Source organism: Canis lupus, chromosome 21 (genome assembly GCF_011100685.1).
Source record: "Canis lupus familiaris isolate Mischka breed German Shepherd chromosome 21, alternate assembly UU_Cfam_GSD_1.0, whole genome shotgun sequence".
Classification (NCBI taxonomy): Eukaryota; Metazoa; Chordata; class Mammalia; order Carnivora; family Canidae; genus Canis; species Canis lupus.
The window spans coordinates 41,750,353-41,855,585 of NC_049242.1; the positions used below are offsets into that span (position 1 = coordinate 41,750,353).

At 53.2% G+C, this 105,233-nt stretch overlaps 3 protein-coding genes and 3 long non-coding RNA genes across 15 annotated transcripts; 4 read left to right on the forward strand and 2 right to left on the reverse strand.

Annotated features, from left to right (window-relative positions):
• The first annotated feature begins 1,162 nt into the window (after positions 1-1,162).
• TMEM86A (transmembrane protein 86A) lies at positions 1,163-5,377 on the forward strand. Of its 3 annotated transcripts, none has more exons than XM_038569229.1 (3): positions 1,163-1,252; positions 3,240-3,504; positions 3,855-5,377. In XM_038569229.1, exons 1-3 carry the CDS (start codon positions 1,232-1,234, stop codon positions 4,289-4,291), a joined length of 723 nt encoding a protein of 240 aa, XP_038425157.1. In that variant the 5' UTR covers positions 1,163-1,231; the 3' UTR covers positions 4,292-5,377. The 3 variants fall into 3 exon arrangements, with proteins under 3 accessions (XP_038425157.1, XP_038425156.1, XP_038425155.1); XM_038569228.1 differs by lacking the exon at positions 1,163-1,252 and adding an exon at positions 1,852-2,074 and having other exon boundaries at positions 3,240-3,459; XM_038569227.1 differs by lacking the exon at positions 1,163-1,252 and adding an exon at positions 1,859-2,074.
• Positions 5,378-6,554: 1,177 nt separating this feature from the next.
• IGSF22 (immunoglobulin superfamily member 22) lies at positions 6,555-26,938 on the reverse strand. The gene is made up of 23 exons (XM_038569226.1): positions 26,795-26,938; positions 24,803-24,936; positions 22,337-22,468; positions 21,800-21,936; positions 20,617-20,716; positions 20,495-20,534; positions 20,026-20,200; positions 19,266-19,379; positions 18,615-18,777; positions 17,721-17,993; positions 16,488-16,772; positions 15,611-15,735; positions 15,370-15,511; positions 14,910-15,206; positions 13,243-13,545; positions 12,274-12,447; positions 11,936-12,064; positions 10,995-11,291; positions 10,500-10,588; positions 10,206-10,398; positions 9,443-9,742; positions 7,990-8,319; positions 6,555-6,791 (listed from the first exon to the last, which is right to left on the reverse strand). The coding sequence occupies exons 2-23, from the start codon at positions 24,909-24,911 to the stop codon at positions 6,724-6,726; spliced, it is 3,975 nt and encodes a 1,324-aa protein (XP_038425154.1). The 5' UTR covers positions 24,912-24,936; positions 26,795-26,938; the 3' UTR covers positions 6,555-6,723.
• LOC111091576 lies at positions 24,792-26,606 on the forward strand. The gene is made up of 2 exons (XR_005375821.1): positions 24,792-25,001; positions 26,193-26,606. It is a non-coding gene; the product is annotated as an uncharacterized LOC111091576 (long non-coding RNA).
• A 1,265-nt stretch (positions 26,939-28,203) lies between the features above and the next one.
• Positions 28,204-84,540, reverse strand: PTPN5 (protein tyrosine phosphatase non-receptor type 5). 8 transcript variants are annotated; one of them, XM_038569234.1, is made up of 16 exons: positions 84,421-84,540; positions 67,263-67,352; positions 61,551-61,627; positions 42,720-42,734; positions 42,395-42,564; positions 41,749-41,856; positions 41,433-41,510; positions 40,744-40,985; positions 39,340-39,529; positions 36,913-36,997; positions 33,204-33,283; positions 32,865-33,002; positions 32,229-32,339; positions 30,005-30,165; positions 29,799-29,912; positions 28,204-29,375 (listed from the first exon to the last, which is right to left on the reverse strand). In XM_038569234.1, exons 2-16 carry the CDS (start codon positions 67,280-67,282, stop codon positions 29,282-29,284), a joined length of 1,683 nt encoding a protein of 560 aa, XP_038425162.1. In that variant the 5' UTR covers positions 67,283-67,352; positions 84,421-84,540; the 3' UTR covers positions 28,204-29,281. The 8 variants fall into 8 exon arrangements, with proteins under 8 accessions (XP_038425162.1, XP_038425161.1, XP_038425160.1 ...); XM_038569233.1 differs by having other exon boundaries at positions 84,207-84,507; XM_038569232.1 differs by lacking the exon at positions 84,421-84,540 and adding an exon at positions 83,066-83,134.
• Positions 64,881-75,927, forward strand: LOC119865029. Its single transcript, XR_005375822.1, has 3 exons — positions 64,881-65,017; positions 65,798-66,214; positions 75,553-75,927. It is a non-coding gene; the product is annotated as an uncharacterized LOC119865029 (long non-coding RNA).
• Positions 83,664-84,914, forward strand: LOC111091577. The gene is made up of 2 exons (XR_005375823.1): positions 83,664-83,784; positions 84,351-84,914. It is a non-coding gene; the product is annotated as an uncharacterized LOC111091577 (long non-coding RNA).
• Positions 84,915-105,233: the final 20,319 nt, after the last annotated feature.

Below are 105,233 nucleotides of genomic sequence, written 5' to 3' on the forward strand. Positions count from 1 at the left end.
ACCTTACAGATTATGCATCCATCCTATACATGAGGAAACCAAGGCCAGAGAGGGGAAGTGATTCATGCCATCACACAGCATGGAAGTGGCAAGACTGGGATCTTTGTCCCAGTCCATTTGACAGCTCACCAGTCCACCCATGTCGTTCCCAGGAGTCTGAGGAGGCTCGTTTCCAAATGTGCCCGTGGACCTTTAGTGTCTGTAACATCGACGCTAAACCTGCCTCAGCCGGATTTTGGCAAAGTTAGTTCACACCCTCTGGGGCCTCAAGTATGCTCATTTCTGGTGTGTTCTTGTGTTATAGTTGTTTGTGAACTATGAGAGGCATGTGCCTAAGAGCAATGGAGTGTTGCCGTCTGAGGGCTGCTGCGTGCCTGTATGAGTGTCTCTTTTCACGTCCAAGGACGTGTGTCGAACTGCGGTTTTGGGTCTACATACCTGTTTGGTGCCTAAGGATAATTTTTTTAAAATATTTTTTTAAATTTATTCATGAGAGAGAGAGAGAGAGAGAGGCAGAGACACAGGCAGAGGGAGAAGCAGGCTCCATGCAGGGAGCCCGACGCGGGACTCGATCCCAGGTCTCCAGGATCAAGCCCTGGGCTGAAGGCGGGGCTAAACCGCTGAGCCACCTGGGCTGCCCCAGTGCTTAAGGCTAATTAATTGTGATTCTGCGTGTGTCTGTACCTATGTAGGGATGAAGTGTCTACGGGCTGCTGTGTGCCTGGTGATGTGCCTCCTGCGCCGAAGGCGGTGCGCACCTGACCGCGGCGTGTCCGTGTGGACGCGTGCAGGCAGGCGGTGTGTGATCCCAGGTGCGTGCGTGGGAGCTGCGTGTCTGAAGGCTGAAGGGCCCCGCCTTTACCCCCCGGGTTATGGGAAGTGTGTGCCCGACAGGAGCGTGGGACCCTCGGCCGGGCCCGGTCCTCGCCCAGCCCCGAGGGTCACGGCCGCGGTCACGGCCCGGGCGCCCCGGCCCCGGGTCCCCCGGCGGGGCGGGGGGGGGGGGGGCCCCGCGGGGCGGGGGCGGGGCCTCGGACGCCCCGCCCCCTCGGACGCCCCGCCCCCGGGCTCCAGCCCTCTCATTGGCCGCGCGCGGCGTGACGTCACAGGGATCGCAGCCCGAACCCCGGCGCCGGGCGAGCGGGAGGCAGTGCGGGTCCGCGCGGCTCCGCTGCGTCTCGGCCTCCGCTCCCGGCCGCGGGCGCGTCCCGCCGCCGCCGCCGCCGCCGCCATGGTGTCCCCGGTCACTGTGGTGAGTGAGCGAGCGAGCGAGCCGGTGTCCGGCGCGGCCGGCGCCCCCCGGCCTGGGGACCGGGCTGCGGCAGGCCGGGCCGCCGGGGCCGCCGGGGCCGCCGGGGCCGAGCAAGGGCGGGGGTCCCGGGCCGGGCGCCCCTCCTCCCCGCGCAGCGCCCGCGCCCCGGCGGGAGGGAGGAAAACAGTGGGCACGTGACTCGGAAGCGTGACTTTGGTGCCGTGTGTGTGACGCGGCCGGCGGGGCGAGAACCGGGACCGCGCGCGGCCGACCCCGGGGCGGCGGGGGCCTCCCGGGACCTCCCGGGGACCCCGGCCCGCACCGCTTCCCCCGGACCCGGGTCCGCCTCGTAGAAGCAAGCCCGGGCCCGGGCGGGGGGTGCCCCCGAGTGCGAGCAGCGGGGCCCTTCGCTCCTGACATCCCTTCCTCTGAGACGTTCTCAGCTGGAGCCCGGGTCGGTGTCGGGCTCTCCGGGACTGGCCGAGCCTCCCCGGCTGCTGCTCCGGCCTGTTTCTCCTTATGGGAAACTCGGGGCTGGGGACGGGTGTGGAGCGGGCGCTGATGCTCCCGAGGCCTGGCAGGTGGCTGCTGGGAGGAGCCAGGGACTGTGGGGTCGGTGGTCTGGGCCGGGCTGCCCCTCGGCCCCTGCCCCTGCCCCTGCCCCTGCCCTGCTGAGCCTGGATGGGGGAGATCTCCGTAGGAAGGGACTTAGTCATCTTCTCTCCCTGCCCTCACCCCTGGCGGAGCAAGGGCAGGCTGGGATCCTGGACCCACCATCTGCCTCTTCCCAGCCTCCCTCATCACGGTCTGAGCCGCCCTCAGGTAACCGGCGGTGTGGGAGTCAGGGTGTCCCCGAGCCTCGTGCTGGACAGCTCACCCAGCCAGAGGCACAATCATTTAGGGCAGAGCGTGTGTATACAGGGAACCTCGGCAGTTCTGAATCGCCCGCAGAGACCCTGTGCCCAAAGCCCCAGGAAAGGAGCTCCAGGAGATCACAGATCCAGAGTGTCTGCGCTAGCCCCCTCCCTCAGCTTGGAGAGGATCCGGAGTGGCCTGGGACACACCTTTCTGGAGCTGCCCTCCCCCCTCATCGGGCTGAGGCCGAGTCAGCTGCTCTAACTTCTCCCTCTCAGTTCCACATCTCCTCCCAGCCAGTCTGCTGGCTTCAGATCAAAAGCTGGAAAGAGAACCCCTCCCCTGCTTCCTGCCTCTCTTTTTGATGAGCTCTCGAGTTGCTCTTGTTCTCTGGGAAATGAGAGGGACCAACAGACAGCGCCCCCCTCCCCCAACTCCCCAATCCCTGAAGTCGTTCTCCAGCCAGCACTCCTGTCTCCTCTCCTTGCTCTTGATGGTACCTTTAGGCTGGTACCTTTAGGGGCAGCTGGAGTGGAGGCTGAGGAGCACACTGGCCTAGGAGAGAGCCCGTCGGGGCGGAGGACCCACCCTCACGCATTCCTGGCACTCTCAGGGTGTTGCCAGGGCCCTAAGCCTGTGCCCTGGCCCCACTGCGGAGGATCACGAGTTGGCTAGTTGTGGTGTCTCTGTGGTTTCCTGCTGACTGCACTCCATTCCAGACGGCTGGTGGCCTAGAGGGGTTAAAGGGGCTTTGGGGAAGGACAGGGAGGGGCCAGGAAGGCAGAAACATTGCCTGTAGGAGGGGACTTTATCCCAAGATCTGTTTTCTGCTCAGTGAGTGACTATTCTGGTCCTGCTTTGGGTCAAGAATGCACACGGGCCAACCGACCGCAGGAACGGGGGAGCCCTCCCCCTTCCTAATCAGTTAGGCCTCAGGGTGGTGATGGGAATGTTCATACTTCGCTGGGTGGTTGGGGCAGGCCAAACTGGGTTTCTCTGTGTGTGTCTTCTCTCCTCGGGAGGTGGGTCTGGCTCTGGGGTGTATGTCTGGGTCGAGGGTGCTGGCTCTGAACACCTTCGTGGGCTTCTGAGCTCCAAGTGCTGAGTGCTGCCCTTGTCCTGTGTCCTCCAGGTGAAGAGTGAGGGACCCAAGCTGGTGCCCTTCTTCAAGGCCACCTGCGTGTATTTTGTGCTCTGGCTGCCTTCGACCAGCCCATCGTGGGTCAGCGCCCTCATCAAGTGCCTGCCCATCTTCTGCCTCTGGCTCTTCCTTCTGGCCCATGGCCTAGGATTCCTGCTGGCCCACCCCAGTGCCACCCGCATCTTTGTGGGGCTCGTCTTCTCCGCTCTAGGTGATGCCTTCCTCATCTGGCAGGACCAGGGCTACTTTGTGCATGGTCAGTTGCCACAGTAGCTGCCTGGGAGGAATCCTGGGGCTGGGTGCTTAGAGGGTCTTAGGTGGCAAGGATTTGGGAGAGGGAGCTTTGGAACAAGAACATGGAGGATCTGAGGGGTTCTGAGGACGAAGACTGTGGGGCCCTGGTTGGAGGATTACCTTACAGATGGTCTGGTGATCAGTTCTGGAGTTCCTCAGGGGAAGGGGCGGGTATATCTTTGTGGGTTTCTTCCCACCCCGGATACTCCCCAGACAAAGCTCCTGGGTTATCCCAAGCACTCCCCTCCTGCCCCCACCCCATGACTCACCTGAGCCTGCCCTCAGCATCCCTTCATCCCCTCTCACTCCCAGGTCTGCTGATGTTTGCCGTGACCCACATGCTCTACGCCTCGGCCTTTGGCATGCGGCCACTGGCTCTACGGACAGGTCTGGTGATGGCAGTGCTGTCCTGCCTGGCCTATGCTCTCCTCTACCCGTGCCTCTCAGATGCCTTCACTTATCTGGTGGGGGTCTATGTGGCCCTGATCGGCTTCATGGGCTGGCGGGCTATGGCAGGACTGCGGCTGGTCGGGGCAGCCTGGCGCTGGACTGAGCTGGCAGCAGGCAGTGGTGCGGTGCTCTTTATCATCTCAGACCTGACCATCGCCCTCAACAAGTTCTGCTTCCTCGTGCCCTACTCCCGGGCGCTCATCATGTCCACCTACTACGCTGCCCAGATGCTCATCGCCCTGTCAGCTGTTGAAAGCCGGGAGCCAATGGAAGACTACAGACTGAGCAAGGCCAACTGAGAGGCCAGGGTCTGGTTACCCCTGTCTTCTTCTGGGACGGGGGTCTAGAACCTGCAAGAACTGGGTCAGGATGGCTGTAGGTCTCACCTGCGGCAGTGAATACCACCCGGAAAATGTAGAAGTGAGGGGGTAAGCCAGAAAAAGATCTCTCTAGCAAAGCTGGTGGTCTGGAACAATTCTGAGAGCTGAAAAGAGCCAGCCTAATTCTCCTTCCTGGGGCCAGAATTAGATATTTCCCCACCTCTAACCCCATCGGGACTGTCAAAACCCCTCTGGAGGGTGATGGTGCTCAGTGTCTTGACCGCCTCCCACTTCTACTAGATGGAAGAGTCTGACTCACCCACTCCCACTCTTTGTAATCTGCACAGTTAAGGGAAGAGGGGAGAAATCTGAGCTGAGATGACCCAAGCCCAGGGCTTGAAGCCCCTTTTGCAGGCCCCTAGTTGGGAAGACTGGATGAGGATGGAATCTCCCTTTCCTTCATCTCTCCTTATTACTTGAACAATCTCAATTTCTAAGTGTTGGGTGGGAAGATGAAGGGGTGTCTGTCCGGGTAGGCAAGACTGGGGACTTCATTGGCCTGGGGGCTTGGGTTACCAAGGATTCTGGTTGGTCCCATCTCTCTCAGAGGCTAGCCCAGCGTGCAGGCCTACTACCACTACCCTTAGGACCCTATCCCCAGGGCTAGGGTGAACCATGCCAAAGGAAGGGGCCAGCCTGTCTGTGTGTCTGTGCACGTGAGTCTGTGTGTGTGTGTGGTCTGTCTCCCAGCCTGTCTATGTCTTGCTCTGCCATCTGTCTCTGTCCTGCTGTCTAAGTCTTATAGGGAGAGAGCCTCAGGGAGTTGCTGAGGGGGTGCTGAGCCTAGCTTAGAGAGCTGGGACCCCACCCTGCCTCCATCAGTGCTTTCCTCTCTGTCCCTTCTGCACTGAGAGTGAGAGGAGGGGCCTCCGATGACTTTCTAGGGTCTTAAGACCTAAGGCACATTCAATGCAAAAGGAGCAAGGATGGGTGGGACAACTCTATCCCTTGCTGCTTACGTGAACAAAAAAATAAAAACCAAGGGCCATCGCTGGCCTGCTTATCTCCCTGTGTGGCATGTGCCTGTCCTGGAGAGGAGGGTATGGGGGCATGGTGCCAGGGCCCTGGATGTCCTTACAGCTTGGGTCACAGTGCTGGCCAGTGCGTCTTGGCGCCAGGCTGGCTCCCTGGCTCTGGTGACATGGTGCCGGTTGGAATGGGCCTTCACTTCCTTGGTCACGTGTATGGGTGAGGATGTAGTTCCGGAGGATGGGGGATGGGTAGTATTTGCCACCATCCAAGTTTCTCCTGGATGCATTGCCCTGTGCACGGGTGCCTGGCACCTTTGGGAATTCGTGGTTACTCAGTGGCCTTTACTGCTGCCCGCTCGAGTGATACAGATTCCCTTCTAGCGTCTCCTCTCTCCTTGGACTCTGAGCTCAGTCAAACAGTGGGGAGGAGGGAGATTAGATTGGTTGATTTGCACTTTAGATGGGAAGCCCTTGGCTAAACAATGGAGTGGAGTCACTCCGCACCAGGGGCATTTGCATCTTAATGGGCAGTTGCCTGACCCAGAAGCAGAGAGGGAAGTCTTGGGTGGTGGTGAATGTGCCCTTAGCCGAGAGGGTGTAGAGTAGTAAGGACTGGATAGAGGAGACTTAGTCCCATTTCAGTGATGGGTGAATTCATGATTTTCAAATTAGGATTTTTAGAGACCTCTGGTTGGGGGGAGACAGTGAAAGAAGTAGAGGAGGGAGGCTCAGAGATCCCCCTATCTTTGTTTGAAGTCCAGTAGTTTCTTATGATTTTTTTTTTTTTTTTTTTGGTTAAAGAGAGAATTCTGCTGTAAAACCTAAGTTTGAAACCTAGTGAGCTGGGTGACCAATCCCTTCTAGCTCTGAGATGCACTAATTCTGAAATAGTGGGAATCCTGGACACTAAAGAGGCAAGGCCCTGATCCCTTCAAACCCCAGAACTCTGATGACAACAACAACAACGACACACCTGGTGAAGAAAGGGGGGTGGGGGAAGGACCAGGAGAAGGATAAAGCCTATTAGGACTTGTTTAACCTTGCCCTGAGGGGAGGGGAGGGTGCACTGGGGCTGCCGGGGAGGGGAAGGCAAGCCAAGGCCAGTCACATTCAAGGTAAGTGTGACTTGGGGTCCATGCTCCGTGTGCCCCCATCCACTCCCAAGTCCATGTCCTTGGTCCCTGCACATCACCCTCAGGAACAGGCAGGGCTGAGCTTAGTCAGTTTATTGTCCCATGCTTTCACTTCATGGACTGTTTACGCGGACAAGCACCAGAGAGCAAACGGGGTCACCCTCACTGGGGCGACGCACAGAAGAGGCCCAGAAACAACAGGATAGGCCCTCACAATATCCTCCTGATGCTTGGCCTGGGCCAGAGCTCACATAAGGTACTTTGACTTCTGCAGACTTTCAGTGACTGATGCTAGAATTGACTTGTCATCTTTGTCTGAAAGAGCAAAACAAGTATTTGTCAGTGTCAACGTTGGTTGGAAGGCAGCCTCCAAATTGCTGGAAGTGCAGTGAGGGCCCCAGTCTCCCAAGGTCAGCTGAGAGTGTGGGACCAAGAGTTCTTATTCTACACTTAATATTTGCCAAGCATCGCGCCAGGCACTTCTATCCACTATCTCATTTAAGCCTCCAAACGGCCCTAAGAAATGGATGAGAAAACAGGCTCAGAGTGGTTTGCCAAGGTCACACGGCTGGAGAGCAGTGGAGCCAGGGCCCTGGGCCCATGAGCTTACAACCAGAATTAAGTTGTCAGGGATTTCTCTAGCTGTGGAATGAAAGCTGGGTGTCTCCCACCATGCCTTCCCTGGCCCAGTTCTGTCGCACAGTTCAGCAGCCGCTCTGGAGGCATCATCTCAGTGCCAGACACCTGGCTGGGTATCTGAGAGACAGAGCAACAGAACACGGTACTTTCCCCTAAAGAAAGGCACCTACCGCAGGACACAGTGGACTGCCACGGAGAGTCCAGCGAGTGGCAGAGGATGAGGCTGGAGAAGTAGATGTGGGGCGCAGGGGACTGTGGGGAGCCTTGCTGGCTGGGATTTTCTCAGGAGGATCATGGAAAAGTTAGGGAGTTTAAGCAAGAAGGGAGCAGGGCAGGTCAGCTTTGCAGTTAGACTTCATGTCACTAGCCGTGTAGTTGTGAAGATAGTGTGTAGGAAGAAATATAGGCACACACACTAGCAGAGGCGTGCCCTGTGCAGAGGAAGGGTCTCCACTAGGGTTCCCTTCGGTCCTTCCCCCATTTGTATTTCCCAACTATCCTTATCCAGCCGCTTTCATGCTTGGTTCCCTATCAGAATCACCTGTAAAATACTGTAAACATAAAAATTCCTTCCAGAACCTTGCTGCAGAGATTGCGACTGGTGAGTCCGGTTTAGGCCTAATCACCAGTATCTTGTGCAAAGCAAGTCTAGGCCCCCCAAGGGCTACAATCTGCCGAGGGATTGCAGACTCCCCAGTCTGCAGGGGCCAGGCGCCTAACAAAGGACATCCAGAGGATGGGAGAGAGGTGCCCCTTTGGCCAGGGGGTGAGTGTTTACACCCCCTGATGTTGGAGAAGATGAAAAAGCCGTGCCAGGAGCCGGCCGCCTGGGCGCACCCCCACCCACCCCCGGGCCGCCCCGCGGGGCCCTCACCGTAGACCGTGAGCGCGCAGCTGCTGCGGTCCTTGCCCAGCTCGTTCTCCACCAGGACGCTGTACTCGCCGCTGTCCTTGAGCGTGCAGGTGGGGATGACGATCGTGCAGACGCCGCTGGTGGAGTTGTACCAGAACTTGGAGTTGGCCGTGATGTTGACGTCGCCCTTGTAGAGGGTCACCGTGGGCCGCGGGTTCCCGAGGAAGGCGCAGGTCATGGTGCAGTCCTGGCCGCGCAGCACCGTGTGCGGCTTGAGCGGGGTCACGAAGCGCGGCGCGTGGCGCCAGTCCTTCTGCTGGTAGGGCTTCAGCTTGGCGCTCAGGTCCTCGACTGCGCGGGCGGGACGCGGCGGACGTGAGCGCGCCCCGCACCCCGGGCCCCGGACCCCCGCGCCCCGGACCTCTGCACCCCCGCAACCCGGGCCCTGCACCCCACACCCTGGACCCCCGCACCCCGGACCCCCGCACCCTGGATCCCCGCGCCCCGCATCCCCGGGCCCCGCACCCCACACCCACACCCCGGACCTCTGCACCCCCGCACCCTGGGCCCCAGACCCCCGCACCCCAGGCCCCGCACCCCACACCCTGGACACCCACACCCCGCGCCCCGCACGCCGGACCCCCGCGCCTCCGACCCCCGCGCCCTGCACCCTGGACCCCCGCGCCCCCACACCGCGGACTCCCGCACCGCGGACCCTTGCACTCCGGACCCCCGCACCCTGCACCCTGGGCCCCGCGCCCGGCACCCCGGACCCCTGCACCCGCACCCCCGCACCGCGGACCCCCTTGCCCCAGACCCCGGCGCCCTGCACCCCGGACCCCGGACCCCCGCACCCCGGACCTCCTCACTGTGGAGCCCCGCACCCCGGACCCCCGCAGCCCAGGCCCCGGCAGCCTGCGCCTTTACCCTCGTGCCTGAGGTTCCCGTTCCGCCCCCTCCGGGCCCTTGTCACTCCAGGGTCCCCGACCAAAGCCAGGTGCGCGTGGTTTTCTTTTCCCCTTTTGCAGACCCAGGAGCCCTGACTTCTTTCCCGCTGCCAGCTTCTGGCCCATCGGGCTGCCCCCGCGACGTCTCAGCCTCCTCGGGCTGGGCACCGCCTCAGTTTCCCGACCCTGGCTCCACCCTTAACCCCTTCCCTCCCTGAACGTCCTCCTGGGAGACCCTCCGCAGTCCTCGCCCCGAGGGTCCCAGGGTCGTGCTCAGTTCTCCACTCCCCGCCCAGGGGCACCTCCACCTCAGCCCCACCCCTCAGAGCACCCACAAAGTATCTCCTCTGGGCTTGGGAGTGCTGCTGCTTCCCTTCCCAGCATCCCTGACCTTGGCCTTCCCCCCTCCCTGGCTCTCCGATGGTACCTCAAATCTTTCCTCCCCCTGGCAAGGCCCATGTCATCCCTGCCAGCCAGGGGGTATCACCCAAACCCCCGAGTCCCCCCCCTCCCCGGCCCCCACTCACTCTTGTCCTTGTTGACGTGCCAGGTATCCTTGGAGTCAAGGGGGTCGCTGTCACCAATTTCGTTCCGGGCCACCACTCGGAAGTAGTACTTCCTGCCGGGGAGCAACCCGGTCACCGTGTACTTGTTGCTGAACACGTGGTCGGCGGCCGTGAACCAGGTGGCGGTGCTGGCATCCCGCTTCAGGATCACGTAGTGGGCCTCGCTGTCCTCCTGCACGTCAGGGCTGTGGTTCCAGGTCAGAGTCACTGTGTTGGGGACCTCCTCAAACAGCTGTAGGTTTGTGGGCGGCCGTGGGAAATCTGGGAAGAGCCACAAGGTGCATCGGCCGCCCTTGGGGGCCTGAAGAATGTGCCCCGCCCCGGCCACCTGCCACGCCCTATGGAGTGTGGGGTAGATAATGTCCCTTTGAGTTCAGGCCGCTGGTGTTTGGGAGGCAGCAGGAACTATTTCTGGGGTGTAGCGCTGCCGCCTACCAGCCCCGTGAACCTGGGCAAGTTACTTATCTTTTCTGAGACCCCTCTCCCCATTTGCAAAATAGGGTTGACAAAAACTACCACAGGGACGTCGAGTAAAGTGCTTAGAAAAGTGGAAACAAACCTCCCCATGAAGGCAAAGGCCAATCACGTCTTGCTCTGTGGTGCCCGAGAAGCCTTCACCATCTCGAGGCATGACTCCGCAGGGCCAGGGACTCCAGCGGTGGGGAGCTATATTTTGCAAGTGTGTGCAAGGCTGCCTCCCCGAGGCCTCCGCCTGCTGTCTTACCTGTCACACGCACGTGGATGTCATAGGATGCTTCTCCAAACTCGTTCTGCAGCAAGATGCGGTACACCCCTGAGTCGGAGCGCTTGGTGCTGTTGATGAGGAACTGGGAGTGGTTTTTGCTTTTGGTGATGGTTTCCCGGCCCTTGGTGGGGATGCCGTCTTTCTGCCAGATTACATTGGGTGGTGGTGAGCCCTGCGGGGTGACCGGAGATGGCACTGGGGTCAACCAGGTGATATTTTGGCCGTCTTGGTTAGGCGGTGGGCATCTGGGGGCCAGGGTCTGGGACGACTCACAGAGAAGGCAGCGTGGATGCAGAGGGCTGTCCCAGCGCGCACCACCATGTGACTCTTCAGCCGGGCACTGAGGTCAAACTTGGGGGCAGCTGCGATGGGGACACAGAGGTGGGGCCATGGACCTCTCTCTTGGGAAGACTCAGCTTTAAACCTCCCGCCAGAGCCTTTCCCAACCTCTCCTCCAAGCTCTCACGACAGGCCGCATAGACAGCGGGCAGCCCCAGCGCTGCAAAGCATCTAGTTGTTCCTCATCTGTTTTCCCTTATTAGTATGTAAGACTCTAGGGCATGTCCTGTCTCATTTGTTTCTATATTTCTAACACCTCCCTTGGCACACAGTAGATACTACTTGGCATACAGTGAGTGGGTTTTTGAGGGTGGGGACGGGTCACCCCTAGCTCTGTCCAGGTGCAGGTATGGATGACTTCTTGATCAGAGCATCACCCAGGATGCTAGGATGTTGGGGCCTAAACCCCAGCTCTCTCTGCATCCTCACCTGGTGGGGGCATGGCACGGACCCCCTCATCCAGCTCCACAGGCTCCCCGACCCCAGCCTCGTTCACAGCCCGGATTCGGAAGAAGTATTTCTGCCTCTCGGTGAGGCCTCCCACCGTGTAGCAGGTGCCCGAGATGGGGATCTTTGTGCACTTGGACCACTCCTTAGTGTCTTCCGCCCGCATCTCAAGGATGTAACCGGAGGGGGGGTCTCCCTCTGCAGGCTCCCGCCAGGCCAGGGAGATGCTGGAGTTGGAGGAATCAGACACGTGCAGACCCTGCACCAGGCCTGGGGGTTCTGGGTGGCACAGACATCCAGTTGGCCTTCCGACTCATCTGTACTCCATCCCATGCCCAGTTCCCACAGTCAGTAACCCCGAATCCTAACTTTCACCACTACTGCCTCCAACTCCCACTTTACACTTTGAGCACCAACACTGAACACTCAATAACCACCAGATTCAATTCTCTCACTGGCTCCAGCCTTTCATGCTTGAAGTTAATACCCTCCAAATCCACCATACCCTATACCCTCAATCCCCCTACGTTCTAAACTCCACCTTTTAGCCCAACCATCTCCACCACATCCATTCATGTGTATTACCCCCATCTCACCTCCTAAGCTCGGCACTCTCCCAACCATCTACCCGATAGCCCTACACAACCCTCAAACATGCCTCCACCACCTTAACCTAACCAGAAACGCTCAAAGTTTTATAACTTTTTTTTTCTACCCCGCCTCTTTCTTCACTGACTCTCAATCTTTATTTGCTGGCTTTCTTTTGTGTGTGAATCCTGTTCCTCTTGTTAGGCTGGCAGCTCCCAGAAAGTGGACACTGTGTGGAGGGGTCATCCTGTTAGACTTTCCCAGAGAAGAATTCTGCTGTCTACCTTGAATGGTCTAATTCTACTATATTGGGACTTGGCACCCCCCCTACTCACTGACGGGGTCCTTGGCTACCACTGAGTTGGATGCCATACTGGGCTGTCCGGGGCCTGCCTTATTCACAGCTATAACTCGGAATTCATATTCTGTGTCCTCCAGGAGACCATCCACGGTGCACTTGGTGTCTGAAATGGGAATTTAAGGGGTCATGAGGCAGGGGATCCATGAGATGGGAGACCAGAGAGTGGGAGGACATGGAAGAGGGGGTTATGAGTTGCTATTAAAAACCCCAAAGGAACTGGGGAATGGAATATGTTCAGGGTAGCAGAGGTACATAGGTCCACCCAGCAAAGCCTCCCTTGGTCCTCCCGGGCCTCTCTCCCTAGGACTTCACCTTGGATGGGGTCCTTGTTGACTGGCACCCATAGGCTACTGCCTTTCTTTCTCCGCTCCACAATGTAGCCAAGCACTGGGGCTCCCCCGTCCTGGGTTGGGGCATTCCATGTAATGGTCATGGCCTCTTTGGTCACATCAGTCACTTGAGGCTGGGAGGCAAGACCAGGAGGCTCTGTGGGAGACAGAGGGCAGAGGTCAGAAGGGAGAGCATGTGGACAGTTGCCCACCCCATGCTGATCTCTGGCTCTCTCCTTAAAAAAAAAAAAAAATCCAATGATTGATTCTTAACTCTTAACAAGTGGGAAGTTAAAAAAGAAAAAAAATACCATCACCAAAAACAATGGCTGGGTTTTACTTCCAGATAGTTTAGTTTATTTGGCCTGGAGTGGAGGCCAGGCATCGGCATGCTTTTCAAGACCTCAGGTGATTCTACTGTGTGGCCAAGACTGAGAATCACCAACTCGCATCTTCCAACCTGAGTCATCCCCAATGCCACAGTGCCCCCCTTTCATTTTTCCAGCATCTTAAGGTACTTGATGCATGGAGACATGGAGACCAATCGGGAGGAGTGTTACAAGTAGTTAATTAGCATTCATAATTAAAATGCCAATGTTGTCAAGGGTTTTCTTTGAGAAAAAAAGGATAGATTCAAGGTTATCTCTAAAACAACATCACTTCCCTTCGCATTTGGGATGATTTCTGAAATGGAGAAACAAGTGGCGTCATTTCCCTGGAATTGAATGCAGTTCTGATTATACGCCCCGGAGTGTGCCGTGCATGTGATCTGAGAAAAGTCGAGAATTCCTGCCCGAGACGATGTTCTGCTGTTAGTCTGGATTCCGTCTGTCCCATAGGATAGCTAGAGAGGGGACCCCAGGGAACTGCCCCACAGACTGGCATTCCTCACTGTCTGAAGACCCCGTCCTGACCACTGAGCTTCCCACTGGGCAGGGGCTACGTCACTGACCGATGGGATTTCCCGCAAACACTTCATCCGTCTCCAGCGGGTCGCTCACTCCTTCCGAATTAACCGCCAGGATACGAAACTGGTAGGCTTTCCCCTCTTCTATCTTGTTGGTGGAGAATTTCGTGAATTTGCTGTCCACCTCGCCTATCTTAATCCAGGACTTCTTGCCGACCATCCTCCGTTCTACTATGAACTGCGTCACAGGCCGCCCGCCGTTGTCCTTCGGGGCCTTCCACTTCATGTGCACACAGCTTCCAGAGAGTTCCAGGAACTCCACCCGGCCCTGGGGAGGCTTGGGACGGTCTGCGGAAGACGATAGCATCAGAATGGGAGCAAAGGATCAGAAAGGCTTTATGTCACCTGCCGGAGGTCCAGCCAAACTGGGGCATAGTTAGATCCGCTCACTAACTGAGGAGTTTCGCCACGAGTGGACGGCGACCTTACCTGCCACGAATACCGAGGCTTTCCAGGAATCTCCAGGGAGCTTTCTGGATCCCTCACCCTGCTCTGTGTTCACTGCCCCTCCTGGTAAGACTTGCCCAAAGAGTTTGAGCCTTGGCCGCCTGAAACTCTCACTCGTCTAGGCATGAGTGGACTGGGGATCTGGGGAGCCCCTGCCTTAGCTGATACCCCCACCCTCCCCTTGTGTCCTTCCAGACAAGATCACCCCTCCTCTCAGCTTCCAGAACTCCAGTGCTTTCCGGTATTGATAGTTTATCTTACATTATAATTACACGTCAGCTAGTTTTCACCCCTTTTGGGTCGAGAGACTGCTGGGATACCTCCATCTCTGTGTCCTCAGCACTGAGAACACAGAAGGGCTCAGTCATCTGCTGAGTTGAACTGAAACCCAAACTTTCTCAGTCCACAGCTCGATGGTGTGGGGTGTGTGTGTTACATGTTGAATACGAGCTCAGTAAGGCCAGCCTCTCATCTCTTTCCTTAGCCTTATGTTCAGACCCATCTCAAATCCCATTCCTACCCCCTTTCATTTTTCTTTTTCTTTCTTTCTTTCTTTTTTTTTTTTTGAAGATTTTATTTATTCATGAGAGACCCACAGAGAGAGGCAGAGACACAGGCAGAGGGAGAAGCAGGCTCCATGCAGGGAGCCCGATGTGGGACTCAATCCCAGGACGAGGATCACACCCTGAGCCAAAGGCAGATGTTCAGCTGTTGAGCCACCCAGGTGGCCCCCCTTTCATTTTTCCAGCATCATTTTATCCTCAATCCTATATTACCTCCCATGATTCCATTTCACTTCAACCCCCAAAACTTCCCCACCAACTTCACTTCTATCCCTAAGCCCCACCTCTTTCATTTCATTTCTGCCTTCCAACCATGTCCTCATCTCCACGTCAATGACAACACTTAATACTGGAAGGTCTATTATGTGTTGTACACTGCTAAGTGCCTTAGATTCACTTGAAATAGATACAAAACAAAAAACAAACAAAAACCAAATCGTCCTGTTGCAGGTAAGAAGAAACTGAGGCTTCAGAAGGTGCCTTGAATTGCCCAGAGCCACAAAATCAGGAGTTGGAAAGTGGGCTTGTGGCTGCAAAGCCAGCACGCCAACCCCATTGTCAACCCCCTCTCCAGCTCTAGCCCCATGGGGAGCGCTGAGCTGCAGGTCCCCCAGCCCAGCCCAGCCAGGGTCCTGCCCTCACCCAGCACGCTGAGGTGCAGAGAGGCTGTCGCTGTGCCGTGGTCATTCTTGAGCTTGAGCAGAACCAGGCCACTGTCCTCACGCACGCAGTTTGAAATGGTGAGCAGCGCCTGGTCTTCCCCGCGCTCCATGGACACACGCTCCTCCTCCGTCACCTCCACGCCGTCCTTGTACCACGTCACTTTGGGCAGCGGCTTCGCCCGGAAGGGCACCTTGATGTTGGCCGTGTGGCCCACCTTCACAGTCACGGGGTGCGCGGCCAGCGCCTCCAGCATGGACGGGTCGATGGTAGGAGGATCTGTAGGGGGTGGCGGAGCAGGCTGGCCCAGCAGGGATCGGGGGGTGGAGTGGGGCGACGAGGGGTGGAGGAGGACCCCGCGGGGGTCGGGGAAGAGCTCTGCGCTGGCTCGCGGGCCGGCCGGGCGTGGATGAGTTTCGCCGCGAGTGGACGGCGGCCTTACCTGCGATGAATACCGAGGCTTCGCTCTCTGCGCCCTTGGCCCGGAAAGTGTACTTGCCCTCGTGCTCCGGGCCCATATTGGGGAAGATGATTTTGTGCACCGCACCCTGCTTCACGATCTGCACGCCCGGCAAGTCGGTGATCTGGGAGGCGGAGGGGGCGGGCCGGGCGTGAGTGCCAACCAACGTCCGCCCAGTCGACCCCTGGCCGCCTGGTCCCCTCCTCCAGCCCCTGCCTCGGACCTCCTTGCCGTCCTTCAGCCACACGCCCTCCACCTTCTCGTCGTTGAGCACTACGCACAGCTCAGCCGGGCTCCCGGTGGCCGCGTGCACGTCGGACATCCCGCTCTTCACTGTGGCCAGACGCTCTGGGGAGAAGGGGTGCATGGGCTGAGTTAGGGTGCTGGCGGCGGGAAGGGACTTACAGAAAACGTCTGGTGGTCATGGCTAAGGGAAGAGGCAGGGGTGCCACGTCTATCCAAGTAATTTAGGATTGGCAGAGGGTTTGGGAATGGTCAGTGAGCAGTTGGTGAATGGTCGGGTGGAGGGAGGAACTGGAGCAAGTAGGTGGGAGGTTGGGGAAAAGTCCCTTGCATTGGGAAATGGCCAACGGGGGGCTTATCATTGGAGGATGGTCAGTGGGGTCTTAGGATGCTTAGCTAAAGAAGGGGAATAGATGGTGGGGATGTGGGTAGTTAGGGGAGTTGGGATGGCTCCTTATGGTCATGCTAGACTGTTTCTAGGAGTTGAGGGTGGTCAAGGTCAGTGGGGAGTGGTCAGGGCTAGTGAGTAGGGGCTGAGCAGGGTCAAGGAGTATAGGATGATCAGGGCTGCTAGGGCTGTTTAGAGCCTGGAAGTGAAGGATGGATAAAGTCGAGGGATTTTGGATAGAGTTCAAGAGATGAGGTATGATCAGGGTCTAGGAGGTAGAGATGGTCAGGGCCTGGGAGGTCATGGAGATGGTCAGAATTGGGAGATGGGGTGGTCAGAGTGGGGAGGTAGAAATTGATCATAGTCTGAGGAGGGTTGGAGTCAGTAGGGGGCTGATCAGTGTCCCTGGTAGGGAACTGTCAGGGTTGGGTGGGATTGGTCAGTGGGGACTGACAGGGTGGATGTGTACCCTCCACGGTGACTATGGCAGTACTGTAGTATTCAGTGGGGTCTCCATCCTGCATGGCCACCACGGTGTACTCGCCACTGTCACTGAGAAGTGCATCCTCAATGACCAGCTCTGCTCGCTTGCCCTCATGGCTCATGCTGTACTTGGTGCTGCGTTCCAGCAGCTGCCCATCCTTCTTCCAGTGCAGTGTCACATCCTTGGATGTCAGCTCACACTCGAGGCATGCGCGGCTTCTCTCTTTCACACGTACATTCTTGAGGGTTCTCACAAACTTGATGGGGATGCCTGCGGACAGGTAGGCTTGGATCTGCACCCAACCCCCAACATCCCTTTTCTGCAGCTACATGCTACCTTGCTTCTCTTTTTGGTCCCAGAAACACAGGGACTTGTGACATGGGACGTGTGCAACATGTGATCTATAGAGGTAACTGGCAGGAAGAGTCCTAGCTCTGCCCCTTAACTTGCTAGCTGACTGTATGCAATGCATTCACTTTCTGAGTCTCAGTTTCCTCATATATAAAATGGGCTAACAACTCTCACCTCCTTCACAGCACGTCAGTCAATATCTCTAATGCCCCTTTGGAACTCCAGCCATAACTGCATTGTCTTTCTGGTGTCTGGGCCTTTACACATGCTGTTCTCTTTGTTGAGAATTTCCTCTCTTCTTCCCCATTTGCGGAAAGCTGAACTCCTTTTTGTTCTTCTTGCTAAAGCTTGGACATCACCTCATCACGTCTTTTCTGACATTACCAAGTAGTGCCCCTTCTTTGGGTTCCCACCACCTCTGTGTCTCCCTCCATCACAGCCATGACGATTCCATGTCACACGTGTCAAGCGCGGTTCACATGTATGACATGCTTCTTGATGTACCCAGCATCATGGGTAGCTCTCTAAACTTGCTCTAATGTAAGAATGCAAGTGGTTAAGAGTGAAGGGCTATAATATATGACATTAGAGCCAGAAAGGCTAATCATTTCTTGACCCACGATCCCCCAACTAGATCATAAGACTCTTTGCTTGAGAACTTATGTTCTAATTCCATTTTCACACCTGCTTCCCCCACTACACTAGGAGTTAGTGGAGAAGAGAACCTCCTGTTTTTCTAGTACCCATTACAGGGCCTTGCAAAGAGAGATGGATGGATGGATGGATGGATGGATGGGAGGATAACTGCCCACATGGAGGTGACTGTGGCATGAGGCCCACCCCTAAAGCTCTGGTCCAACCACTCACGGTCAATAGTGAGCTGGGCCTTCTGTACCAGGTCCCCCACTTCAGCAGAGAACTCGCCGGCATCACTGAGTCTGGCATCCTTAATCTTAAGCGTGTGAGTCAGACCATCCTCAGACACTGTGATTTCATACTTCTCGTCCCTCTTCAGCTCCTTCCCATTGAACTTCCACACAAAGTTAGGCACTTTCTTGGAGAGGCGGATCTCAAATACAGCTGTCTGGCGCTCTGTCACCTTCCCTGGCTTCATCTCTCCCAAGAACTTTAGTGGCTCATCTGTGGAAGAGTAGGAGGGGCAGTCACTGGGCTGCAGCCCGGTCTCTCCTGAGGGGTGTGGTCTTGAGGGGGGACATGGAGATTCAAGGATCACTGGTCTCCTGTAGCCCACAACTGGCAAAGCATCCTTCCTTTCATTCTGCTTGTGAACCCCTACCACATGATGTTCGTATGGTCTCCTCCCCAGTAATGTTAACACGGCAATTTAAAAAAGTACTTACGTACATTTAGATCTGTGCCAGGCACTATTCTAGCCAATTTGCACATATTAATGCATCCAATTCCCATGTAGGTAGATTTTACTATTATTCTCCATTTTACAGATGGGGAAACTGAGGCAAATAACAGTTAATAACTTGTCCCAGATCACAAGTTCATAATGACAGAAGCTGGGATTTGAACCCCAGTAATCTAACTCTGGAGACCGTGCACTTAACCACGATGCCACACTGCCCCATAGCACTTCCTGTCTCATAGTCCTGTCCCCCACGTTTCCCACCTCCATTAATGTCCATCCCTATGCAGTCCTCTCTTGCATAGCCCCACAGTCTTCTCTCCCCAGCTATTCCTCCCTCAACCTGACTGTGTCCTCCTGGTTCCCCCTGATGCCCACATTCATACCCAGCACTGTGAGCTCTGCTGTCATCCGCTTGTCACCCACGACCAGGCTGTAGGTGTCTGCGTCATTCATATTCACGTTTGTAATAACAAGCATGTGCTTCGTGCCCATCTGCTTCACATCATACTTGCCTAGGGAGTACTGGATCCTCAGTGGTTCATTACCCTGCCTCATGAAACAGGTAGAAAAGCTGATGAGAGACTTTAGGAGGAGACTTCCAGAGGTCCCCATTTCCCAAGGCCAGCCTGAGCTGGGGGTGCCATGTGTACCTCTCTAAGATCCCCAGACACACCAGAGACCCTTGAGATCTCTTTAGCCTCATCATCTGGCACAGTGGAACCCAGGAGCCCTGCCTCCCCTGAGACCTGAACTCTTAATGTGACCTTCAGGACTACCTCCTGCAGCCTTTCAGATGGGTAGACTGAGGCACAAAGAGAGGAAAGTAACTGTTGCAAATGAAAAAGCAAAATGATGGAACAGCTAAGAATAAAGCCCAGCTCTCAGCCAGTTTCAATCATACCAACAGGCATCCTTTTCCTGGGTTGGAGGAAGGGACCTGGTTGATGGATAATGAAAGGGGGTCTGTGAAGGGAGGAGGTGAAGAGAGGAAATGATATTGCCGAGCAGGCCCTGCCTAGGTGCCCCCACGCCACCTTCATCCATATCATCTTGACATTGGGATCCTTCAGCTCCATGATGCAGTCAAAGACCACAGTGGTGTCAATCTTGGTCTGTATGTCTTCCAGGGGCTTCAGAATCCGGATGGTCTGTGAGATTGTGATAATAAAATGGCAGGTGAAGGGACATCTGGAGCCTGACCAGTCTGTTAACGCAATTCTGGAGGAACCCCCTAAAGGTCTGGGGGAGAAATGACTAGGCTGATTGGATAGCTATGCTTCCCCCCGACTTCCTGCCACTGAAAGCCTGCAAGACTTAGGGGGAGACAGATATGTGATGCATGATGAGAATGAGCCACCATTCGTGGAACAGTCATTATGTACCTGGGCCCATTACGTAAGTTCTCTAAATCTGGTGTAGATGCTTAATAATTGTGAGTTGGTTGAATGAATGAATGATGACAACACAAAAACAAATGGAAGAGGAAAGTAGAATTTTCATTTGCAAATGAGAAACTGAGGTTCAGAGAGATGCCCAAGTTCACATAGTTAATAAGGCAGTAGAGCTGGGATTTGAAATCCAGGTCTGTCTGACTCCGGAGTCCATGCAAAAGCACGTGAGGGGGTTGTGGAGAGAGAAGACATAAAAGGAAGGCAAGTTCCTTTCCTGCTCTTGCCTTTGAGCATGTGTGTGCAGGGTGGAGAGGCCTTGCCACTGGGAGACGCACAGGCACTAGCACTTTTGGAGAGACCCAGACCCTGGCCTGCAGACCCCTGCCCCACTATAGGCACTGACCTCCACCTCCACTTTCTTCATCTCTTTGAGCTTCTTGAGCAGGCCCCGGAAGTCGGTGAAGCCGTACTCCATGCAGACCTTCTCAAAGTCCTTCTTGGGCACCTTGGACAAAATCTCCAGCATCTCTTTCTCACCTATTCCCTTCTTCTGCTTCTTCTTGGGAGCAGGGGGTGCCCTGCAAGGAGGTGGGTACCAAGCTTGGACTCAGTACCTCCCTCTGAAGACAAAGGGAGCCTCTCCTAACCTTGAGATTCCCCTCCCTACTTCATCGGTTCTTGGTTCCTGGACCATTAACTCAGGGCCCTGCTGAAAGACCTTCGAGAAGCTCTAGCCTGGATGGTAGAGGGACAGCACCCCAGGCAGAGGAGCTTCCCAGCCTCACTTCTTCTTCTTCTTCTTCTTCTTTTTTTTTTTTTTTGCAAACACATGAGGGTTTATTTACAAGCTCAAGCTTGGGTCCAAGTCTCACCTCTTCTTCAACATCTTTTTGAAATCCATTTTCTCTTGACCTGAGGACAGAGAGATGATCAGGGTCAGACAGGGAGAGTCTGGTCCCTGAGAGGAAAGGCCAGGAGGAGGGAGCTGGCTCACCTTCTGTCACCAGCAAGGACACGGTGTAGATGGCATCTGCATGGTCATTGCTTGCAATGCACTTGTAGTTGTCAGAGTCATCGGAGGTCAGTGGCTCCAGCTGTATCAGAGTCAGGCTATTAGTGAGGGAGGGGGGGACCCCAGGGAGACTTTCTGTGAGAAAGGAAAGGAGGAGGGCATGGGGGTGGGTGGGAGAGGAGCTGAGCATTGGGTGTATGCTTTTGCATGGGATTCTCCTTCTAGGCTGTGAGCTAGAAGATAGGGACTAACTCTGAGTTGTAACTAGGAGCAGTTTCTGCCACTGGCATGAGTATTCCTTCTTTAACACCTAAGTACTCCTCTGTACGAGGGAGGCACTGGGCCGAGCCTGAGCAAACTGGTGAATTAGGCTGCCTTGGCACCTGCCCGGATGGCACTTACAGCCCAGTGGGGCCTCGGAAGGTGCTCGCTGAATGAATTTGTATAAGGGGTGGCCGGTAGGGGGACTCGGCAGCTTGTGTGCGCTCTGTGGGGCTCAGAGTCCAGTAATAGGACCATGGGAGGGGAAGGAACCGAGTTCTGTCTGTGGGGGAGAGGGGAGGCTCTTTGCCCTTCACAACGGTATATCCTGGCAGAACCAAATGGGAGTCTCCCCGGACTTATCCCTCCTTTCCCTCAAGGGAGCCAGAGGTTGCAGAAGCTGGTTAGATCTAAAGATAATCAGCCCTTGGTGAGCGTCTTCTGGAAGGCTCCCCTGAAGGGCCCAGGACTCCTGAGCCTCACCCCTACACTATACTCAGCTCCTCCCCCTGTCCCTGTCAGCCCTAATTTAGCCTGCCCTCCTCCCACCACGGCCCTGCCCCATCTAGTCATGCCCACATGCTTGGCCTCATTTTCCCTTTGGCTCTCACCTCTGGAACAGCTGGATCTCTTCCTGGTGGGCCTGCCCCTCCTGGGCTTTGCCCAGCTCTCCTTCGCCGCGCCCCTGACTTTGGTCCCCTACCCTACTCACTCTAGCTAGGCCCCAGCTCCCGACCCGGCTTCTCTTAGCCTCCCCTCCTCTCGGCCAGTGACAGCCTCATGTCCCATGGCCCGGTTCTGGGGCCGCCCCGTGGCCCTCTGGTCCACAAGGGGGCTGCGGCATGCCCTGGGTCCCTGCCTCTGGCCTCATCCCTAACTGCGTCTCAGGCTGGGGTCCCCGCACCTTCAGCACGTGCTCCTTGTTAATGCTGTCGTAGAACATCTTGGCCGACTCCTTGATGGGGATGCCGCTCTCTCTCTTCCAGGAGATGTTGGGTTTGGGGTTTCCCTGCACCCGGGCTCGGAACATGGCTTTATCCCCTGCAGTGGGCGCGGGATGCAAGTTCACCTCCAGGCAGACCTGCCTGCACCCTGCCTCCGCCCTGGGCGGGGAGGGACCCTCAGCCTGGCGCAGCCCGGTGGTGGGGTCCAGGGGTGGGGGTTGGGGGTGCTGGTGGGGTCCAGGGGTGGGGGTTAGGGGTGCTGGTGGGGTCCAGGGGTGGGGGTTGGGGGTGCTGGTGGGGTCCAGGGGTGGGGGTTGGGGGTGCTGGTGGGGTCAGGGGTGGGGGTTGGGAGGGTGCTGGTGGGGTCCAGGGGTGGGGGTTGGTGGGGGGGTGCTGGTGGGGTCCAGGGGTGGGGGGTGGTCAGGGGTGCTGGTGGGGGCACTGGGAGACGAACGGGAAGCACTTAGGGGTGTGGGGGCGACACGGGGAGTGCGCACCCTCGGACGCGGTGACCGGGTGGGGTTTCTCCACGAACTCTGGGACGCTCTCGCCCGGTGGGATGTCAGAACTCCGAGTGACCAAGCTGAAGAACTCCACGGTGCTCGAGGACTTGCTTGTCACGACTTCCTCTGTGGTGGCAGGTGAGAGGTCAGAATGGGCCCCAGGCGGAGCTCGGCTGGGCTCCGAGGGCCCATCTCTGCTGCCGGGGCCCTGTCGGAGGCCAGCGTGGGGACCTTGGGCCCGACAGGACTGGAGTCAGGAGCCCTTGTGTTAGGGCAAATTCCAAGCACCAGGGGGAGCCAACCCCTCTTACCTTTATTATTGGGTCCTTTTTTTCTTTTTTAAAATTTTATTATTTATTTGAAAGAGAGAGAGCACAAGCAAGGGGAAGAGGGAGAAGCAGACTCCCCGCTGCGCAGGGAGCCCCTGGCGAGGCTCGATCCCAGGACCCTGGAATCATGACCTTAGCCGAAGGCAGACGCCTAAAGCACTGAGCCAACCAGGTGCCCCCTAATTTTTTAAAAAAGAGACTTCCTTTTTTTGAGGGGGGTTCTTGATCTCTTGGGCTTCCCTCCTGGAAGGTCTGGTCCCCCAGTAGTGTTAAGAGGCGGGGGCCCTCTGCTAGGGAGGCCTGATAGTTTACTTGAGCTCTGCTGTAGTTCTGTGGTTCTGCAGTGATTGCAATGGGAGTAGTAATGATTCTTGAGTGAGGAACAGGACACATTCCCACTCCAGGGGGGCCATAGTGGGAATCTCCTTATCTGCGAGAGCGTATTCAATGTGGGAAGGTCACTCTGTATTTGGAGAATGAAAAGTTGTATTTGCTGTATACACTACGAAAAATCTTGTTGGCCCGTGAGCTGACAGTTAAAAACAATTGCTCTGATTCACAGAGTACTTTTCTCGTGTTAGGAACTGTGCTAAACACATTACAGAGGTTATTTTATTTAATCCTGACAATACCCCAGTGAAGTAGGTGCCTCTATTATCACAACTAATCTGAAGGACTGAGATGCAAAAAATGTCTTAAGAAGCCCTGCTTTTAGCCCTCAGTGGTTGAGCATCTGTCTTCAGCTCAGGTTCTGATCCCAGGGTGCTGGGATTGAGTCCCACATTGGGCTCCCCACAGGGAGCCTGCTTCTCCCTCTGCCTGTGTCTCTGCCTCTCTCTGTGTATCTCTCATGAATAAATAAATAAAATCTTAAAAAAAAAAAAAAGAAGTCCTGGTTTTAAATAGCAAGCTGGAAGCAGTGTGTAGGCTGCACCTGACCTGCAGATGTGTTTTATTTGATCTCTTCGACGGTTGAACAAAAGTAGCCCTATATCTAAAAATTAAGAGATTTCACATAAAAAGACAGGTTTCTGGATTCTCACCACTGAGCTCATAATCCCTATATGACAACAGTCAGTGGGTGGTGAATAGTGGGGGCCTCTGTGGGTGGGGCATGTCCTCTGTGGTTCCCTTAGTCTTGTTTCTGCATTTACATTCCCTGCCTGGACCCGGCTGGCCAGTGGTTTTAAACTCTGGCTGAGTGTTAGAATCTTTGGAGAGCTGGAAACACACACACACACACACACACACACACACACACACACCCCAGACTTATGTATTGCTATTTTTTCATTCCCCTTCCTCACTCCCTGCTGCACTAAGATAATTCTACTGTGCAGCCAGGGCTCAGAATCACTGCTATAATCACTTGAGTTTGCAGCTTCTGGTCTTGAGTTCCAGCTGTTGCACTTGCCCTGGCTTGCTGTCCGGGAGGAGTTGGTATAGAGCGTTCATCTGGCCCTGACCCCTGTGCACACAGCAGTTTGAGGGACTCGGCCCCTCCAGGACTTTGAGGGAGGGGCAGTGACCAGGGAGGAGATATTGGATATCCTGGCCCCTGGCCACCTTTTAATCACTTTCCACTAGAGACATGACTAAAACAATGTGTTCTGCTCTGAGACCATTTCTCAGCTTTCCCTTGGATCTGCTCTCCCCCAAGCCTGGTCCCCAAGGGTTGACAGCCTGGAAGCTTAGGTCACTTGTTTATGTGTTCATCCTCTCTGCACTGGCAGCTCCAAATCTCCTGTTTCTTAAGTGGAGCAGGGTCAGCATTACTCATACCTAGGACGGTAGCTACTTCCCTAGCTTCCTCAGTGCCCGAAAGTCGGCCATCGGATATACATCCATTAGCCTACGGCTCTGATCTCCTCAAACAATGAAGCTCCTCCATCGCTCATACACATTCACGTGATTGGCTTTTCCTAAGCTGTTTCTCAGAAGATCTGATCTGTGGGTGAACATCCCAGGGGCTGAAGCTTTATCAAAGCACAGGTTAGGAGAGGGCTGCTCTTTGTACCTTGGGCTCCTGAGGGGCCCAGTACTCACAGAGACTGAGGCCACCCCCAGGGGGTGGATGCAGAGGAAGAAAGGCTGCCCTTTCCCGATCCCCCCTTCCGCCCAGTCTACTTGCCTCCCACGATCTTGGTTGTCTGGGAGAAGGTCTGCACGTGGGTGGTGGAGCTCGAGAACTCCATGGACACGTGCTCCTGCAGCAGCTGCTTGTGGTGAATGGTCGTCATGGTGACAGCAGGCGTGGGCACTCACCTGGAGGACCAGGGAGAGAATGAGGTCATGAAGGACAAGGAAGGGAATAGGAGAGAGATCCAGAGGTGTGTGTGTGTGTGTGTGTGTGTGTGTGAAGGGACAGGGCATGCGGACACAAGGGGAGGGCGAGGGGAAGTAGGGCTGCAAGCCACTTCTCTCTGGCCTCTCTTTTCTTCCCTTTGTATCTCACCTTCCCAGGATGGTTTGGAGGACTGGTGGGCCTGTCACCCACCAAGTAACCCCAAACCATTCCAACTCTCAGGGGGAGAGAATGTAGGGCTTAGATTTACCCAGGGATCCAAGGGGTAAGGCCCAGGGGGAGCTGAGGATACAGAGTGATAGCTACATGGAACTAGGGAGGCGGTGCCCAATATTTCATCAGGGGGGAATGAAGTCAGACCTAAGAAGGGACTTCCTGACTAAGCCATACTACAGTGGGCCTTAGAAGGAAGCAGGCATTTTCCTCCTGGGCCCTGGGGACCCCTGGCATCGGTGGAATGCTAAGACAGATGATAGCATGTTTCATTAGTTCTGCTTTCATTTGTGACTGGGAAAGGACAGAGGTTGAGCTTTCTTTTTTTTTTTTTCATTTCTTATACTTAAAAAAATCAGTAATCCAGTCTCATAATTAATAAATAAAACAATATAAACATCTATATGAAGAGCTCCCTCCCACTCCTGAGCTCCCATCTCCCAATCATCCCCCCACATGTAAGCACTTGTGGCCTCTCGGCTCCTTCCTAGGCTCCTTCATGCAAATACAAGTATATTTTTATCCTCGTCCTCTTTTTGCACTTCAGGTATTCCTATTCCGCCCTTTCTTTTTCACTTAATACATCTTGGAGAGCTCTCCATCCCAGTTCATAAAGATTTTCTGCATTCTTGCTAACAGCTACAGAGCATTTTGATGAATGGATGTTCCATTTTTGTTTAACCAGCATGGCACTTTTTCCACCCACACTTTATATAGGAGGAAACTGCTGTCTGAGAGAAATCACCTGCTCGAGGTCACTCAGACTAGAATCCTGGCCTCTTGACCCCCAGCCCACTTCCCTGGAGGGATCCAAAAGCCTGGTTCTGAGCCAGGCAGTTCGAGGCTCACCTTCCATCTCACCTGCCATGACATATCTCTGCCTGCTTCCACTCCTGAGTACTGAGACTGTCACCTGGCTAGACCCCAAGAGCTGACTTTTACTCCTCACCTGCTTGTACCCACTGAAACTTTATCAAAACTTTGTCCCACATTCTCCTTTAAGCTCTTCTTCCCAGCTCATCTCTTCACTCAGGCAAAAGACCCGAGGGGCCTAACATCCTGTGATGGAAACCAAAACTACCCCTCCAGCAGTAAGGACTGCCTGGACAGGAGCTTGGGCGGCCCAGACCACCCAGACCAGTTTGAGCTCAACTCCCGACTCACACCTGTGCAGATGGACCGTGGAGCAACCAGTTACCTGCACCTCATTATGATACTGAAATCTCCACCCAAGGAGCAGCACAAGCCTCCTTTACATAACATACAACGTACATATGAGCAGGTTTCCTTAGGGCGCACGCGCAACCTTATGCCCACCTCTACCAGCCATGACAAGGCTCCCCTATCTAAATATGCATCCTGACCGTAAATAAAAGAAACCCACTCGCCCTTGCTCGGGGAGTCACAGCTTTGGAAATGTTTCCCCGTGATCTCCTTATGTGCTGCAAATGAGGTCTCCCTTGTGCGACAGCTCACCTGGGGTAGCTCCTACCTGCGACCCCCCAAGGAGCGCACTCATGCTATTTGGGTTACTCTGGCTGTCCTGCACTGGGCTCCGAAGACAGCCGGCTCTGTCCCCTTCTTGAGGAAAGAGGGGAGCCTTACCTTTGTGTGACCAGTTCCTCCTAACCCCTGAATGCTGTGTCCACGGCCTTGGGGGTGCAGTTATGCCTGGGCTATCGGCGGGCGGTCTCCTTCTTTTGCCCCAACAGTGGAGCCACCAGGAGTCACGGGTTCCTTAAATGTCTGGCCCCTTGGGGGCGATCCCTTACTGGAGCTCCACAGCTGCCCCAGCTAGACTGGCGCACTGCTCTGGGGGGCGGGGCATGGGGGAAGTGTGGCTGGAGCCAGGGCTGGAGGGACTGCCCGGGACCAGACGTGGGGGCAGGAGTCTGAGGGCGGTGGTCCTGTTGGCAGAGATTTGGGTTCTCACTGCTGGTGGGTGGGGCCCATCTGAGCTGAGGGGCTCCGGGTAGTGTGTGTGTGTGTGTGTGTGTGTGCGCGCGCGTGTACGTGTGCTAGCACGCACATACACATGCATACGTACATGGGCCCACAGGCCAGTGGGGCCGGGGTCCAGGAAGTCTGCCATTTTGCAGAAATCCAGGGGACACCATTCATGTTGTACTCCATGTGCGGTGCCTGCACAGCTTGAGTGGCCTCCCAGGGCCACCCTGGGGGAGGAGATAGAAATCTTAGCTCCCCTCCCCTTTCCCCCTCCTACAGCTCTATCCTTCTCATCTGGGTAGAGGGTGGGAGGGCCCAGCTTCCTGCTGGAGGATGGCTGGAGAGCATGTCCCCCTGCTCTGGGACCTGCATCCCGGCTCTTTGAGCGCCCCCCCGGGTGTTTCCTCATTATAGTATATCCACATACCCTTGACCAACCCACACGGAGTTCTGATATCCTTTTAAGGACCTACTGGTTGGTCAGCAGTCCTGCCCTGGAGTGACCCCACCTGCCAGCAGCAGCATCACCACAGCTACTTTTGCTGCATCCCTGAGGGCAGGGGTAAGAATAGAGCAGGGGTGTCAGGGATGGCTCAGGTTCTGAGCTGTGGGCCAGAATCTCTGGGCCCCTTGGGAGAGGCCACTCTCAGCCCAGGCCTTACAAGGGAAATTTCCAGGTTGCAGCTGCTGTTGGGACATGTAAGGCTCATGGGATAAGTGGGTGGGCCAACAGGGAGGGGCCTGGGTGTGACCTAAATGTCTCTCTGCCCTAGCTTTGGCCTCTCTGGCCCATCTGTCAGAGCTGGTGGCCGGCCAGATGCTTTGTTTTCTCTGGAAGGCTCCTACACCTGTCCTTGAGGCTCCCCTGGTCCAGAGCTCCTGGATGGGTTGGGGGTGGTGATGCAGGAGAAGCCTGCCCAAATCAGTTTGGTGCACACTTCCAATCTCCACAGGTGGCACCAGGGAGGGTGTGTGTGTGTGTGTGTGTGTGTGTGTAGAGGGTGTACACAAACACCAGCTTACAGGGAGGCAGCGAGGGGAGAGGCAATCACACAGACCCGGGGGGCTAGTTTTGCTCAAAATGCTCCGTTTATTGCTCTATTCAATGACCACGAGCAAATTATAAAAAGACACCAAATGTCTCTGTCTGCCGTGGAATAAATATTTAAAGTCAGCAATAAAAACACGTGGCTCCAAGGTAACACAAGTTGCCAAGAGTCATGCATGCCCTGCTGCCGGGCTCTCAACACACGCGTTAACACAGGAACACACGCAGAGCTACACGCAGCGAGACTTCTGGGAAGGCTTTCCCACAGTGACACAGAAAAATGTTTCACATAGATCTGGGGCCCAGACCTCACCCCCCCCAGAGCTCCCCCTTCTCCCCACCCCCACCAGGGCCCAGGTCCTCTGGGTTCACAGCCCCTCTCTCCCCTTTCCTCCCCAGCGCCTCACAGGCTGGTCACTGCCTCCTGAAGGCATCTGACACCAGGAGGTCACCCCTGCTCTGATAATACTCCTCCTCCCTCCCAACCCAGAGACCTCTCCCCCTAGCTGAGATCTCTCTGCCAACTCCTCAGGAGCACCCCATCCTGGTCCCAATAACCCGGGCAAAATGCCACCTGCCGGGTGGGACGTGGGGGTGGGGGCCCGAGGCAGGCACCTCTGCCGGGCTGCTTTGGGGCTGGAGCTCATTACCCCTTTCCCCGGGCCGAGGAGACACAGTGTCCGGTACAGACAGCAGAGATGGATGGATGGACAGACACGCTGCGGCAGGACATTTGGAGTGCGGCACAGAAACGTTTTGGATCAAGTAGCAATGGAACCGTCGTTAAAAACTGAGGCCCCAGGTCTGCGTGGCATGGGTCAGGCCCTGGGGCCCCAGGTCTGGCCTGGCACGTCCCTCCCCCACCCCGCCCCACTCCCCAGTATGTACAGTAGGAAGAGCTATGTTGGGGAGCAGGGGCCAGGCCAAGGCTGACGGAGGAGGGAAGGGAGGAGGGAGGGTGCAGACCGAAGAGGAGGAAGCAGGGGGGTCAGGGAGCAGGGCAGGCCAGGACCCGAGGCAGGGCTCTGCTTGTGGCCAGGGTGAGGGCCCCGACTCAGGCTGGGTGGTACCCAGAGGACCTCAGGGCAGGAGTGCAGTCACTCTGGGGACGGGCGGGACAGCTGCTTCTCGTAGAGGCTCATGACATGGTGCACAAACTGGTATTGCTCACACGTCTGGATCATGCCGCCCCTGCGGGTAGAGACACGCGGTGCAGACGGGGTTACTGGGCTCTGGGGGGGGGCGGGATCTCCAAGCCCATGACCACCAGGCATTTGTGGGGGGCCTTGTCTTTGTGTTGAGTGGAGGGGCCAGTCCTTGGCGGCTACTCTCCTCTGTCCCTTGCTGCCCCTCCCAGCTCGGCCTGAAAGCAGGGACAGAGAGGACATGCCCCTCCACCCCTAGCCCCTGTCCTGCTCAGCAGCTGTCCCTTTCCCCTCCTCCAGCCCCCAGCTGTCTGGACCCAGCTCCCGCTCTACCCATCCGTCCTCTCTACTTGCTTCCGGCCAGTCCACGGGCAGCACGTCCTCTGGCCCCTCGCCCCATGCGTGCATCAGGCTCCCCCGGCTGCCCCTGGGACTCAAGCTGTGCCCCCACCCCCGCACACCGGCTGACCTGTCCTGACGGAGCTGGCACGTGGTCTTAAGGATGTCCACCACTCCCTCATGCCGCAGCTGCTGGCAGCAGATGCTGGTGGCAATGAAGCAGCCTGTCCTGCCAATCCCTGCACTGAGGGCACAGGGGGTGCGGGGGGTAAGCAACGGGGCAGCGTCGGGAGTAGGGAGGCCGCCCTGCCCAGGTGGCCGGTGGGGAGGACCCACCTGCAGTGGACGATGATGGGGGCACAGCGCGGCCCCTCCTGCTGGGCTGCCTCCTCCACCTCCCGGACCAGGTGCAGGAGTGGGGGAGCCCGGTCTGGGGTCTTCTGGTCAGGCCAGGACGTGAACCAGTAATGCTTCAGGCCTCGCTCTTCGGTCCCGTTCTGTCCGGGCGACAGAGACCCGCCCCAGATACACGTGAACTCGCAGCACCCACCAGCCGGCGGGATGGGGTGGGGGCAGCAAGAGCGTGGCGAGGGGGCCCAAGGAGTGGGACCTGCCGTGTCTGCCACCTGCAGCACGGGGCACCGGACAGGGGCTGGCCCTCGTCCTCCTCGTCCTCCCCATCGGTTCTACCCCCACAGCTGCAGGCCCGTCCGAGAGAGGCGGAGTCCCTCTCCCAACCCGCGTCCTCTGGTTCTTTATCCTAAGGCACAGCCCAGTCACCCCGGAGTCCCAGGTCTCAGAGTCCGGCCTCTGGTCCCCGTCAGTCACCCCTCTTCTCCGCCTGCCCTCCCCCGGCCAGTCTCCCAGTCTCGGCTGTTCTCTCTCCTCCCCGCCAGCACCGCCTCCACTCGGGCCTTTCTCATCTCTCCAGTGTGGCAGTGCTCCCTGAGTCCTCCCTGACTGCTCATCCGCACAGCGGCCCAGCACGTCCGTCCGCGGCGCCAATCTGGACACGCTGCTCCCCCGCTCAGAACGCTCCCGCGGCTCCTGCTCGCTCCCAGTAAAACCCATTCTTCTTACTCTTCAGTCTGGCCAATAAGACAAGGTACAGGGTCCAGCGCTCCAGGCCCTTCTCCTGGCCCTGTCTACTCGTTCTCAGTGCTCCTGCATTCCAAAGGCTTTGTAGACAAATCCTCTGCTCCACACACACACAGACGCACACGCACACACGCATACACACACACACAGAGCTAGTCCATCTTCCATGCCTTTCTTTTTTGTTTTTTTCTCTGCCTGGAATGGTCATCCCGCTTGTTTGTCCCCTCTGCCCCCGAGTCAACTCCTACTCATCCCGCAAAACCCCACTCAGTACCACCACTTCCAGGAGGCCCTCCCCGAGCACCCTGGCTCACAGAGTGCCCTCCTTCTGTTTTCTTGCCTATCTCTAGCTTGGTACTTACCATCTCTGGGTGCTCCTTTAGGGGAGTCCAGGCTTTGGACAGCTCTGTGTTCCAACCCAATACCCAACCCAGAACCAGGCTTAAGGCAGGTGCTTGTAAAGACTCACGGACAAAAGTAAATACCCCCAAGCTGTCCCAGGGCACTGAGACAGTGAGGCAGCCCTCACCTGGCTTCAGCCTCTTTCTAGGAAGCAGAAAGCTGGCTCCTTGGGCCCCCAGCTTATCTGGTGTGACAGCTACCAGAGCGTCTGCCCATGCCTCCTGCCCTTTCCTGCCCTCCAGTAAGGCCTAGATCTCGGAGCTGCTCAGGTGGGCACTGCTGTTTGGGGTCTGAGTGCTCCCTGACACCCCACCTTCTCCCTTCTCTGATGGGAGACGGCAGTTCAGAGGGACAAGTCTCAGGCCTCGGGTCCGACCCTGTGGCTGCCAGTGCCAGTAGACCTCGGTTTCTACAGAGAGCCTCAGCTTCCTGGTGCTTGGCTCACCTCTTCCAACCTGTGGGGTTATTACATTGGGCTCCACCGTCCCCAAATATGAGTTTTCCTTCTCAAAAACAGAACCCCATGAATCGTCCTGATTCCAAGGCAACAATCTCCTCTCTTATGCTGAACCTGGAAGAAGCACGACCTCAGGGTGGGAGGATACCTCCCCCCACTCTTTTTTCTTTTTGTATCGCTCATATACTACAGAGCTTCCCTGTGAAACCCAAATGCAGCGAGGAGTGCCTGCCCTCTGGTGGACACACTGCACCCTGTAGGATCTCAAAGTTACAACAGACCTTCCGTCATCAGGACAGCACGGGGTGGGGCGGGGGCTGCTGGGGATCCCTTACCCTGGCAGTCCCCAACGTGAATGCATCTGGAGCAGACTTGGAAGGCATTGACAGGGACAGTGCAGACACAGGGAGACTCCGAGAGTGTAAAATGCAACTGAGGTTTGCTCCTGCCTCTGGCCCCCAAGTCATCCACCCCTCCTCCCCCCTCCCTCCTCCCTGCTACATCCTGAGAGTGACACAGGCCTGGATTTCAGCCGTAGTGCACTCCTGGACCCTGTTATCTGGGCCCTTCCCCCCATCCGCCTGGCCCGGCCCCTGGCCTCACCCTGAGGGAGATGACTCGCAGCCGGTAATCCTCAGTATGAATGACCTTCTGCACGATGATCTCCACACCGTCGTACACCACCTGCTCCTCCGGCCAATACTCAGTGCACTTCTGCGGGGGCCCAGACCAGGCTTCATACACTCACAGTCCTACCACTCCCCGCGCCCCCACCCTGCTCCCCGCCGCCACCCGCCAGCCCCTCCTCTCCAGGACCAGCAGGGAAAGACATAAAAGGGCAACAGGTCTGCGGTTAGAGAGCGCTGGGTTCAAATCTCAGCTTCCTAACCTGTAAATTTTCTTTTTTGAGCATCAGTTGCCTCATCCGGAAATTGGAATACCTACTTTGAAGGACTCTTCTGGGGATTCAATGAAACAGGTTGGTATGGGTACAGACGCAGGCAGGTGAGCCCTGGCTGGAGGGGGGGGGGGGTGCAGAGCAGCCTGTTTCAGGTCACAGACAGCCGGGGTGGAGAGGCCGGCTCCAGGCTCTGCCCACCTACGTGGCCCTGAGCAAATGGCCTAACCTTGCCCGGCCTCCCCATTCCCTCACCTTGGCAGCAGGCTACCAACCTCAGCATTGTTCTAGAGATTAATATGGAAAGGACAGACCCCTGCTAACAGCGCAGGGGTGCCTACCTCGTTCATCTCCTCGATGTTGGTGATCATGACGATGATGGGCGTGTGCTCCTGCCACACCATGCGCCAGAAGTCACCGACTGTGCTGACGATGGGTCCCTGAGTGGCGATGTACACCTTCTCCTCCCCGCCGTAGCCCTGCGGCCAGTCAAGTTCAGGCCGTCAGGGTCCGATGCGGTGCTCCTTGGGCCCAGTCCCCACCCTCAGGCCCTCCCCCCGGGGAGCGCAGGGTGGCAGGAGCCCCCGCTGGCTTAGGGACAAGCCTGGAGGACAGATCCTGTTGGCTTGGGCCTCCCTTTCGGGGGGTGGGGGGTGGGTCACTGGGATAGGGCTACGTACCCGGATGTAGTTGGCGTTGATGTAGGAACTCAGAGGGTCATCAGGGTCTGGTGAGGTCAGACACACTCTGCTGTGGGGGTCTGGGGTGGGGGGAGGTGGGTGAGGCTGGCATGTGACAGGTGCAACAACCCCTCTAGCGCGGGGCCCATCCCATCTGGCTCACTGCAGGGCACCCACATCTCTCCCAGGGCTCCTGAAATTCCTCCTTCCCCTGCCTGCTAGCAAAACCCTGGCCCATCTCCATGGCCCTGGGTGTCTACCTGCACAGCAGGAGTGCCGGCCCCTTGCCCGGGTCCCTCAAGCTGCCCTGGGCTCCCTGGGCCTCATGTTCTGGAGAGGGCAGAGCTAAGTCAAGAAAAGGATGACCCAGGGGACACATCCCGGTCAGCGGGGGCAGCGAGGGTTTGGGTGCACACGGTCACTGACGAGCTGGGTCCACCTGAACGGCACACGGCCTTCCTAAGCCTCAACTGTCCCGTCTGAAATACAGGGGTAAAGCTGCCTACTTCCTAGGGTTGTTGGGAAGACAAATGAGAAAACAGCTGGGAAGGTGCGATGTAAACCGTCAAGTGCTTTACAAATATATAGGGCTGTTGAGATTTGGGGGTAGAAAGCTGAGGGAGAGCCGAGGGATGGAGAGCGCCGAGCCTCCCGCGCCTGCAACGCAATGGCAGGGTCTCCGCAGCAGATGCACACACGTGCACGAAGGGTTTTTGTTTTTTGTTTTCTTTTTTCTCCATCGACTGACATGTCCAATCCCACAGTTATAGATTCTCACAACCTCCTGCTCCTCTTCCTGGAACGGAATCCATTTTGTGCCAGCGAGAGCCTCCCTGAACTGCCTCTTTGGTCAGGCCGCAGAGGCTGGGCCTAGAGATGGGAGGGTGCGTGGGGTGGGCAGGGACGTCGTGGGGTGGGGGGAACGGGGCCCTGGCTTCTGCCCTGGCTCTGTCACCAGCTCACAGTCTTATCCCTTCTCTGGGTTTCCCTTTCTTTCCTAAATAGGGACAGCTGAACTGAAGGAGCTTCCGGCACACAGCCGGGGGCTCTCCGAGACAGTACAGGGAGCCAGAGGGCTGGGTTCGAGTCCTGATGCTGTGGCTTGCTAGCAGTGTGCACCATTGACTTAATTTCCCTGTGTGGGTCTGTGAACTGGAGACATCCCTTCCATCACAGCCCCACTCGTCTTGTAAGGATGAAAGGAGGGAATGGTAGCTTGGCCTTAAACCAGTAACTTAGCCCGGCACACACCATATGGCACAGAGCTTCCCTAGAAGTTAACAGGTAGAGAGGATCCCAAACCGGGTAGGACAAACAGGTGACACTCACAGGCCTCTGCCCTCTGGCCCTTTTATGCCCAGCCCCATGGTGGGGCTGCCCCTGTGGATGGGGGCACAGAGGGGTGTTAGGAGGGCAGAGGGAGGGGGTGAGTGGAGGGGATGCTGCGTGGTCAGTGGAAGGAAGGAGCAGGGCGTGCTGAGGGGCCATCTCCCTTCTTGGCGGTGCCTGCCCAGATTAGGTGTCAGAAGTAGGCACAGCACCCTCGGACCAGACACCAGGAGGGCCTGTGGCACTAAAGAACCACTGTGGGAATGATGACCCCACTGGGCGCGGTCTCTGTGCCTGGTGCAGGGCTCGAGGGTAGGGACTCCTCAGTGAACGAGACACGTCCTTGCCCCCGAGTATGGGGCAGGTGGGCAGGCAGGTAGGCTGCATGGGGTCTGACAGCAGGAGAGGAGTAAGGAACAGCAGCACCCTGTGTGATTGAGTCCAGGGCACAGGGCACAGGGCAGGGGGGTGGGGGGGGGGGCAGAGACATGGCCTGGAGAGGGACCGACAGAGGGTCTTATAAATCAAGGCTGGGCCAAAACCCGAGGATTACAAGGGGGATGGTGACAATGTTTAAGGAAGAGGATGACACGATTGGATTTCTGCTTTCTACCATTTCTGTGCTAACGGTAGCCGAAGAACAGGAGGGAAGAGTGTGGGCTTCAGCAGGGCAGTCAGGAGACGACTGCCTGGCACAACTCCAGGGGTGGTATGGGACTGGGCAACAGACAAGCCCTGGCCCCCGAAAAGTCATCCGGCAGTGAGGATGGAGAGGCTGAGCTGACCTGAGAGACGTTCATTCATTCATTCCCTCCTTCCCTCCCTCACTCAAATAGGAGCAGACTGTCTACGAGGTGCCAGGCACTATTTTGGCACTTGGGACGTGGTGACAAAAAGGACAGAAATCGCTCCCCTGTTATTTTGCCTTCAGTGCTGCCAGCTGGGTCACTGGTCACTCTGTCCTACTCACCGTCCATGGGTCTGTTCCCCCACGAGACCATGAAGTCCCCATGGCTCATTCATGCCTGAAGTCTCAGCCCCTGGGGCAGAGTTCAGGAAACTGGTGCCAAATGAACAAGAGACCAAGCCTCGGGGTGTCCTGGATCCAGCAGGCCTGTGCCAAGCCTGACACGTCCTCCTTGTCATACACACAACCCCCGGCCGGTCCCAGTCTCTGAGGCACAGGGACAATTCTCGCTGGCCACAGAGGATGCTCGCTTGAGCTCCAGGCCCTCGCGGGCTCAGCGCATCGTTGAAGCGGCTCAGGACCTCTCAGCCGTCCAGGGGGAGCCAGGCGGAGGGGTGGTCTGGCTCCCCCTCTCCCCCCCACCATTCCGAGTGACCAGCCAAGCCCTAGGTTCCAGGGTGCCTGAGCCCCTCCAGGTGGGGCTGGGTGGTTTGCGGGTGACAAGATGAGGAAGGAGGTGAGCAGCCCTGAAGAACGCATCCTGGCCTTAAATGGTGCTTTGTTTAACCGGAACTACCTAGAGACTGTGTAACCATGGCAACCACAAGTCGATATTTTAAAAGTTAAAAATAAGTCATGACATCTTACATGTTGTTGGAGATGCTGATGGCAAAACTGCTTTTTTAAAGCCTCGTTACTCCACAAACTGAGTGGAGTAGGTTGGTGGGGATTCGCTTTCAACAAGTCACCCCCTAAGCTAGCCCGGGGGGGCCTGGGGCCAGAACTTGGCAGGGGTGACAGGCAGACAGGGGCCTGATGAAAGTTAGCTGAAAATGACACCCCAGGGCTGAAAGAGGAACGTTAGGTCACCTGGTCTGACTGCCCTCAAAGGGGGAAAAAAATCCCTCTCAGATCTGCCAGGGGATCGATCACGCAGCTTCACTTGAACACCTTGAGTGACGGGGAGCTCACTAGCTGATCGGCACCTCATGCCCTTGTGGGGTGGCTCTTCCTGTCAGAGGACTCCCAGTCTGAGCAAACTCCACGCAAGGTACACAGAAGAGCCCGATTCCGGGGTCAAAGAGGCCCAGGGTGAGACTCAGCTCTGTCCTTCCTAGCCGTGTGACTCTACCTCTCTGAGCCTCATTTCCCCCTCTTAGCCGCCTGCCCACTCTGCAGGGAGAAAGAGCGTGAAAACACTCTGGGGTCACGGGGCACTGTCTGGGAGCTGCTACTGTCGTCATTCTCTCTCTCCGGGTTTCCAGAGCCAAGCACAGCCAGGGAGGGCAAGGGTGAAGCTGTGAGCTCAGCTCTGCCCTCACCACGGGGGCCTTTCCCCTTCCCCGGGTGCCCCCAGCCCTCCTTCCCTTCTCCTCGTGACCTCGAGGCCTAGCTCCGGGGTTGAGGTCTTCCTCAGGGCGAGGGGCTCCCAGGGGAGGTGCACCCCACGCCCCGGGGGCCGTGAGTACTCACTGGGCAGGATGGTTTTGTACCGGTTCTTGCGCACCAGCCCGGGGATGTCATACTCCTTCGGATCCACAAAGTTCATGGGGATTTCCTGCCAGAGGAGGACATGGGGGCGTTAGCCGCAGTGGGCCGGCTCTCACAGGCGTCGGGATCCAGGCACTGGTGTGCCTCTAACCTCTAGTCCAGGCGTGTGCTTGAGTGCACGCACTCACTCAGTGAACGTGTACTATGAAACCAGTCAGTGCACAGGAAAAGCATTAAGAATAGTGCCTGGCACTAGTGAGTGCATAATAAATGCTGTTATTACGACTGTTGCCCCGGGGCCAGCCTGGCACCTCGTAGATGCTCCATAAACGGCTGATGAACAGGGAACAAGAGAAAAAGTGACCTGGCCAATCACTGCCTTCCATCCCCCTCCCCTCGAGGCTGACCTGGGTTCCGGCCTCGGGGGCTCGGGCTGTGCTGCTCCCTTTGTGGAAACATCCACCCCATCCTCCGCTTCCTCTGTCCTGTCCACCTTAAGCGCCCTCTCCTCCAAGAAGCCCTCCCTCGTTCTCCAGCAGGAAAGGAGCCTCCTTCTGAGCTCCTCAAGGATGTGCTTGTGCCTTCCAATCACAACTGTGTCAAAAACCCCAAATCCAATCCTCTCTGCCTGGCCACGTGATGTCGCCTTGGATCTGGTCTTTGTTCACTGTGGGCTGCTCTCTGGTTACAGGCCAGTCTCTTCCCCGGCTACCCTGCCTCCTGGTCTGAGCTCCCGGCACTCCTTCCGACCCTCTGCTGGTCGGGAGCGCTGGTCCCACCCTTCTCCATCTGTCCAAACAGTTCCCAGCTTTTAAGTTCACCTCTTGCCCCCTCCCTACTGCTCATGGGGGTGACTCCCCAGTGCCTCTGGCTTCTTCACCCCCCCTTCCACCTGTCCCCATCGCTCAGCACCTGACTCCAGTTTCACAATGTCCACAGTTTTTGGACATATTTAAGTATGGGCGTTAAGGATCACTACACTTAATTTTCTAGGGTTATTATGAGAATCCAAAAAAACCCCACAAAAAAAAACCCTAACCCTCCCATTCCCCAAAAGGCAATGTGTACAAAAGTGCCCATGGAGTGAGGGCGCAGGCTGTGTTCCTTGGTCTCTGGGCAAAATCAACAATCAGCTATTGAACAGGAAACACCAGGGAGGTGAGGGTGGTGGGAACACGCAGCGAAGCTGAGGCTGGGGTGGTTGAGAAAGGCTTTCTGGAAGCATCCAGTGGGGTGGGGGTGGGGGGATGTGAGTAGAGGTGGGGAAGAGAAAGGCCTGGGGGTGGAGGGGGGTGGTAGTCCAGTTTGAAGTGGACAGTCCCTGTAGGGGAGGGGGCACAGGGCTGAAAAAGGAGGCTCGGCTAGCCCAGCTCGGGCGAGACAGACCATGCCCAGCCCTGAGAATGTGGAGCGGTGGGTCGGAGGGCAGCAGAGGTTTTCTCAGAGGAAACAGCCATCCGGGCCAGGTAGGAGGCCAGGTGGCCTGGGTAAGGGAAGCCGAGGAAGGCACATGGCTTCCCCATCCCCCTGGCTTCTCCCAGGAGGGACGGTCCCCAAATACTCATGGCCTCTTGCCCTCTCCCACCCAGACTGGTGGCAGATGGTGAGATCGAGTGAGGAGCACACTCTTGGGCCCAAACCCCTTCCTTCCTCCCTCCTCCTTTGGGGACCCTCCTGCAGAGAAAGAAATACAGGGATGCCCTCAGGGGGCAAGTGGTGCATCCCCTGAGGTGGGCAGAAAACTTGTGGATTCTTGGGGTCAGTATTAGGAAGCTCACTATTGCTACGCACCTGGGCCTCACTTCAAAATTAGCCTTTACCAACAAAAATAAAGGTGACACTGTCATCTCCTACATCCTAGCATCCTAGCTAATCACTGGTTGGGTGCTCAGTCAGGTAAAGCAGGCAGGTCATTTACGGGGCCCCTCAAAGTCCAACAGGAGGCAGCTGGAGGCTCTCTCGGAGGTCTGGGGGGGAGGTGACTGGAGAGATGTCAGAGGAGGAGCAACGTTCGGAGATAGTGGGTAGGAGGGAGGGAGGGAAAAGAGGAGAGTCGGAGGAAGGCTTTCTACCACTCCCAAAGCCCAGTGCTGGGCAGTAAGGACGCGGGGAGGCCACCAGATTCCTATCACCTGGCTGCGTCCCCTGCACACCTCAGCCGTATCTTTAATCCTTGCAACATTCCAATGATTTTTATCCCCATTTTCCATATGAGGAACCTGGAAAGAGCCCCTCTGAGGCTCAGGGGGGAAGCAGCTTGCCCAAGATGGTGGGAGAGCTGGTAAGGAAGCAACGTCAGTCACTCGGGTGCTGGGTGCTGGGCACCCCGCACCGCTGCCCGGCTAGTGCACCATCGAAGTGAGCAGCAAGGTCCGCCCACTGTGGGGGGCTGGCCCCGGGGGGACTCACAAAGAACTCTGCCTGCAGCAGGAAGGGGTCCAGGGCCTTCTCGTGAAGCTCCTCGGCCTGCAGGACCCGGGAGGCGCTGAGCAGGTACTCGCGGGCCGACTCCTCACGCGGGGACATGAGGTAGCCAAAGCCCTCCTCACCGCAGCCTGGCGTGCACATGTCCAGGGTCAGGGAGACGTTGGAGCCCCTCCTGGAAGGACCGGGAGAGGGGAGCGAGTCTCAGAGGTGGGGGCGTGAGGAGGGAGGGGTCAAGGGTGGGAGCAGGGTGGCACCCAGAGAGCAGTGGGAGCGTGACAGTCCCACTGGTTGGGGAACGCGGGTCTCAGCTCCGAGATGTAGGCCTGACTGACTCCCCGATTCCTGGCCCCTGCAGTGGAGTCACTAACTGAGGGGGGCCTGGGGCCCCAGTTCCAGCGGTTCCATCCAAGGCAATCGCAACACAGTCCTCCCTGGCCTGTCCTCTGTCACCGCTGGAGGCACTTCCCAGCCCCGGGGCCCCAGGACGTCAGGAGCCGGAGGGCGGGGGGAGAGGGCACCTACGCAGAGCAGAGAAGCAGGGCTCTACCCTCTGCACCCAGCCTCGGTCCCACCCACCGGTCCTGGATGGGGCTTCCCACGAGTCCCGGCCATCTCACCCGGGAGAGGCCAGGCCTCTCAGCTGCCAGGGGAAGGGGAGGTCCTGGGGGAGTCCTGGGGCAGCACAGCGGTGGCGGGTGTCTGCGCAAGACAAGCTCCACCATGTCCAGTGACTAAAGACACAGAACAGCTGAAAAGCCCCTCACTGTATAGAAAGGGAAACTGAGTCCCAGACAGAGGACAAGAATTGCCCAAGCTCACACAGTAAGGGGATGGGAGACCTGAAACAAAAAGCTAGGTTTTCTGACTCCTCATCCAGTGTTTCTTCCACGACATCGTGGGAATAACGCAAACCTGGTGCATCTGGTTTACCCAGCGAGGCTCCGAGGAGAAGGTGCTGACGCCTCCCAATGTACGCTCTAGGGAACGCTATGGGACACTTTCTAAAAGTAAGGGTCTGTGTCAACACTTTGAGGAATGCCACATGCTACCCCCTTGCTGATTTACGATGAACACAAGTACGTTAAAGGCCCTGACAAGTCCTGTAATACAGGAACCTACCCAAACTTACTTGGGTATAGGAGTTAACGTGTGAGTACGTACGCATGTGCATGCCTGTGGGCGCGCGTGCAGTAACAGCATTTACCCTCCCTGGGGCATTCTGATCTATGTGAATCCGACCTGAGGAGCATGTGTCTGTCTACACTGGCTAAACCATGAGGCCAGCTCTGTCCTGGCCACTGGGAGTCAGAGTCAGGCACCTGCCCTTCTGCTGGGGAGCTGAAAGCTCAGGAGCCCACAGAGCCCACCCCTCCTCCACCCTCTCACCTTTCCTGTAGACCCATGGACTTGACGGTCAGTGAGGCAGGGTCAGCCTCAGGCTTGATGTCCATCACGCAGTCAAACACAGGAGTCTCAGGGACAGGGTCCAGGTCCAGGAAGTCATCCTCGACCTTCTCTTCCATCCACTCTGAGTAGGTGAAGGAGGGTTGACGGCTCACTGACTGGCGCCTATCCTCAGGGGGCAGTGGGGTGGATGGCTCTGGGGGAGCCCTCAGGAGGTGCCACACCTAGTTGGGGAGATATAGTATCATGGACCTGCCATCTGCTGGCTGGTCCCCAGGTGATGGGGTGTCCATGACATTGAGCCCCCTCACTCTAGAGCTCCCCTGGGAGCTGCCTGCATGCCACTGCCCTTCACCTAGGTGGGAGGTTCCAGCCTCTACCTTCCCCCCTGCCCCCTCCTCCCAACCCTCAGTTTCGTGTTGATTGAGGTCTTTTTGGTGGGATGTGGGGCTGCTACGGGAGTCTTCAACAGCCTAGGACACCACAAACTCATTTTCAAGAAGAAGGTGCCCCTCATCCCAGGCTGTGAGCACACTGGTGGAAGGAGACAGACAGCCTGTCCCTGCCCCGACCTGAAACATCTAGTCGGGGTATCAAATGGGAGCTGGTGGGCACCGGGACTCCCCTCCCAGAGGAGGGGAGCGCTGAGGTCAGGTCAGGGGGCACCTTACCAGGGTGGTAATGAGGATCACAGACAGAGTAACCAGCAGCAGATTGGGGACCTCCAAGGTCCCAACGCCCAGCCGGGCCTGGAGAACATGAGACAAACAGGTCAGGGTGGTGGTGGGGACATAGTTCTCATCCATTCCTACGGTGACAAACCGAGTTTCTGAAAGCTGCCAACCAGGTGTGCGTGGGGAGCAGGGTGAGGGGTTTCAGGGGCGTGGATGTATCTTCTGAACTCAGACGAGCCCCATCCAGGGGCTGGTGGGCCTGGAGGGGTCCCGTCGTTCCCTCCTACCTTGGCGCTCCCTGGAGCTTACTCACCGTGGGTCCCAGCTGTTCCAGGAGTGTGAGCGAGGAGGACAGGAGGTCTGTGGCATTCTGTGACCAGATGGGGCCGTAGCCGCTGAGCCAGAGGACCCCGCAGGCAAGCTGGGGCAGCCGGGGTGGGGATGACGGACTGAGTCTGGAGCTTGGGCTCCTTGCCCCCATCTTCCCCCTGCAGCCTCAACTTGCCCCCAACCCCCCCAAGGTCCAGACTGCACAGCTGAGGGAAGAGCCCGGGGGACTCTGGGTGCAGAGAAGGCCTCGGGACTCTCCCTGGAGAGGAGCTGACCCGAGGGAGCCAAGATAAAGCCCTTCCCAGAGGGGACCCCCCAGTCCACCAGGCACGACATAAAAGGCCAAGCTTCCCAGAGACCTCTCCCTAGACGGGAAGTCCTCCCCGAGACCCCCGCAGGCCGGCCGCTCGGGAGGTGTAGGGCCCCGCGTCTTGGGCTAGGGCAGGCGGCCTGAGGGTCTCGGAGGCCGTGGCCTCCTCCGCACACCGGCCCGAGGGCCTCGAGTCACGGAGGGACACCGGAGGGCCCCTCCCCCCGCCGTCCCCAGGTGGCCATCGTGGGGGCGACGGGAAGGGCCGTCCCCGCGCCTGCCCTCGCTCCGGGCCTCGTGGGGCCTGCGCTCGCCTTACCAGGAGCTGAGAGGCAGCCAACAGGCACAGGCCGCTCCTGCCGCCGAGGGAGTGGCTGCCGGGGCCTCGGGGTGGCGGCGGGGGCGGCGGGGGCGGCGGCATCTCTCGCTGCGGGCCCGCGAGCCCTTCGGCCTGGTCCAGCGTGTCCATCACTACCGGCTGGGGCAGACCTGCGGGGGGCGGACAGGCGCCTGGTGACCGGGGCCCCGCGGCCCGCGGCGGCCGCTCCTCCTGGGGCTGCCGTGGCTTCCTCGGGATCTGGGATCAGTCAGCGAGGCTCCACTTCCAGCCGTCACCCTCGATTAGCAAAGCAACGTTCACCTACCTTCGTCAGAAAGAGCTGAGTGTGGGTGGACAAATTATTTCTCTTTTATTTCTCCAGTAACAGAGTTAAAATGGCAGGAGGCTTTTCAGGGAGTTAACATCGCTGTGTTTACGCAGTTTCATTCTTTTCCATTTCTTAAGGAAACAAAAAACAACCACCTCAAACTCGATTAAAAGAGAGAGAGAGGAAAAGAAAGGCACGGCGTAACCAGGCCGTGACCCCGAACAGCCCTCCCACGCCTGCCTTCCAGATTTTGGTCTCGTGGGGTCTGTACCCTGACTGGGGCCGGAGGCCGGACCCCGGACAACATCCCGGCCGCGCGCCCCTTCGCCCCGTCAAGGCCCCCACGCCGTGGGGCGGGCAGGGCGGCGTGGACGAAAACCCTGGTGTAGCAGAATTGGTATCGGAGGTCTCAGGTCTAGTTCTGGGTGTGTCCCTAGTGGTGGGACCCTGGGAGAGTCACCCCCTCTCTGGGCTTCCGTTTTCATACCCGGGAAATAGAGGTTCAGCTCAACCCTTGGTTTCCTTACTATTCTACAGAGCCCTGCTGTTTCTCAGGTGCACCCTCAGGTGTTGCCAAGCGCTCAGGGACCTCGGTGTGGAAGCTCTGCTTGTCCCCATTCCATGCCCTGGGTTCCCTCTGAGATGATTCCAACACGGGGTTCCACTATGAAAACTGTGTGAACACCACTGGCTTAGATCTGGGGCCCTGGCCTTAGCGACTCTATCAGCATCCACTTTGATGAGGCCCAGAAGCTGGAGGACCCCACCAGAGCCCAGATGCTGGAGGTCCCCACCGAAGCCCAGATGCTGGAGGTCCCCACTGGAGCCCACACAGCTGACTGTTGCCAAGAAGAGAGGGACTAGCAAAATGGATGTGCAAACAGCTTGACAGTGAGAATGGGGCGGTCTGCACCGCTCTGTGTAAACGGAACAATGGACTCTTTTTGTTCTAGTTGGGTGACAACAGGATGCTCAGAGCCGAGAGTTTTTTCTCCACTTGTTTGCCTCCTGGACAAACATTTAGGGAGCATCTTACTGAGCCTGGATCACCAGTGTGGTGCAATGGGCCCAGGTCCTGGTGACAGTGCCACCTGTATCCTCCTAGATGCTGACCTGCTACAGCTCCCCATGTGACGTGATCCAGCCACACTCCTTGCAGTTCCCCAGGTGAGCTCCCCTACTTGCTCTGCACCGCCTGCCCGCCTCCTTCCCCCCCAAGCTTTGCACCTGCTACTCCCTCTGCCTGGAACATCCCTCCAACCTCCTGCTCCCCTCCCCTGCCCACTCCCCCCAACTCTGTCAAGCTAACTCCTCTTCACCTTATGGAACTCAAGTCAGAAGTCACCTGAAGTCCGTCCTCCCCTGTCACATTCGCCTAGCACTGCCTGCCTCCCCATACCACCGGCAGCAATAATACATCTGGAATGTCCGAGGCCCTGCTTTGAGTGTTTTCTATACATGAATGTCTTCACTCTTCACGGTACTCCTACGGAATCAGCACGATGATTACCATCATTCGATAGAAGAGGAAAATGAGATGCAGGGAGGATACAAGACTCTCCCCAGGTCAGCTAGCTAATGAGTCATCGAGGCGCGTTCAAACTGAGGCAGGGAGATGGGCTCGGGGCTACATTACATGGGCTGTGGTTTGTAAAATTATTTGTTGAGTATCATATCTCCCACTTGTCTGTAAGTTCCATGAGGGCAGGAGTGGAGTCAGTTTTGTTCATCACAACTGTCCACCGCATCTAGCAAAGTCCTGGTGTGTAAGTCTGCAATAAATACTGATACCAAATGAGTGCCTGATGGTAGGCCAGTGCTAACCTGCCATCGGCTTTCTTACCAGACAAATGGCGATGATCATACATTCCTTGAAAAGCTGTGATGAAGACTGTAAATTCTATCAATAAAAAACACTCAGCATGGCACCTGGCGTCTAGCAGGTGCTCAGTAAACGTCCGATTATAATGTTAGCACGTAATTCCTGCCTTCAAAAGGCTCCCAGTCTCATGGGTAAGACAGATCAGTGGATACATGCTCATAATCCAGTGCATTCAGTGGAAAATCCAAGTGCTGGTGGAGTCACTTTTTAGGGTTACCCATTCTTGCCCATGTAGGGCCTCATTGCTGACATGAAGAGACAGCTCAGATCCTGGCCAGCCAGGTGAAAAAGGAAAAGCTGCTGCTAAGGATGGATCATGCAGGAAGCCTGGAGTTTCCGTGATCGATACGCAGAGGCTTGATTGCTCAAGTGGCAAGGTCTCCACCTACACCCTCAGAAAAAGCAGTCCAAGGGTGATGACAAATTTGGAAGGGTGGGAGGGGTTCAGGGCCCAGAGGTCACCTGGTGTGGCTCCGGACTGCATGCACTGTGGACCTTAGGCAATCCCGCCTTCTCCCTGCGTCTCAGTTTCCTTATCTCTAGAAAGAGGGGTTTGAACTAGAACTTGGTACCTCTGAAGCTCTAGTTCTTCCATCTTCAGAGGAGAGGGGACCTGGGTCTTTGGGGATTAGCAGCAAGCTCACACGATTTTGGACTTCTCTGCTTTGTTTTAAAATTCATGGGTGCTCTCTGTTCTATGCTGTGGTGTATCTGTCCTCGTTTTGATATTAAAATAATGGGCTTTCTCCCCTCCCAAAGCTTCGAATCAGATTTCTCCCTCAGGAAAATGTGATACAATTTATCCTTTGACTTTGCCCTCAGGGGTACACGCACCCCAGTCTAAGGAGCGTGGAACCTGCCTGCAATAAAACATCATGCTGCTGTTATAAAAGACTCTGTAAATGAATATTTAATATCATGGAAGGAAATTCTGATGGTATGGAGAAAGGCAAGGTGACAAAACAGTACAATCTTCTTGGCCTTAAAAATTAAGAAAGTATAAATGTGCATATGATAAGGTGACAAATACCCAATGTAGGATAAGAAGTTAATGTCAGATAGTATTTGGGAGGTATGCAGCACAGCAAACTCCTGGCACACAGTAAGTGCTCGATAAATGTTGTACATGGGGGATCCCTGGGTGGTGCAGCGGTTTGGCGCCTGCCTTTGGCCCAGGGCACGATCCTGGAGACCCGGGATCGAATCCCACATCGGGCTCCCGGTGCATGGAGCCTGCTTCTCCCTCTGCCTTTGTTTCTGGCTCTCTCTGTCTCTCAGTCTTTCATGAATAAATAAATAAATAAAATAAAATCTTTAAAAAAAAAAATGTTGTACATGGTACACGGGAAGAACAGAAGCCAGGTGTTAACAGTAGTTCCTTGGAGGTAGGGGAGATGAGAACCGATATTTTTCACTATTTATATATTAAAATTTTTCTCCAGTAGACATATACATACAGATGTATGATGATAAGCAGATGCATAAACACGTGTGTCTCCATACACACATATATACACACATACACACGTACTTATTTACAGTAAAAATGTATTTAAAAGAAGGGATCACTGCTCTGAGTTCAGACACCATGAGACCTCGAAAGTACTCCTAGATTTCTAGGCTCTGACTACCACACGTGTCACACCTAAATGCACAAGGGGGGAATGGGGAGAGTGAGACAGTGTACACAGCTCTGTGACCCCCCCCCCCCCACAGTGTAACAGCCACTCTGAAGACGGGTCCCCTGATGATGCGTGATCATCAGCCTTCTGTAGGAAAGATGGCATTGTCAATGGCTGGGCACCTTCTGGGGGTTGAAGAAAAACTGCAGGCTGGTAGGCCCTGTATGCACATCTCAGGGAGAATGGTTGTTTTTTTTTTTTTTTTTTGAAATCCACAGGGCACCTGGCAGCCCTGGGGGCCAGATGAATCCAAGGCATGTGCGTATTCACTGAGCAGCTGGGAGATGCTTTATCTTTCAGAGCAGGGTGTACTGAAAAATTTTTTTAAAAGTTTTTTTAAAACTTATGTATTCAGAGAGAGAGAGAGACAGAGACAGAGACACAGGCAGAGGGAGAAGCAGGCTCCACGCAGGGAGCCTGACACGGGACTTGATCCCGGATCTCCAGGATCACACCCTGGGCTGCAGGCGGCGCTAAACCACTGTGCCACTGGGGCTGCCCTGAAAAATTTTTCTGGGCAGAGAGCTGAAGTTCAGTTCAGGAAGACACATCTTCAGAAGCATACTCCATTCTGCCTAAAATTTTGGGGATCCACAGACTTCCAGTTAAGCACCTCTGACCTCGGGGGTGGGGAGTAGAGCTCTGTGATAGAATGTCATGGAAGCAGGGGGTGTGGAGAACAGGCCTGGGAACGGTCTCGCTTTTAGTCTCTGTTCACTCAGGCATGAGTCCAACACACACTTATTGAGCACCAGCGATATACAGTGCCGAGTCCTGGGCCAGGCTCTGGGGACACAAGAGCGAACAAAACCAGTCTCCACCTGCAGACACCACTGAGGTTCTGGCCCCATTCAGTCCCTTCGGCTTCCGGGTCCGCTCCCAGAGATTATTTTAGCTCTCGGCCTTGCCCTGCCCACCCTGCCACTTGCTATCATGTTCTGGGAGTGACAGCACCACCTCACCGGGCAGGCTCCGTGCAGTTCCCGAAGTGCTTCTGCACACGCAGTTGCATTTGCTTCCCTCGGCAGCCCTGTGAGGTAGACATTATCATCATCAGTCCCGTTTTGTCGGTGAGAGGCGGCTGCTTGTGTCAAAGGCTGGCTTTTCAATAGTTCACAGCGAGGTAGCGGCTTTGCCACGCATGAAACCCTGACTCAGAGGCAGCTTGCTGACAACGATTTAACACAGGGCTCCTCCTGGGCTTGCCTCTTGCGCAGGGTGAAGGGGATTTTCCAGGCCTGGAAATGGAGGCTTCGAGAGTCCAGTGGCTGGCCCAAGGAAGGGAAGACCTGAGATTCAAACCCAAGGCTTCCTGACACCGAGTGATCTTTCCATTTTGCCACACTGCTTATCAGGAAGGGTCGCTGCAGCAGAGGAGGCAGGTGGTGAGAGCCCGGGAGGGAGGCCCTGTACCTGGGGGGGAATCCTGAACCCTAACCAGCTGCATGGGGGTGGGGGTGGTGCAGCATTTGTGCCCCCGCCCGGCTGATGGCTCCTCAAAGACTATACAGTGTAGAGGGAGGAAGCAGTGGAAAGCAGGTGCTCGGTATCCCCCGCCAAAGCTCTAGGGACCCCAGGTAAGGCCTGCAAGCGGATAGCCTTCAGATTTTACCCGGGGCATGTGGAAGCACTGTGATCCCTCTTCTGTCACCTAGCACCTGAATCCCACCACTAAACTCTGCAGCTGCTGTGTGCCCCGGGGCTGGCGCCGCCTGAGCTCAAGAACCCATGGCTGCTCCTGCCGGTGACTCATCCTTGGAGCTCACAGGCTGCCAGCCCACCGGAACTGGAGCAGAAGGCTGGCTCAGCCTGTTCCTGTTTACATGACCAAGGAGGCTCTGTCCCATTCAGCTCTTCTTCCTTTCCCAAACATGGCCAGGAGTGACCGCCCAGCCATGCCCACAGGGTCACAGGGGGCCCTGACCAACAGAACATCACACTTGGTCCTGACCAGGCTTTTCAAACCATGGATAGTCAGAGCCTGACAGGCCCCGAGGGGCATCTGGTCTAGCCTGCTAATCTCAGAGAGGGAAGCTCAGGACCAGAGGACCAGAAGTGCCTTACTCAGGGTCACAGAGCCAGGAAGCAGTAGAACTAGGATCTGAACCCATGTCTATGGGCCTCCCCTGTCCACGAGCTTTCTGCTATTCTACAGAAAGATCTGGAAACCCACGAGGGGATAAGGCAGGGGCAGGCCAATCAGGCCTATTCTGAGGTTTTGCTTGGGTCAGCCCTGAATGTAGAACCAAGGGAGGCAGGTGCCCCCAGGGGAACCAAGAAAAGGGGTGAAAAAGTCTAGAAGGAAGAGGCCCAATCAGCCATTTCTGCCACCACAATGATCACACTCCTCAGCAGACCTCCTGGCTTCGATGGGCACAGGTACTGCGGTGGACTCTGTCCTCCCTGAGAGAGGCTAGCGTGGAGGTCTCTGTTTTCTGCTCCCTTTTGGGAGGCGTGCAGCAGGTAAACTAGGAGTCAGAGGGGATGTGTTGGGGGGGGGTGAGAAGATTCCCCCAAAACAACGTTTTCATTTGACAAACGTTCACCAAGCAGCTGTTCTAGGCTCTTGGGATGTTTTGTGTCTCGGTCCTAATGCTGACCAGCAGGACTCCTTGGCATGACAACAGCCCTGGCAAAAACAGAACAGAACAAAACAAAACAAAACAAAAAGTCTAGCCCCTCTGAGCAAAGGCAAACTGATGGTGGGTGTGGGGTTCTGGAGGTTTGCAGTGGCTCCCTCCCAGCCCTCCACCTTGTCAGTCCTGCTAATCAGCAAGCAAGGCTGACACACCACAGAAAGAGGAGTGAGATGGCGAGAACTGGGCTGGCAGCGAGCACCTGCTCTCGGATGGTAAACTGGCCGAGGGGAAGGTGCAAGTCTGACTGCTGACTCCCCAGGCAGGACAGCCTGGGAAAGGAAGCTGACCTTGGCAGAAGAAGGTTCTGGACTAGAACACGGGTGCTCACCATTTATTAGCTACATGTCTTAGGTAGACTGCCTAAGCTCTGTGTAACTTGATTCCTACAGTGGTTTTCAAATGTGTCTGTGAATTCTGGAACATTCCTCCCATTGATGGGCAGTAGAGCAAATGTCCCCTCCCCTTGGACTGGGTGACGGCCTTAAAGACGGGGAATATGGCAAAAGATGACGTCTGACCCTTGACACTAGGTTCGAAAAGTCCATCTAGCATCTGCAGTTTCTCTCTGGATGCTTGCTCTGGAAATCTTCGGCAGTCATTTAAGAAACTCCAGCTGCCCTGAGGCCGCCTTGTGGACAGAGACGGCAAGAGGGGAGAGAGTGGAGAGCGAGCGAGAATGAGAGTGAATGCATTAGACGTAGCAGGTGCTCAGGAAAATCTGAAGGCTGAAAGGCAGCTGTCAACCCTGACATTCAGCACACAGGCCAATGCAGCGGGGGGCGGCGGCGGACCTGACCTCAGGCCCCACGGGACAACTGAACTATCACACGTGTGGGGCTTCTGTGATTAAGGATGATGTTCTGGGAGCTCACCTGTGCCAGGTGAGAAATTTGTGGGTCTACTCCCTCACAGAAGAGGGAGTGGATGGGTCTACTATGCTCCTTTCTGTCTGATGCAGAATTCTCCAGAACTTTTCTCAGTGATCTGCTTCAAGCTAGGGACTCTGGTTCTCTGACTGATGCAGAGTGCGACCCTGTGTGCGTGAGGCTTAGGCTACACAAGCTTGCTTCCTCCAAGTCACAGAATTCGATTTCTTTTTTTTTCTTAACCAGCCTAAGAGGCACGGTGCCATGCACCTTTGTGACTGCTTTACCCATACCCACTCATTCAGGCCTTGTAACCCCCGTGGGGGGCTAGTAAGGGGCCTGTTCCCTTTTACAGACTGGAAAACAGGAGCTTAGGAGGTTAAGTGACTTGCTCAAGGCCATCATGGCTCGTGGAAGGCACAGTGAGGCCCCAGACCCAGGCAGCTGGGCTCCAGCATCTGTCTTCCTCACCAGACCCCGTGCTGCCCACCCCTGCCTGGGTCTCCACGGCTTCCTCCTCTTGCCTGTCGGGGGGACTGAGCTTGGGAAAGAGCTTCAGCCCATTCTAGGACAGGGGGCGAGCCTGCAATGGAGGGCACAGGCCTTCTCCTATCACACCCGGCATGGGGGCAGGGTAGGGGGCGCGCTCTGCTAAGGCCACGGTGGGCAGAGAAAAGCAGGATTGGGTTGAAGGTGAGAAGCAGCAGTCTGGGAACTCAGGTCTCCGACGTTCAGTCTGGAGAGGACGAGGCAGGGGTGGAGCGGGCAGGGGGTGCTGGAGACAGCTGAGAGGCTAGGGGAGGGGGCATGGCGAGAGGCAAGAACGGAGCCAGGAGTGAATGCTCTCAGGAAGCAGACTGAAGTGACAAGAACTATCCCCAGCACCTGTCGCCTGTGTGCCATTCTGCAACTCTTCCTACCCACCGCTACTCACCCCGGGTGGCTTTGTCTGCAGGGAGGTAGCCTTTGGTAGTGGCTTGTGGCAGAAGTTTAAGAGCCACACAAACTTAGGTTTGAGGCCTGACTTTGCTGTGACCTTGGGTGAGTGACTTCATCTCTCCTCCAGACAACAGACATAATAAGACTCGTCTGCTGGATTTTGAGGATACCCTAAGGTAAAACATGCAAGGTGCTCAGTCTGCAGCCGGGCACATGTGAGCGCTCAATAACAGGGGCATCGTTTAGAGAGGAGGAGGAAGAGGGGAAGGGAGGGGTGCGGGGGGAGAGGGAGAGGCAGCAGGAAGGACTTCACCTTCATCTGCCAGGCGAGCCCCTCAGGAGGACAGTGGATGCCCTGACCCCACGTGGGCAGAGGCTGTGGGGCTGTAGGCTGGCAACTGGGGTTGGTGGATGGCGTGGGCATGGGCTGCATGCAGGTGGCAGGAGGCTGTCTCTGCCAGTTAATTAAATCCAGACTGCTAACAAGCTTTCAAGACAAAACACAACTCGAGTAATCTTTAGATGGGATATAATAAAATGGTTCTATGTGAAATTGCAAACAGCTTTGTTGTGGCAAACAATGGCTTTGTTCTTTGTGCCCCTCTGGAGTGGAGGCCCAGAGGTACAAGGGTGAAAAGGGTCAATGAAACTCTGAGGGTGTGGCCCCGCTCCCTCCCAGCTGCCCACGCTGAGAACTAAAAGAACCGCCAGAGAGGCCCTGCAGGGAGGGGGAACCAGAGGTCCTAAGTGCTTGAGACTTCAGCACAGACTCATGGGGAGGAAGGGACGGACTGCAGGGAACAGTTGGTCTACCCGCTCATTTCGCAGATGAGGAAACTGAGGTTCAGACAGCAAGAGGCAGAACCAGGATGGGCACGTGTGTCTTTAACCCTCTAATTCAGTTCTCGCTCAGCATGCCAGCAAGGGAAGTCTCACAGGGGCTGCCAGTGGGCATCTGAAGGGCTGAGGCCAGAGGCCCCACGGCAGCAGAAGCCTGAGTCCTGGCTTGGGGTTCTCTGGTGGGCCCTGGTAAGTGCCCTCAGAAGTATAGGCAAGGCCAGGTGGTAGGAAGGGAGCCGGAGTGACCCGAGACTCCCCAGGACAGGAGCGCCCACAGATCCCAAGCCTCCAGAGGTTGCCATTTTGGGGCGACTCTCTGCAGCTGGGGAGGCTCATGATGTTGGTGAAGTGTCAAGAGGCCACGATGACAGTCCTAGCTCTGCCTCTAGCAAGCTGTGTGGCCTTGTGCTTCTCACTGCCTCCATGGGCCTCTGAGGCCTTCTGTAAATTTAGAGTGTGACCAGGGGTCTTTAAGGGTCCTTCCAGTGCCAAAGACACACCAACAACCGTGAGCCCCTGCTTTAATTTAATTCAGTGGGTTTCCCTTGTTCTCAGGACAAAGACCAAATTCCTTGTCATGGGCAAAAAGAAAGGCTCCGTCTGTGTTATCTCCGCAGCCTCCTGGCACACCACCTCATTCCTAGTTCTCTCTCCTTCCACATCCTCTGCTGGAACCGGCCTGGGAAGCAGAAGTCCGGAAACCAGTGGTTCCGTTCCAAGAAATTCTCACACGGTCCCTAATGGGCCATGAAAGCCGACGCTCTGTGGTCGGGGTGGGAGAAGAGGGGGGAACTATACTTCAGGGGGAGCTGGGAGGCCGTGGCTGGGGACATGCTGTGGGGAGTACTATGCAGCCCTCAGGGGCAGAGGGGCAGAGTACATATGGCACCACACGAAGGATCTCAGAAAGAATCCTGAGTGGACAGAATGAGACCTAATACAACACCATGAACACACATTAAAAGTACATGCACACAGGGACACCTGGGTGGCTCAGTGGTTGAGCGTCTGCCTTTGGCTCAGGGCGTGATCCTGGAGTCCCGGGATCGAGTCCCGTATGGAGCTCCCTGCAGGGAGCCTGCTTCTCCCTCTGCCTGTGTCTCTGCCTCTCTCTGTGTGTCTCATGAATATATAAATAAAATCTTAAAAAAAAAAAGTACATGCACCCAAAATACCGCCACCCCTTCTGCAAGAGCACACAGAGACAAACAAACAACAAACACTAAGTCCCTCAGAACACATTATCTATGAAGAGGAGGATGGCAGTGGGAGAGAAAAGAGAAGGAATAAGTGAATAAAAGCAGAGAGGGGCCTCTTGTAGGCCACTGAGGATAACGAAGCCGTGCACCCAGGACTATGACTAACACCTGAATACCTACAACGATCATACCTACCCTGCTTCCCCCAAGGAGACATGAAACAAAACCACCAAGTTGTAAGTTGAGTCAAGTCCCAACAGGGAAAGAACAAGAGCCAAGAGAAGGCCTGTTATCTTGTCTGGGTCCTGGAACTGGGAGAGCCGGAGGGAGGGACATGGCTCTTCTGGCTGCTTGGGAATCGACGCCCCCTTTAGGGGGCAAGGCTCATGGACTTGGCTGAAGCAGAGCCAACTGCCAAGGAGCCCCCTGCATCTCCTCTTTTCTGAGCAACTTCACCAACATGACACTTGAGTCATTTTGTTGGCTCTCTCCAGGGAGGGGAGATTCCAGGGTTTGGTGACTGTCTCCACAGATGCCCCCACAGGATTAACTAGCTCCAAGATCTCGTGGGTTGGGTCAGTCTGAGATTCTGGGCTTGCCAGGCTGAGCAACCCAACCTGGGGGGATGTGATTCACCCCAGAAGGCTCCCACTACCCCCAACTACCACTTTTGTCTGACAAGGATTGACTAATATTTTGGAGTGGCAAATTGTTTTTTAAACGATTTTGGAAAATACAAGGGGAAAAAAACCCTCATAAAACCATAAGGGAAACTCAAGTCATCCATAATCCTACCACGCTGAGAAAGGCACTGGTTTCCTCTTGACATATTTTCTGGTATTTTTTTCTTCCTTTGTGGGTGGATTTTTTCCCCCTCATAAATCATTCTGTATATAGACGTATCCTTAGAATATGTCTCTTTGGATTTCAAGGGTTCAACTTTTAAGGATTATGGCAGGCAGCCCCCAAGGTGCCCTAATGATCCCCCCATCCTGGTATTCACAGTGAGGTGTCAGACATGTAAGAAAAGCTTTCTCGAGACTTCTATCCATGCCCAGCACCAGGTGAGTGAGTGACCTCAGCTGAAGCCACAGGAACAGAATGATCACCCAGCTGAGACCTGTAGGACCCTCTGAATCATGAGCCAATAAAATGTTATTGTTTTAAAAGTCACTAAGTTTTAAGACTGTTTCTTAGGTAGCAAATAGATTAACCAAAAGAAGAGATTGGGACTTGAAGAAATGAGCTCAAGTGGAAGGATGAGATTTGTTTTTAAAGGCTGAAATATTCTTTTTAAAATGTTTTATTTATTTAGCTATTTTAAAGAGTTTTATTTGTTTTATTGTGTGTGTGTGAGAGAGAGAGAGAGAGAGAGAGAGAAAGAGGGCGAGAGGGAGCACGTGCACACATGAGTGGGGGGGGGCAGAGGCAGAAGCAGACTCTGCTGAGCAGGGAGCCCGAGATGGGACTTGATCCCAGGACCATGGGATCATGACCTTCTGGCTGCTCAAGGGCTATGAAGGGTCCCTGATCAAGCTCACCTCCAGCCAAAGGCAGGAGCTTAACCAAGTAAGTCACCCAGGCACTCCCTGGGGGGCGGGTAGTGAGAGTTGTGGGAGGGACAGAGGCAGAGGAGAGTCCCAAGCAGACGCCATGCTGAGCGGGGCTCTATCCCATGATCCTGAGATCATGACCTCAGGTGAAATCAAGAGTCAGACACTTAACTGACTGAGCCACCCAGGTGCCCTGAGATGATGATGATGATGATGATGATGATGATTTTTAAGGGGCTGGATGATTAGTCCCTCAGCCAGGCAAGGAGAAAGGAAACAGCCGCTGTCACTGCATATCTTAGGGATACCATGGATGTCCGTTTGTCTGAAAGACCTTGAGCATCAACCCGTGTGGAGGCAGATAGCCTTTCTTCCCATCGTGAAGAGTCTTTGGTCACATCACACATCCAGGCGGCTCCCTAGAATATCAGGACCACTTCTCTGCTGGTGAAGGAAAGTGGGTGGCTCGCTTCCCGCACAACCCTGGCCTCTTTCCTGCCTGACTCGTACGTAGACAACACTCTTGCAGTGTCTGTGCTGGTTCTGTGAGGTGCCAGGCCTGCGGTGGGGAGGCAAGGAAGACCCACAAAGCTATCCGACCACTCCACTGCTGAAGGACTGGCCGGGGCCCTTGGGAATATATGAAGGGTTTTCTGTTCACACTCCATATCCTGGAACAGTCCTCACCAGTGTTACTAACATTTGTGGAACACTGTGGAATTAGCACTTAGCATGCATCAACTCATTTAATCCTCACAAAAATCTCTGTAAAGATATTATTATGGTACCACCTCATTTTAGAGTGAAGCATATGGAACTCAGAGCGGTCAGATAACTTATCCGAGGTCACGCTGCTGATCAGCGGCAGAGCTGGGATTTGAACCCAGGTCTGTCGGTCTCCTCACAGCATGCCAAGACTTGACTAGATGGGTTCATCCCTCCGTATCTGCCCCTATCATCTGAGAAGAGTTAACCTCTACCATCGCTGATCAGTGGGGACCTGGGTTGGTACTTCTCAATACAACGGTATCATGATGGAATGCTCTCCAATTAGGGTTCTTAGCACATCCAAATGGTGTTTTGTTTTTCCTTCATTTCCACTCTGAAGACTCAAAACAAAGTCACTGTACCACAAGCCATAATAAACTCTCCTAAATGCATTAAAAGTTTTGAATGAAAACAGAACCCCAATTACACGAAGAAATAAAAGCCAACAGAACCTAAGCTGCTGAGTATTGACCAGCACCTACCATACAACTATATCCAGGCCCCTCTTCTCTACGTTTGTCTATCTGGGCTCCTGTACTTGCTCCCAGACCTGTCTGAACCAGTACTAGGTACCAAATCCAGACCAGGGTCTTTGTGAGAATAAGGGTTAGTAGATGGGGGGCAAAGTCCATTATGAGGTTAACCTATTCCTTAAAACGCTTTGGTAGCTGGTTCCTAAAGACATGAGCCAGAACCCTACTCATCTTTCAGGTCACGGTTTAAAGGCCATTTCTTCCAGGAAACCTCCCTGACCGCCCCCCCCCCCCAACAAGATAAGGTTGCATTCATTAGTGGTGCACCCTTCCCTGGTGCTCTGTCCTTGAGAGCAGGAACCAGGGTCCATCTTGCTGTTCCCTGTATCACCAGTGCCTGGCACAGTCTTGACCACAGAGTTTGGATGCTCAATAAAAGTTTGTCAAGTTGATAAAAGGGCTTTTCAGTTGGCTCCTGCTGGCTTGTGGCCCAAGACCTTGTCTGCGTCATGAAGGGACAGCTGGGAAAGCTGTGATGTGACCCTCTGTGATGGCCAGGGTTAGTCACCACGGGCTCAGGATAACAAAGATTTCCTCAATAATGCACCCCTTTGCTTTATAAAAGGCCACTTGGGATGGGCAATGAGACCTAGACCTTGTCCCCCTACAAAAGAGGGTCAGCTTGACACCCATGACTATTTAGAACCTAGGGCTGGGGAGAGGATATAACACTGGGACTTAGGTGGGAGTGAGTACGAGAGTCACCAAGAGGCCAGCTGCTTCTACCAAACGGGCAATGGCTTACTCAGGCCTACTCATAACCTTGCAAAGAATCTATCACGATGCACTTAAATTTCAGGTGGCAGTGACTATCCCGGCTCCAGCCAGCTGCTGGCTGCAGGATGCTGTGGGGGCACCCTTTTTCTAAGACCAGAGCTGTCCTTACACCCAGACTGAGCTCCTTCTGCTCCGGCCATGCCACTCCCTACAAGGCGAGGAGTCCACAGGGCCAGGAGGTATGCCTATGCTCCCCTTTCCAGGCCATGCTCTGGCTACCAGGGCTCCAGAGCTCCCTGCTCAAAGGTCCTGAAGCATGCATGGGTGCAGGTAAACCCTTCTGAGGGTGGACGTGACCTTCCACTTGGGTACCTTTAGATTTGAGGGATGGCCAAGAGGCAGCAACTGGGTGTGGGATGTGGACCAAGTTTGGATCCACAAACTGACGTGCCCACATGCATGCACACGAGGGCTCTTGCAGTGTAGGACTCAGCAAAGGGTGAGGCACCACACCAGGGACCTTATTTGCTGTCTGGCCTTGGTCCCCACACACGTTAGAAGTAGGCCAGCCCACAAGCCTGCCAGCTAGAGACAGTGTGAACAACACTCTGTGATGTCACACCACACGTAGCACCTACCATGGCCTTGTCTACCTCCTTCCTCTGACCTGTACCCCAGAGGAAACTGCTGGTTCCAGGCTAGGCCTGCAGTGGTGCTGGCTGGGGAAGGAGCGGGGGCCCCAGCACCGGCAGGGTTGCCTGGTTTCTTGCAAATATGAACACCTACACACAGAGGCGGGGGGAGTGTGAGTTTGAATGTATAAATGTGTTTGGGTGACTGTGAGCAAGAAAATGAGCAAGCAATGGGGAGTGAAAGAGAAGAAAAGGAGAGTGACCATGTGTAAAAGAGTGTGTGTCCAAGGAAGAAGAAAAATGTGTGTGTGTGTGCACCGAGTGCCATGCATTGGGAGTGCAGCCGAGGGCCTGGGGAAAGAAAGGGTAGAGAATGGGAGGGAAGGAGTGTGTCCACTTGTCTGTGAAGTGTACGTGAGGAAGGGCCTGGCTGTGGAAGGGAAAGAGACCTAAAGCTGGAATGACCGAGCAGGCAAGTCGGCCTGGATGATGGCAGCATGAGGGGAAGAGATCCCGAGTGCACAAGAGGAAGGAGGCTCGCAGGTGCATGAGCTTCCAGTGGGTGTGCGCCCGTGGGGCTGCATGAGGCAGAGAGAGACGGGGCGTGTGCCTGGGGAGCGGCGTGTGGGTATGTACATGTGCATACATGGGCACGGGGCTGGGACAAGTGAGAACTAAGACGAGTGTGTGAGCACATGCGGGCACCTGTCCCGGGGCAGCTGGGGGCTGTCCGGGGGTGCTGGCGATGCCGGAGGAGGTTTTCCTCCAGAAATCTCAATCTGGGAGGACTACGTGACCTGCTTGGTGCTGGTTCAGGACCAGGTGACCGTGGCCTGGCATATTGGCCACGCTGCCCCTGCCTGGCAGTGTGGGAATGCGTGAGTCACTCAGGCAAGGCTAGCCCTCACTCCACCGCATCTCGCCCGGCGGGAAGACACCTGGGGGCGGGGGGAGATTACTTGACGGCTGTATTTTTACACCATCATTATGCAATTGCTTGCAGTGTCCGTGGGCTCATTCTCAAGCTCTGCACCCGGATTCTCTCGGCCTTTATACCCCCACGTATCTCCACGTTGCTGCTCACATCAGTGGTCCGGGCTGATGAGCATTTATGGAAGTGTATTCCTTACCAGCTTTCAAGACCGCCTTATTTACGACGCCAAGACACCCCCAGTCCTTTCGCATCTCCCCCTTCTTGGCTTTAATTTTCTCCACGGCACTGACCACTATCTACCATCCTAAGCATTTTACTTATTTATTTTATTGTCTTTCTCTGAATAGTAAATGCCTATAGATCAAACTACCTATGTGCCAGAACTACTGTTCTGAGCTCTCCATTAACTCATGTGATCCTCCAACAACTCTATGTGGTAGTAAATAGTATTCTTGCTTATATTTTGTAAATGGGAGGCACAGAAAGGTTAAGTCGCTTGCCGTGATCACCGCACCGCCCCCCACCCCACAAGGGTAAATGGTAGAACTAAGCCCAGGTCCAGAGTCCCTGCTCCTGATCAATGCACAACACTGCCCTGTGAGGGTGGAAACTTTCTCAGCTTGGTTCGCTGTTGAATCTTCTGTGCTTACAAGAGTGCCCTGCCCTGGGAAGCAGCCAATGAACAGTCATTCTGTGAACGAAGACATGAGTGAACGAAGACTGGACGTGGAGGATGAAAGAGAGAGGCATTTGCCTCCACAGAACTCATGGTCCCGTGGAGGAAACAGACAAAACGTGATTACAAGATCACATCACGATGGCATCAGGGCTGTCTAGAGGGGCGTATAACTTGCCTAGCCCCTGGCAGGCAGGGCTTTCCAGAGGAAGGATGCAGATGTGGACAGTACAGTGACTGCCCATCACCTCCAGGCTCCTCCTTGGGGACAGACACGCCTTAGCTCTTCTTGCCTCAGTTTACACAGTGCCAAAAACCCGATGGCAGCTCCATGGTGACAATAGAGGTAGAATGGGGAAGTGGCCAGGAGCATGTGCTCTGGAAAGAGACGGCATAAAATGAATCCTCACTCTACCAAACACTAGCTAAGTGACCTTGGACGGACTCCCTCACTTCCCTGGGTCTCAGTCCTCTCACCTGTAAGAGGGGGACAGGAAATGATACTAACTTCTTAGGGCAACGGATGGGATTATGTGAGATGTATGTGAGAGAGTATGCAGGACAGTGCCTGGCACAAGGAAGGCAGTGTGCCAGGTCCACTGGAGATGACCAATGGTCCTCCTCCATACGAAGTTGGTTGCTGGCTTTCGGAGATGGTTGAAATTTCATGCATTATTCTTATTAATGTAGTTTCTCTCTGGTGGCTCCACCCCATTTTCCAGAAGCAGCTCAAAGGAGGGCAAGGACTACATCTAGTTTATTTACCACTATATTTCTAGCACCTAGTATAATACTCGACACATCACAGGTGCTCAAGAAGTATTTGTGGACTGAATGCTTGTGTGATTATATTTATTTAATTGAAAGGGAAATATTCATATCACTGTGAGGATAAATGCTCATATTGCTGTTGTTTCCATTTACAAATGAGGCCCAGCACGGGTAAGCGACCTGTCCATAAACACAGAGCGTGTACGCCAGACTCAAATGCCAAAGCTGGTTGCTCTTCTTTCCTTCACACCATGCTACTCTCTGGCCTCCTATACATCATGTCCTATTTTCTGTGGGTTTTTTTTCTAGCCGCTGGGCCATCCCCGGTCATAGAATCATCTCTGAATTCTATGACTCATATCTGAATCACGGAACGTTTAATAGTTGAAAGGGACTTTTGATGTCATCTCGACCTCCCACCCATTGTGGAAATTTCCTCTTACTGTCTATCCAGACAATATTTGTATGCCTCCGGTGATGGCACACTCATTTTCTTCCTCTTGAATTATCCAGTTCTACGAGTGGACCACTCTCAGACTCAAAGAAAGTTCTGGGGCACCTGGGTGGTTCAGTCAGTTAAGCAGCTGCCTTCAGCTGAGGTCATGATCCCGCAGTCCTGGCATGGAGCCCTGCATCACATCGGTCTCCATGCTCAGTGGGGAGCCTGCTTCTCCCTCTCCCTCTGCTCCTCCTCTGGCTCTCTCCCTATCTCAAATAGATAAATACAATCTTGGGACGCCTGGGTGGCTCAGTGGTTGAGCATCTCCCTTTGGCTCAGGGCATGATCTTGGGGCCCTGGGATGGAGTCCCACATCGGGCTCCCTGCAGGGAGCATGCATCTCCCTCTGCCTGTGTCTCTGCTTCTCTCTGTGTGTGTCTTTCATGAATAAATGCATAAAATCTTAAAAAAAAAAAAAAAGCTAGTTCTGCATCCCTTGTGTCAACAGGCTTCTTTAATTTCTGTATATCGGATTTATGACAGCCTCTTAAGATACACACAACGAATCTGCTGCCCCCTTCACTGGACAGCCTTTTCTATATTCACAGACAGCTCTGGTGTCCCTTTGGAGAATTCTGTTCTTGAAGCTCGCTGTCTCGGGTCCCCACAGGCACCTGAAAGGTGACAGCCATCCTAGACCAGCTCAACAGGCCTTCCAAAGTGTTTTTGAGCAACGGTACCCCCTACTGGCTACGGCACAAACTGCACCAAAGGGCTCAGTCCTTACCTGGAGGCCTGAGAAGCTGCATCAGCAGCTGCGGCCCTGGTTACCCCTGGGAGTAAAATACCTACTTATTTTAAAGAGTCATCGCTTTAGAGTCATGCCTAGTCGTTTTCAGTGCCTGTCTTAAAGACCGGCACTGGTCTTTAAACCCCTGTAAGGTTCCTCGCCAATCACTAGGTTTCTGACAAGCTACAGGTTTGGGACTTCAAAGTCAACATTCAAAAGGCTGTTTTTGAACAGAAAGGATTGGAAGGAAAGGTGAAAATGAATATTGTGGCATGGGATTATGACAATTTTTTTCATTTGTCTTATTTTCTATTATTTCTATGATGGTTATTTATTGTAAAGAAAAAAAAACCACAAACGTTTATAAAAAGAAAACGAGTATTAAAAACTTCTATCCTTCTTTTCTTCTTCCTTCCATGACCTGGGTCCTCGATCTACAGCTGGGACATGCTGTCAGCCCATAGGCAAGAGTGCCAGGGTAATGTCTCTGCGGTGACGGCCAGCCACGCTCCCCACGGGCACCGTCAATCAGACTCAAGCGGCACAGTCTGACCCTCACAGCCGGGGGCTCCCTTTGGGGCTGAAAGTCAAGTACTTTCTCCACATCACCCACCCACCCTCGTGTCCCCTTGCCTTATCTCTTGGACTCTGCCCCACACACCGCTGGTCAGTAGTCATGGCCCACCAGCCCTGGACTCCCCATCACCCTGCTCTCCACCCTCCCGGCACACCCTCAGTGGCCTGCTCTTCCCTCCCAGGGAGCCCAGAGCAGCTTCAAATGACAACAGGTCAGAAAGACACCAGGGATTAGGAAAACAAATCCTCATTTAAATGAAGACCTCGTGAGCAGCTGAGTCACTCCTCCTGAGCAAGTTCACAGCTAAGCGGGCTCCACTCCAGCCCATGCCATCCGGGGCTCTCTCCATGCCCTGGGAGCTCGGGGGCCCCTGGGTGCTGGGCAGACTCACCCGGCAGCCTCTCACTGCAGCACATGTCCAGGATCCCTCCCTCGGAGTCATCGGCCGCGTGCTTCTCTCTCTCACTCCTGTAGTGGATGAAAAATGCCAGATGATGCCATGGAGCTGGGATCAAGGCAGAGCCCTGAACAAGGATAAAAAGGCTTCTTGCTTGCACTGGGCCCCCTTGAATAGCGCCTCATTGGGGTTGGGGGGCCTGAGGAGAAGGACCAACTTGCAGAAGGGTCAAGCTGCAGAGGCAAGAACAGATTCTGCAGGCGGTTTTCCATGCCCCATAATGAGCAGCAGTAGCCCTACAACCATCATCAGCACTGTGCCCTCTGCCATGGAGAGAGGGCTTACTGTGTGCAAAGCATTTACATGCTTTATTGCACTAAGTCTTCATTGTGACCCTGTGGATTAGGGATCAACCAACAGGCTCAGAGAAGTTAAGTAACTGGCCGAAGGTCACACAGCTCATTAGGGTGGAGCTGGATATGGAAGTACAGTCTAGGACTCCAGGCGTACTCTCTCACTGACTGTTGTCTTGTCCGGCCTCCCAGTTCATGTGGATTTGAATCACAGAAGCAAGAAGAGGGGCCTGGGTCCCACAGAGGCTGTGCCCAGATCCTCAGGGGTTGCAAGTACCTTGTGCCCCAGGCAGTAGAAAGTGGTATGCAAAACTCTTCCCCAGAAATAGTTAGAAAAAGTATTTATATATATAATTTTTTTTTGCCTGCTCTAAATGTCGTTTCTTTCTGATATCAGAAAGCCCTCTTTCTAGCCCATCAGGGCACTTTCCAGGACTACACTGGGGCCTAGCTTTTCTCCTTTACCCCGTAAACTGGAAAAAGGTTGCTGGAGCTCAGCTAGACCCCAGAAGTGTCTGCAGAGTAGATATACCCTGGGGGCAACTGTGCAGTTCACAGAGCTTCCTCAGGCTTTGGGAATGGCCTGACATGCAAACATGGGTTCCAGCGGAGCTCGGAGCTCGCTGCCCTTCACGTTCTGACCCCTGGCAGTAGCTGACGGATCAAGGGCTAGACACACCCACCAGGCTGGGTCCATCGCTTCCTCTCCCTTGCACTTTTCAAATGCATTCTGCGGCCTGTGGTTGCTGGCTCTGAATCATGGTAGCCTGATTGTGTCCTGGAGGGGAGGTCCAAAAACATCTGCCGCTGTGGGCGTGGGGGCTGCTTCATTCCTGCCCATCCAGGGTCTTGAGTCTGTCTATCAAAACCATGAGATGCCCCTAGATCCTTCCAATAAATTCCAACATTTTAGCTTAGGCCAGTGGGATCTGATTTCTGAAATTAGCAACTCAAACAAACTTGAGTACAGCACTGCCAGGATAATGCTTCCATGAAGTCCAAGAGGTCAGCTACCTCTCTGCCCGCTATTTCTGCAATCCTGTCTCTCAGACTGGTCCTGAGGCCCGTTTGAGGCCCTGCTGCAGATCTGAAACGATTACGGATAGACAGGCAGGGTTAAGGGGGCGACCCTTTTCACTCTGACATTTTCTGTTCTCAACTGGCATTGCATTATTTTATCTTTTCCTCACTCTGACTGGCAGGGCCTCTGAGAATCCCAATCCTTGGAGCATAGCTCTCTTGCAGAGAGAAGGCTGCTATCTTCAAGGCCCTTTAAATGTCTCCTGGATCCCTCTACTTTTCTCCCTCTCCACCACCTACATCTTGGTCTATGCCAGCCTCTCTTGCCTAGATTACTTTGGCAGTCTCTTAACTGGTCTCTGGCAATTCACTCAGACTGGCCCCTAAAACATTCTTCATGTGGTTCCAATACATCTGGCTTCACAGGGTGTGCGGTTTACAACCTGCACAACTGGACGGCGCAGGCCTGAGCTAGAAACAATTGTTTCAAAACTCAACATTTATCATATAACCTCATTTAAAAAAATACTTAAGTGGCATCCTATTATACTTAGAACAAAGAAATGCCTTAACATGCTTTACTGGGTCTTGTAAGGCTGACTCCAGGATATCCCCCCAACCTTATTTCATATCCCCTTTCCCTTTGTCCTCTGACCTCCAGCTACACTGGACAGGCTCCTTCCTCCACAGTGTCTCTACATATGCTTTTCTCTCTGCCTAGAAAGCCCTCCAGATCTATTTCCTAGCACTTTTTACTCATGGCACTCGACACAGTTTGAAATTTCATTTTGATGTATGCCGTTGTTTAACGTTAGACGATAAGCTCCATTTCAGTTTTATTCGCCATTGTATCTTCAAAGCCTTGTATAGCGCCTGGCTCGTAGTAGGTGTTCAATAAATAAATAAACAAATACTCGTTGAATAAATGAATGTCGCCCTGATTTTCGGGAAAACAACATTAGGAGCCTGAAACATGGCCACTCTCTGAGCTGCCTCGTGGGCAGGTCTCTATGAAGCCACCTGGAACCCGCCTCTGCAGCTGCTGTCCAGAGCAGGCACAGAATCACACATCCGGAAGGCCCCTCATTTAGGTGAGGCGGCAAATGGGGCACCGAGTGGGGGGGTCTGACTTGCTCCAGGTACTATATTCAGCTGGTGGCCATGGGGACTGGGATCCTGAGCTTTTTCTGTCCTTATTGTAAAGAGCACCCTGGCTGGAGAGCAGCCCATGAGGGCTGGCTCCTGGCTGGGTGCAGAAAGGTAACCAAGGTATCTAGATACCTCTGGAAGGGGACCCGTGTGTGACTCACAGCTGCTTTCACACCTTAAGCCTCCCAGGCCCCAAGCCGTGTTCAGAATAGCTCAGCGCTGCATGTGTGCAGCGGACTCTATAAATAAGCTTCCTAGAAAATGACTAATTTCATAATCAGAAAAGCAGAAAGAGTAGCACCTCTCATCTGCAGAGGAAAATGGAGCAAGAGCCCGCTGCTCGGCTTTGTCGTTGAAGGGACTCCAGGCCACCTCAGCCCAAACCTGCATGGCGAGGCTGTTCAGGGAAGGGTTTTAATTAGATTTCCAAAGAGAAGAGATGGTCCGTTCGGGCTGGAGGGAGAAGCCCAGTCTCTGGACACTGCCCTCTCTCCTCCCGGCCAAGAGCAGAAATAGCTGCTTGCAGTGGATTACTGCAGGCTCCCTCTTTCTCCTGGATTTCTATGCACTGGGCGGCGGGAGCAGAACATGCAGCCACTTGGCTGGGCGGGCCCCCCACTGCTGTTCTTAGAACCAGAGAACCCCAGAGATAAAAGGACTCGGAGATCACCCAGCCTGTCCCTCCCTCATTGATGGGGAATATCTGGGCGGGGACAGAAGCTTCCCAAAGCCATTGCCTCATTCAACAAGCGTTCGCTGAGCACCGCCTGTGAGCAAGGCACCAGAGCTGTCCTAGGAATCCAATGACGAACAAGCCAGGCCCCTCCCTGCACAGCTGCCAGTCGTCTCAGGAAGACACACACGCAAACACCACTGCACCCACACCTGCTCTGATCGACGTATTCACGCCATACCTTGGGGAGCTCAGCTCAGATTGTGGTGAGGGGGCAGGGTGCAGGGTGGCAGGGGGAAGGATCTTCTGCAAGGGGAAGATAAGAGCTGCTTCTTAAAGGATGTTTCTAGATGGATGAGGGGTGACAAGGGAAAGAACCTCCTTCACGGTGCAGACAGCAAAAGCAATGCACAGAGGTCTGAGACGTATGGAACATTTGGTGCTGAAGGGGAGCAGGCTGGTGGGTGGGATGTGGAAATGACGGGGGCCGGGCCTCGACCAGAGGTGAATCAGCAAGAAGCAGGCCTCAGTGTCAGAAATCCTGCCTTCTTCCACTTGACCTTAGGGCTTGCCATGAACCGAGGTGCCACAGGCTCTCCACCCCTGGTCTGGGGAGGAGGGGAGACCTATACTAGGAGGGGGGCCAGTGGCACGTGTTTTGAGGAGCAGACGGTAGACCTGGCCGGTGGTATCTCATCTGGTCCTGAATTACTTTTTTTCCTAAATTGGGCTAAAATTCACATAAAATTCACTACTTTAGCCATTTTGAGACTGTACAATTCAGTGGCATTTAATATATTCACAACGTCATGCAACTGCCACCACTCTCTAGTTCCAGAGCATTTTCATCACCCCACAAGGAAACCTCCTACCCACGAGGGAGCCCCTGCTCATTCTCCCCTCCCCTAGCCTCTGGCAATCATTAATCTGCTTCCTGTCCCTGTGCGTTAGCCTGTTCTGGATATTTCATATAAACAGAATCATACACTACGTGGCCTTGGGTCTGGCTTCTTTCACTTAGCATAATGTTCTCTGGGTTCATCCAGGTTGGAGCACAGATCAGTACTTCATTCCTTTTTATGGCTGAATAACATTCGGCTGTGCGGATATACTACATTTTATTTCTCCATTCATCAAGCCATGGACATCTGGGTTGCTTCCACCTTCTGGCTATTATGAACAGTGCTGCTACGAACCAAACTTCTCCCTTAAACCCAGCTCCCAACATGCCTATGACTGGGTAATCTTGTCTCACCCTGGGCCCCTGAAGCTGCGTTCATAAAATAAGGCGGTCAGAACCTTCGCGGCCTGAACAACATCACTATCGCTCGTTCACGGGTGTGTGTGTGAAGGTGGCGTGTACCCCGCAGCTGTCCCACCATTGCTGGAAGCTGGAGACTGGATCTGGACCAGCCTGCCTCATCTTCCCGGAACTCATGGCTAGCAGGGGAGACACAGGGCAGGTACCTGCTGTGGGCTGGATGAGAGGCCCAGCAGAGGCCCGTCTGGGATGGGGGGGGAGCACATCACCTCTCCCTAGGGGATGGAATGGGAGATGGGTGGGTGCTGTCAAGAGATGATGCCAGCTTTGCCCAGGACTAGTGTAGAGAAATAGCTGATAGGTTTGGGGAGAGAGGCCGAGGGGCCTGCCCCCTGTTCCTGGGTAGGCCTTACTCCTGGGTGTTAGCCTGAGCCCCCAGCAACCTCCTGACCCAACCCCAGGCAGGCATGCCCTCTACCTTGGGATTCATGCTCCTGGGGCTCTGCGGCCCCCGAGACACCCCTCACTGTCGATGTCGAACTCCTATTGCCCTCCCAGAGTTCTGATCCCGCCAGACGTCGCTATTCCCTGAATCAAACCTGTATACTCCTACTTCTAGGCGTTTGTTCATGCTGTTACCTCAGCTTGAAGTTTCCTTTCTCCCTCCTGCCAAATTTTACCCATCCTCAACATTACCTCTTCCTTGGAGCACTCCCTGATCTTCTGGGGAGAACCAAGCTCTCCCATCTCGGGGCTCGCCCCTACTCCTGGCTCACTACGTCTCTCTGCCTTTGTGTTCTGCTGCTACAGTTAGCTGCTTATGCCCCTGCCTCCCCCTACCCCAGGTTTCCAATCACTTGAGAGCATCCCCACCCCCTCAGCCACCTCTACATCCCAGGTGTTCAGAACCCGAGCCTGCTGGGGTACATGTTAGAGAGGTCAAGTGGGAGGCAGGGGGAGGGTCTTAGGGTTAGTGGCTTTGGGGGCTCCGGGAGGACAGGCTCTAGCTAGGAGCTCCCCAGCCTGGAGAAGACGGCCAGACCACCACCAGAAAGAGGCCCATAATGCCACCTAGATTTTCAGCAGCGTGGTTAGCATGCAGGGGCCAAGGACATGCTGGTTTCATGGAAGACAAAGCATCACGCTGACTACCTCATGCAAATAAGTCCCGTGTCCCAGCACATGCACAAGGAGAGGGCTTGCCCTCCTCAGTGGGGTGAGCTGCAGGGAAGCCCACACACACCACTCACCTGGCTTCCTCATAATTCATTCCCAAGGTGTCTGGATGGGGAAAGGCGCCATCGGGGGCCAGGGCAGGAAGCTCTTCAGCAAAAAGCACACTAGAGATATGAATGGAGAGAGGCCAGCTTTAGAACACCCAGATGGAGGACTGAGGCAAGAGAGGCTGAGTGCCTTGCCTCACGTCACACAGCACGGGCAGCGGTTTTCAGGTAGTTAACAAAATCCAAACTCCTTTTGGGAGGTAACTCTTCTTTGGGTGCCCCGCTTGTCCGTTGCCACAGGGAGGGCCCAGGACCAGAGGTCTGTTACCTGTGGTTCTGTGTTAGACCTTTCTGCCTAAATGACTCAGAGCCAGTTTCTGTTGCTTGTTACCAGAGAACTCAGGCCGATGTGTGGGGAACAGACAGGCTCTGAGCCCTGAGCTCCCAACGCTTAGTTCACTGCTATTTCCATCCTGCCATGCTGCCTACCCTCCCTGCCCAGCTGTCCACTGTCCGGCCATCTGTCCCCACGTCTGAGCAGACTGCAAACTTGGGAGTGTTCTGGATCCCAAACACAGGGTCTGCGTGCTCTCTGCTTGGGATGTGCCCAGATAAATGATAAATTCTCCCTCCTGCTCTGTCGGTGGGAGACTGGGGCGTGGGTGTGGCAGTGACCCAAAGGAAGGGAAGGTGGAGGGATGCTGGAGAGGCCTCGCCTGCAGAGGGGTTCGGGCAACACCAGGTTCTCCATCTTCCGCGCGAGTCAGATCCAGGGGCTGGAATGTTCATTTGCTCAGCTAGTGTTCACTAAACAGCTCCTGTGTGCAGGCCACGGTGTGAAGTCTAGCTCACAGCCTACTGGGTCAGCAAAAGGCAGTGGTGACACATGTGGCTAGTCAGATGGAGAAGTGCGGGGGGCACCGGTGAGGCCCCGAATGAGGCAGAGAAGTCAGGAAAGTTTCCCAGGAAGGAATGGAGGATGTGCTGTGAAGAAGGAGCTGGGGTCAGCAGCCACAGGATGACAGACGGCCGAGTGGGGTGTTCCGGGCAGAAGGAGGGCCTGGAGTTAGGAGAAAGCAGGGCACATGCAAGAGATGGAAAGAAATTCAGTCTCACAAGGGGAGCGTGGGAAGGGAGCGTGACGTGGGGCAGGGGCTTTGATGGAGATGCTCATCTGTGCGGCTCTTCCTTCTCGTTCTCCATCTCTCTCCCCTCCCTCCCAAGGTGAGGCAGACCCTAATCCTTCCAACAGCCCTAGGAGGAACACACTCTTCTGTGTTTTCTAGATGGAGAGATGGAAACTCAAAGAAGTGAAGTGACCTGCCCCAGGTCACACAGCTAGAAATGCCAGCTCTGCTCCTCACTGCCCATGTTCCTAAGCTCTCCTCTCTTCTGGCTTTCCACCTTTGTTGAAAACAATGTTCTGAAAGTGGGGAGCGAGTGAACATGCATGAATCAGCAGACTACAGCAGCTGTGCTGTGTATGTTCTTTAAAAAAAAATCCTCACTATGGGTCAATGAGGCTGCATCCCATTTTACAGATGAAGCAACTAAGGCTTGGGGGTGAAGTGACCCTGCCAGGTTCACGCAGAGGGCAAATTAGTGGAGGAGCCAGAGGGGGACTCTAGCGTGCCTGTCCTCCAGCCCAGGGCCCTAACGCGTGCTCTGTGTGCCCTCCCCAGGCCTAGAATGACTGGAAGTCCTGGCCTGGACTGTGGCCTCAGGTTGCTCCATAGGAAGAATCAGCCCAGAGAGTCCTCCTTGGCTGGGGTGGGGAGCCTATATGATTAGGCCTATGTGCTCCATTACTGGAGCAAGCAATGCACTCATGAAGGACCCAGCAGCCCTGGACTCTTGTCCAAGGCCACCGTGTGACTTGGGCCAGTCGTTTCCTCGGATCTGGGTCTCAGTGGCACCACCTGAGAACCAAGGGAATGGAACTTAATGACCTTTACGGGCCTTTCCTTCAGGTCAAGGCTCAACTTCAGGGCTGTCGAGGTGGATTTAATGAGGCGGGCGGTGGTGGAGCGGCAGGGAGCAAGCAGAGGGCGCCGCCCGCACCACGGAGCCGCTGGGCAAAGGCCACCTGACCGGCAAGTGTGTAGGGCCCATCTCACCCCAGCCAGTTCCCCACTGGGGCCATGTCCAGTTCTGGTGATGAGTGTTGCTGCGGATGGTCCTGTTTGTGTGGCGAGCCCAGGAAAGATCAACCGAAGAGCCGGATTTCAGAGTTCAAAGGTCCTCTGGTTTAACCCTGTTTTCCAACACTCTGAAACACTCATTCTGCTCCCTCTCCCAACACCTTCCAAGACCCAGGTACGGAGTTTAGTGTACGAGGAGAAGACTATCACAGACGTGAAGGCATGAGCACACCCCTTGTGAGGGTATTCAGTTAGATGCCCACCCTCACCTATAATTCCTTGGAACGTTCTTTCCCTTTCACCGGAAAAAAAGCCCCCTTTCTCCTTCCGGGCTTGGAAAACTCTTGACCACCTGTTTAAGATCCCATTCAAATGTTCAAATGTCACCTCTTCGGCAGAACCATCCCTGACTCCCTTAGGAAGAACTGGGTAGGGGATCCCTGGGTGGCTCAGCGGTTTAGCGCCTGCCTTCAGCCCAGGACATGATCCTGGAGACCCAGGATCGAGTCCCACATCGGGCTCCCTGCATGGAGCCTGCTTCTCCCTCTGCCTGTGTCTCTGCCCCCTCCCCCCGTGTCTCCCATGAATAAATAAATAAAATCTTAAAAAAAAAAAAAAGAAAGGAAAAACTGGGTACTCCCACTTCCTTTACCACCTCTCTGTTCAGAAATGATCTATTGACGCCTGAATCCCCAATCCCCACGAGGCATCTGTACACAAACCTGTGGTTTAGAATCACGCCCCCCCCCCCCAACTGAGGGCTTGCTGTGTGCTGGATACCATGCCAACCGCTGGGCAGGTACTACATCATTCATGTCTCACTACAGCCCTATCAACTAAACACAGTTATCACCCTCCTCCTACACATGCAGAGATTGGGATTTGGAGGGACTGAGTCATTGTTCAAGGTCACACAGTTGGTAAGTGGCAGAACCAGGCTTCAAACTCCGTTTGCCTCAACCCTAGGCCGGGGCTTTATTTAAACCACTGAGTGTACAGCTCCTGACACGGACCTTCCTGCTCCCCACGTGGCCGCTCTAGCTGACACCTGGCAGATATATTCAAGACACATTTCTTGAAAAGATCAATGAAGAGCAGACTAGAGATGGAGTATGAATAGGTGGCTCATTAAAAACCATAAAGCACAGGCTTTGGGATTGGGGTGCCGAGTAGGAACTAAGGATCCCCCAGTAGTTGTCCAATCTTGCACAAGATACTTGAATTCTCGGTGCCCAGTTTCCTTACCTGTGAAATGGGAATAGCCATCCACACTTCAGAGGATTCTTAAAGGTATTTTTTTTTAAGATTTTATTTATTTATTCATGAGGGACACAGAGAGGGAGAGGGAGAGGCAAAGGGAGGAGCAGGCCCCATGCAGGATCACGCCCTGGGCCGAAGGCAGATGCTCAACTGCTGAGCCACTGGGGCTGCCCGGATTCTTAAAGGTATTAAGTGAGGGGTGCCTGGGTGGCTCAGTTAGTTAAGCATCTGCCTTTGGCTCAGATCACAATCCTGGGGTCCTGGGATCGAGTCCTGCATCGGGCTCCCTGCTCAGCGAGGAGTCTGCTTCTCTGTCTCCCTCTGCCGCTCCCCACTGCGTGTGCTCTCTTGCTCTCAAATAAAGTCTTTTTTTTCAAAAAGGGTTTTAAGTGAATTTTGATCCTCATGTGAAGGTTTTTTTTTTTTTTAAGATTTTACTTATTCATGAGAGACACAGAGAGAGAGGAGGAGACACAGGCAGAGGGAGAAGCAGGCTGCCTGAGGGGAGCCCAATGTGGGACTCGATCCCGGGACCACAGGATCATGCTCTGAGCTGAAGGCAGACACTCAACTGCTGAGCCACACAGGTGCCCCCTCACATGAAGTTTTGACATGAGATACATGGAAAATGCTTAGAACAGGGGCCAGTAAGCTCCTAAAAATGTTAGCTGAAGGGGCACCTGGGTGGCTCAGTCCGCTAAGCATCTGACTTTGGCTCTGGGAATGGTCTCAGGGTCCTGGGATCGAGCCCTGCATCAGGATCCTTGCTTATCAGGGAGCCTGCTTCTCCCTCCCTCTCTGCCCCACCCCCTCTGCTCATGCCTGCACACTCTTTCTCAAGCAAAGTCTTAAAAAAATAAAACCCACCTAAAAATGTTAGCTGTCCTCATCTTGTACGTCAGGTGTTGCCTGTTTCTCAGTTAATATAGCCCTTCTTTCTCTCATATAAATAAGGCCCATAGAGACTCTAGAACGAGTCTTGTGATGTGCTAACAAATTAGTTCTCAGAAACAAAAAATAACTTTAAAAGCCCCGATTAGTGGCATTTGCTAGTTTTCACAGTGTAAACGGTCCCACGATGGCTGATTTCGAGCTAGGAATGTGAGGGGTCCGGCTGCCAGTCTTGAAGGAGATCAGGAGCTTCACTGCAACCCTCTGTGCCTCAGTTTTCTCATCCTTACAATCACATCGTGGGATGAGCAGACACACTGCTCCTCGAGGAACGCCTGGCACCGAGGATGCTATGGAAGAGGTAGCTCATACGGTGGTTGTTGGGAGTTGCAGCAGTCCTCGGTCTCCCTGCTCCTTGTCTGGCCCTGACACTGGCCCCATCCCAGCACCTGGCCTTTCGCCTGACACCTGGCAGGAACTCTGTCTTGGTCATTTGCCTTCTAGGACCGAGGCTCGGTCCACTCTTGCAGCTCTCCCCAACCCACTGGGACCTAGAATTCTGACTCAGCCTGTGTTGGTCACACACCCTCCTGGATCACAAATGGTTTCATGCTGCTGGTGTCTATCTGCCTCTGGTTTCAGCCCTAGATGTCCTGATGCCAACCGCTGGCCTGGACTACCTGTCATCCACGATGGTCCTATTTGGCATCTACTCTGCTCTTCATGCTTATGAACCCACTTTTCACGTAGGGCTTGTATGCATGTACAGACAGGAGGGCTGGGGTTCAGAGCCAGGGTCGATCCCCACTCCAGCTAGGGAGGGCTCCAGCTTCAGCCACAGCCCACCATGAGGTCTAGTCCTTGGCCACAGTCCCCACCCTCTGCCTCTGATTTAACCCCTCAGGGCTTGGGTCTGGCCCAAGCACTGACAGCACAGGCTTGAGGACCCTGGCACTTTAGGATTTGGTGAAAGATTCAGACAAATGGAGTCCGATGCAGGGCCTGGGAGAGGCTACATTTGGAAACATTAGTTGGGTCTGAGGCTCCTTTACCAGGAGAGACAATAGAGCGTCAAATGGAATGGGAAAGGAAAAAAAAAAAAAAAGACAGGACCAGGAGTCAAGGTTTAAAAGGGTCCAACCTCCTGTATGCAAATGTAGTATCAGCTGCATGCCTACTATGTGCTACATGCTTTCTAATACCTTATTTAATTGGACGCTTGCAGCAACCTTGGGAAAAAGACATCATGACCTCACTTTGTACAGGAGCTAATGGCACTCAGAGGGGTTAGACTCTGGCACGAGCACAGCTCAGGGTCACTCTAGTCCTGTTCGGGTGGCCCATGGAGAAGACAGAACAGTCTGGTCCTGGGCCAAGGATGGTTGGTCCTCTTAGTGCCTGGTGCTAGTACAGCTGGAAACCTGGGGGTCCAGGGCAGATTGTCAACCAAGGTCCTCAGTTATGGGTGCAATCCCTCAAGACATGACAGCTGAGCACTCTGAGGTCATATGCCTCAAGGCACCTGTGGCGCTCTGAAAAAAGGATGGATCTAGAGGCAGAGAGACCTGGTTGAAACCCTGCGCTTTTGCCATGGGGTCCCTGGCCAGGGTCTGGACCTCTCCGAACCTCAGTCTCTTCCTGGGAGTTGCAGGAACAGCAGAGCTGCCTGTGGCAGGGTTCTCTGGTAGAGGCTGTGGAAGTAACGGGAGTAAAGGAAGTACCAGGCAACCCGAGGCCGACATCCTCCTCGTGACAGCTGACCTGGCTCAAAGCTCCGTTGCCTGCTCCCTCTAAGTCAACCTGGCAAGGAGATGCTCTTGCTCTTTGCACCAGGCAGTGCCATCAGCTACGAAGGTCTGTTTCCTTTTTCCTGGCGTTCCGTCAGGTGTTCCTGGAGTTAATGAGAACAGTGCAGGGCCTCCCCAGCAGAACAGACTCCTCTTCCCTCTGGAGAGCCCTGGGCTCTTCCCAGGTCCGCCTCATCAGACTCAGAGCCCTTGGGAAGGTGGGTCGAAGAACTGGAAACGTGACTTCAGGGAATTCCCCAAATCCTCCTCCAGCCTGAAAACTGCCCCAGTTTCCGGCCACGCTCATTTTTGATTCTCAGCCTTGGTCTCTCCTGCTCTCCTTCCTGCTAAGGCCTCCCTGTTCCTCTTTTCCGAGCCGTGGCCTCGGGCCCTTCCTCGGCACCATGCCTCCTCCAGGAAGCCTCTTCAGTGAATGAGCCCAGTGCATGCTGACTGCTCCTCTGGCTGAATTCTCCTCCTGGCATTTGACTTGTGATTCGGAGTCTGGCAACAGACTGCACTCCACCCTGGGCTGCTCCCCAGCTCTCCTGTTCATAACCTGGGCTCCGGGGATCCCTGGGTGGTTCAGCGGTTTGGCGCCTGCCTTTGGCCCAGGGCGCAATCCTGGAGACCCGGGATCGAGTCCTGCGTTGGGCTCCTGGCATGGAGCCTGATTCTCCCTCTGCCTGTGTCTCTGCCTCTCTCTCTCTCTATGTCTATCATAAAAAAACCAAACCAAAACAAAACAAAAAAACCTGGGCTCCTGTGAGCTGTCCCAGGCTGAGAGGGGGCAGAGGATGGGCCTCCTCCCATGGGGCCCACGACAGGGAGCCCAGTGCAGAGGGCTCCAGCATTCTCTGTGCATCAGCATTTTCCTGTACTCTCAGATTTGGAAAGATGGGAAGGAGTGACTATGTGGGAGAAAAAGAAGATAGAAGTGAGCAAAAAGAAATGAAAAGGAAGGGCAGCCATGTGAGACTCAGGACGAGGGTCACAAGAGGACAGATCCAGGCTACTGTGGATCATGCTTTAAGGGTCTCCATGAACTACCCCGATTATGCAACTCTCTGGCTTAACTGACTCCTCTTTGAAAACATTTGGAACTTGACCTCTTCCAGGCAGCCTTCCCTGATTGACTCAGATTTCTTTTCCCTGGCTCCCTGAGCTGCACTACTTTGTACTCATTGGTACCATTTCCCATGATGCTACGTCCTCTGGGGAAGGGCTGGAGGTCTCTGCCTCACTGGCGGTGGGTTTCACTCTACACTTACCACCTGTAGTCAGAGATTATCTCACGCTCTCTTATCAGCTTCAGAGAGCAGGTGAGATTTATTTTGATGGTTGTTTTAAATCCAGTTTGCCTCCAAGACCTTAAATCCATTTTACTATGAGCTCTGTTGGGCCTAAGACCCAGGCTCTGCCCTCAGCCAGCATCCAGTTTAGTACATAGTCAGAAATGTGCTAAATGTCCCAACTATGGAGAGAGCCCAGGTGTCCATCGACAGATGAATGCCTAAAGACGTGGAGTGTGTGTGTGTGTGTGTGTGTGTGTACATATGAACATTACTTAGCCATCAAAAAAGATGAAATCTTACCACTTGCAACGAACGATGTGGACTGAACTAGAAGGTATTATGCTGAGCAAAATAAGTCAGTCAGAAAAGACAAATACCATATTGATCTCACTCACATGTGCAATTTAAGAAACAAAGCAGATGAACACAGGGGAAGGGAAGGAAAAATAAAATGAGATGAACACCGAAAGGGAGGCAAGCCACAGGAGACTCTGAGCTCTAGGAAACGAACTGAGGGTTGCTGGAGGGGAGTGGGGGGGGGGGGGGAGGGATGAGGTAGCTGGGTGATGGGATGAGCACCGGGTGTTATGATCACTACATTCTACCTCTGAAACTATTAAAAAAAAAAAAAAAAAAGGAAGGAAGGAAGGAAAAGTGCTAAAGGTCAAGGGGGCTACCTAATGGGAGTGCCTAGGAGGGACAAGGGGAGGGTCTGGGAAGCATCTCCAGGAGAAGCAGGGGCTCGGCAGACAGCAGGGAGAACAGCCGGGCAGAGGACGGCGCTGGTGCAAAGGCCCGGAGAGATGAGAGCACAGGGGGAGTGGGAGGAAAGGACCCCCTGGAGCAGTTGGGGAGTGGGCAGGAGAGGGGACCCCCACATGGCAGCTGGCTCTGGGCAGCAGGCTAAGGCACCCTGACTTAACTGGAGGCCGCTGTTTCTCAGCAGGATGACGGTGGCAGGTGTCGCCGCTCTGGCTGGCATTTAGGAATCTGTGTCGGCGAGGCTGGGGGTACACCAACGTGGAGGCTCCCCCAAACTGCCTGATGCCACAGAAGACCACATGCTCTGATGCCATTCCTACGAAGCTCAGGAACGGACAAAACATCCAGAATGACAGGACCAGGAACAACAGTCACCTCTAGGGGCAGGTTAATGACTGGACGGGAGAAAGAGGGAACGCCCGGGGGTGGTGGAGATGCACCCCATCTCAATCCTGGCAACGGGTCTGTAACTTGATTCCATCGTTAAAACTCACTGAATGCAACATTTAAGGTCTGTACCTCTCCCTGTTCATAGACTAGACCTTAAAAACGTGTGTGAGCGTCCTTGGTTGTTGCGACTAAAGGTGCTGCTGGCAATCTTTGAGGGATGGGGCCAGAGATGCTTCCACAAGGAAGAGCTCTCCCTCTCAGAGGCTAGGAGGGTACCTGCTGGGAAGCAGGAAGGTGGGCACAGGACCCCCATGGCCACTCCTGGGCTTTGTATTTGGTCACTTCCGGCTTGCTGTCCTGAAGCTGCTCAGGCCCAGGATGGGGGAGGCCCGCATGTGCCCCTAGGGCTGGAAGGGGCTGGAAGGAGGACAGCTGGGGTAGTCAGAGGCAGCTGAGATGAGAGGGAAAAGGAAATACCCCCTGCCTGGCCTCCCTGCCTCATGATAAGCACCCGGGATGATGAATGATCGTCCTCCTCTGGGATGGAGTCTCAGTGAGGTGGGGCGCCCTGGGGGATCAGAGTCACTGGCGGCAGGGCTGAAGGCTGCTCTGCTGCTGCTGCTCCAGAAAACCATTTTCTGAAATCATGGGCAAAAGAAGCTCGAACACGGCTGACTTACACTTAAGATCCTTGCCTCACCTCTTCCTTCCGGAAGCCTTCTCTGATCTCCGTGCTGTGCAGGCGTCTCTCCTGTGTTCCCACAACCCTTGGCCCAGCACCAGAGGACAGTCACTGCCTAGGTCTGAATTCTGGCTCTGCCACATACTTGCTGTGTGTTCTTGGCAAGTTCCTTAAGCTCTCTGAGTCTGGAAACTGAGGACAATATAAATCTTCTGTGCTGAACTGTTAGGAGGATTAGGTGAGATAATGTCACAAGCACCAAGAAGTGAGGGCTTATTGTTACCATCAGATCACACATCGGGCACGGAGGACTGTTGCAGGGTTACCTGTCGGGGACCCCCCAGGAGACACAGGCTCCTTGTGGGGAGGGCCCTCATGGCCATGTGGATTTCCTGGCACAGTAAATACTTGCATGCATGAATGAACTGCATCCACTAAGATGTCCCTGGAGAACTTTCTTTTTCCACCCACAATGCCTCTAAATCACAATAATTCTTCAGAAATGGAGGCTGGATTCATTTTTACTCCCTTCTCTCCTATTATCTTCAAGGCCATGAAGAAGCCATGAAATTCTACCTTTTTTTTTTTTTTTTTAAAGAGATTTTATTTATTTGAGAGTGAGAGAAAGTGTGTGAGCTGGAGGGAAAGGGAGAGAGAATCTGAAGCGATTGTGCCGCGTGCAGATCACCACGCAGGGCTTGATCTCATGACCTGAGCTGAAACCAAGAGTTGGCCACTTAAAAAATGAGCCACCCAGGTGCCCTGAGTACATCCTTTTGTATTTTTTATTTTTTTAATTAATGGCTTCTTCCCAGACTCCACACTCCTAAGACTTCATTTAGTGGCCCTCTTCATGCTGGGCCCACAAAAATCCCTTAAAAAAAAAAGCCCCCTTGGTTCCTCAAAAAGTTAAACACAGAATTATCATATGATCCAGCAATTCTACTTCTAGGTCTGTACCCAAAAAAAACTGAAAGCAGGAGCTCAGATATTACATCAATACTGATAGGAGCACTGTCTACAAGAGCCAAAGGCTGGAAGCAACCCAAGTGACCAATGGACGAACGGATAAACAAAATGCAGTCTGTCCATGCAAAGGAATATTGCTCAGTCTTAAAAAGGAAGAAAATTCTGACACCTGCTACAACATGGATGCATCCTGAGGACATGGCACTAAGTGAAATAATCCAGACACAAAAGGGCAAATACTATATGATTCCACTTACATGAGGGTCCTACAATAGGTAAATTCATAAAGAGAAAAAGTAGAATTCGGGCTACCAGAGGCTGGGAGGGAATGAAGGATTATTGTTTAATGAATACAGAGTTTCAGTTTTGCAAGATGAAAAGCTTTCTATGGGCGGAGGGGAGTGATGGCGGTACAACACCGTGAATGTACTTAATGCCACCGAACTGTGCACTTACAAATGGGTAAAAGAGCAAACTTCGTGTACTTCATCATTTTAAAGAAGCGCCCCAAACTAAACCAACAGAATGCTGGAGGGACTCCATCTCGAATCAGATGTCACATCCTCAAGTGCTCTTTTGCCTCTGGCCTCCTGATCCATGATCTCCCTGTTCATCCTCTCCTGGCTCTTGCTCTGGTGTCCTCTCTTCTCCTTCTACCCCAGGACCCACAGCCACATCATTTTGCCGGTGAAATCAACCTGCCTCTGTCCATAGTCATTCCTTTTCTGTCCCCTGGGCCCCTTTTTAGGCCCTCCATGGTCCCATCATACCCTCTAGAGGATGCTTAAAACGGATGCCTTGAGAATCTGAGATGGGAAAGCTGTGCATGAACATGTTCACTACTATATCCATCAACAAAGAAACAGCTAAACAAAATATAGTAAAGCCACTGAGGATAAAAAGAAGATCATGACGGAACACAGAAGAAGTCATGAAAAAATGTTAAGGAAAAACACAAGGTACTAAAACCGACGTTGACTGATTTCATCTATTAAAAATACAGACCTTTAGAGGCAACTCAGAGACAGACTCTTAACTAGAGAGAACAAACTGATGGTAGCCAGAGGGGAAGGGGGTGAGGGGACGGGGCAATAGGTGATGGGGATTAAAGAGGGATTAAGGTGATGCTCATCTATGATGAGCATGGGTGTTGTACGGAAGTGTCGAAACACTAAATAGTATACCTGAAACGAATATTACACTGTATGTTCACTAACGGGAATTTAAATTAAAAAAAAATAAAATAAACTGCAGGAAGAAAAAACAAGACACAGATTTTTAGAAGAAATAGAACAGGATGTTCAAGATCATGGTTAATCTTACATTTGCTTTATAGCTTGGTCATGTTATTTTTACGATGCAATTTATTTTTTAAGGCCAGGCAACACCTTTAGGCCGATGATGAAACATACAATCTTTGGAGTTGACTCTAGACACCCACACTGCGCCCGCCACCGAAGTCCACACAAATCCCTCTGAGTGGCTTTCAGAGAGTTCGGGGAGAGGGGAGCGTTCTGACTCTTAAGACGGACATGTCACAGCCTCTCTAATGTCTTCAACCAACCACCTCATCATGCAGAGGAAGGACAATTTAGGGTCTTTGTTTCGCCAGCACAGTGCCCGGGAGATTTGGCCACGAACAGTTCACCCCCTCCATTAGCCCAAAGTCAGAAATTCTCACCAAGATGCTTGCTGTCTAACAAATCTGCGAACCATGGGCTTTTCAAACTTGAACGGCAGCACAGTCAAATCATCTGAGCTTTATCATTTTGATCATACTACAGCTCACTATGCCATGTCTTTATCTAGAGGTTTGTATCATTCCAAGGCATACGGCTTCATACGTAGGTGGTCATTTCTAACATTAATTCATTCCACAACTATTTAGTGAGCCAGCGCTGAGTGTCAGGCTTGGTTTGCCAGTCACTAGAATACAAGGAGAGTAGGACTCTGGTTCTCTTGGAACTCATTAACACTGCGGTTTCTTATTCCTCAGGCCTATAAACACTTACATGAGCTGGCCCTGCCTCTCCTACCTCTGCCCTTACCATCCTTCCTCTCTCCTATCTCTTACTGCCACACTTCCTGTTCCCTGAAAACGCCAAGGTATTCTCACCCCAGGGCCTTTGCACTTGTGGTCTCCTCTTCTTGGAATGCCATTCTCCCCTGGTCTCCTCACTTCGCTTAGGTCTTTGGTCAACTATCACCTCCTCAAAGGCAATTCTATTTAAAGGCAAACCTCTTCCTTCACTCTTCCCCCGCCCCACCCTGTTTTTTCCCCCAGAGCACTGCTCGCCCCTTGAAATGTCATATCTCTGCTTATGTTTTATTTTCTGTCTCCCTTGGTAGAGCTTGGGCAGGAAGTTCATCTTTTTCAGCAATGTATCCCCAGAGCCCAGAACAACCTGGCACGTAACAGATGTTTATATGTATCTGGAGATCAAATGAATGAATGAACAAACTGGCTCTTGACAGTTTAGGGGTGCTCAGGAGCCAGCTTTGCAGGAGTCATTATGGTTCCCTGTCAGATCCACGGCCCCCACTTGCAGGCCTCCCCATACCCCCTCCCATTGGGCTTTCTCTGTGAATGACATCCTTAGCCACTCAGGCTTAAAACCTTGCCACCACTTCTCACTCCTCCCTCCCTCTAGCACCTGTGTCCAAACCACTGTCAGTTCTGGTGACACCCGGGCCTCCTCCTCTCTTCATTCTTACAACCACCCCCGCTCCTTATCTTTTACTTAGACCACTGTCATTGTTTCTTACCTGGGCTCCCTGCCAGTGGGTCCTCCCCTCATCTGTTCTCCACAAGGCAGCCAGGCTGAGTTTCCTAATGGCCAGGCTTGATCATATCCTAAAGACCAACCTCTCAGCTTGGCATTCAATGCTCCCAGAAACTGCCTCCACCTTTCTACCTAGAAGTTCCTTCTCACAGCTCCTCTGTTATCCTTTCTGCTCCAGTTGGAATGAAACACTTTCCAGTTTCCACACATGCCTGAGAAGCCCCCACTGTCTGCTCTCTGCTCATGCGGCTTCCAGTACTTGAAATCTTTCCTTCTTCGAGTGTGCTAATCACGTAGACCCAACTCAAATGCTACAAAGCTTCTCCAAGAAGCTCTTCCTGATTTTCCAGAAGAATAAAACCCATTCTTCTTCTCAACTCTTTCCCAAAGGTCATCAGTCGCTCTTTTAGGGCAGGTGTTGGGCAAAGACAGGCAACATGACTTAGAAGAGTTTAGAACCTGAATTTAGAGTTTGGAATCTGGATTTAGATCATCTGAGCTCCGAGACACAGCTCTCTGGCTCTGAGACTTTTAAAGTATGCTTTCTTAGGTAGGTTAAACTCTGCGTCTTAACTTCCCCATTTATAAAACGGGAATGATAACTCTATGGCTATTACGGGTGTGTTAGGAGAATTAAATGTAAGCGACACTACATAAGTTACTAAATACGGTCACGATTAGCTACAAAACAACTGATAAATGGAAGCGTGACTTGTCCCGGGGAGGTTTCATGGATGTCTTAGGCTGGATGAGCCCTAAGTCGGGCGAGGAAGGGATTTTTTTCAAAGAGAGGGACTCCGAGGCCCTAAAATCCCGTGCCCTTGGGCAACCTAAAGAGGGAAGAAGTGGAGGGTATATCCACAAAGCTGGGGTTCTAATGGTATTAATAGCTACCAATTCTAGAGCTCTTTCTATGCCCCAGGCTCAGTGCTAAGTACCCTACATAAATTACCTCATCTCATTTTATTCCCTCGCAGAGTAATAGAAGAGGAAAATCAGGCCCACAGTGGTTATATAAATAAGCGCTCCCCTCCCCACCCCCAACAGTTCAGACCTGAAAGGTATCCTGAAAATTTCCAATCTAACGATCTCATTTTTCAGATGGAGAAACTGAGACCCAGAGAGATTATGAGCATTTAACTGAAGCTGCCCAGATGGTGAGGAGGACACAGGGCCTGGAACCCGGACCTCTGCACTTTCTGCCTGGGAGCCACCACCCCACAAAAAGCCAGGGGGCACCTCGCATTAAGACGCCTATGTGCATGGCGCTTCTCGAGTGGGATGCCATTTACGTGGACCAGTGCTGGTCCCTGGAGTCGGGCCACCCACTCACCTTGGTTCTGCTCCCTGCCAGGCTGCTCACCCCACTCAGGAGGGAGGCTCTCGAGACAAGAGCCTCAGGCCCCTAGAGACTGAACACTGCCCTCCTTGCCAACTATCTCACCCAATGGAGTCTCCTCAAAAGTGCTCGACTTCATCCATTCACTGTCCAGCTTGCACGCCTTCAACATACCTCTCGGGGCACCCTGTGTGTGCCGGCCATCGGGCTCAGCTCTGGGGACACCCAGCTGCCCTTGAGGGAGTCTTGCCCTGAGCTACCCTCCGAGCCTGGTGAGGCTGTAACTCAAGCTTCCCCAGCAGCTTTGTCAGCAACACCAAGAGGCTGTAGCCAACAAACGTCAAGGAGGAAGGGGTGGCCCGACATGAAGGACTTGGGGACCTCCTCAAAGGGATGACGAAGGGGGCCTGGTTAGATTAGAAGACCCCTGCCATTAAGGAGGAGGGGAGTGTGACTGGGAAGGCACATAGTCTGGTAAAGGTGAAGGAAGGGGTTGGCACATCAACTGGTTGATCTGATCTCCTGCCTAGAGCTGCTTCATTCTTGCAAATGCAATCCCCAAACCTGTGCTTGCTTGCATAAGAGAGCTCTCCTTTGAGGCTGGCTGTGGCAAACTAAAGGCCACCCTTCCCCCCCACACACACACCCCACGGTAAGGATGGTGGCAAATGAATGGCACCTGCCGCTCCAAGCGGGGGCAGGGCTGGAATCACAAAGACTTCCCTGGTACACTCATGAATTTTGGGGTTCTGGGGCTTCAGTGGGCATAGGATTGAATTATGTAGGAGGGAAATGAACATGAAAGCCAGAGACCCTAGATTCTAATGCGGGCTTGGTCATTAACTCTGGTGACCTTGGTCGAGCCACCTCCCTGGACCTCAGTTTCCCCATGTGTAAAGCGAGGGGGTGAAATGAGTCCCGAGGGTTCATCTGGTCCCGACCCTCTAGGCCACGCGGTCCTTGGTAAGGTAAGGCCCTCAGGGCTCCCACCCGGACCCCGGGCCCGGCTCCGCGTTTGGCAGGAGCCTCCTCTGGGGGAAGGGGCATGCGGGGGAGGGGGGCGCGCGGCGCTCTCGGGCTCTCGTTTTGGGGGTGGGGGGTGGGGGGGGCTGTCGAAGGTCCGCGGGTCGGGGGAGGCGAGGGGAAGGCTGGGGCCGCGCTTTCCAGGCCAGCGGGCGAGCGGCGCCCTCCAGCCTCCCCGCGGGGCGTCAGACCCCGACAGGCGACGCGGCCGGGAGCCGAGCAGCAGCGGCGGGCGCGGGGCCTCGGACCGGGGCAGCGTCTCCATCCTTCCCCGGAACGCGCGCGAGCTTCGCGGGCAGCGGCTGCGGCTCGGGCCCCCTCCCCCAGCCCGGGGGCGCGGGGAGCCCCACGGGGGCGTGGCGGTGGCGGCGGCGGCGGCGGCGGCGGTGGCGGTGGCGGCGGCCGGCCCGGGCGGTGGGGGGTGCCCGTCGCGGGGCCGCCCCGCAGGGACCCCGCGCCCTCCCCGCCGGCTCCCGGCACAAAGGCGCCACCGAGGCGCCGCACTTACCGGCCAGAGCGGGCTGCGGGCTGCGGGCTGCGGGCTGCGGGCTGCGGGCTCCGGGCTGCGGGCGGGAGGGTGCGCGCGCGAGGGTGCGCGTGTCTGCGTGTGCTCCCGGGTGTGTGACGGGGGCCGCGCCGAGCTCCGTGCGTCTGCGTGTGCGGGGGCGTCCGTCCGTCCGTCCGCCCGCCGCCCGCCGCTCCGTCCCGCGCTCCGTGCGCGCTCCCCGGCCGGCCGCCCCACAGCGCGCTCGGGCTGCGGAGTCGCGGGCGCAGCCGCCCCCGGCCCGGCCCCGCCCCGCCCCCGGGAGCTGCGCAGGACCCGCGGGGCCGGGGCCGGGGCCGGGGCCGGGGGCGGGGGCGGAGGCGGCAGCTCCGGCAGCGCCCCGGGCCCCCGCGCGGCCCCAGCCCGGCCCCCGACCCGCGTCCCGGCGGCGGAGCTGAGCTCGGCGCCCCCGCCCCCCGCGCCGCCCGGAGTCCCCGCGCCCCCGCCCGCGCCCCCGCCCCGCCCCCGCCCCGCCCCCGCGCGGAGGCCGCCCGGACCCGGAGGGCGGGGGAGCGGGACACCCGCGCGCGTCTCATTCATGATTTCTCTCTTCCCGGGAGCCCCGGGCCCGGGTGCGCCGATCCGGCGGCCGCCAGAGGGACCCCCGGCGGGGCCGTGCGCGCCGAGCCCAGGGCGGGACGGACAGGCGGACGGCTGCGGGCCGAGGAAGGCGACACAAAGGGGTCAGTGCCGGGGGCGCCGGGGGAGGGCGAGGAGGGGGCGCTGTGGCGCGACGCCCGGGTCCGCAGGGGGGATGGCGCCCCCGCCCGCCCCCGCCCGCCCCCGCCCGCCCTCGTGGGTCCGGGGAGCTCGACCCGGCCCCGCCACACTGTCCCGCCCGGCGCTCGCACCTGCCGCGGCGCCCCCGTGGGCTCCGGGGCTGCCCACGCACCCCGCAATCCCACGCGCCCAGGCCGGCGCCCCGCTGGCGGGAGGTTGCTGGTACTCCCGGTGGGGGAGGAGGGAGCTCTCGGCGGCGTCAGGCTGCTCGCAGGGCAGGGGCCCTCAGCCCCAGCTACTCGGGGACCGGGGACCGGGGACCCGGGGACCCGAGGCGCAGCACCGCCCAGCTACCGCCCTGGTCCCAGCCGCCATCCTCGCTCACCTGGATTTCTGCAGCAGCCTCCAGCCTGCCCCCCCTGCTTCAGCCTCGGCCCCCGCAGTTGGGTCTCCACACAGCAGTCAGAGATGCGTATAAAACCTAAGTCTTCGCCTTCCCTGGAAATCCTACAATGGCTCTTCGTTTCAGGCAAGTGAAAGCTAAAGCCCCACAACGGCCCGCCAGACCTCTCAGGAGCCGGCTCCTGTTGAACTCTCACCTCACTCCCTGCCGCTCCGGCCACACTGGTCCCCCTCAATGCATCACCAACATGGCAGCCACCCCCTGGCCTCCGGACCTTTGCACGGCGGCGATGTTCTCTGCCTGGAAACTTCCCCCAGATAGTCACATGACTTGCTCCTTTACCTCTTAAACGTGTCACCTCCAACAGGCCTTCTGGACCATCCCGTTTTAAATTGCAGGCCCCCTGCCCCTATTTTCTCCACGGTAGTCATGACCTTTATTTTGCGTCTCCTGTGGCTCGTTGGCTCTTCACTGCCAGCTCTCCCCTCAGTCCTCTGACGTTCCAGTCCTCCAGGCTCACCAAAATTCGGTTCTCTAAACAAACTGTATTTTTCCCATTTCTATCCTGTGTTCATTCGGTGCCTTCAGCCTGGGAAGTCACGCACTGACGTTTCACCTAGATTGTAAGGTCCGGTTCAAATACATGCTTCTCCATGGGGCTTTCACTCATGTCCCCAGGGGTACTCAGCACTCATTCCTTTCTGTCTACCATGATGCGGTTCCTTGTCTTTTGTTTTTTTTTTTTCCCAAGTGCACCATAAACTCCTGGGATAGGTCCAGGTTTCTCATCTCTCCCCAGGTCCCAGCACAAAAGGGACCATCAGTGCATGTTTGTGGATCAAAGGCAATGATTGGAAGGCCTGGATCTTGATTAGTCTTTTTTTTTTTTTTTCCTGGGAGGGGCACAGAGCCTACCCAGCCAGGTCTTCTTGTTATCCACAAGTAGTTGCCTGTGGCATAAGGGATGGACCAAACGTCAGATAACCAGGCCACGATGCTTGGTCTGTGCAGAAGCTGTGCAGAAGCGTAGGTAGACATGTCAGTTGGTTCTCAAGGCCTTGAGAGCATCATCTCTGTCAGCTTAAGGCTGATTTTCCCTGATGGTGTCAATGTAACAACAGTGACCAGAAATGAACACTTAGTATGTTCCCGGCACCGTTTTGTGTTATTTCCAAGGCACTGCTCTAGTTCATCTTCATGATCATTTTGGGAGGCAGACATTTGGATGTCATCATTTTCAGAACAGGAGCCAGAAAGGGTAAGTGACTTACCTAAGGTCCTACAGCTGCTGTGTGAGGGATGTTGTTTCAAATTCAGATCTAGCTAATTCCAAAGCCGAAATCCATGGAGCAGGGCTGCCTTAACACTGAAGGCCCTGGAGGCTGTTGGAGGGGAGAGGAGGAGGAGGGCTCAGAGAGCCTCGGCAAGGTCAGCCTGGTCCAGATTCTTTTGGAAACCAGCTCAGGAGTCACGGAAGCTTGGCGCTCCAGCGGGTCCAGGGCCTCGCAGGTTTCTGCCAATGGTGTCTGTGATGTCCTGTGATGGAGGCTAGTTGTTGCCCTTCATAAAGAAAATGCCAGAAGGCCAGCACAGTGTCACAGACATTCCTAGCTCTGTGCTCTGGGTTCCAAACTCAGTCCCGGCTGTCAGATGTGACATGTTCGTCTCAAACAGTTACAGTAAGGATCTGTGATGATCTATATGGTAACATTATATATATATAATGTGGCATAAGGGATGTGTATATATATATATATATATACACACACACACACACACACACACCTGCATGAATGTGCCTGCAAAGTAGTAGAGGCTAAAAAAAAAAAAGATCTGTCTCCTTCCTGTAGGGCATTTCTATCACATAGAGATATAGCCAAACTAGTCTTCTTACCCTGTTTCTGCCCTGTGAACCCCCTTTTAAAGAGTCTCAGATTCCCATTGCCTGGTAAATGTTACCCTGGGGTGCAGTGAAGGAAGGAAAGTCCAACTTTTATTAAGGGCTTTAAAAACAAGCTATCCGTGTTACTTCCCTGTATCCTCCCCTTTCATCTGCATGGGTACATTAGGAGGGAGGCACTGTTATTACCAACAAGGAAACTGAGGCCCAGAGAGTTCCGGGGCCTTCCCCACTGCCACAGGACTCACTAAATAATGGCAGGAATGAGATCCTGACCTCTGTCTGACTCAGTGCCCTGAACAGCACCCATCTCTTAACCCCAGCACCACGGAGAGTAAGCCCACCAGTTTCCTTTCTCTTCTCTGTTGAGGAAGAAGGAGAATTCTGTGAGTCCCATGCCATGAGGTCGTCATTGAGGGGTTGGGAGGGCTTAGGCTTATTGGGCCATTCTGTGTGACTCATGTACCCTTTCTTGAGGAAGGGAAGAAGAGGGGTTTAGGAAAGAGGAGGAAGGAGAAGAGAAAGATGGTCTGAGTAACCAGAGAGCATCTTGCTCGTGGTTTTTGATGGGCTCTTAGAGGTTAGAGTCAATATTTCTTCCTTTTGGCCTCACTTGGAATTCACTCTACTGATAATGAAATGTTTTGCTTCGGTGGAAACGTTCCCCTCTCCAGATTTTATTTACTTCCTTATTTATAACCCACCCCAATCCGCAAAGGATTTGAGGTAGCTTACCACAGGAGCAGAAACCATAAAGCAATGTTAAAATATCAATAAGGATAGAGAATCAGGACCAAGGAAAATGTAAGTACACTTTGAGAGACAAGACCAAGGCTTGGTCATCACACCTGATTTTTATCAAGTTCTTCCTGAAGGCGATGGAATTTGCGTAGGTTATTTTCTTTAAGCCATAAAAGAGCTCTGTGAGGTAGGTGCTATTATTACCTTCCCTTTGAGGCATAGGGAACTGAAGGCCAGAGAGGCGAACTGTGATGCACAAAGTCACTTAGCTGGTGAGCAGCGGAACCGATATTTGGTGTGATTTTTGGAACTCACGACCTGCACCACTGTCCTGCCCTGCCTCTCCAACGGACAAAAGACCACAAATATGCAGACCACAGGGGCCTCCAGAGCACTGGGCTTGAGCCTCAGATTCGGTTCTGATCCTCTTGGATATCAAAAAGAAAGGGAAATAGCATGTGGAACTAATGCCTTCACATTGTTCAAGTCTTTGGTCAAGGTCATCTCCTCAATGAGGCCCACCCTGACCACTCTCCTTAACAGTGGAGCCTGCCTCTGCCCCCTGCCTTCTGCTGCCCAGTCCACCTTTACCTTTTCTTTCATGGTGGCGTGCATTTTACCTCCTAACGTACTGGGTACTATGTAAGCTATATCGTATATTTGTTGCAACGTAAGGTGCTCTTTAATACGTTCTTTATTAATACCTGTATTGATAAATTTTAAATTACCTAACTTATCTGTTTAATATAGTTGCTGTTTCAGTCTGTCTCCTTCCACTCGAATATAAGTTCCACACGGGCAGACATTGTCGTCTGTTTGGATCACTGATAGATCCTGGGTGTTGTCGCAGACAATGCCTGATGTGTATAGGTGCCCCATAGGTTTTTGTTGAATGCTTAAATAATTAAATCAGCGAGGAAGAAACAGACCAATATGTCTATAGTGGCAAAGTAGGTCACTTTTTTTTTTTTTTGGCTAGCTCCTATTTTCTTTCCTTCCTCCTTTGATTTCTTCATTTTTCTCTTGTTCATTTCCCTAAGAATTCGAGGCAGCTCTAACACTTAGCTCTCAGAGCACATTTATCTTCAGGAGGCTTTTTTTCTGACGGTAGACTCTGAGGGTCCCTGTGGCCAATGGCCTTAGTGTCATAGTCATAGCAAATGCATAAATGGGATTCCTGAAGTTGGTTTTGGTTAAGTCTCTCAATAAAAGCTGGGCATTATCCCACACCTAAATTGGCAAAGATAATCCATTTAAGGGGTCTAGGAATCATGTCCTCGTACCATTCCCAAGGAGTTGGGATTCGGAGCAGATGCTGTGGGAACAGAGATGGGTAAATTAAAAGCAGAGCATTTGTGTGAAATAATTGACTGAAAAGGAGAGGACATCTTTGTGTTCCTAAGAGCTCACCTCCAGAGTCATATTTCCTGGCTGCAAGCCTGTAGAGTGAAAAGCCAAGGACGTTAACAAGGTTTGTCAGAGGAGAAACTCAGCCGAGACCAATGGCTGGGGTGGATGCAGGTTGGGGGTGTGATGTGATCTTTTTGTAGGAGCTGGCCTCAGCTCCTGGCCAAGCCTCTGGGAGCCACGGACACAAGCCTGTCTGCTCAAGGTGAAGGCCAAGGGCACCTGGCTGCCAATCCCAGGAAGATACATCAGAAACACTGGTCTCAGGAGGAATGGGAATCAGAACTGTGGTCATGGCTCTGGGATCCTGTGAAGCAGATTCATTCAACAAATATTTTATGGAGGGCCTCCTCTGAGCTGGCTATCATTCCAGAAGCTGGATATGCATTAGAGAACAAGTTAGTCAGCTTCCCTGCTCTCATGGTAACTACATTCCAGGGGGGTACACACTGCCAATGAACTGGGGTAAAATAATGAATAAAAGGGTAATTTCAGACAGTGGTAAGTGCAATGAAGGAAAAGAAAACAGCAGGGTGATGGAGAGTGAAGGTAGAAGGAGGCCGCTTCTGGGTGTTCGGGAAGGCCTTTCGGAGGAGGTAACATTTGAGCAGAGACTTGAGGTACGAGAAGAAAACAGCCATGCAGGGTAGGGAAGAGCTTTCCAGACAGAACTTTCTCTTCTAGGCACAGCTGGAAGGCCAGGGAGAGATGTGGCAGGGGAGGCTGGGAGAGTTTGGGGTTCATCCTAGTGCTCTGGGAAGCTACAGGAAGGTTCTCTGTGGGAGCGTGATGGGACTGGACTTGAATGTGGCATCCTAAAGAGCAGCAGCAGCAGAGAAGCACTGAGAACCCCAGCCCTCTGCCCTTAAGGGGCCCCCAGAAGTGTCTAGTGCTTCCCACGCTGGCTGCATTTCAGAATCATTTGGGGGAACTATGAAAAATATATAGATTCTCAGGCTCCCCCCCCCCCCCGAAAATCTGGCTCAGTAGGATTGGGATGAGGCACTATCTTAAGATGATTCTGCTGATGGGCTGGGAACAACCAGCCGGTCAAGGCTCCCCACTTTAGGGGGAGTATACTGAGGTGCAAGAAGGAGAAATGCCTTGTTTGAAGCCACACACGGTATCTCCTGACCCTGGAGCACTAAAGGCCAGGGGTCTCTGGCAAGAAGCCACAGGAGTGGCTATTGGCTAATGTAGACAAAAGGGGATTTTTTTGGAAGGCCATGGGGGAGCTCATGGATGGAAGGGAAGGTTTGGAAAGATGGGAGTCAGGTTTGTAGGTTTGCAGGGTTAGAACATCTCCACTGTTCACATCCAGGCGTCACTGTAGAGATGCATGAGCACCTAACTTGGTTTTCTTCCTTCCTGCCACTCAAGAGTCAAAGTTCTAGGAGAGCGGGAGTCTAATGAGCTGGGTTCTGGTTGTGGACTCCCCCCACTGGCTAGGGGAAGGCACACCCTGATTGACTGTCCTGTTCAGACTTCACTCAAGACTTCATCCAAAGGGAAGCCAGGGCTCTGCTATCAAAAGAACAGCCACAAATGTCCACTACATATGGCACCTCAGGGGGCTGTAAAGATCACTCATCGCTATCATCATTACCACCAGCATAGTAATACTTATTCATTTGCAGTGTGCCAGGTACTATTCAAAATGTGCTGGGAATCCCTGGGTGGCTCGGTGGTAGTGCCTGCCTTTGGCCCAGGGCATGATCCTGGAGTCCCGGGATCGAGTCCTACATCAGGCTCCCTGCATGGAGCCTGCTTCTCCCTCTGCTTGTGTCTCTGCTTCTCTCTCTCCTCTGTGTCTTTCATGAATAAATAAAATCTTAAAAAAAAAAGTGCTACGTATATGAACTGATTTAAGTCATCCTTTCAGGCCATGAGGCAGGTATTGAAGTAGGTACTGAGCTAAGAAACTGAAGTGCAGAGAAGGTATATAGCAACTAATGTCTAGATTCTGCTTTTACAGGTTCCAAAGGTCATTTACACCTGTTGCCTAATTTGCTTCTCACGGTAACCTATAAGGACAGGCATTTTTACAGGTGGAGAAAATAAGAGTGTGCATGCTCTAGAATCTGGTTTGTAGGTGGGGGAGTCCTTGGATTCATAATTCAGTCATTCAATCATCCATCCATCCATCCATCCATCCACTTGCTCATTCATTCATCAAGCAGCAAGCAGCTGTCAGGGGTCAGGACTGTGGCAGGTCTGGAAACTCATTGGTTAACATGCCACAGTTTCTTCTCTCCAGGAGTTCACCAACCCCAGGTAGATTATTTGGGGGCAGTGGCAAGAGAAGAGTATAGAACATGAGGCTGGCCTAGAAAAAAACCCCAAACGAAGGGCCTCGTGTAAAGGAGTTTGGATTTTGTCTTGAGGGCAACCACAGAATGATTCTAAGCTGGGAATGTGTGCCTTACGAAGTCAGCTCTGACTGCAGCATGAAGAATGGACTGGAGAGGTAAGAATGAAGGTAGGGAGACAGTTGCAGGATGATTCTGGTGAGAAAGCATGGCTGCCTGGATTAGGATGTTGGCCCTGGGGTAGAAGGAAGTGAACAGAGTTGACAGATGAAAAATGGAATTGCCAGGACCTGCTGGTTGGCTGAGGGTAGAGGGTGAAAGAGGGATTTAGGATGAGTGCAGGGTTTCTGACTTGGGCAACTAGGTAAGGTGTGGTGCCCTATACTGTGGGTGAAGGCTAGGTGAGGAACCACTGGGTGTGAGGGATGACAGCCTAGTTATGGACTTGTGGTGTTTGAAGTTCCAGTATGACAGGGACAGGGAGGAATATAGAAGTTTGTAGAACTTTTGCCTCCAGACCCTGTGATCTACCCAGAATGCCTTGCGAATTGAGACTCTCCATTTGTAAAGAACGCTCAGAAACTCAGAGACTGTCAGATAAACCTTAGAGATCCCCTACTTCATCTCCCTCATGTTTCAGATGAGAAAACAGATGCCAGAGAAACGTGGTTCCTGGAAGATCGCAAAGCAAGTGGATGGCTGAGCTAAAACCAGAGCACAGGGCTTCCCAGAAGGCCCCTTCCCTGCCATCCCATGGGACCCTAGTCCAGAGGGCACGCACCGGATACTTGCAGCTGAATCCAAACTCCAAAAGAACTCTGGCCTGTAATGGATTCAAACTAGTTGTCATCATTAAAAAAAAGATAAGGACATTTCAATTACAAATCCATATTAAAAAAAAAATAACAAGACCTGGCACCTTCATGCTCACATTGCCTATGTGACAGTGATGAACGATGCGGGACAGCTGCTCCCTTAAAGTGGGGCCTGTTCAGTTTGCCGGAGTCCCCCCATCTTATCCCCATCACCGAGGGCACGTGCCATCTGCCATTTGTCAACATGTTGCTCTGTTGTTTTTCTTAGAGTGGAAAGTCTTTTTGTAACTAACTCAAATATCTCTTATCTGTCCCCAGCTTGCTTCATTTCCCTGACCCCTGAAAGCGTTTGAGTTATGACCCTATGCCTTTCCCTCTGTGAACCACAAATTCCTCTTTTGCAAAGCAAGGCATTTGAATAGGATGATTCCAAGGCCCTCCAAGACGGCACTTCAGAAAGGAGTTGTGCTGTTGACAAAGCATAATTGTTCTGCAGATGGTTTTTGAGGGATTGCTCACCCTTGACTCTTTTGTCCTTGAATTATGATTTATCTAAGCCCTTGGAAGAAAAATGCCTTTTGTTTTGGGAGTTTATCCTTCATCTTTTGATTTTGAAAAAAAGAAAAGAGTACTTCAAACAATGCAGCATAGCTGCAGTTGCTAGGAAGAGAGCAGCACCAGAGGCTGCCTGGAGACGAAGCCAGCAGAAAACTCTTCCCTTCCCTTCCCTTCCCTTCCCTTCCCTTCCCTTCCCTTCCCTTCCCTTCCCTTCCCTTCCCTTCCCTTCCCTTCCCTTCCCCGCTGATCCTCTCCCCTCCCTTCCCCTCCCCTCTCCTTCCCTTCCTTCCTTCCTTCCTTTCCTCCCTCCCTTCCCCCATCCCTCCCTCTCTTCTCTCCGTCTCCTTTCTCTTGAGCAAAGATGTCATAATCAAAAACTTCTCCTAAAAAGACCACCCTTACACCAATAGAATTTCGGTTGCCCTGAATCCAAAGGGTTATTTCTAAAGACCACCCCATCCCTAGCCAAACTATTATATACTCCATGAAATGAACTCTTGAGTTTTAATTCTGGATCCACCATTAGATAGTCGTTTCTAGTGTCTTGGGCAAGTAATTTATTTATTTTTTCCTCTGGGCTTCGGTTTCCCTATCTATAAAATGGAAGGTTGGAGGAAATGCTTGGATGCTCTTGCCTTTCCTTCCAGCGCTAACATTTTCAGAGACTGCCAGAGATTTAGAGAATAAGGTGGCACCAGCAGGTAATATCTCTGTGACTCTCCTTCAAGGTCAGCAAGACCTGAGACCTCTTCTCTTTGGAGCCATAGTACTCAGCAGGTCTTTGGCTTTTTCTCAAGTTGTTTGTTTGGGTTTTTTTGTTTTGTTTTGTTTCTGTTGAAGTAATCTCTACACCTAGTGTGGAGCCCGAACTCACCACTGGAGATCAAGAGTCTCATGCTCCTCTGACTGAGCCAGCCAGGCGCCCCCACTCTGGTTATTTAATCAGTGGTAAAGGATTTCTATCCACCCTTCTCAGTTGACGTGATGTGCCTCCCATATCTGTCTTGGTAGGTAATCATACTGTTAGCATCGTTCCTTTATTGTAGGACCTAAAGTCTGTGGTTATTTAATTCTTCCAGCCTGGGATCGCCCTCAGACTGCAGGTCCCCAGCCACAGGGATGATGGAGACGATTTAAGCAACAAGTGCGTCCCCTGGTGACTGCTGTAAAAATTGCAATAAGGCTCAGCTATTCAACAAATCCTGCCTCTGCGTAATCCTCAAAGTAGAATTTTTTAAAAAGGGCATAAATGTCATGTAAAGTAATATACAGCTTACAAATAGGAAATTTATTGTTTCTGAAGGTTGTGTGTCCACTCCCAGAGCCAAATTTTGCCCATTTGACATGTCTACCCCCCAGGGCTCCTCAGTTCTTGACTTACCAGTTGAGGTAGCACATGGGATGAGGTCCACACTGCCGTCCTCTGGTTAGGCCTGTTTCTCAGTGCAACAGTGGGATTGGTTATTCCAGGACACAATCAGCTCCCAGTTGTCAGAGGTATAGAAACAGATGTTACCAGAGTCCTTCTTGGCACTGCTAGAAAGGGTAGGGGTCATGTTAGATTCACTTATTCAAACGGTCAAATACTTATTGAGTATCTGCTGTGTCCCAGAAACCTACATGACAGGTGTACAAGTTGTGAACAAACCAAAGACCTTGTTTTATGAGCTTACATTTTATCAGTGAGGGGGAACAAGCCCCACTATTCTTTTCTAATCAGAGATGCTAAGATTTATCAATTCCAAGTAATGGTAGTCTGATTTGGCAAAAAATTTTAACAATGATTTGGCCAGGGGACTCAGCGCCCTAAGGAGATTTAGTATATCAGGTTGAAAGCAGTTGAGGCCTCAGGGCATCATGCTGACAGACAGAAGCCCTAACTCTGAAGCTAGTCTGGGTCCTAAAAGTGGAATCTGAAGGAGGCTGGTTCAAAATCTTCATTCTCCCAGGTATGATTAGTCTGGGGTAGAGCCTGCGGGTGAGAGGAGAAGAGAAAGAGGAAGGCATACAGATGTCAGGAGTTGCATATATTCACAAATCATCAGAGCTGGGAGACCGTCTTGGAATGATCTCTTGTAACATCCCCATTTTAGAGACAGAGTGACTGAGACCCAGAGAGAAGGGCCTTGCCTGAAATCACAATTAATGATCATTAGCACAGTGGAACTAAAAATGGAATTTGTATAAATCGATAAGGAGAATGAACAGATTACGAGTAAATAGTATGATTCTAATTTTGATTAAAAATCATATATGGTTATATTCTGGAGGTGGGATTATAAGGATTTTAATTTTTTTTTTTTTTTTTTTTTTTTTTTTTTTTTTTTTAAGATTTTTTAAATTTATTTATTCATGATAGTCACAGAGAGAGAGAGAGGCAAAGACACAGGCAGAGGGAGAAGCAGGCTCCATGCACCGGGAGCCCGACGTGGGATTCGATCCGGAGTCTCCAGGATCGCGCCCTGGGCCAAAGGCAGGCGCCAAACCGCTGCGCCACCCAGGGATCCCGGATTTTAATTTTTTTGTTACACACTGATATACTTTTAAAACATCCTAGGGGCGCCTGGGTGGCTCAGTCAGTTAAGCATCTGCCTTCGGCTCAGGTCATGATCTCAGGGTCCTGGGACCGAGCCCCACACTGGGCTCCCTTCTCAGTGGGGAGCCTGCGTCTCCCTCTCCCTCTGTCGCTCCCCCTGCTTGTGCTCTCTCTTTCTCTCTCTCAAATAAAAAGAGAAATCAAATCTCTAAAAAATAAAACCCAAAAGTATTGTACAGTGGGAGCACACCATTGTAAATTAAAAATAAATGTTATTCAAAAAGAGCTTGTAGTTTCAATGATTCAAGGGAAATAAACCAAAATCCCATAACAGTGCTGGAATACATACATGTATATATTTCTTTTCTCCACTTTTATGAATCTTTTGCATTTTATTTAATAACTTATCGTAGACATCACTGGTCATCCCAATATGCAGTTCCTCCCTCATTCTGGACATACAGCAGGATCCCCCTTTCTTGGGGAGTAAGTGCGCTTGGCCCTGGCACTGATCATAGTCCTCATTTTGCCCAATAGGTTATGACCGGTGTGATCAATGGAAATAGGGAGAGGTCACCTTAGGGCTATAGGATTTGATTTCCAGCGTGAGCCTCTCTAGCAACAGTGGACTCTAAGCCTCATGCTGAGATGGAAGTACCTTAGGCTGGAAGTTTCCTGTACTGCTGATGGTGGACCTGGAGAACAGCTACTCTGAAGAGTGCCCAGACATACTGTGCACTTTGTATGAGAAGGAAATAACCCTTTTTCTCTGCTGTGTCACTGAGATTTTGGAGGTGCTTGTTACCACAGCATTACCTATAACGACCAATCCAGTAATACATATCAACTCACAAAGTGAAAATCGTTACCATTTCGTCAAATGTAATCAGTTAGATGTACAATATGTAGACATTTTTATGGCAAATTTCACATTAAATCATGTTTGTAGTGAATAATCATCCTGTTTGATTTAAAATCAAAATAATTTTTTTTCAATTAAGGAATATTGATGTATAATGACTAGCTTACTGAATTGCCGGCTTGTACTACTGGGAGGGGCCTCAGCATTGCATCTTGCACATCCTGCAAGTTCATATAGAGGTATATCCGAACCATCTGATACAAATGAATGGTCTCGGGGATCCCGGGGTGGCTCAGTGGTTTGGAGCCTGCCTTTGGTCTGGGGCATGATCCTGGAGTCCCGGGATCGAGTCCCGTGTTGGGCTCCCTGCATGGAGCCTGCTTCTCCCTCTGCCTGTGTCTCTGCCTCTCTCTCTCTGTGTCTCTTGTGAATAAATGAATAAAATCCTTATAAAAAAAATGAATGGTCTCAACTAATGGATTCCCAGAACTTAGTAATCAGTAACACCAGGGAACTTTACAAAAATTGAGACTTCTCAGTCACTTGTGGAGTTTTGGTTAAGGAGGCCTAGCGCCGGACCTAGCAAGTGGCATGTTAAGAAACCTGCCATGTGACCTCAATCCCAGGCCCGAGACTCCCTGGTCAAGAGGATGATTTCAAACTGTGTTTGGCATTCAGTTTCAGTTTTGCTTAAATTTTGCACATGTTGAAACTGAAATCACTTTTGCAATTTCAGATGGGGTTTTCTCGAAGTACAATCCAAAGTGGGGATTCACGTGCACGTGATTTGTTAAGGCGTGCTCTCCTCACAGAAACCTAAGGAAACGAGGAAAGTCGGAGAGGGAAGAAGCAGCAGCTGAGCCAGAGTATGATGTCAGCAAAGTGGGGCCTCGGCATGATCTTGCAGGGAGCTCTGGAGTGTGGATGGCATCACAGAGCTGTCCCCCCTTGAGCCACGGGAGCTGGGCTTCCAAACACCCCCCAACGATGGGCAGGCATTACTCACGGGCAGCCTGGACTGCGGGTGATACCAACTGTAAGGCGGATCCAATCAACCAAGGACAACTTGCTGGTGGAGTAGCACGTGTGAGCTGTGAGCAGGAATTCAGTCGGCAGCTGGGGGATAAGTGTAGCAGATTGGGAAATGGGATCCCGGGGGCGCCCACAGCGTTTGCGCTGGTCCAGCTCTAGCACCACTTAGATCCACTTGCTTCCCCTGTGCATTCCCTCCACCTTGTCTCGGCTTCTCCCGGATTCTGGATGGCCACAGTTTGTAGTGAAAGCTGTAAAGAGATGGTTATGGGTTGAGTTGCAGCCCCTGGTTCTGTGGCTGGCCCCCAGGCTGCAACCGATGCTTCTCATCTCCTTTCTGTACCATCCATTATAGACTCTCTTCCCCTCTGCTAGCACTTCTGCTGGGCTAGGTGGCTTGATGGTGGAGTCAGGGGGTCTGGACCCCCTGTTATCATGTTTACAGGTAAACATAGCATGGGAGTAAGAAGGGTCGCCCCAGTGGTAAGCATATTTCTCCCTACCCCCAATATATGGTAGCAACCCTGCCTCCTCATGATAAGGACCAATTACTCCTGGAAGTATGGTGGTGCCTCTCTTTGGTGATGTGCTGGCACAAGAGCACAAAATGTCTAGGAGGCAGCCAGAGTTTTCAGTTCCATGAGATTCTTATTTTATTAGTGGGAGCACACTCCTTCTGGGGACCAGGACCAGAGTTGTAGGCATGGGCAACACACACCCCCTAAGTGGGTCCACTCTTACTTTAACCTCTTCATTCCTGGACCCACGTATTCTATCTCTGGAGGACACTCCACCTATGGTGGGCATGGGTTTGAGACTACCTAGCTTTTCAGCTGCATCTTTTAGAGGCTGGTTCACCACCATCAGGTTGGCAACTTTGGGATAATGCGCTACGTGATAAGAGCAGCTGGATTCCACGTGCCCATTGCTTTTCTCTTTCAGCATTGATAGGGCTCCTTGGTCCAAAGCAATGTTATCTGTAGCTTCATGTTGAGAAATGAGATACTGTGCAGGGATGGGACTGGAGTGAGGCGAGTGGGATGCCTAGGATGCAGACTTTAAGATGACACTCATTCTGGGGCACCTGGGTGGTTCAGTGGTTGAGTGTCTGCCTTCTGCTAAGGTCGTGATCCCAGGGGTCCTGGGATTGAGTCCCACGTCGGGCTCCCCGCATGGAGCCTGCTTCTCCCTCTGCCTGTGTCTCTGCCTCTCTCTGTGTCTCTCATGAATAAATAAACAAAAAAATCTTAAAAAAAAAAAAAAGATGACACTCAACTCTTTGGCCCTCCAGATGCCTCCCCTGCCTCCCCTTGGTCCTGGCCCTGACTCTGTGAGCCCTCGGCTCATGATGCTGGTGGAGGCACTCCAGGCAGGAAAGGCAAACTGTAATATCTAGGATATGTGTTAATCCTGGCCAGCATGAATTGCTGCCATTTCCAGGATGGAAGCTTCCAATTATAGCCCGCATGTCAATAGGTTGCCTGCTGGCCTCCTTGGAGGTCTGAGTGTTGGTTTTTGTTGCTGATGGTTTGGGCATCAGAAGCAGCAGTAGCCAGATCAGTCTCGGTGAGAAGTAACACGGTGCTGCAGACCCAGGCATAACCCCCATCCCTGCCACCATGGCTCTTCCATTCATGATCCCATTTCACCAGCGCTAAGGTGTCCCAGGCCAGGGACTGGCTGACATCTAATGGATCCTGTCCACTTGGTTGTTTTCATGCTGCTTCTGCAGGGATGCCCTCTGGTGGGCACTGATGTGTGATACAAAGCATACAGTTCAGTGGTTTTGAGTATATCCTCCGAGTCGGGCAAACATCACCACAATCCAATTTTAGAACATTTTGTCTCCACAGAAAGAAACCCTGTACCCCTCAGCAGTTATTCTCCGTTCCTGGTCCTCTCCCTCTCCCCCGTGCCCTGGCACCCGGCAACCACTCCTCTACTTTCTGTCTCTGGATTTGTCTCTTCTGGGCATTTCACATAAATGGAATCGTATAACACATGGTCTTTCATGTCTGGTTTCTTTCACGGAACGTAATATTTTCCATGTTATGGGGTGTTCTAGTACTTCCTTATTTTTATTGCCAAACGATAGGCTATTGTATAGATATATATTTTGTTTATCTGTTCATTTGATGCATGTTTAGGTTGCTTCCACTTTTTTGCTGTTGTGAGTAAGGCTGCTATGAGTCTTTGTGCACAAGTTTTTGAGTTGACGTGTATTTTCATCTCTCTTGGGTATAATGCCTAAGAGTGGAATTGCTGGGTCAGACAGTAATTCTATGCTTCGTGTTTGGGGGAACTGCCAAGCTTTTCCATGGTGGCTGCACCGTTTTACATTCCCTCCAGCAATGTATGAGTGTTCCTCTTTTTCTGCCACAGATACCTCTAGTTCCATGGGATCCATGGGCCCCATGGCCCAAGTGGCAGGGTTACACATACTGCAGACCAAAATTACTAGAGTTCTTTCTTGGTTTAGGTTACTTTCAAAACGGGCATCCTTCCACATCACTCTGGGTCTGAGCACTATACCCCCAGGGGGAATGTGCTGCTTCCAAAACCCAGAGAGGCTTAGCAAGCCTTGCACTTCTTTCTTGGTGGCAGGAAGTCTAAGTTACAATATCTCATCTTTTACTTTGAAGGAGGTGTCCCAACATGCCCCAAACCCCTAACATTCCATAGATAAGGCAGGCAGGGCCCTGAATTTTTAAATATTTATTTCCTAGGTATCCAGAGTGCTTGTCACCCCTTGATCATCAGGTCAAATTAATGTGATGGCATCAATATAATGGACCAATATCGTATTTTCTGGAATGTCCAGACGGCTCACATCTCTTCAGAATATTTTGCGACAGAGAGCATAATTGTCCTATACTCTTGTGCGTCCCACCTGAAGCAAATTTCTTCTGGTCCTCCTTCCTGATGGGTATTAAAAATAATGCCTCGGCCAGATCAAAAGCAACACCCTACACCAGACACCATGTTACTATGTTCTGGTAAAGATAGCAAATATAGCACAACAGCTGTAGTGGGTAAATGTCAGTAGTCCGCTGTCATCTGCCACATTCATCTGCTTTTTACAGAGGCCAGACTAGTCAATTGAATGCACATACGATCAAGACAATCGCTTCTGAATCATTCAAATTTTTGAAGGTAGTACCAATCTCTGCCATTTCCCCTGGAATGCAACTTTTTATTTTTTATTTTTTTTATTTAAAAAAAACTTTATTTTATTTTATGCTTTGGAATGCAGCTTTTAAAAAAATTATTATTTTGGCTAGAAAGACTTCAGAAGTCCCTGAAACTATACAATCTTCCATACTGCAATAGCTTTTACTCCCTAGGTTAAGGAACCAGTATGAGGGTTTTGCTAACTGCTAAGGAAGACCATTCCAGTTACAGGTTTAAGATCTGGGGAGATGACCACCAGTTGGTCTGTGAACTCTGTGGGTTCACTGTGAGACAGACGTGGCTTAGGACTTCATTTATTATGACTCCCATGTGCCATTTCTCTCACAGGGGACAAATATGGCACATTGGTTCCCTGGGTTTCTGGGTCAACTCAAACTGTATATAATAACCCTCAAAAGACCAAGGCTGGGGATCCCTGGGTGGCTCAGCGGTTTAGCGCCTGCCTTTGGCACAAGGTGTGATCCTGGAGTCCTGGGATCGAGTGCCACATCGGGCTCCCTACATGGAGCCTGCTTCTCCCTCCTCCTGTGTCTCTGCCTCTCTCTCTCCATGTCTATCATTCATAAATAAATAAATCTTAAAAAAAAAAAGACCAAGGCATTCCCCTTTCCCCAGACATTGTATTATCCCAAATACTGGCAGTTACCCAAATACTATATATACATACTTACTGTGGTATTTCAGAGCACTTCCTCAAGGGGACTCAGTTTTTCTTTTTTTTTTTTTTTAATTAAAATATAGGTTTTTTTTTAAAAAAAGGTTTATGTTTTGAAACAATTTCAAGCTTACCAAACAGTTGCAAGAATAGCACAAAAAAAATCTTGTATACCCTCTCCCAGAAGACCCATTCAAGTTCCCCCAAGAATGTCCTTTCTGAGGGGCACCTGGGTGGCTTAGTCGGTTAAGCATCTGTCTTTGGCTTGGGTCATGATCCTGGGGTCTTGGGATGGAGACTTGTGTCAGGCTCCCTGCTCATTAGGGGGCCTACTTCTCCTTCTCCCTCTATGCTCTTTCTCTGTTTCTCAAATAGATAGAATATTTTTTGAAAAAGAATGTTCTTTTTGGCATGTGGTTCAGGATCACATGTCATGTTTCCGTGGTCTCCTTCAATCTGCAACTTTCATGACTTGTACATGTTTTTGAAGATCACAGGTCAGTCGTGTTGTAGAACGTTCTTCAACCTGTCTGAATTTCCTCATAATTAGCCTGGTTTATATATTTTGGTAAGAAAACTGCAGAAATGGTGCTGTATTCTTCTCATTGCGATCCTACATGACGTGGATTTGCCCTATGACTCGTGGTATTAATTTGATCACTTGATCAAGATAGATGGTGTCTGCCGTGTTTCTCCACGACAGTTACTTTTCTACCCTTTGTAAATAGTCTGACTTTTGTAGGGGAAATACTTTGAGGCTATATTAAGTCCCTCATCCTACTTTAATCCTCTAGTTTTAGCATCCATTGATATTTCTTGCCCGAATTAATTATTACTTCAATAGTTGCCAAATGTTGACTTTCCTAATTCTATCAATCTTCAGTTGGCATTCTACTACAAGAGAGCACCTTTTCTGTTCTTCATTTATTTTTCCATTTATACATTTTTGTCATTGTGGACTCACTGATTCCTATTATTTCATGAGTTATAATCTGGTACTATCAGCATTTATTTTGATGCTCATATTGTGCCAGATTTTTCCAGCAAGAGTCCCTGTAAGCTGGTTTCTGTGTTTGTTTTTAAGATTTATTTACTTGTTTTAGAATGAGAGAAAGAGAGAGCACACTTAAGTGTGAGCAGAGGGAAGGAAAGATGGAGAGGGAGAAAGTGAATCTCAAGCAGACTCCCCACTGAGTGTGGAGCCTGACACAAGGCTCAATATCACAACCCAGAGATCATGACCTGAGCCAAAATCAAGTGTTGGATGCTTAACTGACTGAGCCACCCAGGCATCCCTCTGTGTTTGTTTTCTGTCTTCCTCATTCTTTCTGTGCTTCCTTACTTTCTAGAATAATCCAACTTTTCCAAGGTCTTCTTTGGTCTTTTTCCCACCTCAGTCCTGGGATCAGCCATTCTTTTTCCAAGTACATTTACTTTCTTTAAATGGAGAATGGAGACTAAAATCTACTGGAGTATACTGTTCCTAGCCCCCAACCCTCACCCACAGTTGTCAGAACTAGAATATATATATGAGTGTATATGTGCATATTGATCTGTGTGTATGTGTGTACAGAGAGACTAATATAGATATTTCTGTATCTACATGTATGTTGAAAACCATTTGCTTACACCTATATCTCCAATTATTTTTTTAAAAAAGATTTTATTTATTTATTCATGAGAGACACACAGAGAGAGGCAGAGACACAGGCAGAGGAAGAAGCAGGCCCCATGCAGGGAGCTCAATGCAGGACTCCATCCCAGGACCCGGGGATCACGACCTGAGCAGAAGGTGGATGCTCACCCACCGAGCCACCCAGGCGTCCCTATATCTCCCAATTCTAATTCAATACCGATCCAACAGGGTTCATAGCTTTCCCTATAATTGCCTTTTCTAACTGTGAGAAATCTGGCTCCCATTATGCTCACTATATTTATATGCTGAATCCCACCCCCCACTGCATGTGACCAATAACCTGACAGCACTGGGCCAACGTTCTGCTCGGACACCCTCCTTATGCAGACCCTGATCCTGCTCTGCTGTCTGCCTCACTCCCCTGCTCTGATGTCCTCCTGGGATGAGCTTGTCAGCCTCCCTTTCAATTGATGGGTGTTAGGTCTGAGACCTGGCTCAGGTTTGAAAACTGAATAAAGCACCATGACACTCTATTGAGGTGGCTGACCTCAACCTTTGGCTCATTCATTCTTGATTTCTTTTGATTATATATATTAAGTGATGTCTCTGGTGCCCGCAAATATTTATTGCCCTGAGGAATACTGTGCTCCACTCTATCTCCATAGAGTCCTCCAGGGCAGGCTGCCCGGCTGCTATTCTGAAGTTGCCGCCCATTGTGGTGATTAAGGTCATCTTGTCATTGATGATTAATGCTGCCATCTGGCCTCTACTACTCCAGAACGCTATCATCCCTTTGGAAACCAGAGAGCCCAGCTTTGTAACAGCATCTCCTGCTGCCAGTTTCAGCCTGCAGAGGACAGCCACCACGGGCTCCTCAGCCACACTGACACCCCCCCTCATCGTTCATTCCTTTTCACCTTGGTAGAGGTAGCATCATCTGGGCTGTTCTGAGGAGCAGAGCCTGAACTGGGGGTTTTTGCACAAGTGACTAGATAATGGGGTGTTCTCGTGAGAAACTTGGGAGAGAATGAGAGAAGCAGAATAGGGAAGGGGCGAAGCTAAGCATGGAAATGGTTTTAGGTAAAGGCAAATCTCATCTTGACCTTGAGTAGCATGGAGTCTGTCCCACCTTGAGGCAAGAAGGGGGGTTTTTATAACTTTGATTCTCCTCCATCGGGCATCTTAGGGTGAGGTAGCTCCATTCACCCTAGCACCAGCCTCTGGAGAAGGTTGCAGGTATGCGTGATTAGCTGGTGGATGGACAGATGCAACAAAACCAACAAAAAGAGTTTCACGGATCTGGATAGTGTCTGCTATATCTGGATGGGCCCCAACCATAGGTAACTCTGAATCTGCTTATTTTTTTTTAAAGATTTTATTTATTTATTCATGAGGGACACACACACACACACACACACACACACACACACAGAGAGAGAGAGAGAGGCACAGACACAGGCAGAGGGAGAAGTAGGCTCCATGCAGGGAGCCTGACACAGGACTCGATCCTGGGTCTCCAGGATCACACCCTGGGCCAAAGGCGGCACTAAACCGCTGAGCCACCCGGGCTGCCCTAAATTTGCTTATTTTGTATCTGCTCCCTCACAGCTGATCATGACTGGAGAATAATCTCACTGAATGGTATCACTTTAAAAATGACTATGAGCCTCAAGTGAACCCTTAATGCTGCCAGGCAACTTCAGTACATTTCCCCAGTCCATCCATCTCTTGTTCTCTTTCATGAACGTTCCATGACTTCTTCTTTCCTTAAGCTTCTGACACCTTTTCCATCATCCTCACTGTCAGCTGATGACCTTAACAAGGACAATGGAAACAATCAGAAGTTCCCCCAAAGTTCCCCCTTCATATCTGTCACCTACCAGCATCTTTGACTATGTACCTCTACCTCCCTTCTGTTTCTGTAGGTGAACCATCCCTTCTCCACTGTTACCATAGGTGAACTATCACTATTTCTACTAAGACCAACTACATGCAATAGGAGTAGGAGGTTGGAGGGTGAAGCTCGACCCAGATGGCACTGTTGGCCCTCCAGGGGCCAGTCTTATCCAAGCATAAGGGCTGTGGCAGGGTGAGACATATTCTGACCACTATCTCCCCTGCTTTCTGATCCCCTGCTGGTGCCTCCTATTGGCTGAACCAAGGAAGCCCAAGTGTTTTGGTCGGTGGAAAGTAGGCTCGTGGGGCACAGAGAAAGGAAGAGAAGGGTGGAGAATTGGTTGAGGTGGGGGCAAGTAGACAATAGCCAGCACAAATGCCATCTATATACTGATGATTTCCAAATTTATATCTTCACTGGAACCTCTTAATTCCAGACTCCTATAACTAGTTCCCTATTGAATTCATCTATCTCTTGGTGAATAGCAAATCACCACATTTAGAGGTTTAAAGTAGCACAATTTGTCGTCTCAGAGTTTCTGTGGCTCAGGAGTCAGGGCATGGCTTAGCTGGGTCCTCTGCTCAGGGAGGGGCTTCACAAAGCTGCCACAGAGGCACATTTGATTTTTCATATGGGATCATATTCGGCCCCAAGGGTTTTAACTAAAGACCACAGGTCTGTGTTTATAAAATGGTAGCAGTGTGCCCTGCGATCAATCTGAAGGATGAGTTGTTCCCTGGGTGGGGGGGTAGGTGGGATGGGGTGAGGGGTGAAGTGGAGACCATGGAGAGGTCTTGGGTTCTTGGGTGCCAGTTGGCATTTGTTGACAGATAGTATTCGTCAATCCGGGATGACTCTGCCCACATCAGTACTGTGTTGAGGACGGTTGTGGCTGTGACTTTTGGGTAGTTTCAAGTTGTCTTCCTGGGGGAGCATGACTGAGACAATTAATCCCGTCTCTGTCATGGCAGTTGTATTGGTAGACATTTACAGTGAGGACCCGATGTGGGGCTGTTCTGCCCTTGGCTTCTGGAGGCCCCCAGGAAGCTGCAAGGAGAAGAAGACACCTCCCTGTGCTGTCATGACTGCGATCATGAGGTTGTGGGACAAGTATAGTCCTCTTTCACGTACTTGTTGTGATGCTGAACCTCAGATTTTCCGGGAGGGGGAACAAAGAGAATAAGTCTCTATGGGTGCATAAGATAAGTACAACAGTTTTGAAAAACAGTCCTGACTTTTCATCTTACTCATTAGAGGTGCAGAGGTCTCACACACTTGAATGGGCTGGTCCCACAGTTTGGTATAACCCAAATGAATAAGAATTTTTTTGGAGTACTTCTGGCAACTAGAGAAAACAATGTCTAATCAACTTTCTAGACTCTGACATTTAACATTCTGGCTTCTACTTACCCTTCTATCCACATTTATTACTATTATCCTTTTGTTTCCTGGCATCATCCTCCAAAACC

What these genes read in the sequence shown, in the direction of transcription:
- TMEM86A (XM_038569227.1), top strand. Translation starts at nt 1,934, where the DNA reads ATGGGGGAGATCTCCGTAGGAAGGGACTTAGTCATCTTCTCTCCCTGC. An exon ending in ACGGTCTGAGCCGCCCTCAG is followed by an intron (nt 2,075 to 3,239) that starts GTAACCGGCGGT and finishes TGTGTCCTCCAG; the next exon opens with GTGAAGAGTGAGGGACCCAA. An exon ending in CCAGGGCTACTTTGTGCATG is followed by an intron (nt 3,505 to 3,854) that starts GTCAGTTGCCAC and finishes TCTCACTCCCAG; the next exon opens with GTCTGCTGATGTTTGCCGTG.
- IGSF22 (XM_038569226.1), bottom strand. Translation starts at nt 24,911, where the DNA reads ATGACGACCATTCACCACAAGCAGCTGCTGCAGGAGCACGTGTCCATG. An exon ending in GGTAGCCAAGGACCCCGTCA is followed by an intron (nt 11,292 to 11,935) that starts GTGAGTAGGGGG and finishes TGTGCCACCCAG; the next exon opens with AACCCCCAGGCCTGGTGCAG. An exon ending in CATCCACGTGCGTGTGACAG is followed by an intron (nt 9,743 to 10,205) that starts GTAAGACAGCAG and finishes GGCTCTTCCCAG; the next exon opens with ATTTCCCACGGCCGCCCACA.
- PTPN5 (XM_038569230.1), bottom strand. Translation starts at nt 80,210, where the DNA reads ATGAGGGGAGGACCCACTGGCAGGGAGCCCAG. An exon ending in ATGAATTATGAGGAAGCCAG is followed by an intron (nt 61,628 to 67,262) that starts GTGAGTGGTGTG and finishes CATCCACTACAG; the next exon opens with GAGTGAGAGAGAGAAGCACG. An exon ending in CCCATCATCGTCCACTGCAG is followed by an intron (nt 29,913 to 30,004) that starts GTGGGTCCTCCC and finishes CTGTGCCCTCAG; the next exon opens with TGCAGGGATTGGCAGGACAG.